This window comes from Mugil cephalus, chromosome 13 (genome assembly GCF_022458985.1).
Source record: "Mugil cephalus isolate CIBA_MC_2020 chromosome 13, CIBA_Mcephalus_1.1, whole genome shotgun sequence".
NCBI lineage: Eukaryota > Metazoa > Chordata > Actinopteri > Mugiliformes > Mugilidae > Mugil > Mugil cephalus.
The window spans coordinates 12,364,118-12,500,253 of NC_061782.1; the positions used below are offsets into that span (position 1 = coordinate 12,364,118).

The 136,136-nt window shown below is 41.7% G+C and overlaps 17 protein-coding genes across 30 annotated transcripts in view; 8 read left to right on the forward strand and 9 right to left on the reverse strand.

Moving 5' to 3' along the window:
* Window positions 1-592: 592 nt before the first annotated feature.
* On the reverse strand, window positions 593-27,276 carry mcph1 (microcephalin 1). The gene is made up of 15 exons (XM_047603734.1): window positions 26,986-27,276; window positions 26,194-26,249; window positions 26,020-26,111; window positions 25,808-25,926; window positions 25,615-25,699; window positions 24,834-24,945; window positions 24,619-24,750; window positions 24,432-24,512; window positions 22,492-23,643; window positions 21,524-21,639; window positions 18,729-18,766; window positions 18,468-18,630; window positions 18,294-18,371; window positions 1,269-1,506; window positions 593-1,193 (listed from the first exon to the last, which is right to left on the reverse strand). Exons 2-15 carry the CDS (start codon window positions 26,225-26,227, stop codon window positions 1,141-1,143), a joined length of 2,493 nt encoding a protein of 830 aa, XP_047459690.1. The 5' UTR covers window positions 26,228-26,249; window positions 26,986-27,276; the 3' UTR covers window positions 593-1,140.
* angpt2a (angiopoietin 2a) lies at window positions 7,214-17,280 on the forward strand. Its single transcript, XM_047603735.1, has 9 exons — window positions 7,214-7,887; window positions 10,876-11,031; window positions 12,024-12,145; window positions 12,250-12,488; window positions 12,835-12,962; window positions 13,286-13,387; window positions 13,793-13,959; window positions 14,944-15,074; window positions 16,174-17,280. Exons 1-9 carry the CDS (start codon window positions 7,621-7,623, stop codon window positions 16,344-16,346), a joined length of 1,485 nt encoding a protein of 494 aa, XP_047459691.1. The 5' UTR covers window positions 7,214-7,620; the 3' UTR covers window positions 16,347-17,280.
* Window positions 27,277-27,961: 685 nt separating the features above from the next.
* On the reverse strand, window positions 27,962-32,394 carry LOC125018751 (neuropeptide Y receptor type 1-like). Its single transcript, XM_047602998.1, has 2 exons — window positions 32,222-32,394; window positions 27,962-29,889 (listed from the first exon to the last, which is right to left on the reverse strand). Exon 2 carries the CDS (start codon window positions 29,817-29,819, stop codon window positions 28,476-28,478), a length of 1,344 nt encoding a protein of 447 aa, XP_047458954.1. The 5' UTR covers window positions 29,820-29,889; window positions 32,222-32,394; the 3' UTR covers window positions 27,962-28,475.
* Window positions 32,395-32,535: 141 nt separating this feature from the next.
* si:ch73-288o11.4 (beta-microseminoprotein) lies at window positions 32,536-35,755 on the reverse strand. Its single transcript, XM_047603011.1, has 4 exons — window positions 35,604-35,755; window positions 33,860-33,965; window positions 33,476-33,578; window positions 32,536-32,831 (listed from the first exon to the last, which is right to left on the reverse strand). Exons 1-4 carry the CDS (start codon window positions 35,604-35,606, stop codon window positions 32,711-32,713), a joined length of 333 nt encoding a protein of 110 aa, XP_047458967.1. The 5' UTR covers window positions 35,607-35,755; the 3' UTR covers window positions 32,536-32,710.
* A 134-nt stretch (window positions 35,756-35,889) lies between these two features.
* LOC125018750 (sphingomyelin synthase-related protein 1-like) lies at window positions 35,890-42,291 on the reverse strand. 2 transcript variants are annotated; one of them, XM_047602996.1, is made up of 6 exons: window positions 42,161-42,291; window positions 38,788-39,414; window positions 38,538-38,633; window positions 38,302-38,419; window positions 37,957-38,104; window positions 35,890-37,512 (listed from the first exon to the last, which is right to left on the reverse strand). In XM_047602996.1, exons 1-6 carry the CDS (start codon window positions 42,262-42,264, stop codon window positions 37,208-37,210), a joined length of 1,398 nt encoding a protein of 465 aa, XP_047458952.1. In that variant the 5' UTR covers window positions 42,265-42,291; the 3' UTR covers window positions 35,890-37,207. The 2 variants fall into 2 exon arrangements, with proteins under 2 accessions (XP_047458952.1, XP_047458953.1); XM_047602997.1 differs by lacking the exon at window positions 42,161-42,291 and adding an exon at window positions 40,740-40,900.
* Window positions 42,292-42,605: 314 nt separating this feature from the next.
* On the forward strand, window positions 42,606-43,454 carry si:ch211-223p8.8 (dual specificity protein phosphatase 13A family protein). The gene is made up of 3 exons (XM_047603009.1): window positions 42,606-42,850; window positions 42,928-43,142; window positions 43,238-43,454. The coding sequence occupies exons 1-3, from the start codon at window positions 42,606-42,608 to the stop codon at window positions 43,438-43,440; spliced, it is 663 nt and encodes a 220-aa protein (XP_047458965.1). The 3' UTR covers window positions 43,441-43,454.
* Window positions 43,455-43,623: 169 nt separating this feature from the next.
* Window positions 43,624-45,007, forward strand: zgc:153981 (dual specificity protein phosphatase family protein). Its single transcript, XM_047603010.1, has 3 exons — window positions 43,624-43,955; window positions 44,103-44,320; window positions 44,416-45,007. The coding sequence occupies exons 1-3, from the start codon at window positions 43,744-43,746 to the stop codon at window positions 44,625-44,627; spliced, it is 642 nt and encodes a 213-aa protein (XP_047458966.1). The 5' UTR covers window positions 43,624-43,743; the 3' UTR covers window positions 44,628-45,007.
* Window positions 45,008-45,151: 144 nt separating this feature from the next.
* Window positions 45,152-48,305, forward strand: dusp13a (dual specificity phosphatase 13a). 3 transcript variants are annotated; one of them, XM_047603004.1, is made up of 7 exons: window positions 45,152-45,863; window positions 46,096-46,221; window positions 46,305-46,546; window positions 46,719-46,935; window positions 47,014-47,136; window positions 47,220-47,437; window positions 47,914-48,305. In XM_047603004.1, exons 2-7 carry the CDS (start codon window positions 46,097-46,099, stop codon window positions 48,126-48,128), a joined length of 1,140 nt encoding a protein of 379 aa, XP_047458960.1. In that variant the 5' UTR covers window positions 45,152-45,863; window position 46,096; the 3' UTR covers window positions 48,129-48,305. The 3 variants fall into 3 exon arrangements, with proteins under 3 accessions (XP_047458960.1, XP_047458959.1, XP_047458961.1); XM_047603003.1 differs by having other exon boundaries at window positions 45,152-46,221; XM_047603005.1 differs by having other exon boundaries at window positions 45,152-46,221; window positions 47,220-47,474; window positions 47,914-48,050.
* A 229-nt stretch (window positions 48,306-48,534) lies between these two features.
* LOC125018755 (dual specificity phosphatase 29-like) lies at window positions 48,535-50,552 on the forward strand. Of its 3 annotated transcripts, none has more exons than XM_047603007.1 (4): window positions 48,535-48,677; window positions 49,613-49,803; window positions 49,886-50,109; window positions 50,224-50,552. In XM_047603007.1, exons 2-4 carry the CDS (start codon window positions 49,640-49,642, stop codon window positions 50,445-50,447), a joined length of 612 nt encoding a protein of 203 aa, XP_047458963.1. In that variant the 5' UTR covers window positions 48,535-48,677; window positions 49,613-49,639; the 3' UTR covers window positions 50,448-50,552. The 3 variants fall into 3 exon arrangements, with proteins under 3 accessions (XP_047458963.1, XP_047458964.1, XP_047458962.1); XM_047603008.1 differs by having other exon boundaries at window positions 48,556-48,677; window positions 49,616-49,803; XM_047603006.1 differs by lacking the exon at window positions 48,535-48,677 and adding an exon at window positions 48,789-49,171.
* A 456-nt stretch (window positions 50,553-51,008) lies between these two features.
* adka (adenosine kinase a) lies at window positions 51,009-59,074 on the reverse strand. 2 transcript variants are annotated; one of them, XM_047603000.1, is made up of 11 exons: window positions 58,885-59,074; window positions 56,667-56,741; window positions 55,671-55,724; window positions 54,199-54,277; window positions 53,926-54,098; window positions 53,725-53,833; window positions 53,003-53,173; window positions 52,881-52,916; window positions 52,676-52,790; window positions 52,486-52,572; window positions 51,009-52,399 (listed from the first exon to the last, which is right to left on the reverse strand). In XM_047603000.1, exons 1-11 carry the CDS (start codon window positions 59,001-59,003, stop codon window positions 52,275-52,277), a joined length of 1,143 nt encoding a protein of 380 aa, XP_047458956.1. In that variant the 5' UTR covers window positions 59,004-59,074; the 3' UTR covers window positions 51,009-52,274. The 2 variants fall into 2 exon arrangements, with proteins under 2 accessions (XP_047458956.1, XP_047458957.1); XM_047603001.1 differs by lacking the exon at window positions 58,885-59,074 and adding an exon at window positions 57,950-58,112.
* A 154-nt stretch (window positions 59,075-59,228) lies between these two features.
* ap3m1 (adaptor related protein complex 3 subunit mu 1) lies at window positions 59,229-63,833 on the forward strand. Its single transcript, XM_047602999.1, has 9 exons — window positions 59,229-59,917; window positions 60,285-60,562; window positions 61,174-61,345; window positions 61,433-61,570; window positions 61,657-61,742; window positions 61,816-61,949; window positions 62,095-62,302; window positions 62,511-62,655; window positions 62,834-63,833. Exons 2-9 carry the CDS (start codon window positions 60,290-60,292, stop codon window positions 62,932-62,934), a joined length of 1,257 nt encoding a protein of 418 aa, XP_047458955.1. The 5' UTR covers window positions 59,229-59,917; window positions 60,285-60,289; the 3' UTR covers window positions 62,935-63,833.
* Window positions 63,834-64,011: 178 nt separating this feature from the next.
* LOC125018749 (vinculin-like) lies at window positions 64,012-87,170 on the reverse strand. 7 transcript variants are annotated; one of them, XM_047602988.1, is made up of 24 exons: window positions 86,684-87,163; window positions 79,794-79,864; window positions 78,514-78,664; window positions 77,797-77,905; window positions 76,888-77,010; window positions 76,082-76,242; window positions 75,783-75,785; window positions 74,381-74,471; window positions 74,139-74,286; window positions 73,900-74,053; window positions 73,438-73,613; window positions 72,409-72,599; window positions 71,975-72,001; window positions 71,442-71,641; window positions 71,030-71,158; window positions 70,758-70,907; window positions 70,542-70,650; window positions 70,105-70,407; window positions 69,894-70,018; window positions 69,495-69,680; window positions 68,299-68,475; window positions 67,120-67,323; window positions 66,928-67,032; window positions 64,012-65,841 (listed from the first exon to the last, which is right to left on the reverse strand). In XM_047602988.1, the coding sequence occupies exons 1-24, from the start codon at window positions 86,849-86,851 to the stop codon at window positions 65,695-65,697; spliced, it is 3,408 nt and encodes a 1,135-aa protein (XP_047458944.1). In that variant the 5' UTR covers window positions 86,852-87,163; the 3' UTR covers window positions 64,012-65,694. The 7 variants fall into 7 exon arrangements, with proteins under 7 accessions (XP_047458944.1, XP_047458948.1, XP_047458945.1 ...); XM_047602992.1 differs by lacking the exon at window positions 68,299-68,475 and having other exon boundaries at window positions 86,684-87,170; XM_047602989.1 differs by lacking the exon at window positions 75,783-75,785 and having other exon boundaries at window positions 86,684-87,164.
* A 3,583-nt stretch (window positions 87,171-90,753) lies between these two features.
* On the reverse strand, window positions 90,754-94,094 carry plaua (plasminogen activator, urokinase a). The gene is made up of 11 exons (XM_047603465.1): window positions 93,956-94,094; window positions 93,307-93,400; window positions 93,175-93,205; window positions 92,951-93,086; window positions 92,785-92,867; window positions 92,636-92,680; window positions 92,369-92,549; window positions 92,074-92,222; window positions 91,837-91,977; window positions 91,597-91,745; window positions 90,754-91,330 (listed from the first exon to the last, which is right to left on the reverse strand). Exons 2-11 carry the CDS (start codon window positions 93,355-93,357, stop codon window positions 91,136-91,138), a joined length of 1,161 nt encoding a protein of 386 aa, XP_047459421.1. The 5' UTR covers window positions 93,358-93,400; window positions 93,956-94,094; the 3' UTR covers window positions 90,754-91,135.
* Window positions 94,095-110,400: 16,306 nt separating this feature from the next.
* On the forward strand, window positions 110,401-118,040 carry LOC125018358 (inhibitor of nuclear factor kappa-B kinase subunit alpha-like). The gene is made up of 22 exons (XM_047602171.1): window positions 110,401-110,658; window positions 111,056-111,216; window positions 111,315-111,409; window positions 111,489-111,606; window positions 111,686-111,755; window positions 111,847-111,935; window positions 112,048-112,137; window positions 112,222-112,346; window positions 112,597-112,704; window positions 112,787-112,922; window positions 113,066-113,266; window positions 113,637-113,739; window positions 114,663-114,786; window positions 114,864-115,015; window positions 115,111-115,172; window positions 115,259-115,368; window positions 115,679-115,728; window positions 115,918-116,026; window positions 116,122-116,269; window positions 116,381-116,427; window positions 116,658-116,757; window positions 117,688-118,040. The coding sequence occupies exons 2-22, from the start codon at window positions 111,112-111,114 to the stop codon at window positions 117,730-117,732; spliced, it is 2,187 nt and encodes a 728-aa protein (XP_047458127.1). The 5' UTR covers window positions 110,401-110,658; window positions 111,056-111,111; the 3' UTR covers window positions 117,733-118,040.
* Window positions 118,041-119,037: 997 nt separating this feature from the next.
* Window positions 119,038-126,560, forward strand: erlin1 (ER lipid raft associated 1). Of its 2 annotated transcripts, none has more exons than XM_047603678.1 (12): window positions 119,038-119,108; window positions 120,091-120,219; window positions 120,428-120,509; window positions 120,982-121,028; window positions 121,118-121,179; window positions 121,289-121,414; window positions 121,529-121,602; window positions 122,101-122,159; window positions 122,286-122,377; window positions 122,550-122,639; window positions 122,761-122,840; window positions 124,117-126,560. In XM_047603678.1, exons 2-12 carry the CDS (start codon window positions 120,107-120,109, stop codon window positions 124,306-124,308), a joined length of 1,017 nt encoding a protein of 338 aa, XP_047459634.1. In that variant the 5' UTR covers window positions 119,038-119,108; window positions 120,091-120,106; the 3' UTR covers window positions 124,309-126,560. The 2 variants fall into 2 exon arrangements, with proteins under 2 accessions (XP_047459634.1, XP_047459635.1); XM_047603679.1 differs by having other exon boundaries at window positions 119,055-119,180.
* Window positions 126,561-129,612: 3,052 nt separating this feature from the next.
* Window positions 129,613-133,868, reverse strand: spef1 (sperm flagellar 1). The gene is made up of 7 exons (XM_047603966.1): window positions 133,666-133,868; window positions 133,365-133,476; window positions 132,810-132,957; window positions 132,633-132,678; window positions 131,058-131,136; window positions 130,859-130,964; window positions 129,613-130,409 (listed from the first exon to the last, which is right to left on the reverse strand). Exons 1-7 carry the CDS (start codon window positions 133,772-133,774, stop codon window positions 130,296-130,298), a joined length of 714 nt encoding a protein of 237 aa, XP_047459922.1. The 5' UTR covers window positions 133,775-133,868; the 3' UTR covers window positions 129,613-130,295.
* An 83-nt stretch (window positions 133,869-133,951) lies between these two features.
* The window catches only part of adam8a (ADAM metallopeptidase domain 8a), an 8,163-nt gene continuing 5,978 nt past the window's right edge, over window positions 133,952-136,136 (reverse strand). The window contains exons 20-25 of the mRNA XM_047603964.1: window positions 135,926-136,124; window positions 135,592-135,639; window positions 135,423-135,479; window positions 135,277-135,327; window positions 135,108-135,188; window positions 133,952-134,785 (exon numbers count right to left, since the gene is read on the reverse strand). Coding sequence (XP_047459920.1) covers window positions 134,741-134,785; window positions 135,108-135,188; window positions 135,277-135,327; window positions 135,423-135,479; window positions 135,592-135,639; window positions 135,926-136,124 — 481 coding nt within the window. The 3' untranslated portion in view covers window positions 133,952-134,740. The remainder of the gene's footprint in view (window positions 134,786-135,107; window positions 135,189-135,276; window positions 135,328-135,422; window positions 135,480-135,591; window positions 135,640-135,925; window positions 136,125-136,136) is intronic.

A 136,136-nucleotide genomic window follows, 5' to 3' on the forward strand; every position in this document is an offset into this window, starting at 1 on the left:
TTAAATTCTGAACACTATGTATAATGCACAAATTATGACTCCTCAATTAAAATATGTCAAACCCTCAGTAACCTATTTCACAGCTGCCATAATACATAAATATTTCCCGTCAAAGGTTGCTGGGAAAAACAATTCTTTATTAAATATATAAAAAAAAATACATAAATAAATAAACTAAAATGTGGGAAAATAATACAATAATATTGTGCAATATTTGCTCTACATTTAAGGAGATAACAGAGGTGTGGTGTGGCAGTTTGTTATCACTTGGACTTGACTTAAGAATCATTGATAGTACTTTACTGTCCTGGGCTCAGCCTAATGAACAGTCTTGAAAAAGATAAGTGAAAACATAACGAAGCTTGTAAATATTACATGAGTTTTTCTAAATTCTAATCAACACTACACTATCTTAATATGTATAGTATTATATTAATAAATGTCTTTTCATCTCTGCCGCGTAAATGTGACAAGTGTGAGTTAAGTCTCTGACACTTAAATTAATCTTAAATTAAGGCCCTGAAGGCGTCTGCAGCTTGTGTACTGTTGAATCTTAAATTTCTGTTTGTTTGACAGAAAACAGGAAAATATGAATACTTGATTGTTTTTATTAATAATGACATAAAAAAAAAACAAACAACAAAAAAACACATCTCTAAAGAGGGTACACAAATGAAAACAAACTGGTTATTCTGCTGGCTAAGTAAGTCTGTTTTTTTTTTTACATCACATTTTTCTAAAATGACAGTCTTCTCATGAAAAAACAGTTGTGAACACAGTAGTGATTGCTACATAATGAAAACAAATGCACATAAAACAATGGTTGACATACACTAGTTGACATACACTTTATAAAAGCATTTTTTTTTTCAAGTTCAACACAAACCTTTGCTTAAAATATGAAACTCCTGAGAGGTTTCCATGGTAACCAGAGGGTGAATGACAGAAAAACGGAATAATATTGAATATTTGAGAGGGTTTATGTAAAGTGTCTGAACACATTGGTAAAGCAAGAAGAGAAACTTGCCATGAGAAGAACACTGTATGGTACAAGTGAATGCATCCTGTGAGATCAGGCACTGTCTGGCAATTCATTAACAAAATTAAACTTCACAGCATAAAAAAAATGTTCAGCATCTGTCACTCCAAGTCGTAGTTATCGTATGGCAGACGCTTCAGATGAGTGATACAATCTGAAATAAAGAAATAATGATTAGAGGTCAAATAAAATAACACTTGATAGAGAGATTTTGCAGAATATATCGTACCTAGCACCCACTGCTCAGAGAGGATCCTGCTGCCCTCCGGCCTCCTGCCGCTGTACTTCCCTATGCAGATACCTGCCTGCCGCACCGTTTTGCAGACTGTTCCTCCACAGAGCTCAATCAGCTCCACCAGGCTCTGTGTGGGCGGCTGGGAGTGCTGAGACACGAACATGGCTGGCTGGCCTTGGAACAGGTCCTGCTGGTGCTCCCCTGCAGACAGATGCCTCTGGAGACGACAGATCTGGGAAGAGAAACTGACAGTCAGACTCTGAACTGATGCACCGGTGAGGGCTGAAGTCAGGCGAGGTCAGGACTCAGTGACGCTGGAGTTTATCTGTTTGAAGAAGAAAAAGAAAACCCTCAAAATCTGCCAAATCAAAGTTTGGATAAATTTAAGGAGCTGCAGAGCTCACCCATGAAATGGGTTTCTTTTACAGGGGGATTATAGGGCAGAGCATTTCTTTCCTGAGAGCCAACGCTAAGCCACCCATCGCTGGAGACTCCCAAGAAATAATTACTAAGAAGCAATACTTATCATAGACAATGACAGCAGTATCAATTTTTGACTTGAAGACTTGGCAGCAGTGAAGCAAAAAGCACACTTGCCAAAATGTCAAGCAATTAGTTGACGTCTAAATTGTAACGGACCTGCCAGATCAAATGATTACAAACTGTAACATAACAACTCATATTGGTACTTAATAGGTTCACAGCCGGAAAAAGCTCCAGTGTGACTAAAAAACACTGATGATGGATTAATAGGTAAGTCGTGACACGACAAGATAAAATGTCATCTGTGAGAGGATTTAAACATATATCAAAAACAGAAGGAGGAAATAGGACACGTGATTTACAGTGAATTACAACTTCACTAATTTCTTACATTAGGTTTGCATAGCCGTTATAAGACGTGCAGATGTAACACATCTGAGCCAAAAGAGAGGGGTGGGGGGGCTGGGAGGGCTGAAGGTTTTGGCATCAGACTGAGCAGCAGCCCCTCCCTCCTCTGTGTCTGACACACCGCTCACAGCAAACAGGAGTCGTTGGAGATCAGGTGAAGTGAGAGATAAGGTTTGACTTGAAAGCTGACAACAAAAACGCTCATCACTGTAAGTCCAACAGGAGCAGTACATATGCCACACATATTGTCACTCATCGGTAGTAGAGGAGAGGACGGTGGACCCGGTGACAGATGGTGACTCATGTCTGTGATTTTCCTTCTCTCTAAACGTCACTTAGTGTTCCCCTCATGTCGACATTTTACATCTGTTCCCAGATATATCTGAGTTCATATAGTGGCTCCATTGCTGCTGCTGTCGTTCCTGTTGCAGCCCTAGAAACCACATTTAATTATGTTTTATTCCAAATCTGTGACCCTGCGTCCTCATATGGGGACATTTTTTTCTGCCATGCACCGGTAGCGAAGGGTCAATACATTTGTTTATTTATACTTATTTACTTTTCTAGTTCAATATGAAATATAAATTTAACAAAATCGCAAGTACACATTTGAGGACATTGGGATTTCATCGTTTCCAATTCTACTTTTTCATTGAAATAAACAGTTTTGCATTATGGTACACATTGGTGACTTGAATTGTAAGAAAAACAACAACAGTAAGAATATAAATAAAGAGCCACATCAGAAGTATCAGTGTGTAAATATAAGATTATACTATATAGCTGGTTAGCAGCTACAATCTATGAATGGATGAGAGAGCCCACATTTTCTCACAGCCGCAACCTCACCACTTTATCCCACCAGAAACTTCGGGAAAACCCTGGTTTATCTGACACATTGTTAAATTACTGGCATATTTCCCAGAATTCATTGTGTGGCTATATTTTCAGGAAACCTTTGTCCTGAAGTAGTTGAACCACATCAAGGTTTCCAAATGGAAACTCACGTGTCACCTTTCATAGATGAACAACACTCACCATTAACCTCAATACCACTGACACACAGGGATTACAAATTTCTCTGAACTTGGCACATTTACCTTGTGTTGCTGTTGATACGTTCCTGCTGCCAATGATGGACAAATTCAACTCAGTAAAGAGCTTCATTCATCTTCTCCGAGGCTACTTAAATGAATGAAATATCCACATTAACCCTGAAGGACCTCATTTCTAAGTAATCACAGAAACTGATTTAATACACACGAGCTAGTTTCAGCACTGAAGTACTGAAACTATCCTGAAGGTGGCTGCTAGAGCTACGGCAGAAGCTTCACAGTTTGGCTGAGGAATAGACACTCGCAGCCAAAAACAAAGCCGGCTCCGGAACGCCTCCTCTGAAAAACTGACTGTACCATGAAAGCCAGTTTCAACAGCATGAGTAAACATCATAACTGAATGCTCAATTTTATTAGCTCATTAGAATAGAATTACCATGTTTTTAGCTTTTTGAATGATCTTGAAATGTTAAAGAAGCCCCATCTCTTACATTTCTACGCCGAAATAACCATAAATTCAATCAGGATCACATTAACTGGGGCAGTCCCTGATTCAGTGGTGAATCAGCACATGAATAAGAGAATAAGCCCTTTGAAGGTCTGTTTCTTTTTGGATTTGGGGAGTGACACTCTAAGCTCTCTCTACAGGCCTCCTCTGTTTCCAGCGAGGGTCAGTTGATAAACTGAAGGGGGCAATCTGCTCTATTCTCTGTGAAATGCCTGGAAACAAGCTCAAGGCTTTTTCGTCTCATGTAAAGGATCACACGGGTCTCACTTCAAGTCGAGGAATCACGGCCTTGTCAGCGGGTTCAAGAGACAGTACCTGGCTAAAATGACCTCGCTTCATAGGGAAAGACTGGAGGTCACATGTAAGCTCTTCTGAAGGAAAAACAAACACTAACAGGAAAACATAAAAGAGAGGTAAAAGAGACCTCTGTCTATATTTCACACAATGTCACGGTAATTTCTACAGCATTATCGACAAGGCTGCGGAAGTGTGAAAAATCGATGTGAAAATACAGACTTTCAGTACAGATTTGTCAATAAGCAAAATGACTGTACATGCACAGACGCAGCTGCTCCACTACACAAGCTCCCGCGGTAAATACTCGGTTATTTACTCTTCACTTGCTGGATTCGCGTAAATTTAATGTCCGCTTCCCTGATGCATTAAAGATACCATTAACCAACATGTTAGCTTGCTACACTAGCACTGTGGCACTGGACTGGCCTTAAATATTACAGAAATAACAATAACAAAATCAATAGTCACATAAATTATGTAATATAGCGTAAAATGTGTTATGATATATGGGACAATTATCTTTCCTTTTAGCAATACTGAGATTAGCCACTTAGTTCCCGTTAGCTCAAACAATGACATAAAAGTAACTAACAACAGTACATGTTACGGGAAAGAATGGAAAGAAAAATGTGTCCATATGTATCGATTTAGTTCATAATGGCTGCAACTGCTACCTAACAAACTGGAATGGCAGGTTGTGTTTACCGACACTGCTAACGCTGGTTATTTATTCTGATTAACAGTTGTTTATTTCCACATCCCGCAGGAGGAACATTATTGATTTGGAGTGTTTCTGACCCTGTGGAAGCTAAGGCTAATACTCATTTCCATTTAACTCTACCGGGGTCTCCACCAAGCCTTGTGGGAAATATGTGGCTGTGCAGCTGCTCCACTAGGCTCACCAGGTTATTTACTGCCTACTATCTCCTGTCTTATTGGTGAGCAGAGTGTCTGCAGCGGCATTTTAGAGATGTTTTTGCCTGATGCAGCTAAAACCTATGCTATGACATCAAGGGTGAGCAAAGACAGCACATTTACAGACCAGACAGCTAAACAATGAGCCAAAGCTTACAAAGCCTCATAAAATGCGGTGGTGCTGAGGGTTCATCCCCATGAAATGCCTCTGTAACACTGTCGCAATTTTAACATATTGTTATTATTAAAAAATATGACTTACATCCATTTGTCTGAGATTAATTTTTGAATAAACAGCCGCATGGTAAAGTCTGAATATGAGTCACTGACAAATCAGTGATAACAAGCTTTCACTAATAAACACTGTTCATATTATGATAGCTTAGATGAGTTACACTTCATTGAGCCAGCAGCAATATGTTATTCACATAGAAAATACCACAGAATTACTCCGACATCCATAATCAATGTCTCTGCCGCCCTGTAGTACAGTTAATTTGTTCTTGCTGTGCACAGCGAGTCGGCAGGGAGGCAGCGTAGGCAGGCAGACGGCTTGTGCAGCCCTGCAACCAGGCAAGAATAAATTAACATTACACACGCTCACAGCATGAGGAAGGTGTGCGGCGTGTACTATACGGGGGATACAGTGTCTGGTGTCTCCGTGATAAATCCAGTAAATGGATGGTCCCTGGAAAGGCGCAGTGTTCCTCCCCTCCCCCCCGTGCTTTTAACAACCGTAAAACAAACCGAAATACAAAACTTGCGAAGAAGAATCTACGGTCGGGGTGATTCAGCCCCGAACACCTGAAAATGTTGTTGGAATGACGACAAATCCTTCCTGTTTGGTAATGTGCCTTAAATATGCTGCATTTCCCTTATACACTAACATTACATCAGCCCACTTCCTACAATTCTGTTTGGTATTTCTACATCACTGCAGAGCACCAATATGAGGCTTTCCTGTCAAAGAATGAAACGTTTCACACTAAAAGGTGTTCGTATCAAGGTGAAACGACGACTCAGTGCACAATATAAACCTCTTTCAACACGGCGTGCTTGCAGTTTGCTCACAAACTTATCAGACTGGTATTCTACTGCAATTGAGGAAAAGATTTCCCCGCGCTTTCCACAAGGTGTTTTTCTTTTTTCTTTTTTTATCAGGATAGTCACTTTAACAGGTAGACTGTATATTTAACTGTGCCGTCTATATTACATTGGGAGCCAGACTTCTAATTAACCAGCAAATATAACCCACAAGTATGAGTCATTTTCATTTTTGTGGTAAACAAATTACTAACGCGGCGAGAATTTCAGTCTCTTTGTTCATGGTGGTGTTTGGAGACATGCCACTCCTTCATCCTAATACACCTGAAAATCACAGAGGCGACGAAAACGATCTGCCTTTTAGAAAAATAATCATTTGTGTTAATTTTCACACCACCAGGAGCTGAGTTTTCTCACATTCACATTTTTTTTTCTTTTTTATTAATCAAATGAATGTGACGTATCTATGTGGACTCACTATTTGTTGTGCTATTTTAGGACGGTGCAGACAAGAATGCGCCAGGACTCAGGCAACACCCACAACTTGCACACATATTCAAAAGTTGGACAAAATCACAAAGCTGGAAGGGAAGGAATTTCTGTGTGAGAAATAACAAAGAAACATACAACTTTCCCATAACTTTTAGAAATCTGAAAGGGTGAAAGCAAATAAAGCTTCATTATGCTCGTTCCTCTGTGCTCTGCCAAGGACAAACTGAGAAAGGCAGAAATCAGCCCAGGGCAGATATGAAAGAAAAAAAAAAGCCATGACTATTTTGTGGTAAGAGGTCATTAAATAGGCACTTTAATTTGTACCAGTAGCAGATAATATGAGAGTCTGTGGACCCTGAGACCCACAGGAAGATGTGGGAATTTTTTTACGACATTATGAACGTGATATAAACCAAAAAAAATAAATAAACAACGTAAAATATGAGGCTATAAAAAGTCTAAAAATAATTTAGATTCTAATAAGGACACAGAAGCGCTTCACTGAGGCAGGAGGAAATAGTTCATAAAATAATTTAAATGGAGGCTTTTTCCTTTCCAATCTCCCATTCAAGAGACACGTTCGCTGGATACCGGGAAACATTTTTCAATGAATGGGATGGACACTGCTACAATCAAAGAGCGTGCTGAAGGTGTACAGCTGCATCCTGAGAAACTGGTCAACTGGAGTAGGGGGAAAAAAAAAAAAAAAACGTGTGGGATAACAGAGGATATAGTGGAAGATGTGTAGTTTGTACATCTGCTGCTGTGTGTGAGTGTGCACTGAAAGGAACCTCCACTCCACTGCTCTTCACAGCGACTGGACACAGTGAGGTGAGGGGGAGTGGTTTCAATTCAGTTAGCGAGTTTAAACCACTTTAGCGAGAGGTCGGGGTCTTGATGAAAGGAGAGCACATGCAGTGTGCCACCAGTAACCTAAGGACACACTACCTCTCATTCCTGATGGGTTTTCCTCCTCCTACTACTGAGAGGTAATAAAAGGAATCTGCAGGAGCTCAAAAGAACTTTTCACACTTGGATGCTGTTGCGGGAAAGACTTCCAATCTCTGGGAGAAGATTAAAGAAGACCTAAAAACTCAAGAAGCCACAACTGCACTAAGGTTATTTTGAGGTAAACAGTCCGGCGATGAAGATGCTGAAAATGGACCTACTGGTGTTAAGCTTCTGCCTGGGTCTGGGGACAGGATACAGTGCTGTTGCAAAGAGGCAGTATCAGATCCAGAACGGCCCATGCAGCTACACTTTTCTCCTGCCAGAGCAGGAAAACTGCCAGAGCCAGAACAACTTCAACTACCCAGTTCAGAGGGATGGACCCGAGGACAACAGCGAGTCGACGCAGAGGCTCGAGCAACTGGAGATCACCATGGAGAACAACACACAGTGGCTGCTTAAGGTAAAGTCGTGTCACGCCCAAAATATTCCTGTAACTTCAATGGCTGTCTTCACCAGGTCTTAAAGGAAAAAAATGTGGATAGGTATTTGAGAAGGAGGAGTCCGTATTCAATTTTGTTAACTATGAGGAGATTTACTAAAAAGAAATAGTTGCCAGAACTCCCCATAAACTTCTGTGGAAGTCGTGAACATTATTCTGTGAGGTGAACCAGGCAATTATTGTATTAAATAATCCAATTTCACGCAATGGACAGATAATATAATATATACATAAGATAATATAGGAGTGAATTAACGTGTTGAGGGATGTTTAATGGAAGGGATAAGAAATAAAAGTAATAAAACCTTTACCGTGACAACACTAAATACAATAATCTCTTAATATGAAACTGTGCCGTCACATCAGAGCTGTGATACATAAAAGGACCGAGCACAGTATTACCAGAATCTTTTTCTTTTTACTTAGAACAAACACGAGAAATATGCCAAGTGCCTGTGATGAGACACCTTTATTCAGCGCAGCTCAAGGACATAATGGTTTCGGCAAATGACAAAGGCTCAACACAGGTGTCCACACGCGGGACGCATACTTTCCTTTCAGTTTGCCGAACTCCCTCGTTTCTTGCCCCCCCTCCTCTCCCCGTCACCCTTTTCAGAGCGTGATTAACGATCAGAGGCAGGACGAGCCGGACAAGACAAGAACGTCTCGCAGCTTGAAAGCACGATCCCCTCCTCGTAACATAAAACATCTCAGCCGGCACTCAGGCCGGCATAGACAAAAACTCAAGTGCTGCCTCAGAAATCAAAGCCTGTTCAAGGGACAAACGAACCCCTTACGAAGTCCAACTGCACTTCAAACCCAATGACAGGTTACATATTTCTGCGCCTAAAAATGATGTGACAGACTGTGTGTCCACATGTCAGGCCGACGGCTGATGGTTAAGTCTGGAAGAAAAAAAAGTATGCATATCCATAAAACCATGGACCCAAAATGAAAAACAAAAGACATGAAACAGGATGAGTTTGCACACTGCAGAGCAATCTTTAGCTATTAACATAAGTTGCACATCACTTTGCAAATATATATATATATAACTTGTCTATAAATAACACTGAGACCAAAAGCTCCTCACTACAAAATAGATTCTTATACCTGATTATTTAACATTTCATGTCACTGTTATCCAGCTCAACATTAACAGACAAGAAGAATTAGACTTTGTACAGGTCTATCTGTAGGCAGTGCAGCTAGGGTTAATGTATTTGGAACCAAAAGACTATTAGTCTACTAGTATGAGGCGAGACTTTCTGAAGTGGTGACTTGTAAGATGTGGCAGAAAAATGACGGTGCCATCGGAGCTAAAATAAGAAAACCACATCTCGCTCACAGCTTAACGCTAAGAACATTAAAATACATCGGTCTCCTGCAGAAGCTGTAATTGGGCGCGACTTTTAATTCTTATTCAAATTACAGTTCGGCTCTGATTAAAAGTTCCACTGGGAAAACGACATGTACCCGCCCTGTGCTGTGAAAGGTTTCAGCGCCATGTCACCCTTAAGAGCAGGAGGTAGAAGGTGAAGAAAACTGATGCATTAATATATATAACTCAATCACAGAAGCGCCTCACTGACGACACGAGCCACGGATGAATTAATGGAAGGAGGAAAGAGAGAGCGTTAATAACCCGAGAAAACAAGCTGGAGTCGCCTAATTGTAAATGAATCACACATTAAAATAACTTAATGCTGCAGCCACACATTCACATATCACCTCATGCTGAGGTTCTCTACAGATCTTATGATTACTTTTCTTTTTTTTGCACATGAAGACCACATTTCAAATCAGCAGGCTCCCATCAGGTGTGATTTACCCATCCGAGTATAGTCACATCCTTTCTGAAAGCTTTTCTTATTCTGTGCGACCCGATGATGATGTTGTCACGCTTCCATGTCAGTGAGGAACACAGTCACTCCTTACTGACGCCTTTGGGGGACACGGAGTAAACAACTGATTAGAGCGTTCGCTGCCGGTGGGACATCCTGCAAACAATTCAAGTGACAACCTTCCACGCATCTGTGTGTATCCAAGAACATAAACAAACAGGACACGCAGAAAGGAAGAAAGGAAGCCAAACAAATCAGCGCTGATTGCGACCGTGGGTTGTATTCACCACAAATAAAAAGAATAATAATAATAATGATACTAAATACACGTGTTTGGGGTTGCGTTTCTGGTTGACGAGTAACTAACGGGAACGACTGAGCAAACTTCATTCAACTCGTTTCCAGTTGCGCACACAAGCCTGACACTCACGACGGATGTAACTCCTCACTCAACACTTCCATCCTGTTTACGAGTCGTGTGACCTGATTGCCACTCAGGAACATCATGCAGGAAATAACTTAATGATTAGTCCTGGTCTAAATCGGGCAATACTGTAAGGTAGATAAAAACAGATCTGGTGAAGGTGATTAAGAGGTTCGAACTGGGTGGCACGGCACCACAACTCATTACGTTCACTGTGTTTGTTAGGTCATTACTTTGATAGGAAAAGATTTAATTATCAAATCAGCAAATGCCTTAAACAATGAACGTGCTTTGTTTATGGGCCAAGTCTGCTCCTTCCTATTCTCATGGCTCAGTCGTGCTGCATCGTTTCACTGTGGTACAGTTCCATCATCCCATTTGCATTTTTCATATTAATAAAGACAGTAGTATATATGCACTGTATATTTTGAACTGATAAATGATCTTTAAAGACTAGTTTGAGGATGAAGCAACAACACAATACTTCTACTATGTGATACTGAGGAGTTTTGAGTGCAACTTAAATGAATATCAGTCCCCTGGTTTTGAATTCTCCAGAGCTGCTGTGTCCCACATTACTGTCACCCCATGAACATCTCTATGAAAAGGCTGTGTATGTACAACAAAACCACTGGCTCAATCGCCAACTCTTAAAACACAACTTTTTGTCTTGTTCTGCAGCTTGAGAGCTACATACAGGACAGCATGAAGCAGGACATGGTCCAACTCCACCAGACTACTGTACACAACCACACGGCCACGATGATTGAAATCGGGACAAACCTGCTGACTCAAACTGCTGAGCAAACAAGGAAACTCACCAACGTGGAGGCACAGGTGAAGCTGTACATTTTATTTTTTCCGGACACATGAAACGCATGCCAAAAAGCACAGCAGATGCAGTGTTAACGTTCAACTTTCCTGTTTTTTGGCATTCAAAGACGCGCGTATTCGTGCCCTCTGCGATATAATGAATAATATAGTGTTAAAAAAATAAGCAGAGGGGAAAACAGGCATGACGGCGTCGGTTTATTATTGTGGCTACTCGTCAATGACCTTATGTGAGCTGACTGTACAGCATTTCCTGTTATTAGCACACTAGTATTCCCAGAGAAAGGGTCTATCAGTTTGTCACAATCAGACATCCGTCTGTTCAAAGACATCAACAGCTCCATTGGAGACACACAGCTAGGATCCATGTAAACAACCTGCTTTTTGCTGAGTTCAGTTCCTCCGAACTTGGAAATTAGTGGCACCGTCCCCAACCCCAGACTTTTCAATACGTCGGTCTGTGAAAATACGAGGATTTCAAAAAGTTTCCCCTAGTTCAGGTGCGTCTGCTCTATTGGAATTTGGGTTAGTTCGTTCTTTCCTGTCAGGGTTTTCCATTTTGCAAATGGTTGTTTAGAAGAGCAAACTGGGTTCCTGCTGAACCTGATCAACTATTACAGGTGTTAATATCTGAACTGGTTGAGCTGACACGTCTTTTTCAGGCTGTTTATGATTTATGAATAATTACAGGTTCTTTTTCTACATCTACTTATGGTGCAGTATGGCTACTATGTTATACAATGAAATGAAACAACATAAAAAGGCAAAATGCAGGAATGTTCAAAGCAGGTGCAATATTTAATTCTACTTATTTAGTTGGTAGTGGTTTCATTACATCTTATCCTAAGCAAATACCATTACTGGAGGACCTTCTTCCTAGTCTGATTGAGGCTAATGTAAAAGTATCATATCAAATAAAGTCTACTGAAGGGAAGAATCAAAGACTCATCACAAGATAAGTCCGAATGAACTGCTTCATCTTGTTCTTTTGGTTGTAGGTAATTCACCACACAACTCGACTTGAGCGTCAGCTCCTTGAAAATTCCTTGTCAACCAACAAGTTGGAAAAGCAACTAATCGTTCAAACGAATGAAATCAGCAAACTGAACGACAAAAACAGGTGAGGACGTCCAATCGCATGGCACGAAACACACTTCTCAGGGTCAGGCACAGCACAGTCATCGTTGGGCTAAGCAAAGAGGGAACTCGTCTGCTTCTCCTCAGTTTTCTGGAGAAGAAAGTGCAGGCGATTGAGGACCAGAGGCAAGTGGAGCTGAAGGCATCGCGAGAAGAAAAGGAGCAGCTCCAGACTCTCATACTGAGGCAGACGGCCATTATAGGCGAGCTGGAGCAGCAGCTGCTCAAAGTGTCCTCCAACAACACCGTCTTACAGCTTCAGCAGCAGGAGCTCCTGGACACCGTGAACAACCTAATTTACACCATCTCTGCCGGCTCTGTTCGCGGTGAGTCTGAACCGTGGGTCACTGTGAACTTTCTACCACGTAATTATCGGTAAAGGCAGTTTTTAGAAGTATTCTATTCACAACATCAATTCACAATTACTCAGTGGGTGCCAGTAGGGCACAGCCCACAGTCCTGCTCTGTAGGCTCAGTCAGTTCTTAGGCACTCAATAGTATTAGGTGTAGAAACCATTCAATTTCCCTTTTTCAGAAACTTAACGCACGGGGAAATATCTCAGTGCACATTACTGTAACTGACACTATGGAAATTTATAGGACTATTACTATTATTACTACTATCAGAAGATTTAAAATACTCATTTCACATTAAAAAAAACTCTTCTGCAGATACTAAACCCGTCATGATGCAGGACACTCCTACAACGTTCTCGGACTGTGCTGCCGTGTACAAGTCAGGAAACACCAACAGTGGCGTCTACACTCTCACGTTACCCGACATTAAGATGGAGGTTAAGGTAAAGTATGCCCATTTCATTGTTTCAGATCATTCACAGTCACTTATACGACTTTGTAAATACAACACAAAGTAAAATGTATTGTGCTTGAGGGCGGGTCAGTTAAATTTAAATGTTCAGACTTCTTTAACTTAAGCACATGCTTGAGTTAAAACTGGGATCTCCGTAGATACTTTTCAGCAACCTGGATTCTTTTCCCCAAAAAGCATTCGTTTTAATTAAAATCTAATATTACAGCATTGCTAAATTATAAATGAGTCTGAATTCTTAAAAGAGGATTACTTTTGACTTATAAATCACAGCATCTTTCCTTGTGTCTGAAGGCTTTCTGCGACATGGAGACGGAAGGAGGCGGCTGGACAGTGCTACAAAAACGCCTTGACGGGCATGTTGACTTTCACCGTACGTGGCAAGAGTACAAAAAGGTAGGAGGCAAGCTATCAAGAAGAAATTCTTTCCCTGACAAAATATAACCTAGGCTACCGTTTTCACTCCATGGTTGCGAGAGATGAATCCAAAAAAGTGATCAGCATTGCCAAACAGGACATAAATAAGCCATGACAAAAAAACGCCTAAAAGCAATAATTATGAAAGGAAGCATCAAATTGAATTCACATCCACGTGCGAGTTTAATTAAAACCGGTGATTGCCAACAGTGATTTGTGTACCTTGATGAAATATTTTAGTTCTTGGACAAAAATAACTTTCAATGTAATTGCCAGGATATTTGCAGCACAATTTGCTTTTTGTTTCTTGTTTGATAATGACATAAGCAATCAGTCTCCAAGGATACTATGACATTTCTCTAAATTTCTTTTGTGTCTCTTCAGGGTTTTGGAGACGCTTCAGGTGAATTCTGGCTGGGAAATGAGTTTGTCTCCAAAATGACAAGTAAAAAGTCCTATAAGCTCAGGATCCAGCTGAATGACTGGGAAGGAAACTCTGGATTCTCACAATACGATGAGTTTTCGCTCGACGGCGAAGCGCAAAATTACAAGTACGTTGTATAAACAGCATCGAAGAAATGTTCACTTAGTAATCCAATAGATGTGTGAGAGGCTATGTGGCAATTACCAACTATTGTGCTAAATGTTTCACAGCTCGAGCAGCTCAATTTCTTTTTTTTTTAAGTCTGAGATGCTGAACACATAACAAAAAGACTCTTGATCAAAGCACAGCCTGAGTTGCCATTCAGAGTCGACTAGCGCACAACGAGAAAAAATAACCATCTCTTGAAGAACTGGCATAATGTAGCGTAGGGACCATCTCTTTCATACATGAACATCTCCCCAGTGCTTTGAAAGAAGTATAACATCTTCTACTTTCCTTGGTATAATTTTGTGGAGTGTCACTATAATCAGATTTTCAAGCAAATCAAATACACAGAATAACAAAAGTTAATTCTCTACAATTGGTTCATAGAGTTTCTTCTGTTGTCAACCCTTCAGGGTTAACTGTTCTGTCTCTGGACCAAATAACTATCTCACGAAAACGGCACTTTATAGAGATTCCTCTGGATGTTGTTGTTTTTGGTACCGTATAAGACTATATACTTCCTGACGCTGATGTGCTGGCATCAGCCCAAAGAAAATGTAATAAAGCCGGCCAGTATCTGAAAAATAGGAAATACATGAAATATCTTTACTGACAATAACAAAACCCTTTTCAAGTATTTTTGTTTCTGCACTGAAACTGATTTCAGGGGTGGAATGGATACTTCCTTTGGATTTGACAAACACCACAGAGAAAAATGAATAAATGGAAATACTTTTGCATAAAATAAAATGACAGAAATATAATAAGTTAAAGTTATAGTCACACACAGACGTTGACAAATATTGGATAAAGCCCATTTTAAGTCGAGGACTAGCCAGCTCCACGGCTGCACAACTGTATGAGTGAGTCAAGCGTTGCCTTTTGAGGAACAGCAATCACCAACTTCCTCCTCCCCTTCCTTCATTTCTCCTCTTCCATTCTACAGGATACACCTTAAAGGCTACAGTGGAACGGCAGGCAAAATAAGCAGCATTGGGCAGCCAGGAAGTGAATTCAGTACAAAGGATGCAGACAACGACAAATGCGTTTGCAAATGTTCACAACTGACCACAGGGGGTAAGAAACACATTTTTTTTGTGTGTGTAAATAGCTGAATAATTCTGCTTGTCAGGAAAATACAACGATCAGTGTCAGTTAGCGCAGGCTCTGGTTGTGGAACAAATCCACCCACCCCCACCCACCCCACCCCCCCCCTTTCCCCACAGCTCTTGGCCTAAAAGTCTTCAAGGGCATTTTAAGGGCTGTCGTACTTTTGTGGCCATGTCAAAGAGCACAATTAGCTCAGACTTAATCACTGATCAACTCATTGGGGAATTCAGTCCTTACAATGGCTGACATTAATAGCCTGGGAACAGAGCTTTTCCCTCTATCCTCTTGTAGCTTAAAGGTCCTCCTCCATCTCTCTGTAAGTGACTGTGCTGCCAGCAGTTTGTCTCCCTCTGCATTGAGGTCTGCCAAGTCAGCATGAAAGCATGAAAACCCTAAACCCTATCCTTTGTTTCCCAGAGGGGGGTCTCTCACAGGGACTCCATAGCCACGTTATGCACAATCAGGTACTGAGCAATATAAAGAAAAAAATATAACCGATCATTACGGGTATGAAATTGCCTAAATCTGTACGTAAATGCTTGCAAAAATGTAATATCACAACATCATGCCTTTAAAAAATACATAATCACGAACTCCAACTTTAAAGAGCACCCACTTTACACATCAAAGTCTCCTTACAGGTGTGGAGGAGCAGTGCTGTCAGCATGAAAATAAGTTGCGGCTTCAGGTGGAGCTTTGGGGAAAGATGAATTGATTCAAGAAGCATCAGCTGGGGCTAAAGGAAATCAGTCTGAAAATGAAACGAAAAAACCTGTGGGTGTAGAGTTAGAAAACCAGAAAGCTCTGCGGCCTGATCCTTACCTCTACTTGAGGCTAGCAACTCAACGCTTGTTTTACCTTTCTTTGTATCATGGACCATTGCAAGGAAGAAGAATACATTGCTGATTACTCTTCATCTAATATTTAATTTTCTCTATGAAAATGACAATGTTACAGAAGGACAGCATCACGTTGCTTTACAGCTTAGACATACAGAACTGTTTTACCCACAGTTGTGTATTCTTTTTGAGATTAAGTCTAAATGGATGATGTTTTGATGTTCTAGGATGGTGGTTTGATGCCTGCGGTCCGTCCAATTTGAACGGCATGTATTACCAACAAGGCCAGAACTCCAATCGCTTCAATGGAATCAAATGGTACTACTGGAAAGGCTCAGGCTACTCACTGAAGTCCACAACGATGATGATCAGACCCGCAGACTTCTCAGGTTCCCTTTGAACTATCACTCTCAGATTAAACAAAGCGGGGAGGGAATTCTCTCCTGACGCAGAGCAACAAACAACAAAACCAAAAAAATAAAAAATAAAAAATAAAAATTCTCAAGGGAGCCAAAGTAAATCATGGATCTATTTGTATGTAACTTTCTGCATATTTATGTGTTTTATAGTTTGAATCAAATGGGTTGTTGGAGAAAATTGTGAAATAACAAAGACAAATATTTGCATTGAAAATACTTCTGTTACAGACTTAGATAATGAGTAAAATGTGACATTTATTAAATTTAGTTTCTTTAATGCTTTTATAGTTTAAGTTTTATAGTTTAAGCATCCATTTAACTATGTTTAAAAAAAAAAGTGGCTGCTGATGTCATTGTACAAAAGAGACTATGGTACAATAAACAGATAAACAACATCGTTATATGTTGTGGAAAATATGTAAAAATATCCACAAGAAATGTTTCTCTAAAGATTTTGCTCCAGAGAATGTAAATGTACATGTGTCGTTTAATTTATATGTAGAATTTATGATTGATATTTAAATGTATCATATATGAAGGAGATGTGCTACAAATTGTGAGCGCTAGTCTCTAGCTAGTTTTAATTTCATTGCACTTAAACGAAGAAAAGTTCTTTTAATATATTTCCCTCCGTCTTGCTCGTTGATCACGTTGAACGTCCTGCACTCTTAAAGGCTTATTTTACATGTATGTGATCTTTCTGTTGAAGTGTCAGCAAGGATTTGTAAGAAAGTTAGATACGTGATATTGTATAATTAACCGCAACCACATGTCAGAGCCTAAAATCTTATAAACAGAAAAACAACCTGGCAGATGCACAAGTGTCAGATTTCCACAATTTATGCATTTCTTTTTTTAAATCTTTTTTGTGTCGTTTCATCTACACAGTACTTAATAAATTTCAAACGCTCTAAATTTGTGGGGTTTTTTTGTCGTTCTTGCATTATTATTCCTAGCACAATGTATTCTGTGAAAAAATTGACTGAAATGCCACCTCATGTAACCCGCAGAGGCTTCAGAGGTCAAGTGTCACAATTTGGACAAATATGCACCACTTTACATCGCAAGATATGCAAATATAAATGAAAATTAAGTTAACACTCCACTCCAGGGCAAAGGAAATGAATAAAACGAGCGAGCACGCCGTGTGTCAAATGCTGCAAGCGTCTGTGAGGGTAAAGGAATAAGTAATGGCCACGGGGGTGCAGGAGTAATTTGTCTGCCACATCAAAAGCCATCATGAGGTTTCAAGAGGAAAAGTGTTGACATTTGCCTACATAAAGACCTCGTGTCTTTCCTCGCAGCAGCAGGAGGGGACAGTGATTCACGAATGACGAGTTCAGGAAAAGGCAACATCCACAATTCACACAGGATGCTTCAGGGAAAACAAGACGACTGTAAATTAATCGCCGGCAATAAAAATTAGCAGGTTTTCGTACAACTTCCTTAGGTTTGGGTTTACTGTTCATTATTAATATGAGTGCGAAAATGGAGGGTAGGAAATGCGATTTATGTGGAAAATTGATAAAATGTCAAGCAATCGTGGTACTAAAACCATCATCAATGCACATGGCTACAGTTAAAACTGAAAATAAGTGTGCAGCTCTCACTTTGGGACCAGACCAGGACTAGACAGGAGGCCAGTAAAGGAAAATGTATGGCCCCGTTGAAGAAGAGATTTCATTTTCAAGCAGTTAATTAAAGATAAATTAATTGATGAGTTCTTCTTTGCACATGTAAAAATCTCTCTTACGAGTTAGTTTGTGGTTTCATGAACAAATATTTTCCTTAGGAGCAGGTGGACACAGTTTAGTGTAGTCTGTAGTCTATGAGTCCTGTCTGTAAATGTACTGTGTAAATTGTAGCACTTATCTTTCACATATACTTTGACGTTTCTAGCGCTTTTCTAACTCACTGGTCCCACTCACCTGTGCAGCAGGAAATTGGTCTGAAAGTTCATATGGTTCCTCTGGAATCCACTGCCTTTGCTCCAAACACCAGAGAATCTACTCAGAGACAACACAATTAAAACACAGCATACAGTAAGTGTCAGTTTTAAGAAACGTTTTAACATTTCTTTTAAACATTTCTAACCTACATACCCATTCAAACGAGAGGATCCAGCAGCCGCGAGCTATGCCCAGCAAAATATTGAGAGTCCGTTTGTGTCCCGCAGACACTACGTGAGTTGTGCTCTCGCAGACCCGGTCGACAACAGAAAAGCCCCCGAGTGCTTTGACCACTTGAAGCACGGTTTGCTGCTTCCTACGAGAGGTGAACAGAATAAATAAAACATATTTTAAACCCTGGAACTGCGGAATACGAAATTAATGCTGAGGACAAACACTTCAAGTTGCACTCACTCAGTGGGCATGCTTGTCATGACTAATGTCCTCATAGCCTGAAACAAAGACAAAGACACATAACAAAACGCTGAAGAGGGATAAAACATTTTTCTGACCAAGCTTCTGTTCATGAAAATTGTTGTGGACTAATGACACTAATACAAAATGTTTTGAATATGTGTCTTCATTCAATGCTTGTTGTACCTAAGGTATTTGTAGTAGTGCATCCAAAACCTCACGGCCTGTTGCTCACGGCATCCAAAAATCAAATATATAGTAGTAAAAATATCCAACTTTACATGAGAAATAAACTATACTATGGTTATAGTAGTATAGTATATAGTATAGTATAGTATAGTATAATAAACTATAGTATAGTATAGTATAGTATAGTATAGCTAAGTTATGTAGTTGTGCTGCAGTCTATTAGCTTTTTGGATTAGCTGGGAATTAGCCTGATGTAGCCACGGCAACAGGAACTCATCTCAAACAAGGCAAAGAGAAAAATACATCTGCACGCAATTGGCCAGTCCTCCAACCAAATAGTCCAATGAATAATGCGGCATATGCTTCTCAACGAAGTCTAAATCAGTGTTAACAGTTTGTCCTCTTGAGTTATACTGCTGGCAGTTTTTTTTTTTTTTTTTTACTACAGATGCAACTGCAGAATGTCCATTGTCACATAAAGTCTGGCCAAACGATTTGTTGGTCAAGCAAATCTTTGTCAGGTTTATTTTATTCTGAGCGGTGCAATTTCAGTCATTTCAACCAGTAACAATTCTCCCAGGCTGGTTGGGAGAAGATGCAGTACCACGCTGAGCTTCAAAACCTTTCTTCAGCGCACTTTACATGACATCACGGAGGCTTCTGCATCTATATATACTGTATAGCCTTTACAGCTCAAAGAGTTCAATATACACTTCAGAATAATACAGAAAACATTCAGCAAATGGCGGATACATAGTTGCATAGAGACACAAATGCAGAGGCCATGAGTACAAAAAAACACATTCAAAGCCCCTGAAACTAAACCGTAAACTTGCAAACTGATGCCCATAGTCCATCCCGTCATGTACTTTGGCCGCGATATAGCAAGCCCTCATCAAAACAAACACCTGAACAGTTACAAACAGGACCACCAGGCCCTTTCCTGCCACACTCTGATATCTGGCCCCCCAGATGGAAGTCAGGGGTTAAGGCCTGCTGAGTATAATGATGCCAAAACAGTCCACCAGCTGTGCCCACGCCTGTCAAACATCACATTATCCCTGACGGGGCAAGTTGGGAAGTCATTGAATGGTTACGTCACTGAATGACCACTTTCCTTAGTTGTCCTGCCAGAGATTCTCTTCAAAGGAAAATGTTTTGATATTCCAGTTTATTCAAGAACCTCGACAGGTTTTTTCTTTTGTACAAACTACACGACTGAATGACAATGACTAGAACCGATGCCCACTTTTGAAGTCTTTTAAAACCGAGTCAAACAGCTCAAAACACGGGCAGCGACTCCGAGCGTTCGTCTGGAGGGACTTTGGCTTATCTTATGGAGTGGACATGTTCTGGCAGCGGCGCAAGAACTGGGCACTGACGAATGAGTCGAACATAATGAGTCTGTGACAAAGAGCTGGTGTGAACTGCAGCATGGCCTCTGAGCACAAACACTCCCAGCACAAATGAAGGAAATTCTTCTCTGTATGACTAGGTCTCCTTGCTGGCTACTGTTCTGCACACACTTAAAATTACCCCTATTCAATGGAACCAAAGATAGATGAGGGCCCGAGTCCCGGCAAAACTTCAGATCTACGGAGTCGGGCAAATGACACTAGCGATGAGATAAAGAGTGATGAGGAACGATATGTTGCAAAGTGGCAATATGTACTAGCACAAAGCCAGATTTCCTGAAGATGGTCTTTGAAGGAATTGCATCTTTAGTAAGATATCTGAGATTAATGAGAAGAGAGAAATGGGGGACTCTGAGATGTGACTTTGCATTTGCACCCTTTTCCTGCTAAGTGGAGCACCAAGTTTAGTCGACATTAGTGAAACAATAACTTGCCACCGATTACATGTCTTCAAATAACGGCTAAATTTGCTAAAAACATATGTGCACGAGTCCATCATCGGGATCTTCACAGGACCAGACACGGCTACGATTGATAAAACATACCCGAGGGATATGACATCATGTTTGGCCTTTTTCAGCAGCAGCCTGTTGAGGTTAGCAGCGTAACGAAAACAGAGCCCAGGTGCATTTCACAAGCGAGGAAGTTGTACGCTACCATCACAGAGGCAAAAACACAGGAAACCCTCAGGACCAGAGAGAACCTCTTAGTTAGATACGTCAAACGCCTGCAGCTATGGAAGTGTGTGACCTTGCAGAGGAAATACTTTAAAAGGACTTCCTATACTACAGAAAAATGCAATGCATTTTTTTTTTTTTTTTTACATTGTGCTCCCTTTTAAGTATCTGTGATGTGGAAGATAAACAGTGTATTGTGCAAAGCTCCGAATTTCAGAAAAGGAGAGATAAAAACATGAACGTGTTTTTATAGCAGGTGCCAAAGCACAACAAAGGAAGTCGGTATATAAATGAGAAAGCTGTCCATTCCCATATAACAGGAATATCTTTGATGAATCACTAAACTTCCCAGTGGTGACTTTATCCTTGCAACATCCTGTTTTTCCAAATCCTTTTCCAATTTTTTTCCCCCCCTACAACACTGTAGGAAATGTACCATCAACCTGGATTTTCGTCTACAGTAAAAGTCAATCATCAACACTAAATTACATAAACAGGCATAAAATCTTCTTACCTTCGTGTTGTTAACCATTTTCTGGGGACTCGAGCTCACTTGCTGATTGTGATTTTCCTCAGCTTCATCGGGGATCGTAGTGAAACCAGCTGCAACTGTGCATTCATTTCCTCTACCTACATTTGAAAACAAAACAAACAATTTAAAACAGAGTGCGATAGGAGGGGCGTCGCTCGTAGCTCTCGAATAGCAGGTGTGTGAGCTCTGAGCCGTGCCCCTCTTGATGTTGTGTCGTGATGTTTGTTTCTGCTCTGGTTCATTTACACCCGTCTGAAAACTGAAACGTTAAATAGAATTTTTTACACCACTCACTCTTACCTCATCATGAGTTTTTTTGGACAAACCTCATCTCCTACTGTTTAATATTAACACCTTTTCTTTAAGATGTTATGGGATGGATTTACATGAACAATGTTTGAAACGCGATATTTTAATATATTAAATTGTGGTCAGTAGATTACAACTAATCCTATTCAGGGTATCAGCACACACTGAAGTTTCCAATTCATCCAATCGCTTATGTATTTAGATTGTGGTGAAACTGAAACCATGAACCCGTGAAGGCGTGGAGGGAACAATTTAACGTGTGTGTGTGTTATGCATGTCTCAAATGTATGAGTTCTAAAGATAAACACATTCATACAGAATATTTTCACATAAAAAAAGGCCTAATTTATTTCTTATTTATTTATTCTTCTCTTTAATGTAACACCCAGAAATGAAACTTCACATTCACCTTTAAAATGGCTCAATTATTTACTAAGCCACGGTTAAAGGAATCACTAAAAGAACATTTTGCAGACCATTTAAAACCACATGCAACCCCAGGCATTGGACATAGTTAGAAATTATTGTACGTTCAAACACTACTATTGACACTTCTTTTTTGCTGCGTTCATAATGATGAAGATGTCAGAAATATGAATGTATGAATATGAATTCTAAGCTCAGTTGACCTTACTACTCACTTTCCAAGGTGTGAGAGTGGGTATTGAAATCAGAGCTTTTCAGCTCTGATACTGTGTTATCGTCCTTTAACAATGGCTGCACTGATGTTGATGCGCTTCTCCTTTTCTTTGTGTCACTCGTAACATTACCGGTGCTTGTAAAAGACAAGATGCTTTGTCTTCTTCTTTTAGCTACCAGTGGTACTTTGGTACTTGGACTATCCAAAGCAGGCAGACAGACTCTAACATCCTGTTGTTTCTCGCTATGTGGCTCGCTGCTTGCATCAGACGGCAGACTGATGCGTTTGCCACTCTGACCTTCTTCCAGTTTCCTCTTCTTTTCAACATTAGCTTCAGATGCAATGCTTTCACTTCTTCTTTGTTTTTTCTTAGCAGGCACAGGCCCCAGCTCAAAGGGTATCTGAATGTCAGTGTTCATGGGCAGTTTTGGAAATAGAGATCTTTTTGATTTCTTGGGGTGGTTAGCTGGAGAGAAATAGTCCTCAAACACGTCATCATCTCCATCAGTAGAAGCTACGGTGATGCCCTTGGATTCACTGGACACCAAGGAAGAAAATACTGATGTGGCTGGTTTGGATGTTTTCTGTTTCGCTTTCTTTCCTGCAGTAGCAGCTTGTTTTGACGTTTCACCTGAAGCATCATCATCCAACACAGTTGATGCTGAAAGGCGACTAGAAGGATTCACAGTGTCAGGGTAATTATGAGATTTAGTTTCTGTAAAGGACTGAGCTGCTTTTCTCTTTTCTTTTTCAGATTTAACAGGTGATGAGGTAGTTGAATTTATCTGTGATCGTCTTTTTTCTTCATGAATATTCTTGCTGTTGTCAGATCTCCTGTCAGGGCGAGGACTTACAACACCTACAAGTTTTTGTTTCCCTGTTGACTTCTTCCTGACCGAGGTCCTTCTTGACTTTTTTTCTCTGTTCCTTTCTTCATCCTCTTTCATTTTCAAGTCAGGACTGTCAGGTTCACTTGAAACCTGTTTTGGGACATCGTGGCAGGGTGAGTGCCAGGGCTTGACAGAGTCTTTTCTGAGGGCAGGTTTAGGATGGTCATGGTCTGTAACATCATGGTGTGTTCTCCCTTCTTCCTTATCAGGTGAGTAACCAGGTTCAGCAGCAGAAACGCTGGAGTCATCAGCCGGCTGGTCAACTGTGTCGGAGAAAGAATAACAGTCAGGACATTTTAGACGAAACTAAACAAATACTTTAAAACAATGGTTTTCTTTCAGCGTTTTAAGCTAACCAAAGCTCATAGTTTTATTTCTGTGTGTTTAGCTAGAATTGCAAACGCTCTCACTGACTCCACCTGTATACAAAATAGTAGACAGCTGCTTGCCTTTCACAAGCTCACACTCCCAGATTGTACACTACGCTCGCACCGTAAAATGGCAGAGAGGTGAAATAAACAAGCGGCTGGTGACGGGAGCTGCTCGGTTGGCAAGATAAAGAGACCAAGACGTTTTTGTCATGGAGCTGACAGAGCAGATGAAGGCTACGGAAAAGCACGTTTTTCTTCAACTCAGCACTTGTAATGCCTATTTTGAAAATAACATTTTGTAAGCCATCAGTCCAATTGCGAACCAGGTTTCCACTAAATTACAGGTGGATTTTGAAGCCTTGCAGATCTATTCGTTTGATTTAAAATAAAATGGAAAGTGATAAACATGAGGAAATCCTTAGAAAAGATGTTTAGATAATACAGATGGGCCGATATATCGGGCTGGTATTTATATTTTATTTTTTTACTGGTATCAGCATCGAACAACACGCAGGTGCGTTTGCCAATACATATATATCTATCTATATATATATTTACTTTTTTTGCTTTACAGATTTACAGACACATCCACAGATAGCTCAGTGCTGCTCAACACGTTGCAGACCCATACAGCCCCCCCATCAGTAAGCAGAAGACCATGGCCAGTCTAGTTTTCTTACACAGTAATTTGAAGACAGTTGGTGTGCTCCCAAGAGAAGGCTGCAGTCCCGTGGGTGAGTCGGAGTCAAACACTTGTGAAGCTGAAAGGCAGTGACAGTTTCTTAAATTGGCTGTCATTTCAAAAATGTTGAAATGTCTAAAATCTCTGTCAATTCAACAGACTGCAACACCTGCTGTTGTACAAACCTGTCGGTGAAAGGTTTTCCCGTTTGTCTTTCATGTCTTTCAAACGCTGAGCCATATAATCTGACCTTTTCAATGCTGGGCTATAGACTATTCCATTCTCCTCATCGATAATGATGGGGGAGACATCTGCAACTGGGAGGAAAAATAAAGGTAAGACAACAAACAACATCCTGATGCTCTAAATAAAAAATTCTAATGTAGTGGTAACCTCTTACCCAGAGGTTGTTTTGGCGCCAAGTCTTTCATCATCTTGTCTAATTTCTTCCTCAGGCGCCTGTCATTTTCAGGTGTCCTCTCAGGAGAATCTTTTGGCTGCATACACCGATGCTACAATGAATGAAACACAGAGAAAAATCCCTCCAGTTAAAGCAAAGCAATCTCACTTTCATGAAAAAAGTTGAATGGTGGAAAAACAGTTTTGTCGATTACTCAACACACCGTAACACCAATGATCGTAAAAACTAGATAAATGAATCAGTTAAATGAAGGGGTAACAGAGTAAAATGGTAGGACATGCAGAATAACAGGCACTAACTAGTCAAAAGGGCCCAAATTAGATGAATTAAATAAATGACCAGCTAGAACAAGCAATTATTAAGATAAGACAAGACAAGATAAGACTTTATTGGTCCCCATTGGGAAAACTGAAATGTTACAGCAGCACTAGTCAGAAAAATAAAACGGTGAAGGAATTAAATAGGACACATAGAGCAGGCAGCCACAACATTAAATAGGACAACAGGCAACAAAAAGCACAGTACACAAGTGACAACTAGGACTGGAGGAAAAATATGTTATAAATCTAAATCTCAGTTATTCAAACTTGAGGCGTGTGGTGACATTAAGGTTTTTGCATTTAACACATCGGTGCTTAAAATAGAACCACCAACAGAAACCGTACTAATGTTGATCTGATCAGATGTAGGAAAGGGCCTTGGTACTTTCCGCAATAATCTATGAACTATGACAACCACATGAAAATGTGACTTGACTTACTTTCTTGTTCTTCAGCACAGGATTGCTTTCATCATTTAAGGCTGGATATAACTCCTCGTCTACATGCTCACCGTCATCATGACACCTGCACACCATCAAAAAACAAGCAACAATTCACAAATTACAATTTAACCAAAGTCATGGACTTGTTTAAGTTAAAAAAAAGTACACAACTCTCAAGTGTAACTCTTACCTGCCTACCCAGAGAACAGAGACAAGCCGCACACCACTTTTCTTGGCTTTCCTCCATGTGGCTGGATGACCATTGTTGAAGACAACATGTGTGACATGTTTATTAAATGTTTTAGATACCTGTAAAAGAAATGTGAATGAGATTTTAACTAAATATGCAAACCCGATGTCTACAAACATAGAAAACACAATAAACTGAAACTGTGATCTCACCTGGGCTCCCATTTCCTGTAGCTGCTGAACAAATGGTTTTGAATAGTTGGCTGTTTTATCAGATGACCACACATCAACATAAGCAACGACATCTGTAAAACACAGTCACAAACTTTAAATGAGAAGTCATAAATCCTCCATTCACTGCAGCAGAACTCAGAGGAGGTACAATACCTTTAAGAACTGAAGAGTTGTTGCTTGTAGTCATTACTCTTCTTTAGCTGCAGCTCCTGCAAAATCAGAAATACATTTTATGAGATAGAAGGTCACAGAATACTTTTTCTTTATGACCTTTTAAAGAATCAAGTACTCCCCAGTCCATCATAGGTCAGTCCTGGTCCCCTGCCTACACTACCAGCCTCAAAAACTTTAAAAGATTTATCTACACAAAAAAGCTTATTATTATTATTATTATTTTTTTTAGACATAAACTTATTTTTCCCAATTCACACAAACTGCACTTGCCTGAGACACCTTTAAGATATGGAAAAAATATCCAAAACATAATGAAGGTATCCATGTTTTTCAGCTGTACTTTGCTTTAAAAGGATGAACATAATTTCACGTCACAATCACGGACTGATTGTATCGTAACATTAACATACAGACTTGCTTCCTAACGCTGTGGAACAACACGTTTCAACTTGAAACGATACAATGCTGGGTATGTGCAGTGTTGTCTCTGTAAACCACTACTCTATCATGTCCAGTTAAGTTAAAACTCAAAGAGTGAAAAACGAAGACCGCTGTCGACTTTAGCTAACTATAACTTACTTACTATTCAGAGGTGTGAATCGAGAAAGGTTGTGCAACATAACCCTGTGACGTTAGTTATTGTGTAACATAAAACACACAAGGCACATTCTTAAACAAATACAGGCGATATTTACACGAACATACGCGTATTATATCAAGAAATGTGTATTAGCTCGCATGCTAATAAGGCTAATGGTGATGCTACGTTACCGTTTGTTTACGTTGATGTGCTGCTCAACTATCGAGCTAACCAGCCTAGGGAAGGGGGGTAGTTACGCAGGGCTGGGCAGCCCTAGTTAGTACTTCCGTAAAACGCTGACATGTGTACTACACATGTTTTTGATTATGAGCAGTTAACAAAACGTAAAAGGCGTCTCAGTCCTCATTTTTTTAGTAACCGCTCTTATCTTATGTGACGACAAGTTTTAAATTTCTTGTTATCCAACAATAACTGACGACGATGTGCATTGTTCGCGCGTGCAGTTTGTGAAGCAATGCATTCTGGGAAGAGGACCAATGATTGGATGACATGTGAGTGAGGTCGCTCCCGACCCGGAAAAACGTGCAACCTGCATCCCTTCGAAAGGCACTAAAAGTTAATTATAAGAGGTAGTTTATTTGTGCCGTATTATCTATTATGTCATATATCTAGGTGTGTCAAAGTAAATTTACCTTATCCCATTTGAATACATTTTAACGTATCGTGTAACTGACAGTTCAAGTCACATATGGAGATTTTATGCAGTGGATTACAGACAGAGTCCTAACTTTTCTCTCTGAGATTTTTTCAGTTGATGTCAAGTTAAATGTCAAATGATTTTACCAAAAGTTAAAAATTCCAGAAAAAGGTCCAAAGACTAACATGATGATGTGTCAGGACTCTACCACAGGAGCTGCCGTGTCTGAATATAAAATTAATCTAATGGAGTATTGCTGTATTGGATTGGACATCAGATCAGATTGATAGATACTTTATTTATAAAGTATATCTGAATATTCTGAAGACTGAACCTGTAGAACTCGAGAACTGCATCTCCACAATCACTATCCTCTTTATTTCATTCTGCATTTCTATGCACCCGAATCCTAAAAATCTAAATACATCTAAATACAATTCTTGTCATTGTTATATTTGTTGAAGCTGTCAAAAGTTTCCAATTTAACAATGCTGCAAACTGTTACTTTTTTTTTTACCTTTATTAGTCGCATAAATCACAAAACAAAACATACCTTGTGTTTGCTGTAAAAGTTCACTCACAGATTTCACAAAGCAAATGCCATAAATACAAAAGGAGTACTGAAATGTAAGAAATACAGTAGCAGTAGTCAAGTCAGTAATGGTGTTAAAGATGACCCCCAGGGAACTGACACCCAGTTGGGCACATGCTGTATAATTTTCTGTTTATATAAACAACAAAGAAAGCAAAATACTGTAGCAAATAATACATAGCATGAAGCGTAATATTTGAACACAGCAACTGATTAATTTAAAGCATACCTTCTTTTGAAACATGTTTTTTTCAACACAGTCCTTTTACAATTAGGGTTTACTGCAGAATCAGATAAACCAACACGGTGCACACCTCACTTTAAACCACTGACAAAATATCACACTTCAAAATGCCATTAAAGGTAGAACAACGTTAGTCCAGCAATTGTACAGTTGTGATGCGACCACCATTTAGGTTGTAGCTTGAAAGTCAGACGGAGTTGCTCCTGTACGGAGGAGGTACAGATGTGCGGGACACCTCCATGTGAACAGTGGACATGGGAAAGCGCTCACACTCTTCCTCTTGTGGCAAACAGCGGCAGTGCAGGAGGATCTCTCTCACCTCTTGGCGGAAGTTGGAGTTGAGGAATCCGTATATGATCGGGTTGATGCAGGTGGAGGACATGGCCAGCAGGTGGCAGAGGGAGAAAAGCAGGTTGTGGTGGCAAATCGGCAGAGCCTCCTGGTTCCAGTCTGACACCACGTTGAAGATGGTGAGCGGGAGCCAGCAGAGAGCGAAGGCTGTTATGAGAGCGACCAGCATGATGTTGATTCGACGGCTGTGGGCTATACGCTGGTTCTCTGGCGTCCTGGCACGGTCCAGCATGTCTTTGCGGCGGCGGAGGCGCACAAAAACTCTAACATAACACAGCAGGACCAACAACAGAGGACCACAGTACTGGAACAGTAGGAGCCATGTGGTGTAAGCGACCCTATGTCCCTGCGATGGCCAGTGCTCCACGCAGGCTTCCATGTGTGGAGAGGTGGGGACGTAAGAAAAGAGGGAGCGGTATGAATTTAGAAGCACAGATGAGTTTTTGAATGTGTAGGAGACAGGTTGAGTCGCAGATGCATTCAGATAAGACTGAGGAGAAGCTTGGTGATGCAGTGGCAGGATTACATTAGTATAGGGCTCATTTGTGAGCAGTTGAAAGGCCAAGAAAGGTGAAGAGGTGAAACAGGCCAGAATCCAAATTAGAGTGACCGTCGTGTAGGCCTGAGGAATGCTTGGTTTCCAGCCAGAGGGATTAATGATGAGCTGATGTCTTTCTAGAGCTATGAACACTAGAGACAGCACAGACACAGTCACAGACACACACTGGATGAAGGGCACCAACCGGCACAGCAGCGACCCAAACACCCAGTGGTCCATGAGTGTGTATATGACAGTGAAGGGGAGGCAGAAGACGCACACCAGAATGTCAGAGAATGACAGATTGCAAATGAAAATGCTGGTGACATTGATTTTTTCTCTGCGACGGGTGATGATGCAAATGAGACCCATGTTCCCCACCAGCCCCAGCACCATTGTCACACTGTACCACACCACTAGACATGCTGTGAGGACAGAAGACATATGGCACTGCTCATCCTGGTCAATGACGGATAGGTCTGAGAAGAGCTGGGTGTTATTCCCTAGCCACTCTTGCACAGACTCGTGCCCGGCTCGTTCCTTCTCCCGTGACAGCGAATATTGAGAGCCGGAGCTGTTGAAGACGAGGGGCAGCGGCGACGTTGACAAAGAAGACTGGCTCGTGTTGCCACTCAAGGACATCTCACCAGGACTTCAGTGTCGCCAGGCACCTGGATCAAACCATCCATCCCAGTCCTCTGAACACGAGCATCTGAGACAAAGCACAGAGGGAGACACAGAAAGAAAAGTTTTTTCACCGAGCGCAATTACTCTTAAAGGTCAATGGAACTGTTCAGGGAGAAAAACACAGGGTGAAGGAAAGCTGGGAAGCGGATCCTTTGCCGGAGGAGGGAAAAAAAAGCCTATGAGGGGACATTTACCTATTACTCACTGTGAAAAAGCAACGTCTCTGAAGCTAAGTTACCTTGAAATGTTACACGGATATTCAAGGTCTCCAGAGGATGAATCTGAAAGATCATGGTAATGTCCTGACATTTTATGTGTGAAAAAAATCTACTGGATAGACTGTCTTAAAATAGGGTTTTGACATTCAGTTAGCAGCCTTACACTTTAAAGTGAGATGACATGCACGTTCGCACAGGCATGGTGAGATAATTGCATACATCCTGTCTTGCGAGTTAGACTGATTACCCCCAAAAGGCTGTTCTCAAAAGTATTATACACCATAAAAAGGAAAAAGACGTGTACAATTTTACCAAAGATGATTTTTCTTTAGTGCCATTATATGGATTAGTGCTGGTAAGACTTTGTCTCACAATCAGATTTTTTATTTAACCCTTTTAAGATGTGGTACTTTTCAGTTCCCTGCGCACAAATCCTGCAGTCAGGTTTCAAGGCTGAACATAATAGCTTAATGACAGTAAAATTACTATGCTTTAGACTAGAGACTCATACTTTGCATGTGCACAATAAATGTCGTTGAACGTCAAAGTGAAAGGGCATGACATTGTCAGAAAACTAAAAATGGATTCTAGCTCCCACCCCTGAAACCTCTGTCGTGTGCTGTGAAAACCAACATCGCAAAGAAAATGGGACTGTCACTTTCCATTAACAGCACACACACTTAGCTATCAGTCACTTCACACTGCATCATTACTAACCCATTCTGTCAGTGTGTTGAGTGAGCTGCAGGCAGGGTGGCACAGCATTGATCATCCTTTGTTCGGGGAGGACCGGCGAGCGCAACGTCACGAAATAATCCCATGCAAAAAGCAGTTGCAACAAAGAGGAGGAACCCAAAACAGCAGCAAGGCAAAAAAGAGGAAAAATTGCCCGGTAATTGGCACATTTGAACCTGTCGTATGCAGTATGTGAAAATGATGTGCCACTGTAGGGTGCACATCCAGCACCTAGTTGTGTCATTGTAATGGCCCAAATCCACAGCAAAATACAGTAAGGAACACAGTAACCTGGGTCTCTTTGGTCCTTAATATTATTATTTTCTGCTTCTTCAAAGTGTCCTTCGTCTCTGGGAACCTAACACAAAAATGGGAGAACGGTTGTCCGCCACCTGTCTTGATCCACTTCACCTTGATTTTTTTTTCCCCCCAAGGCTGCAGCACACATGCCTTTTCTTGTATGATATATATATGTTTTTATCATGTTCGCAAAGTCCATGGGTATCAACTAGCGCAATCCTGTAGCTCTGAAAAAGTGCATCATCTTTTTCTTAAATGAGTTATATTGACTGCGATAGGCTGATGAGATGAGATGAGATGAGATGAGATGAGATGAGATGAGATGAGATGAGATGGGCTATATTGAAAATAAATGTGTCTGACTATAAAAATGACAAGGAGGCAGCTTTACAGAGAAACATAGAGAAAACCAGTCTCTTAATACCCCATTGTGCATATACTGTATCTTACCTACTTGTGCTAAAAGTGTACTGAAAATCACAAATTGCTCCTTTTGCTTTAGATTTAATTTTAACATTATCACACCCGTACCACCACTTACTAAACTCCATCGTGGGCATATGATAATTAGCATTTTCATAAACGTCCTCTGTATTTAGAAACAATTTTCTCTCCTTTTACCTCCTGCCTGTGGAGGATGATGGTAACAGCAGGGACTATGCAGAGTGCTCAACCTGAGATAATGACATAAGGCTTATTGCTTTCTGTTGGGGCTGTCAGGAATCGCGAGTAATACCTCTCAAGACACTGCCGCTTCAAATATCGACACGAGATTGTTTTTCTTCCCATTCGCCGCCCCCCCCAAAAATATGCAACATTTATGCAAATCAGGTGTACATTTTCCACTGGGTTGGGGGGTGGGGTAGAGAGGTCCACCCCCGAGGTTTGCTGCAGAAATTACAAACATGTTCTCAGAGATGCCTACTGTCGAGTGCTACTGTTTCAGCTCATTGAAAAGAAAACCCTGATCTACAAGCTTACAGCATAACTGAATAATTAAAGTCTTCCCCAGGTAAAAAAAAAAAAAAAAAAAAAAAATCCTTACTGTGTTCAGTACACCATTAATGTGTTTGAAAAAAAAAAGGGGAAAAAAAAAGGACTCACGTGAGGGGTTGGCGGGAGAAAGAGTTTCTGTGACGCCAAGGTGATGGAAAGAAGCGACGCTCCGAACAGGTGTTGATCCACAGAGATGAGAGTTGGAGAAGGAGCTGAACATCATAGCAACCAGAACATTTCTGTCAGAGACAGGAGCGAGGGGAGCGCAGCTATAATTGGGCTGTTACAGTAGAGCCCTTTGGGTGCCAGGGACCCTCTGAGAGCCGAGCTCTGCTGTCACACAGTGGCGAATTTATTCAATTACATCCTGGAAATGACACCTGCTGCAAGTGATGAAAATGAGCAGACAGGACAAAGCGGAGTCGGAGCAGGCTTTAACTTTATTGCAGCTGAAATTTAAAAACATGTCAAGTCAGACTGAAAGAGAAAGGTTGATTTAGTCTTTCTTTATTGGCATGTTGCACACAGGATGAACTAGAACATAAAACTGTTGTTTTACGGTTGTCCCTGATGTGCACGGTTTTCTTTGTGGTGCGTTCAAACAGGGTCGCAATCTTTAGCTTTGTCGGACTTCTGCACCATTCTGGAAGAGCAGGTCGCCTTATCTACGACCAGCTCACACTCTTCAGGAACCTCCACGGTGTCAGCGTCGGGGATCCTGAGATGAAAAACAGAAGCAAAATCGATTTGCTTTCCGAGAACCATTTTATACAAATCACTGATAAAAGCGATCATCGATGGGAGTAGGAGTTCAGACAAAGGGGAGGTTATTGTAATAGAAGAGGATAATAATAGCCTTATTATTTTAAATGAGCAGGATTCAGTGTTTTATTTGACCTCTCACCTCAGATTCATATTTTATTTAAAATCTACCTCACTAGCGGCTGATCAAAAAGCTGCGCTATACTGGTTCAATAATAGGATTTTCTCTGTGTCGGAGCTTTCTTTTATCATTAAAAACTCAACTATGTTAATTCAGACACTCAAAGACACATAAATCCTTTATTATGTATGAGCGAGTAATTGCATTCCCTCAAGAATCATCTCCGAACATACGGTCTTTGAATCATTGGTCTGGAAGAACTGTCAGCTTCAAATTCATAGAGGCTGCTGATACAATAGTTAAGATGGATGGACATCTGTTTTCATACATTTCATTTTAACATAGAGAGCGTGTCCCAGTTATTAGGAGAAAATAATCCTAATAGGGACACACTTCTTTAAAACCGAAACATTGTTAAAAAATAAATAAATGAAAGCATCAGTAGAAGTAAATAATGACATTAAAAAGGGAGATCTTACATGTTACAGCAGCTCAAACCCTCCTTTGAACAAAAGCACTGTTTGCAGTCTGTCACCCACTCAGAGCCAAAATCACGCTGCTTTCCGTCCTTGTCCACGCACCCTACATGTAAAGAAAGGCAACCGCAGGTCAGAGGAGCTGCTGATGCACTTGTCACGCTCTGATAAATGTGCCGCAGCAACAAATTACGAGTGAGTGTCGCTTGATTTGTGCCTAGGTGTGGTTTTGATAAGATCTGAGTCAGCTGGCAGGTGTTGAGTAAACACAAAGCACTTAGACGGGAGAATATGCTAATTTGTCCAGCATCAGTCGAACACAGAGAACAATTTCCTCTTCCCGAAATCTTCTATTTTAACTCTACAGGTTTCTGTCAAGTGATTCACCTTTCGGAGGGTTGTTTACGTCTTTGATTGTCAACTCCTCGAAGAAGCAGTCAGAGTGACACAGAACAACCAGACCGAGCAGAAAGACGAACACCTGGAGAGAAGCCTGAAAGTACAAGACATCCATAAACATGTACGTTTTACAATCACTGTAGTACATTTATGTGTTTTGTCTAAATTCGCTCAATTCAGTATACAATTAGGTCCACATATATTTGGACAGTGACACAAAGTTTGTTATATTAGCTGTGTACCAAAAATTGTTAAAGATACAGTTATATAATATATATGGGATTAAATTTGCAGGTTCACAGCTGTACGTTGAGGGTATTTACATCCAAATTGGAGGAAGGCTTTAGGAATTAAAGCTGTTTAATATGTATCTGCCTCCTTTTCAAGGGACCAAAAGTATTTGGACGGTTGACTCAAAAGCCGTTGCATGGGCTCAGTGGGTCATTCCTTCATTAATTCTTCATTATTTAAGCAAGTAAAATATTTGGAATTGATTCCAGGCAGGATGTTGTTGCTTTGAATCCACAACATGCAGTTGAAGGAGATCTCAGTAAAAGTATAACGGACCACCCTTAGGCTGAAAAAGCTGTCAGAGAGATAGCCAAAATGTTAGGAGTGGCCAAATCAAATCAACAGTTTGGTACATTCTGAGAAAAAAAGAAAAGAAGAGCACACTGGTGAGGTCAAGAACTCAAAAAGGCCTGGACGTCTATGGAAGACAAAAGTGGCGGATGATCACAGGATCCATGGTGAAGAAAAACCTCTTCACAAAATCCAACCAAGCCAAGAACACTTTCTATAAAGTAGGTGTATCAATATTGAAGTCTACAATAAACAGGAGACTCCCTGACAGCAAATACAAAGGGTTTACCACAAGGTCCAAAGGTCCAGATGAAACTACGATCACATACTTCAAAAGCATCAAAGGAGTTTTTTTTTTTTTAAGGCTAAGAAGTGGAATATTCTCCAGTGTCTGAGTCAATCACCAGAGCTAAACCCAATCGAGCTCCATTTAATTTGCTTAATGCAAAACTTAAGGCAGGAAAACCCACAAACAAGCAACAACTGAAGACCGTTTCATTAAAGCCAAGTAAAGCTAGTAAAGCACCACAAAGGAGGAAACAAAAACAAAAACCTGAGAGTGTGCTTCTTGCATTGCCTCTCAGTTGTTTCATTTCAAATCCAATGCGATAGCACAGAGAGCCCAAATCATCAAGACTGTGCCACTGTCCAAATATTCCTGGGCCTAACTGTTTCATCTTAAGAGGTCCTTAAGCCTGTCAGGAAGTTTTCCTTTCACATGCTGTCATTGTAATACGAACAGCTTAGACAGACTTTATTCATCCACGAGGGAAATTGCTTGGTCTCAGTGGCTCAGGTGCACATAAAAAACACTCTTGAGAACGACCAGTTTCATTCGGTAAAACAGACTAAAATGCGCCTGAAATTATTTCCCGCAGTGTAGATGAAAATAAATAATAAAAAAAAGTAAGCATGCAAATTACTTGATTTAAAAATAAGAATAATTTTATTTAGTCTGCAGAAGATTTGTATCTCTATACTATACTTAAATAAAGTAACACCACCACCACTACTTTTCTACAATTAAGAACTTCCTTTTTTCATTAAAACAGTTAAACTGTCGCATGAAGCTACAAAAAGCACTTCTTAATTTCCACATATTACATCTAAACTACAGCTGCTACGCTAATTATAAAGTTAAAATACATACCATATTCAGATCTGATGTGGCCCAGTCAACCGGAGCTTATGCGAGATGTCTGTAATCGAGGCTTATATATTAACTTGTGCACCGCTGCATATCTTTGTAAGCGATATTTGAATGACAACTTTTTATCAAATATTTGTTTTAAGGTGGGAAACATCCTGGCTCGATTTTAAATTGACGGCACACCTCTTTTGTTCTTTAAGTCATTTTTTATCTCCCACGCACGCAACGTGAACGTTCACACAGGGAAGTTTAGCAAAGCAACAATCAAAAAAGCCCGAAACTTAACCAGAGTTTTCCTCATCTGTAAACTTTTATTCCTTAGCCAAAAGGCAGACATAGATTACTTGCGGCGAAATAAGGCCACGCATCAAAATATAAAGTTTAGATCAGCCATGCTATAGTAAACAATACTCTGGAAAAGTGGTTACCCGACGGCTGTCATAATAGAACGTTATTTTTTTGTAAAATGCAAAACAGGACAATTCAATATATTTCTATATTGATTAAATAATTTACATTCTTTAAAAAAAAAAAAATCATTGGCAAAATTAAACATTGCAATAAACATTTAAATATTTGGTTTAGTTCAGAAGCTGTATACCACCCCGAATGTGAATTAGTGCAAGTGAAGGAAATTATTATCTTTTTCTTTAAGAGAATGAAACTGAGTTTTTTCCGTAGATAGGGGGAAGTGTTGTTTTTCTCTTTCAGATCAGCAGCAAGCAAACAAGTGTATAATCTTTCCACAAAAAAAAAAAAAAACAATCACTGCGCGACTCAGAGCCGCGTGAAACCTGATCAGCTCTTTGCTGCACTGTAAATATTAAGTGAAGCTAGCAACCCAAACCTCCAGTGATCCGTAAACATCCCATAAGTGGAAGCCAAGAATGATAAAGTGATTCAGATAAAGCTAAATAAATCTCCAAGAAAGAAAGATGCTAGAGTGCAATTAAGTTTAAAGGAACTGTTAAGAGAAATACAATTAATGGATTTCTGATTCCACGGGAACCTGCTAAATATGAATGAACGGCTAAAAGCAGGTTAGCTTACATGAGCACTAAGACCTATCTAGCTGGTTTCTATCCAAAGCTAAAAAAAAATAAGAAAAAGAAACTATCCATTTATCAGCTACCCTAAAACTGTTGTGCTGTTGTATTTGATACACACAAAAACTCAAGTTTAAATATAGTACGTTAAGAGCAAAGGTAGTTTTGAGAGGCGCACTGCAGTGTTGTTGTCGTCACCTAAGTTTCTGTGCAAATTAATAAAATGTTCTTGAGGTTACAGGTTGTGTACATCCAAACAGAGCCAGACCAGCTGCACTGTATCTCCCTGTTTCCAGTCTTTGTGCTAAACCAGGCTATCCCGCTGCTGCCTGTAGCTACAAATTTAGCATACAGAGGCTATACTTCTCATGTAACTGCATAGGAGGAAACATATTTCTCAATTCTTTCCTTTAAACATTAGAGACGAACAAGACAAAGATCATTCATTTTCACAAATGAGAGAAGGAAACTTGCGCACAATAAATTAAAACGGTTTCTCATTGAGGCATCAATACGTAGTCCACGGACGTTGCAGACGCTGATCTCGATGAAAATTCTTCATCCGATCAGAGTTTTCATGAAGGCAGGTTTGCTGAAGGGCCAGTTGTACTGGTTGGGGACGGGTCCGTTCACGTTGCACTCAAAGAAGGAGAACATGGGGAACCAAATGCGCGCCCTGCGGCTGTGCTGGTAGGCGCGCGTGTTGGCTAAGGTGTGGTAGTAGAGGAAGAGGCGAGTGGTGATGTAGAAGGCGATGAAGACGTCGATGGAGTAGTGCTCGTGAGCTGCTAGGATGAAGAAAATCCCAAACAGGTTCAACACCCAGGAGATGGTGTGGATGAGGTTCCAAGTTCGTGGCGTGTCTGAAATCGAAAGAAAATTATTAGTCTGGTTATATTCGAAATGTTTCTTCTTGTATTCAAATCCAAAAGCCAGACTCAACATTATATTGGCGCTGCTGTTTATGCTGAGTACATACACCATCCTTCTATGATCGATTTGCATACCTAATTTGTATGAATCTGCAGTCGTAAACAGCCCCAGACAAATGCAGCATTTATTCCTGCTTGACTAATGTTTGCGCAAAGCTTTTTATGGAAATTACTTTTCCTTTCAAAAAAAATAAAAAATTATACATAGTGACGCACTGTTAGTAATTTATTTCTTCAGTAGTAACCAAGGGGTTTCAGAGCTGAGTGCCACAGTCAGAGGACACAAGCACAGATAGATGGAACAACAACACTGTTGGTCTCTAATAGAAGTCATACGTCGGTCAGTGAAGGCAAACAAACGGTTGAAACACTCACATTCAGTCACAAAAAAGTTGAGCAATGTTATGACAACAGTGTGCCCACTGAACATGTAGTCTCCGCAGGTTTGGACGCCCGTCAGGGTCATCCCAAATCCACTCCAGATCGCCAGGGCCCTCTGTATCTTTCCCCAGGAATCATATGTCTGGGGGAGAAAAACAGAAGAAGCAATGACTCACGCTGTTAATCTCGGTGGCAGCCGTTCATTAGTTATCACGGAGGTTATATTGAGTCAGGAGCTGAGCTGCTGCGACACTGCCGACGGCTACGATAAGCACCAGCTACTCCTGGCGGGTAAATGCGGTTATCTAATCTTCGCAAAATCTGATGAGCGGCTCCCACCTTGCTGGCACATTTCAGGTGCTGCCCAGGCACCGACAGCGAGGTGACGAACATGGTGCAGCAGCGGAGCAGGAACACAGTTCCCATCAGAGAGCACAGCCGTCTGAAGAGAATGGACCTGAAATAGAAACAAAACAAGGTTTGGAGTTGTTACTTTAACCTGCTCAGAATATTATTTCATAACTTTCAAATAAAGGGCGGTGTAATGTGATGGGAGCAGCTGGGACTGGGACAACCTGTGTTTGTGAAGGAGCAGGATGAGCAGCAACATGTAACACAAGATGACGCCACAGGCTTCGGCCATTGCAAAAGCCCAAGGGATTCTGGGCACGCTGTCAGAGTACAAAAAAAACATCTGTCTCAGCACGTAGATTAGATATGACAATGTGCATGTGAACTGTTGTAGTTCAGGTTGCTCAACAAGAGCAGGGATATTCCTTTACATATTTCCTGAGATTATCAGTGAAAAACACGCAGGGTCTATACCTGTCCAGGAATATGTCAGGCAGGGGTGGGTACGTCCTCATGTCGGGGACTCGCTCGTGTACGATGACCATGACAAAAGATGTGAATCCAAACACACAAAACACATATATGCAACTGATGACCGTCTTCCACAGCTCCGGGTCCAATCTGCCGGCTAGCTGCTGTCTACACCTCCCGTTGGAGTGTGTGTGACACAGAGCCAGTCCTGAACCGTATCCAGGTCTGCTGCCATTCCTCTGCCGCAGTTCAGTCCCATTACACAAGCGATCACCTCCATTAAACCTCCTGTCAGCTTCGTCACAGCTCCACTCGGCCCCCGCGGCGCCCAGCGGGAGCCCAGCAGGAAGAACGTCTGAAGGCTGCAGGCCCAGCTCCTCCAGCTGGGCTTGGTTTTGTCTCTGGAGCCGGCGCAGGGCTATGGTTAGCCTTTTGATGTCTCCCAGCACGGTGAGTCCCAGAGGGGGGCACCGCAAGTCGGCCTCAGTCAGAGCCAGCAGACTGGGGCCGTCCAGGCGGTGCTGCACGCAGAGTAACTCCACATACTTCCCGAAGCCTTCTCCCTCCAGCCACTCGGCCACCTGCTTCCAACTCCAGGCGCTCACCCGGTCCTCTTGCGGTGCCATGCCGCTGCAGACACACACAGAAACACAGGGAGATGTCACCAACACATGCATACTGATGATGTGACTGGTCAAAAGAGATTCTTTAACATTCGAGTGAAGTCACTTGAAGTCACCACTGCATCCGTCAGTCTCATTGTTCAAATGTAAAAAAGCCACAGTTGTGACGTGTGGATTGATGCTGAAATATCAATTCTTCCGATACCAGGTGTTTATGCTCTAATATCGATTCTCAAATCACAATATCGATACTTTCGGTGCGTCGATCATTTGAGGTAATGTAGGAACGCAGTCGAAAGTAACTAAACTATTGAGTTGTGACAACACAGCGAAGCTTGTGAAACACCACAAACGCATAATACGAGGCATTAGCTCTTAATAGTTAAACAATCATTTATTTTAATGGTCATATTATTTTTTTATTTTTATTTTTTCAGTGTTTAAAACAGCATTTTCACATATTTTGTCTGATTGTTTCCTCTGATGTTTTGTGTTATTTGTGAAGCTATGATTCAAATACACTCCCTTTTTAGGTTCACAAGACACATTAGGGTGTATTTGCAGAAAGTGTCGTTATCGGAATCGGTATCGCCGACACTAGCCTGAATTTTACCCAGTATCGTTTCAGAAATCGGTGGTATCGAACGTCGCTACAGAACAACTAAATTTGGATGCTATTTAAACCCGACCACTTGGCACTTGGCTGTTTGAATGACCCAGGGTGGTCTTGTTCAATTCTCAGCTAAGAAAAATCCTCGATTACTATAAAGATTGTAGCTGATTAACCAGTAATGGCTGTCATTTGTTTTATCTGCAGATAACTTTATATAAGTGCGCGTGATTAATTTCCTTTTATTTCCTTCATTAATCTAAAAACAACAGTTAAAACTGTCAATCAAAAACTGACCCTTTCATCCAGCAGTGCTCAAACTGCAACACTAGTCTCTACTGGTTTTGAAACATTAGTTTCACAACATTCATATTTTATAGTCTTTATTAACAATGAACTTTTCATTATACTAAATATTAGTGTTTTTTTAATGACATAACAACACAGACGATTAAATCACTATGACCGCATACATTTAGTACTGGATCAGTCTACTATAAGGCAGCTTGATTGTGCTTTTATTAGACGTGACAATACACTACACACTGCAGGCTACTCAGCCCTATTGCATCATCTGCGCTCAGGTCAGTGACTGTAGAGCGGAGCAGTATGCGCCCTGTTCCACACAAAGCAAGCAAACGTGAAACAAACAGAAAGTCAGCCTGAGCGTAAACATCCTTTCCGTTCCACGTGTGTCATTAAGAAAATAATAAATCACCAACCGTCAAAGTTTTTCCACGGTGCAGGCGGAGCATGTTTCGCTCCTACACACACTCAGGGGAAAATGAATCACTCGGTTCCGACTTTTTGTTCTAAGTTTTGCCCTTTGACCTTCTGATAAGCTCGCCACAATGCTGCTCGCCCTGGACTCACTGCTGCTCCAAAGGTCTACAAGGCTCAACCAACACGACATGAATGTGACCAGTAAATCACCCAGGTAAGTGGTTTCAGCTATCGGTGATGACACATCACCGCTTTGGCGGCACCAGGTAGTCTTATTAAGTCTATAATGGGGAACCAATAAACGCTGATGATTATTTACATTCTAGACCAATTACTTTCCACGTGAATCAATAACCCGTGGAAAGTGAAATTACCTAGAGTCCAACCGTCAATGTGAATTATGTCAAACCAGCGGCGCAAAGCTAATAAAAAGTTTCTTTTACTGAAAGAAACAAAAGCAGATCATCCTCTTTGGAAGTGACTGACTTAATTATGAGTCCACTGATTAGTGAGCAGATGGGCACAAAACAAACTGCCAACAACTCTGACTCATTTCTGTTTTTCGAGCAAAAAAGTGTTGAATCTTTGCTCATTTGAAACGGAAAGCAGATATTTGTTTTAGGTTTAACATAACAAACAAGTTAACTGATGGATCACGAGAATAAAACCAAAATTAACTGATATTAAAAAATAACCGTGAGCTGCTGGGGAAGTCCCAAAAAAATGCCCCAAAATGAAAATCTAATAACTGTCGACATTTATCATTACAGCCCCGTCCAGCACAAAGGATCCGTTGAAGCAAACAGCCACTCCCGAATGAAACATCTCGCGACCCCAGCACATGAGGACATTTATTGGTGATGAGTGATGTTGACGAATCGAACTAGAGCGTCTGAGGTGATCAATGCAAAAACCGGTACGCGTCTAAAGTAACTCACCGAGGCAGCTGCTGCTGTGTTCCCTCAAAGAGAGATCTGTTATTTTTAAACTAGTGCCTAGCTTTTGCTGGCAACATCCTGCGGCTTCTCCGCACCGTGGCTTTACTTGGGGATTCATAAGTGCCATGTCAGCTTGTTTGGCTGGCTTACAGTGAGTCACAGTGAGCAGGGACACACAGCTGTGAGAGAGAAAGCCCTTCAGTGTGTGTGTGTGTGTGTGTGTGTGTGTGTGTGTGTGTGTGTGTGTGTGTGAAAGACAGTTTGACAAAGGGCTCATAGTCTGTTCACCAAAAGGCAACAATGTAACATCGGACTGCAACATTTCAGCATCAGCTCGGCTGGAAATGAACTACACAAACACACATAAACACAAAAAAAGTGAACGGTGACATGTTCACTTCAGAACAAACAAGCCACGAGAAGTTCATACTGTTGTTTCAAAGTTACTTTAAAAGATTAGAGGTTGTCATAGATTCTCTTACCAGAAATCAATGGCTCCTGTGTTCTCAGAGGGTTCGGTTGAGCTGTCTGTCTCCACTCGCAGGAGTGTTTCACCACCAACATGCTTCTGACAACTAGGCAACATCAAACAGGAAGAGATAGTAATGAACAACAGCAGCAGCAAAGAAGATCTCGTGGCCTCATGCGGGGCTGCTGCCTAAAGCACACTGACATCTGCTGGCCACACTCAGCACCCAGCGTGGATCAGGTGATGGGTCATGTTTCTCCAGATCTCAAATAAGCACCTTTAATGATATGGTTCAAATTTTAAACCAGTTACGCAGAGTGAACCAGAGTGGACGTTCGGGCCGAGGGGGCGGTGGTAAAAGAGCACCACCTGTTTTTGACAATCAAAGGCAACAGATTGAGTTTTAGGGAAAGAACGCAACAGTTTACACACACACACACACACGCACAAGCTGGACAATGGCCTGTGCGAAGTCATCTTCTGACGCTGTGACAGGAGAGAAATGTGATACACAAGACTCCGAGCAGAGGCATGTGATTGACACAGGCTCAGGAGAGGAGGAAAAGCTCACATGCGCGACGGGGGACCTAGAGAGGACGAGGGAGATCCCGACTCTCCAGGAGCTGGAGGAGATTTTGCATTCGGCTCCGCGCTCCTGTCGCCATGGAGACGAGGTGTGGCCTAACCTGTTCCTGGGAGACATGTGAGCGCCCCACGCTGCATTTAAATGCACGCGCACAAGTGTGGATTTGTTACTAATTGTAGCGTTGTTCGTGCCAGGTTTATGTCTCATGACAAATTCGGACTCTACAGTCTCGGCATCACTCACGTGCTGAACGCCGCGCACGGTAAGCTCTGCTGCAAGGGCAGCGACGATTTCTATGGGACCACAGTGAAATACTACGGAGTCCCTGCCAATGACCTGCCCACATTTGACCTCTCACCTTATTTCTACCCCGCTGCCGAGTTCATTCACCAGGCTCTGACGTCAGGAGGTAGAGCAAGCTGGAGTTTCACTACAGATGACACTATTACAATATATTTGATGTATATATACTTTTTGTGTGTGTGTGTCTTTTGTGATTTTCAGGGAAAGTTTTTGTGCACTGCGCTGTGGGTGTGAGCCGTTCAGCTGCCTTGGTCCTGGCCTACCTGATGATTCACCACCACCTCAGTCTTCTGTCCTCGATACGCATCTTGCAACAGAAGCGCTGGATTTTCCCTAACAGAGGCTTCCTGAGACAGCTCATAGGCCTGGACCGGAAACTGCAGGAGTCACATTTGTCAAAATAACACAAACCAAATAATGGGATTAATTAATAAAAAAACACTTCCTCTGAGTACAAGCTAAGACCATTTGTTCCATTCACCACATGTATAAACTAAGATATGTCCTCCTCTGGTGTGACCTCAATGGCGACAGGGAGAGTTCCCATCCATTCCCCTCCGGGTATTTGGCATCAGTGAACAGACCAATCAATGCAACATTAAATAACTCCACATCCAGTGCGAGAGCACACACCGAAACACAGAGAGCTAATTTTGGAGCCGTGCAGCATTCAAACCACCACCTGCTCATGCCTCTCACTGAGCTCTATGCTCGGATGGTGTAGGGGTTGTGGGCACAGACTGCAGAAGCAGCCAGTGGGTCTGTTTGGAGGAGCACTCCGTGTGCCGGGGAGAATGTCAGGGAGCAACAAACGACAGGACCTGGTGCTCATTAAAGAACTGGAGCTCATCTTGGATTCCTGCGCGCTAGAGCTTACACCAGTGGATGAAGTCTGGCCCAACCTGTACATAGGAAATGTGTGAGTGTCTGGTTTTCCTGAGCACTGCAAGACAGGAATACATTGTTTTAGAGAAGTTATGTAACTGGGTACATTTAATGAAATGTTGACAATTGTTAAGTTGAATAAATAGTGAGGTTTCTGCTTTATTTCTTTTTTCCTCTTTAGAGCTGTAGCGCAGAACAGGAAGACATTACACAAGCTGAGCATCACCCATGTCCTGAACGCAGCACACTCCAAGCAGGGCAGCATCGGAGACCAGAGTTTTTACGGGACCACCTGCGTTTACTTGGGCATCCCAGCGGAGGATTCAGACCACTTTGACCTCAGTCAATACTTTAAATCTGCAGCTGACTTCATACATAAAGCTTTAAAGAACAAAGATGGTAACGTAAATGCGACATCTCACTGTTCCACTAAGATTTGTCACGTTTTCTTTATTTTTTATTCGTGTTTTTTTTTCTGCCATCCTTCTCCACAGGAAAAGTGTTGGTCCACTGCATCATGGGCGTGAGTCGGTCGGCCTCTTTGGTCCTGGCATACTTGATGCTGCGGCAGCGTCTCTCCCTGAGAGACGCTCTGAGGCACATCATTCAAAAACGAGCCATTTACCCCAACAGGAACTTCCTGTCCCTCCTCCTCAAGCTGGATGATCATCTGACACGAAGGAGGAGGTTGTGTCCTCTCCTCTGACATCTTTCTTCTCTCTTTCTGGTCCTTCATTACATTTACCGTTCTTCATATGAAACCCTCTCCACCCCTGTCTAATCAGCGATGTATTTTAAACTTTATAACTTGTCTCGCAATGCGGTTAGATGTGTGAGTGTGTGCGGTGACATTTGAATTCCCATTTGTATTTCTTTCCTTGCACAAATAATGTGTGGGCACAGCAGCACCAGCAGCAGCTCCTGTTCTAATGTTGTATTATTGTAAATATCCACGTACTGCCATGTGTTGTTTTACATATTCAAAGTACATTCAAATATAATCTATCAGTGTTCCCAGTCACGTTCACAGTCTTTGTAAATACCTTATGATTATGTTCTTATGTTCATTAAAACCACTTCATTGTATCTCATTGAAATTGAAATTTATGCACATCCCATTTTTGAGCAGGACTTGAAGAGGGTGCTTAATAAGACGCCCTGTTGTTGTTCTTCCTTTAATCTCTGAAGCAAGAAGACATATCTTCTCTCCTTGAAAACACCTTCCACTCTCTTGATTAACATACGTCGTGTTAACTACTGCCTTTTCATTCTGATAAAAGTAAGATTTCAGAATTTTCATAATTAAGCTACAAAGCGGACATATAAATACACAAATGATGAGCTTGTAATTAAAGAAATGATGGATGAAGATTTCTTACAAACGGTCACTGACGCACTTTACAGTTATCTTAAGTAGCACTTATTTTTCTTTAAGTACGTTATCCCTGAAGTCAAGGGGGCTGGTTTCTTTTTTGTTTATTATCAAAATGCAAAGAACACAACAACGCATCCTTCCACATCGACACAACGGATTCAACTAAAGTTAACAAATCACTGGTGAATGTCGCTGACAGTTCTGATCGTAGAGCAGCAGTGTCACTCTGCACCCGGGTGGGAAAGGAGAGACGTGTGTGTAGGGGGGGTGGTGTTGCATAACAGCCTGCAGTCATCATGGAAACAAATGTGGTAATGTTAAAGTCCACAAGCTAATGCCGCATTGTTGTTCATAAGAATAAAGCTTCTGGCATGCAGATTAAAGGTGTTTTAAATTGCCCTAAACTGCCAGTGAATGCAGTCTGCAGGACGCGTTTGTCACTAATGAGTGTATGATTACAGAGTTATAAAAGGAAACGGGCTACGGTTGTGTTTGGGTGTGACAGTCTGTGAAGAAAGAAGAGCAGAGTCTGTGGGAGAGTGGCAGTTTTCACCGCCCTGAAGGGAGGTAAGCTTCATATGATTCAGAGTGGAAACAGGTTAGTTCTCTCACGTTCCCGTCATCTGTGGCTTTACTCACTGAAGATGAATGCGTGCGCTAAGAACACATGCTGGTGTGGCTTCCTGAGGAAAGATTATCGCGAGCTCTGCGGAGTGTGAAAAGGAGACAGTTTATAGATAACATTTCATTCAAAGTGGAGGATTAGTAGCCTTTGTGTGTGTGTGTGTGTGTGTCGCAGTATGTCGCTTAGGGATCCTCCCTACGAGCCGCCGTCTGTGTCAGAGCTGCAGGAGTTCCTGCTAGCAGACAGACGACCCACTGGACACGTCAATCAAGTCTGGCCTAACCTCTTCATCGGTAACGAGTAGGTTCCCACGCAACAGCATGCTCGCACAAGCATATAAATACATTGACTCATGGAGGAGTGAATGTGTCGTCGGGTTGTAGGGCGGCAGCTCGGGACAAAGGCGTCCTCCACAGCCTCGGCATAACTCACATAGTGAACGCTGCTCATGGACCTCCCAGCCCCGACCCCGGACCACGATTCTACGTCAACACCGGCCCCCGTTTCTATAGAGACATGACAGTGGATTACTATGGGGTGGAGGCTGATGATGCGGTGGAGTTCATCCTCAGTCCTTTCTTCTATCCGACAGCACGATACATCAGAGCTGCGCTGGCCATGGGAGGCAAGATTCACAGCCAGTGCCCACTCTAATGCTTTATGATGTCCATTTTTTTTTGTTAAGATTGTCATAAAGGCACTAAGTAAAAAACCAAACAACATGAGCTTTAGTTTGCCTAATCTACTGGACACAACACATCTGGTCCTGAAAGTAAAATCAAATATTCCTTTCCCAGGGAGGGTGTTCGTACACTGCCTGATGGGCGTGAGTCGCTCCGCAACCTTAGTGCTGGCCTTCCTGATGATCGTGGAGGGCCTGAGGCTGCAGGAGGCCGTGGCTGCCGTCAGGCCGCACCGAGACATCTGTCCCAACCCAGGCTTCCTGCAGCAGCTCCGCAGCCTGGACAGAAGTCTGGAGAGGGAGAGGAGGAGACGACAGCAGGCCAAAACACTGTAAAGAGCGCACTCAGACACACACAAAGCCATAAACAATCGACACGCGCACACGGACACACATTTCTATCGCTGTAGAGGGCACTTAGCCCCACTGGAGGAAACGCCGTCTCTGACAGAGCTGAGGGGAATTCTTTGGACAAACAGGAAGCCCCCGGCACCTGTCAATCAGGTCTGGCCTAACCTCTACATTGGAGACGTGTGAGTAAATAAAAACGCACGACATTCACCGCCATGAAATACTGCAGACAGATATTAAAATAAGTCTTGGTATGTGCTTGTAGGTCCGTAGCACGAGATAAAAAAGTCCTCTCCTCCCTGGGCGTAACTCACATACTGAACGCTGCGGCGGGTCGACACCGGATCAACACGGGTCAGCAGTTCTACAGTGACCTCGACGTGGAGTACCTCGGCGTGGAAGCTGCAGACCATCCGGAGTTTAACCTCCAACCTTTCTTCAGCTCTGCTGCACAGTTCATAGACGGTGCTCTGAAGAGAAATGGTCAGTGAGACGGAGAAATAACAGAAGGAAGTAATGTGTACGTTAACGGCTACACAAAGCTCCGTACTTCTTTATGAGAAGCTGTAATATCCACACTCCTGACACACAAACCACTGAAGTCAAAGAACTGAGGCATTGACGGGATGTTACAGACGTGTTTTACCATCTTGCGATGCGATTACTGAGCATCCGTTTATTGTTCCTCAGAGTTGAACGTTATCTCTTTACTGGAGAGCTGTCGGCTGCATAGAGTAATGTTGCAATTTCAGATCTTGTCTTGGGCTGCTCGTGAATGATGAAGCTTCTTTTTGTAATGCAACACATCCGAGGCCTATACTTGTTAAATTAATTACATGTTATCACAACCAAACTGCAGGTTATTTTAAGATTCGTCTTAAAAAGAGAGACGTGCTCACCTCTGTGTTTAACTCTTGTGTTAAATTAAATACACTTATTCAAGTTTTTTTTTTTTCCAGGGAAGGTGTTTGTTCACTGTGCTATGGGTGTCAGCCGCTCTGGAGCGCTGGTCTTGGCGTATCTGATGATCTGTCAGGGCCTGTCGTTAGTGGAGGCCATCATTGCCGTGCGTCTCAACCGAGACATCGGACCCAACACCGGATTTCTGGAGCAGCTCAGACAGCTAGAGCTGAGCCTCAGGATCCCAGAGGAGGAAAGAACTGAGAAGTCTTGACGCCGAACAAGCTGCTTCACTCATTCTCTCTTAACAATAATAATAATAATAATAATAATAATAAAAAGTTATCTGTGTGTCGTCTGTTACAAGGAAGTCAAAAACAACTAAATGCATTCAGTTTTATGTGTCCAGAAACAACTGCACCGACAGAGGCTCGCACCTGTCCACACATTAGTGACATTCCTCTGATGAGATTGATGCAACGAACCACTCTTGCAGATCCTCTTTTGCCTCCTGCTAAATTGTGTCTTGTGTTGAAGTGTGTTTCTTTGCCGTACTGGACAGAAGGGAAACTGAAATCACTTTAAGAAAGCTATGAGACGGCATCTGTGTGCATGTGTCACGTTGTTAAGGTCAGGCGTTGAGGCCCAGGCCACCTAAAAATATCATCTTTAGCAGAGCGGTTACCATTCCAGATCTCCATTAGAGTCTCCACGCGGAGGGAGGTCTCTGTTGTGATACGCACAAACGACGCACACGATACGCGCAGCTCACACGTGTCCACCGAGGATCCAGTGATCCTGTTCGGGGGCAGATTTTACAGAGGTAAGTCATTTCTTTCTGGTTCTTTTTTCAAAAACAGACAAATACCAGGAGCAGATTAGACCGCACTGTTTAATTTCAGAGACGATGTGCATGAAGAGTTTGTTGTAAAAATGATAAGACTGCAGAAAAAAACAGACACAAAAGCTGTGTACTTGTAAACTGGTATGAGATCAAAGAGAATGATAAAAGAAAAGTTAATTAGTTTTAATAAAAAAAAAAGCTCAGTTGAAATTTTAATTTAACGGTCGTGATGTGAATAGAGTAACAACAAACCCCTACAAATTACTACCTGAAAAATTATTGGATTTCTGTACTGGTATCTAGTGATAAGTGACGTTTCCTGTTCTGCACCGATCGTGGCATCAAATAATAACTTTCAACTGTCTTTTACTTGAACTTGCATGTGGCTACAAAGAAGTGACATCTGTCAGCTGCTGCCATGGTTACGCTCAACAGCTGAACGCCCTGTCCACCCCACCAAGCCCAAATGTGCAGTATGTGTGCTGGTTTATTACAACGAATTCCCTTTTCAAGCACACATTTCTAACTTAACTGAAAATGTTGTAAATAAAAGTAATTTAAATGCCCAACTCCGCACATTTGCTATAGGCGACATTTATTTTTCTCATAGATTTATGTGCTGATTTATTCGGCCATCTTTACAAACACAGCCTTTATTAAAACGTCCTGTTTAAGAAGACGACAACAAGAGAAATTCAACTTTAAAAATGTTGAAAAAACGGACTTAAATTATAATAATATTACAATAATATTCTATTGATCGACTGATCACCCCCTGTTACTGGCTAACGGAGGCTGTACAACACATCTAATTTTAACAAAGTGTTAAAATTAGACCTCCTGGCAGCTTTGCAGTGGGCAACATTGTGCTGACATTTATTCAAGGTGCGTTATGTCTTGTATTTTCTGTGCAGCAGGGGTCAGACGTGTCCTCCTCTGTGATGACGTCCAGAAGCAAGAACCCGTACGCGGCGGTGCAGGTGGATCCAGACAGTGACTACATCACGCCGGGTACACTAGACCTGGAGCAGCAGTTCTGGACCGGCACCGCAGCCAAGTACACACATGTCAACCAGGTGTGGCCTGGTGTCTACATCGGAGACGAGTGAGTGAACGCTCACACACACATGCAGTATAAATCAGTGTCAGAGTTCAATATGTTCAGTCTGGGTGTTGATTGGAAACAGAAAAACAGCTCTGGAGGTGCAGGGCCTGGTGGATCTGGGTATCACCCATGTCCTGAATGCAGCAGAGGGGAAATTCAACAACGTGCTCACTGGCGCTGAGTACTACAGGGACACGGATATTGAGTATTTTGGCGTAGAGGCTGATGACAAACCCACCTTTAACATCTCCCAGTACTTCTGCCCTGCAGCAAAGTTCATCCATGAGGCTCTCAGTCACCCACAGAGTAAGTCACGGAGGAGAGTGAAGGACGAGAAACAAAACCTTTAATTGGCGTCATTCTGTGGAGAAGAAGCTCACAGTCCTTTCTAATGAACCCACCTGTCATCTCTCTTTCCAGACAAGGTGCTGGTCCATTGTGTGATGGGTAGAAGCAGGTCAGCCACCCTGGTCTTGGCCTACCTGATGATGAAACGCAATTTAACAGTAGTGGATGCAATTGAGCATGTGCGACAGCGCCGGTGCATCCTCCCCAATCACGGCTTCCTGAAACAGCTCCGAGCCTTGGACATTGCCCTGCAAGAGGAACGGCTGAGGCAAAAAAGAGAAACGCAACAGCAATAGCACACAATAAACAGATGCTGCACTTCAGTTTTCCCCCCATACATACAAAAATGTACATTTTTTCTTTATTTATTGTAACATTAAACTTTTTTCTTTTCCACTAAACTGGGTCATGTCAGTCTTTTTAAGTAGGCTAGTACTGGTGTTGGCTAGGTTATCTTAATGTCATATGGAACCTATGAACTTATCTGCCACCGTAATAGATTGACATCCCTTTAGTGAATTACTCAAATTGTTGCACAACATTTTAATTCTTGAATGTATCTTCCTGAAAGCGCACAGTATTAACATTTTTTTAGTAAGGCACAATGAGGCAGCATTTGATCCATAGAAGCAAGGTTTTAAAGCTGCAGGTACTTACACTGAAGAGGCTCGTCTTGTTTTAATACACTAACACTTCATGTAGATTTATATTAGGCCAGATGTTGGAGGGCTTCAAACATACTTCCTCAAAAAAATCTGAGGTCTATGATATGGATAACTCACAAGAAGATTTGATCAAAGCATCACAGGGGTTGAGAACTGCCCTCAAACATTAAAGAATTCACACAAAACTTTGAGTGAATGACATGATGTTTTATTTGTCAGTGTCAGGACATCGGTCGGCTGCACACAAGGTTGACTCGAGTGTTGAAGGAAGCAAAAGGTCACGTAAGGCTGTTGAGGTGCATCTTAACGTACAAAGGAGCTATTTAATGGAAGAACGGTGTTACTTTAGCACTACCAGGTAAGTTTCTTCCTATCACATAAGCCCTGCACTTTTTAAAAATCTTATGTTATGATGTTATGTTCAAGCGTTGAGCTCAGTGTTGCACAGACCGTGACGGTGTCATGTGAACAGTCTGTTTGAAATGTTTGGCCCCTTGTAACGGTTAGCTTATGTTACTCACTTTTTCTATCCAATATCTTCTATTTGTAACTGAAATCATCCAACAAAATTATTAAAATCCAATTAGGTAAAAATTCATTGTCTGTTTTAACATAGCTGGAAGTCCTCAAGCCGGGTTCCTTATGCTATGATTTTGCAGGAGATAAACACACACACAAACAGCCTTTAAGAAGACAGACAACCAGCTCCAAGTGAAAAACAGCAGAGGTCTGTTGTAATGCCCACTGTGTTCCTCTGGCAGAGAACTTCCAAGTATATAATCTTATTCTGTAAATTCTAACATTTACAGGAGGAGGAAATAAAAGGCACTCGATTCTTAGTGCAGCTACTCTGAAACAGTTCAGACAAAACAAACTAAATCTGAACATCACAGGACTTAGAAGCTTGGACACATTTAAGAACGCGTCCATTACTAAAAACATTTAACACAACTGGCTTGTTAAATTAAATCTAAACTCCTATAACAAATGACCACTGCACGTTGACGTGTGGCATCCAAAACCTCCCTTGAAAGTGATGTTTTATTCTTTAGTCTTCCGAGCATGATGCGCCTCCTTCCCGCTGAAACAGCCTTTCGCAGTAGAGTCTGACGGGCGTCACAGCCACAACACTTTAACAATCCCAAAACAACAGTCCACGAACACAGGTTTTTACATTCCGATTTTAACCCATTCACATTCCCTGGTGTCACCATGATTTCTTCCTTGCCATTTATATAAAACACAATCCTCTAGTGGCCCCAAGTGGAGAACTCGGAGACAGGCACGTTTAAGGTCGTGCCAAAATCTTAGTTGGTAAGAAATAATTAAAAAAAAATAACGAGGACGGGTGGCTGAATTAAAAAAAACTAAACACAAAAATAAAACCCACTAAGGGAAGTATTTATATAAAATAGGCAATAATGGGTCAAGATTTGTGGAGGCAAAAATGTGTAGGTTTCAGTTAAAGTCGGGTTTTTCTGGAAAGGTGCATCCCGCTCGTCTGATGATGACGTTGGCGGCGTAATGAGCCGCCTTCACGCACTTATCCAGGGACTTCTCCTGGACAAGCTCAGACAGGAAACCTGCATCACAACGGAAAACAACCATAAGAGGGAACCCTAAGAAGACAACAAGCAATGTGTCAAATGAAAACAGAGGAAAATCCTACCTCCTACGAACGCATCACCAGCACCGTTAGTGTCGACGATGTCCTTGGGATCAATTGTAAGTACAGGGTAGGTGTCAACCTTGTCACCTAAAACAGAAACATGAGGAAAGACTCAACAATTAATCTCCATGAGAAAGATAAAAGAAAAGGAGACATTACAGAAAATGAAAAAAAAAAGAGGAAATCTTACTTTGGGCTATAACGGTTTCATCCTTCCCCTGGGTCAAAACTACAATCCTCTGTCTCTTTGTGTTGACTTTGGGTAAAGCCTGGGCTTTCTTGGCAATTTCCTTAATGTCCTTGGTCTACAGACAAAACACACATTAACCCAACCTGTCGATGATACACAAACTGTGAAATGTGCTGTTAATATGTGCAAAAGCCAAACAACTCACCTCAAAGTCCTGCTCATCAGCAAAAGTACCTGCCTCCTGAGAAAACAAAAAAAAGACTTCGGTTTAACTCAAAGACGGTGGACGGAGAGCGTGGCACGTACACAGTGAAAGCCGCGGCTTACCGTCTCGTTGCCGAACAGCACGTCCACGTAGGGCATGACCTGCATGAGGTTGTCCTTGAAGAACTGGCAGATGAAGGGTGCAGAGAGGTTCAGGCAAAACAGCTTGTTATTTTCAGAGGCGTGCTTTGCCACTTTTAGGATGGACTCAAGAGAGACGGTCAGGAAGAAACCCTGGGAGGAAGGAGTGACACTGGGTCAAAACTCATCTGCTTTTTATATCTGATGGCTCTTGATTAATCACAGAGTGTCACTGAGTATCAGGTCGGGAACTGAAAATGCACCAGTATATCGTGAAAGTCCCCTTTGGGTTATCTTATACACGGATCAGCCATAACATTATGAACACTGACAACAGAAGTGAATAACACTGACCATCTCGTAACAATACAATATTCTGTTGTGAAGCTTTTGGACCTGGTATTCGTGTGGACGTTACTTAGATGATCAAGTATCTGTGGGATGATCTACAAAGGCCCCTCCCCTCAACCCATAGGACCTTAAGACCCCCACTAACAACATCCTGGTACCAGACACCACAGGACACGCTCAGAAGACCCCTTCTCTGATGAGTCACAACTGTTTTGGAGGCACATGGGAAATGTGTACAATTTTAGGAAGGTGGTCATAATGTTATGCCTGATCAGTGTCTCTGAAGTGACAGATTAACCTGAATTTCAGAAGCTAATGGAACAACCTGCGGAACGTGGTTTGGTGCTACTCACAGCTATGTAGTAGACTTTGGCTTTTTCCACCAGCTTCCAGTTCTCTTCCAGGTCTAGATGTTTTTCCTTCTTGTAGCAGTTAGCAGCGGCTAGGTTAGCTACTAGTGACCTGAGAGGAGGAAACGACAGGGATAAGGTGGCAAACTCAGATGAAATTGTAACTTAACACATGCCTTTTTTTCCCCCTTTTATTTTACCCACCTGTTGTCACCCGTGATGCAAGCAGCACATGACCCTGTGGGCTCCTCCTCTTGCTCATAGTAGTGGGCGTCGATGTGGGCCTCCTCAGCCTTCTTCTTCAGGATCTCACCAAACTTGTCTTTGCCAATGCAGCCAAAGAAGGTGCCTATATTATGAGGTTCTTGGATCATCCACTGCGGACAGAGACAACAGCTCGGGTTAACATCGTCTCACTCCTTCGCAGAAGGCGACACGCATTGTAAAGCAATTTGTGTGCATCTGTACATGACTGACCTGAGCAATCTTTATAGAGTTCTGTGTGGCTCCTCCAGCGTGGTACTCAACTTTGAACTTCTTCACTAGCTCCGCAAACCTACGCACAGAGACATGCGATTCATGTTATTCACATTTCCAAAATAGGAAATAAAAAAGATTTTTCACGTCTGCAAAACTAAGACCTAGAAAGTAAGATGACTAAATCAAGACATATATGGATTAGTGAGGAACTTAAAAAATTCTAAAACTGTTTGGCACAGAAAGCTTAGCCTGACATACTGAAAAATAAATGAAAAACTACAAAATGAAGCTATAACCAACAGCTGATTAGCGTAGCTCCGCTATAGACCAGGAAAGAGGAGAACCAGTTGTCTCGTGTGCACCTCAGCAGTGTGCTTGTGGATGGATGTGGCTCGACGGCCCGTGACCTCAGACTAGACTCTCTGCAGATATCAGCCTCATATCCTCTCCACATAAAGCGCATGCATGACTGACCACGGATTCCACTATCTGAACCATTTACGCCTGTTACACAACCGAAGCCGCGCTTAGATTTTTCGCTTCCAGCTAAAGCATTTCTGATTTGCCGCATCATTCGGCCTAAATATAGCTCCCATTTCAACCTACGCGCCGATAAGCATTTGTGTGGTTTCTGTGAGCGCTGGAGACGGGGCGTTCAAATATGTCGTTGGAAAGTGTGACAGGCCCACTGCTCCTAAAGGTCGTGAGACCGAGCCAAATGTTGCTCGGGGTCAGATGGTGGATTGTAAGAAATATGGAGCAGGGGTGACTGTATATTGTAGAAGTAAAGTGGTTTCATCAGGAGGGAGTCTCTAGAATACTCATTCCCTGAGGACTTAAAACGAGAACAGCCAGAGAAGCCAGACTGAGAACATGTATGGACAAAAAACCTTCCTGCATACCAAGTGAAAAGGATTCCTCTACTAAACCACCCCCCCCAACTCTAAGAAGGGAATAGTCCTTAACACTCCTTGATATAAATAATTTATACAGTGTCTTTTGAGGGAGATTCTCCCTTAATAATTTAAACTTACTAAAGGAAAACCTGTGGTTACATACACCGCTATGAAGGGTCAGCAAACATGAGTAGAAACACACATGGCTCCATATGCCTTTCTTATCTGTTGCTGTTAAATGTTTGAGTTCTGTCTCTGGTCTCAGAGGGACTGGGAGGTCAGTTGTCCTGGTTTGCTATTGGACGAGACTGTCTCGCTGCACTGGGTCTGCTGCTCTGCTATTGGCCGTCCACAAAGGAACAGAGGTCAATCGTGGCGATTTCTGGCGTGCGCCTGTTTTGACTGCCCTGCTCCAGAACAGTGAGGCACAAACTCTGTGATTTCAGATGTATCTCGTCTGTGTTTTTCCGTGTGCTAAATGCAAACACAGAAGATTAGGTAAACCTGTGTGTTCAGGGCTCTACCGCCTGTTTTCTACAGCAAATGTTGCAATATACAGTAGGAGGTACTAACAGTGCTTTGTGTTTGTCTTCAGCCAGGATCTGATCATTGGGTTTCAGAGAATACCTGAAAACAATTGAAGGAGAGAAAACAAACAGTGATTAGTTTCTCAGATACAAAATCCAGTCAAACACACACACAAACAACAATCTGGACTGTATTTATACAGATAAAGGTAGAAAACAGAGCAGTGGTACTACTGAATGTACTGTTCCCAAGGACAAGTTTTGAGAAGCTTTTTTTCTATCAGCAATAGTTTAAAAACCAAATCAATATGTAGGCATTAATCTTAAACCGAGACAAAGGCGCACTAGGTTGGGGATTAAAGTGCAGTTTAAGTCCTACTTTACTCTACATGAGGCTGAAGTATAGCCGTGGTTTAGTAGCTCTAATCCATGAGTTTATGCAAGAGGTTTTTTGAGTAGACACAGAGCTGGAACTCATGTGCTCTGTTTCAGATTTCAGGTGGCTTCCAGTATCCCATAAAAATAAAGTAAATAATAATGATGAAAATAAAATCTTTTTATTATTATCATAACCTCCTACGGGATCTTTGAGTCACACAACAATTTTTCTAGCTCCAGTGGAGGCTTGGCTGACAACACTTTAATAAATGACCGTTCATAACGTGGATAAAACAAGGAGAGGCTGTGACTGTTTGTTTCACTCAGCCAGAACCTCCCAGCAGTCTCATTTCGAGATATATTAAAGCAATACATCTGCTCGGCTCACTCTTATCGCCATTATCTTGTTTGTTGTTTGATTAAATTACATGAGGGAATCTGTTTCTCTTAAAGTCAGCATGACCCTCGATCAGCGCATGACTTTGCATTTTATATATTCTGCTTATACGGTATAAGGTTTAATAAAAATGGTTGTATTCAGTGAAAGCATTCATATTTTGGAAATAAAGCAGCGGCTTATCTACGTGTGCGTTTTATTACCACTTGTTACTACGCAACCAATCAAGAAGCGAGGCTCATAACCACTTATTGTTTCAGTTCTTACTTGTCCAAGAAGTCTTTGTCCACTACGGCACTGATGTCCAGTAAAGGGTTTCCCATCCCAAAGAGTGAGTTTGGGCTGAAACATGAACAACAAAAAGCAGAGGCAGTTAAACGGCGGCGTGATCATAACAATAAATCAACCAAAATAAAACATGACTCGTCTTGTGCTCCACTCTCATTCGTTTTCTTTTACTGTTCAGCTGCATTGGAAATCGACTATAGCTTAAAACGGTTCATTGATTCAGCAGATGGTGACACGGTGCCTCTTTCAACACACTGAAGGAAAACACGTTCAACCACTTCACTTTTAAGTGCTGAACATTCGCTTTTCATTATTATGTTTCCATGTGCCTTCAGTCACATGACTTAAAAAGCTTCAAATGGTATAAAAACAAAAAAAGCAGAACTGTATAAAACAGAGAGACTGGAAATAAGCATGACTCATAAACAAAGCCATAAAATAAAGAATGTAGTTAGTCCAGTCTATTTTGCATGTAATCATGTTGTGACATTAACATCAGGACAGCAGTGTAGCCCATGCATGTGCGTGCACGTGTGCAGCTTGTTCTTTCCTCAGGCCAAAACACTGAATGCTTGAGTATTACATTAAAGTCTTGTGATGCCAGTAAATAGCATTTTAAAAGGGCGCAGCAACATTCACGCTAAAAACAAGACGACGAGTATGACAACTCTGTGGTTTGTGTCAACGCATAACACACTTGCTTACACACCAGTGACCAACTACAGCTTTCCAGTTAGCCTGCAACTTTTGTTCTTCTGTAAGCAAATGTGGAACTATACGAGGACAAAAGAGGGGGGAAAAAAATGTGACATTCTGTGTCCTGGTGTCATTTTCACTCGTGCATTCTCACTCTTTTTGGCAATGCAATCTTGTCTGTCTTTTTGGGAAAACCCCAGATGGTCTTTGAACACAGCGCCTGCCCGATGCCACGTGAACATGCGCCACTACATTTCCCCACGAAGCTTTCATTTCTACACCCGCCTGAGGTGAAGGTTTAATGAAGCAAGATGAATAAACAAGGAACAAAAACCAAAGGAGCGCAGAGACGCCATTGCACGACAGACACTAACATAAGCTACACATATGGGTTTGTTTTGCTGGAGTGAATGCATCCTGTCACCACACCCATACCATTATCTCCTACAGCTCATACATCTAAAAATGTGCAGCATGATGATTACCGGGCTTGTGCGGGCAACTACACCAACCCAGAACCAATGTCTGCCTCCAGATCTGTTCTCTATATGTCAGTGCGCTCTTACCTTGGAGCAGACATGGTGTCTCTCTCTCTCTCTGCTAGATACTGGCAGACCTGTTGAGCAGCCTAAAGCCGGATCAGAAAAAGCTAAGCATCCAAAAAACTTAACAATTTCAAGCTGCTCAGCGTGCCGGCAGGTCGATTTTCCTCTGCAACAGCCCCTCCTACTCAGGGCTGACTGATTGGATCTGCATCTGAAGGAGGAAGGGTCTCTATCTGTCTGGTGATTGGCTCATCTTACCCGGTCTAGTTCATCTAGCCACAGATCCCTCACTCATATGAATCTAAATTACACCCCCGAGAAGAGCAGTGCACGACGTGCAAAAACAACAGGCTGCAACTCTGTGGAATAAATACGACCACAACATTACGCGACCATGTGACTGCTTTTCAAGTCATTGTTTTGGGAGCTGGTACCGGATGGCTCGGGCAAGCTTTCCCTCCAGTAATACCAAGCAGCAGAGAAATCACTGGCAGCACAGCAGACATTTCCTCCTGCAGCTTTTAAACACGCAGGCCAGGTGGTGGTGGTTGCACTGAACCTCTATTAGACACTGGCACCCCTCATTTGAAAAGAGCAGCGTCCAGGCGCAGCTGACCTCAAGGGCTAGCTGTTAGCTAAGCATATGCAAATCTGCAATTAGGAAGATAACGAGGTCTAAGGACTTTACACCGGAACGAGCCACGACCTCTCCTCCTCCTCCTCCTCCTCCTCTTCTTCTTCTTCTTCTTCTGCCACCCCAGACCACCGACCATGCTTCCGCACCAAATACTTATAACCGATCTTCAATGTCACCCTTTCCAACACGCACCCCATGTGATCATGTTTAAGTTACAAAAATAATCAGCGTTGAGCACTTTAGCGCCCAACACATCTGCAGGAGGTAGTTGGGTCTCCTCGCTCTAGTATTATTAGTTCTTTATTTAGCTGTCGGTCACCTTAGTTTGGCAGGAGTCTCTTTGGTCGGAGACTCTGTCTTTTTCTCCTTTTTCTCCTTCTTCTCCTCCTCCTCCTCCGAGAGTTTAGGTTTCTTTGCTTTGGGTTCGTCAGACGCCATGGCTGATTGAGAAAAGCACGTTGCAATCACCTTAGCCGGTGGAGGTGTGGGAAGAAAATGCGGTCAGACTATCAGTGTCAGGGGGGTTCTTTTCCCTGAGGAGTGGCTCGCAGGCAAGAGCCCCCTCCCCCTCGCCGCTTCTCAGGCTGCAGGGAAGAGAAGAATTATAAGATAAGTGAATACAAAAAATGACGTTGCTTTGAAATGAAATGTGTGTACAGTCAATAACCAAACCGCCATATGCTAATGTGAGAAAAAAAAACTCACATTATGTGTTATGTTAATATATGCAACTTCCTGAATAAATATTTTACAGCTGCACTCAATAAATACAATGCAAATTTGCAATGCAAATAACAGTTTTACAGTCCAATTGTTTACAATATATTTACAATGCAAAATACACTGTTCTGTGGAGCCTTTCAGATCATTGTTTGGTTTTAGCAGTTGCAACTTCCGCGTCACACCTGTCACCGTAACTTGTTCCCGACATGATACATAATCTCTTTTTAGGGGAACTATGCAACCATCCAGCAAAGTTAATAGTTTATCTACTTAACAGACATTTTTGTTACCCGGGACCTGCAAGGCTTTGCGCAGGGCAAAACTACCAAGTGAGACCGCCGGAGTATAGCTGCCCGAAAACTTTGCCTGATTACAAATTCATAAACTTTTATACGGGAAGCATCAATTGGGTTACGAGTACGGTAGATGAACATTTAAACCGTCCCTTATATATTTTGACACATAAATAATATCATTTTGACTTCACTCTTTTGATTTATCGACTTTTACTCGTGACTTTGTTGCGTTTACGTGTGCATAGAACTGCAGGCGTGTCTCCAGTTACTCAGGCAGCTCTGCCATATTGGCACCAACTGATATTTCTTGGCACAGTTATCCGTAGTTAGCAGGTAAAACTTTAAATTAGCTGTAAAACTTTTACACATTTCAGTCCTACATGTTGTGTGGTCGTTGCGCGTTTTGCTGTGAAGTTTGTTTCGCACGTGGCATTGTGATTTAGGTTGTAAAAATGTATGAAGTTGCTAAAGTCAGATTGCTAGCCAGCCGGTGAAGTTACCTGAGCTTGAAGTTAGTTTGACAGATTGACAGATATAAATGTAAACAACAAGAAGTGACATCATTACAGTGCCTTGATTTGATTTGGGAACTATGAAATAACTAATAAGGATTTATTTATTTGTATGTTTTAAAGCTGCATAACACATAGCTCTAACAATGGCTCTAACAATAACAACAACAACCACTTCATTGTTGCAGCTGAGATGATTCACAGCCTGTTCCTGATTAATCACACGGGGGACATCTTCCTGGAGAAACACTGGAAGAGTGTGATCAGCCGGAGCGTCTGCGATTACTTTTTCGAGGCGAGGGAGAAGGCTGTGGACCCGGAGAATGTGCCCCCTGTCCTGCAGACCCCACACCACTATCTCATCACCGTGTACAGGGGAAAGCTCTTCTTCCTCTCTGTCATCCAGACCGAAGTCCCTCCACTCTTCGTCATTGAGTTCCTGCACAGAGTGGCAGACACGTTTCAGGTGCTCATTTTTCTAACGTGGTTTCATGCAAATATTATAACTATATATATTGTTCTATTTTTCTTGTCTTTGTTTCCTGACTTTGACATTTAAGGTAGCGCCTCCTCCAAATATAAAAAGACCAAGGAACGACTGCACCGAGTTTGAAGAAGCTCAGGGAACAAAATGCCCCTTATTTTTTCCTATCTCTCTCTCAGTGCCATCCCTGCATATTTTAACTTTGAGAGAGACGAGAGGAAAAAATACAACTGTTAGCTAGAGGGAGGCAAATCTTCAGTGCAGCGGACATAATTTCAGAAAAATATCATAACTTTACAAACCAAAAGCTTTTTTGATTAGTTTTGCTTAGTACAGCAGTACACAAGGTCAGAGCAGCAGCTGCTCACAGTATAACAAGTGATGCCTGTGTAAGATTAAAGTGTCAGTCCAGAGTTGCAGTTTGATTTAATCATGGGTGCAAAATTGAATAAAACTAATTTGATTTCTTGTATACTCTTAATTGATTTTTATATTGCACATAAGGAGACATTTAAAACACTAAGAGTGCCTTTTAAGAAAACTGATAATAGCAACATTTATGGGAGAAGCCTTTTTTTTTTTTCTTTCCACAGGACTATTTTGGAGAGTGCTCAGAAGCCGTGATCAATGACAACGTGGTGACAGTTTACGAGCTGCTGGAAGAGATGCTGGACAACGGCTTTCCACTCGCAACAGAGTCCAACGTCCTCAAGGAGCTGATTAGGCCTCCCACTATCCTGCGATCAGTCGTCAATACGCTCACAGGTAAACAAATGTTGAATCTGGTGTTAAGGTCAATCTAACCTGTTGTCTACTCACGTTTTTCTTGCCTTTGTTTTGTGTATTTTCTAGGAAGTAGTAATGTCGGAGAAAAGTTGCCAACAGGTCAATTGTCCAACATCCCATGGAGGCGTGCTGGTGTTAAATACACCAACAATGAGGCATATTTTGATGTGATCGAGGAAATAGATGCCATCGTGGACAAATCGGGTACAAACTAGCACTTACTGATCAACACAAAGTTGTCTAACTTATAACTTGTCCCTCAATAAATTCTTCCACCGTTTCTTATTTAGGTACGACAGTGTTTGCAGAGATCCAGGGTGTAATTGAAGCCTGCGTGCGGCTCACCGGGATGCCCGACCTGACTCTGTCCTTCATGGTGAGTTCATTTCCTCTCATCTCAGTTTTTCTGTATCGGCTCCAAACATTCCCTCACAGTTTCTCGCCGACAGAATCCCCGTCTCCTCGATGACGTGAGCTTCCACCCGTGTGTGCGGTTTAAACGCTGGGAGGCCGAGCGCGTCCTGTCCTTCATCCCGCCAGATGGAAACTTCACTCTCATGACGTATCACGTCAGCTCTCAAAAGTAAGCACAGGCGTCCTCATATTTAAACCAATGAGCAGCTGTGAACATTAAATCTTATCGGTATTCACGTTGTGTGTTATCGTAGATGAGTAGATTTCTAAACACGAGCTGTTTTCTGTTCGCTCTGTCTGTTTTGCCTCCCCAGTCTCGTAGCCATTCCTGTGTATGTGAAGCAGAACATCAGTTTCTTTGAGACGGGCTCTTGTGGTCGCTTGGACATCACCATCGGACCCAAGCAGACTATGGGGAAGATGGTGGAGGGATTGATGGTCACGATCCACATGCCCAAAGCTGTGCTCAGTGCCAACCTCACAGCCACACAGGGAAACTACACCTACGACCTCACCACCAAGGTAACCACTGCCACTCAGGGACCAGTCACATACCAGGGGACGTCACTATGGGCATTTCATCCATGGCATCCTCCTGCACAGGCTGGCAAAACATTTGAGTTTTAGACTTTTTGTACATAATCTTCCAAGATCGATGTGAAGCAGATGGTGGTGTCGGAGACAGGAAAACTAAAATCAAAAAGCTTTTTCTTTTTCTCTGTTTTGTTAGGTGTTAGTTTGGGACATTGGGAAACTTAACCCTCAGAAGCTTCCGAACTTGCGAGGCAGCCTCAGCATGCAGGCAGGAGTCCCCAAGCCCGAAGACAACCCCTCACTCAACATCGACCTGAAGATACAGCAGCTCGCCATATCAGGTAATCGTCACTCCACCAGCTCTTAATCTCTTAATCCTGCCAAGTTCAAAATCCAACAAATTGACACATTAGTCTATTCAGCAGCATCATTTAACACCTTTTTCCTGACGGCATTCAGTTTGACATTGGTGGATTTGATGCCACTTGCTTCACGCGGCTTCTTCTCCCCTCCGTGCAGGTCTCAAAGTGAGCCGTCTCGACATGTATGGAGAGAAATACAAGCCATTTAAAGGGGTCAAGTATTTGACTAAAGCCGGGAAATTCCAAGTGCGAACCTGAGTGTCGACTGTGAAGAGGCCAAAGGTGGGCAACCCGCTGTGCCAAATAGGGGGCACGGTTACCGCACCGCTGAGCCAGCCCTCGATTAGTAATTACAAGTCCCCCGACTCTTTGTTATAAGTGAAGAATCCTGCAGTCTAACAGATATTTATTACATGTTTGGCATTACAGATGTATGACTGGGTGGTTTTGTGGCCTGTAAAGGGAAGCCTTAATAATCAGTGTGACCACGTTGGCGCTATTTGTTTCTAGTTTAAATGTGCTGCGTAGTTTTGAATCATTCCTTTCTTTTTGGATTTTCTTTTTTTTATTCGTATCTAACACTTTCTGAGTGTTGTCAAAGGGGAACATTTTGATTTGACAAAAAGGACACTTGCAGCTCACCACCTTGCTCTTCACCAAACCAACGCACCTGAAAAATCTCGCCTGCATGACGCTCGTGAGTGAAGACACATGCCTTTGAAAAACGTTTTACATTATCTAATGTAGCCAGTTTTTATAACCACAGATACGTTTATTTTTGAGAAATCCAGGCTCTCGAGGCTCTGCCTTCAGTGCAGCTATTTTTGCAGACGTTCACTCACTTTTAATGTGGCCTTGTAAGAGTAGGGTAAAGTGCCTTGCGCGGCACACACTACAGCACAAACTGCATGGAGGTGTATTAAAAATATACCTTCGGCTATCTGCAGAGTGTCGTTACAGCAAACTGGTGATCCTTTTGGAAAAATATGAGTAAAAAATAACCCTGAAATCCTCACGCAATCTTGAATGCAACTTCTTTATTCAGCACAGCATTTGCACAATCAACTGTCCGCGTGGAAAATACTAATTATTCTAATTGTATGGAGCTGAATCTGTATTTCTGTTTATATGAAGTCTTATAAAAGCTTTCAATTAGGTGTTTGTGTGTGTTTTTTTTTTTAAACGGCATCGTTAATGTTTTTTGGTGTGTAGTATGGTGAACCCTTACCTTTAAATCTAGTGCCACCTTTAGGTTAGAATTTATTTAGTTCAATTCTATTTCATGTATGTATATATAGCGGTGCTGACAAAACCCGAGGAAGAGGCCGACCCCAGTCATCATTAAAGACTTTTATTCTTCCAAGGCACAGCAGATGTGTTGGCAGGGCTCGAAGCTATCAGAATACATTCAGGGCGCGGATGAACACATCAAGTACACACGCATCTACACCCTGTCGCTCTCAGTGAGGGGTCAGTGACTGCTACGTGCTCAGTAGGCCCAAATAAAAATAACAATAATGCAGTTAACATTCTGTGCTGCTATTCAGAGCTCTGACCCTGACCACCACGGGGACGGCTCGCTAATACTGTTAAAGTGAAGAGACTTCACACAGACACACGCACATACAGATTCTCCATTTAACATTTAAATTGAAACCAGCCACTGTAAAAACCTATTGTTTAGGGAATGAAACATGCATTCGCTGATCTACTTGCATGTAATGTTGAGTTGATCCTAGACAAGACGCTACTTTGAAAAAAACAAAATTAATAATAAATCTAAAAAAAAGACATGGCATCAATGCCTGCTGTCATTTTTTTTTGTTTTCAAACCACCGGGGCTGTCTAAAAAAAAAAGTTTTAAAATAACGCTTTAGAGGGGGAGACTGCTGAGATCACACATGGAGAAAAATCTAAAACCTGGATGTTGGAAGGCTTGTCTAAGATCATTGGTTTTGATCATTTTAGAAAAATCCCAACAGCTCAACTGTTACAGAGAAGTGCAGACACAAAACGCTACAAGTAAAAACTCAAAGCGGAGTAAAAAACATTCATTATCTCTTTAGCTAGAAAATAACAGACCTCACAAGGGAAAGAAAACGGTCTGCATTATTTGTAGTAACCTGGATTTTGAGCTTTAAGATATATTTTTTTTATGAAGGAGACATGTACGTAAAACAAATCCTTTGGCATTATTCACTGTGCACGTTAAATAAAATGAAAACATAGAACTGAAAACACACATTGCTCATACTCATCTACCTTCCTCCAATCAAAAAAAAAAAAAAAAATCCCGCCTTATGATCGACATCCATACAGTAACTTTTAAAACGTATCATTTGTGTCCACTACACTTTTAAACCAGAAGACCTTTTAGTTCTTCAAGTATAAACATCACCGGTCAGCGGCGGCAATGCATCACCTTTGACAGATCTTTAGTTAAGAACAGCGTTAGAACTCAAAGTAAACATGAAGAGCGGGGAGCTCGTCGACTCGTACAGGGCTCCACACTTTAGTGTCGGACTCGGTGAATGAAGCGCACGGCTGCGTGTTCTCCATAAAACAAATATTGTATATACAATAGACAATAAGAAACTCTCACTGAATGCAAAGTAAACTTCATCTAGGAGATAAGTATCTTAGTGCCGTAATTCCCCCGTAGAAAATAGAAAAAATCTCCATGCAAAAAATATATATACCTGGGATTTGGATAAAGTCTTGTAACACAACATACCAAAAATATATATTAAAAAACTGTCTCCGTTAAGCCTGCGTGATTCCACAGTTACAGATAAAGGGAACTGGAGAGCAAAGCCGAACTCACTCCGATAAATGAAACCTGCACGGTACCAAGTCTAAAGCTTCCGGGTGCACACACACAACTGAACTACAGCGGAGAAATGGCTCAAAATCCTGCAGTATCCTCTGGAAGTCGCACGCTGCTGCTTCTCAACCGAGGTTTGTGCTGTCGATGCAGAGTTGAGAGTGTTGCTATCTTCAGGGGGCTGGGGGTCACGTTTATTGGTACCAGGGGGTCTTGCGCACCCAGCGGAGGGTGAATCCTGCGTCTGTGCGGATCTTGATGGAGGCCGCCTCTGCTTCTCTGACCGTCTCCTTCACTGACTGCATCAGATTCTGGGCGTTGTGGACCAACATCTCCGTGGCCTGGGCAGGGAAACGTGCAGAGGTGAGCAGAGGTGGGACAAAACGAGCTAACTATCAGAATATGTCAATCAAAAATAAGAGCATTATTTGTAAAAATCTAGTCACAAAAGTAAAAGTAAAAAGTCCCTTGTCATTGATGAATTATGAATGAGCCTTTTTTTAGATTGTTAACACTGAGTAAGCCGCATTTTACTCTTGTAGCTTGTGGTTGTGGGGTTATGATATGAATCTGAGGGTCTGTGATATGAGTAGTGTAGAGATTTTGAGGGGAAATGCGTCTTCTATTTTTTGTGGAACTGTGAGTAATTCACAGTTTACCTTGATTTTAGAAGCTCAGTAGTACATTTATGAATAGCATCAATTTTCCACTATTGTGTAAGTCATGCACTGAATCAATATGTGGAGTCGGTATCCATACAGACATTAAATGGGTCAGGTTTCATTTAGTCCCATTGATGCAGTCATGGCAGGCCGCCAACTCGGCTTTTAGTGCAGTATTATTGCTGTGAGGTACACCGATCAAGCACAACATTATGCCCTTCTTGCTAATGTTGTGTACTTCTCCCCTGTGTCTCGAAAACGATTCTGGCTCATCAGAGAATGGACATGGGTTTTCTGAGGGTGTCCTGCTGTGTCTGTTAACAGGATGTTGTTAGTGGGTAGGGGGCTTTGGGTCCTTTGGGTTGAAGGGAGAGGCCTCTGTGGATGATGCTTGTTCCAGTTTATACCACAGATACTTGATCAGTTTGGGATCTAGTGAATTTGGAGGCCAGGTCAACACCTTGCGTCCTCTGTGTTTTTTTTTTTTTTTTTGTATGTGTGTGTCTGTGTCAGGTTGCTTCCCACTATGGCGTGGGGGTGCCTGGTCTGGTCCAAGTGGGTGGTACATGTCTAAGTAACAATCACACAAATGCCAGGTCGAAATGTTTCCCAGCAGAACATTGAATTGTCATAAGATGATCAATGGCGGTTACTAACATCACCCTTCAGTGGTTTTAATGTTGTGGCTGACATATGTCTGCAGAGAATGATTTGGGTCCTTCATCAGCTCCAAGCTACAAGGTGCGTGTGGTTTTGCGTGTTTACCTGCTCTGACTCCTCTTCGCTGATGTTTGTGCGTCCCAGCATGGTGGCTTTGACAGTCGAGAGGATCTTCAGCTGGGTGCTGATGGTCGGGATTCGCTCACACACCTTTGGAAGGAGGGAGATGTGTAAATAGTTTCTGAAGGCGAGACTGTCTTTCAGTACGTGTTTGTGTGTGAACGAGCATGTCCCCACCTGCAGCAGGTTGGTTCTGATGCGCCTGTCGGTGCACTGCTTGGCCACCTCTTTGGCCAGCCTCGTCACTTCGTCCGAGGCCTTGGCGATGTCCTTGGCGCACTGAATCAGAGCCCGCTTGTTCCCGCTTCCACCACGCACCAGCCGAGACATTTCTGCCATTAGCAGAGCCATCCGCTTGGCCGCCGCGATGATGTCGTTACCCTGCGAGGAATGGGGAGGAGGTGGAGGAGGAGGAGGGAGAAGCTGTGATCAGACGAGCATTCCTTCAGAAAAGAGGTCTGAATAGAAGTATTTTTTTATGAGCCGTGTCTCTGCACATTGGCCAAAGAATCAAATGAAGGACTATGAAAGCGGTGGCAACAAACACTTCGACACTCGTATTAATGAAATACAAAAGCAAGGCAGGCGTTAAATGTAAATGCGTGTTCAGCTGCATGCAGTGTCAGAGTTACCACATATCCTTCAACCCTCATGGAAGAAGATATGTAATCTTCTCACCGTCTTCCTCAGATCATAGTCAACCTGAGGTCAGGGCCCATGAGGTGACGTTCACAGCGTTGCAGTGATTAGTACACACCCTGAGACTAAGATGCAGAGGCGGGTGATCGTACTGGGTAAGCAGGCGGTCTAACGTGAAAGCTTAAGATCACCTGGGAGCCTTTGGGAAACTGCCATCCTTGACTTCACAGCTTGCAAAGACAACGAGCGACTGACAACAGCGGTTATATATCAGTGCTACTGAACCACTTTACCTAATCGTGAACACTAGCGAGGGATTTGTGAAGCCAGTTTCTCCACGCGGTGCAACAACAAACAAACTCGCCATTCTCACAGTCCTCGACCTTTTAGTGCAACCTTAGCGTGGCCTCGGCCGCGTGTCAACCGCCGTCTGCTTACAATGCAACGGCAGTAAAACAAAACAGCAGCTGCAGCTGGCTGGAGGTTTTCCGTGGCGGTGGCAGATGCAGAGCTCATCAGTTTGCACAGCCCCAGCCACTGTCAGCTAGTGCTCCGGAGGGTGTTTTCTTGTCCTGCGGGGCTTTCCGCTGTGTTGCATGCGTGGACGTATGTGTGAGTGTGTGGGGGTCAAACAGCACATTACAACCCTCCCTTTTGTCACCGTCTGACCCACATCTGGTTGTGTGTGTGCGCTCATGAGCATGTATGTGCGCAGACCTTGCTGGACCACTTGCGCGCCTCCTGGTGGAGAGACTGGGCAGCTGCCAGAATGGGTTGATTGACAGGCTGGTTGGAGGGCATCATCAGCAGCTCTGGCTCATAGTCATCCTCACCATCAGTAAACTCATCTTCATCATCTACCTCCCTCTCCTCTACTGCCTCCTCATCCTCAGGCTGGGCCAGGCAGGGAGGGAGGGGGAGTGTTGGTGGTTGGAGGAGGAGGAGGAGGATTGATTGGGATGGGAAGGGAAGGGGAGGGAGGCAAAAGGGGGTGGGAAGAAAAGGAGGAGGAGAAAAAAGGAGGAACGTGGAGAAGAAGGGGAAGGAGAAAGCCAGGGATGGCAGGAGGGAAGGAAGCATGGGAAAAGTAGGCATTTAGTACAGTATGAGAGGTACTGGATGGAAGATCACAGGACAGGAGGAAGATACAAGCACAGAGAAGGAGCGGGAACAGGGGACTTGGACGAACAGCCATAGAGAGGAAAAAAAAAAGAAGAAAGCGGAGCTGGTTTGGGAAGGAAGCAGGTGGATGATGTCCCTGAGGCAGTGGCTGACAGTTTATGAAGTATTTGCACAATCAAATAAGGTAACCAAAACCAGAGGTTGGCGCCCTCCCACTTTATTTAGGAGTACACTGGAGTGTGACCCAAGTGTTATATAATAGACGTTTAGCACCTGGCTTCCAAAGACACCTTAAATACGTAGACCATAAAACAGCTGCAGAAAGATAACAAGAGGAATTCCTGGATAGGAATATTTATACGGACTAACTCTCCTTATGTGCACACAAAAACATCTGGATGCACGCATACAAAACGTTGGCACACTGGGATGAGAGGGAACACAAAGTCTACTCGTACAGATGAAAGGGGGGGCTGGATCATCTCTATGCAGATGACTGCTTTTCTTATCTTTTACTTTGTGCATGTAAGCGTCCACGTGTAAGCCATTAAGAGCCTTACACGCTCACAACTTGAACAGATGACAGTTTCCAGTTTTCCTCTGAAATTGGAATCAAGTCACTGATCTCCACATTTCAGGACGATTTCATGGAATTCATATGTTCACAGAACTCAATAACCTTAAGAGAAACAGTAGTAGTATCCTGCAATTGTAACCGTAACACAGTAGAACATGAACCTTTATTTTTTGAAATGATATACACATATATGTGTGTGTTTGTGTGAACTGACCTTGCTGGACCACTTGCGTGCCTCGTCGTGCAGCTGCCTGGCTGCCACCATCATGGGCTCGCTCAGCACCTCCCCGGCCCTCTGCTCCGGGAACTCCTCATCCTTTTCCTCTGGAGGGGGAGGCCTTGGTGGAGGCAGCTCACCTTGAGGCAAGGGGGGCTTGGGCGGCGCCCGTTCATCACTAACCTGGAAAAACACACATTTACATATATGCTTTGCATTATTTCTATTGGAGAAGTTAATAATTCAATGTCACCAAATCAAAACTAATGAAAATCCACTTTTCCTGATCCCTATCTCTATTCCTGCAGTCAGTTTCAGTGAGAGTTGATAAGGAAATGGTGAGCCAGAGGTTTACTGTGGATAATCTTGAGTGTGTGTGTGTTTGAATGTGCTTACATGGAGCTGGTCCAGGTCAGGAGGTGGAGGAGGGAAGTCCGGCTCCTGAGGTTGGAAGGCTTCTCGAACCTTTCCAACTGCAGCCAAGATCCTCATACACGAGTCCAAATAGGCTTTCTGCAGACCTGTGATGAAGAGGGTGAAGCACAAAGCAAAGTAACGAGACCTGCGTCGTGCTTTGTCACCGCGTCACCTTGTGTCCGTCCTTTACCTTTATCTTGTATGTTCCCAGCCACTGCCTTGGCATCCATCACCATGGGTGAGATGGTGTGTGAGAGGATGTCTGAGGCACGTTTCACAGTGTCCCTGAACCGCGGGTCTTCGGAGTTCTCCATTTCCCTCTTAGCCACTAGCAGAACCCGATTAGCTCGTCTTGCTATGCTCGTCGCCCCGGCAACAAGCATCTGAGGCTGAACATTTGCCATGGCAACTCGGCACTTGTCGATGTCTTTCTTTATCGCCTCCTCAGAAGCATTTAACAGGGATTTGGTGTCGATGGCCTCGTCCACCAGACCTGCAGACGCACAAACACATGTCAACCCTTCTGATTGTAACGTAGTTTAGGAAATCGTTGCAGGCTGACATAGCAATTCGCTTATTTAAAATGCGAAACTGTTGCTCATTTATCCTGCAAAATAAAATCCTCACCGGTGAGTTTCTCCACGTTGTCAATCCACTGGTTCTTCATGGTGTCAAAGTGCTCATACGCCGCTTTGTTCCCAGGATTCTTCAACAAGATCCGAGCGGCGGACGTCACCTGGACATCAACAAAGAAGTCACACTCAGATTGTGTACGACGGCCAGATATTTCATGAAGGTGTTCATAATCATGCAAATCAGACACGCCAAAGCAAACAGAGGCACCTGTGGCGTGAGCTCTCTGGCATGTTTCACCGCAGCATGTATGCCCTCCACCGTGCTCTTATTGGCCGTTCCCACGGCAGCAGCTTTCTCTGCGGTCGCCCCCAAACGGCCTGCGTGGGCCTCAAAGTTCCCTGCGCGCTCCTCGAACACCTTTGACAAACATTAATATTAATACAGCAAGACATAATCCTCCTCATGTACTGTACAACCAAAACATCTGTGTCGTGTAGCGCCAGTGCAAAGGGCCGCCTGTATTTTTGTACATTACCGACCTCCTGCCTGTTTGGTGCATCTGGAGGAGCAGTTGCTGCCACGGCCAGCAGCTTGATGGGGGTGGTGGTGTCGCTGAAAACATCAGACACCTCCTGGGTCATCACCTCCTGCATGTGCTGTCTCAGGTCCTAGGAGAAGCGGAGACTGCTGCATCAGTCCACTAGGTGGAGCTCTTGCACCTAAATACTCATTGATAACAGCATGTACCACACACACACTTAAGACTCCATGTTTTAGCGCTGCACCATTAGCACAAATACTCTATAGATTTCGTGCTTTCTTTCACTCAAATTTGTAAGAAGATATATATTTGTATAATTGGACTTGTGAGTATAGTTTATATAATAATGAGAGCGGAAGTTGAGTTTCAGAATGTACGAATGAATACGTGTCTGTAAAACGTTGAGATACCTTAAGGGTGTCCTGCAGCTGTGCTGCTATTGCTCGTGCGTGAGGAGCCTCAGCCTCACCCCGGCTCGCCATGTCTGCCAAGGTTGTCATTAGAGCCTCTGTTCGGTCGCAGCGCCCGGCCATGTCCTGCCGGTACGGCCCTAACAGGCCTGCCGCCAGCCTCCTCCCTTCCCCAACCATTCCTCTGATTGCTGCCTGACCTGAGGAGTGACAGAGGGCAGGGGTCACACGACGCTTATGTACTGGCAATCTTGTGGGTGTTAAATAAAACCCAGAAGCAGCTTTTTCAGGTCCAGGTATTTAGACTCTTTAATTATATTACGCTATTTTTGTATTTGCTGGAATCATGGTCTATGTCAAAGGGTGAGAAATTATTTCACTATTTCCCGCAAATACGATAACAGATTACTGCGATTTGTCATTCGTCATGCTGATCTCATTAAATTTCTAAGAAGTCACAGTCATGGTTTCACACATTTATAAATATCTATTTCTGTAGTTGTCTTCTGAGAAATGGTATAGTGTCCAGGTACCTGTGTTCCACTGAAGCACCTCACACTCTGCTCCCATAGGGAGGCATGCGAGAAAATAGGAAACAATCAAGTGACAAATCAGGACGACAACATAATAAAGGATGTAAACAATACAGTGCTCTCCAGCTGATGGTCTGGTTAGTCAGTTAATGATTCATGCATGAGATATTTCACTCTGGGCATTTAAGGAAATGGCACAGTCACACTCAGAAATGAAAATTTCACGCTTGAGAAACCGACTCTTTGCAGTCACGTCGCACAACACAAACCCTTCACATGATGCAAGATGACATATTCGGTGGCTTACAGCACAGGGCACCAGGTTATGCCTCACCCCACACATAGTTCATCATCCACGTAGCTGACGAAAGGCACGGGAGTGCTTATTTTTGAGACTAACCACTACGCCAGCCGCCACGAAAAACCCTTCTCACCTACTCCTCTGTCGTCCACTCCAGGGTTGTTCACCCAGCGGAGGGCCTGCTCCATCTTCCCCTCCAGAGTGACGGCTGGCTTGGCCGGTCTCATGTTGGCCACTGCTCGGTTAGTTTTTGACTGCAGGTTCAACAGTGCCGCCCCGATCTGCTTTGCCAGTGCACGGGCCTCCGGGCTGTCCCCTTTACCCCTGAGGCACAAAGAAGCGGATGATTATTTGAGGGGCAGAAAGGTATAAAAGCCATGTGTGATCTTATGAATACAGACAAACCCATTAAGTCTCATTACACCCTCAATGGACACCACCTCAAAGGGTAATACCACTCATTCGACATCAAGGCTGATGCCACTTTTTGTGCAGGAAAAATAAAGATAAAGTTTGCATTAATGGCTTCAATTGAAAATGTAGTATTTATTTTGTGGTCTTGTACAGTCAGTCCTTGAAGGATCATTCAAGGATAATATATCTACTGAGGCACATGCTGTATTATAAAAGTACAATCTGTTCCAGAGTAGAAAGTGCTTGATAACACCTCCAAATCCTCCCGTCTACTAATGCAGCCACATTTCCTCCTTTTAAAATTCAGATTGCCGGCTCCTGTGTGGATCTGCTCAACACACAGGATCACAGGGTAATGCACACGCAGCACATGAAATACTTAACAGTGACTCTTCTCGCCGTCCTTTATAGGAAAAATTGGATGCATTTGAAATTAATTTTAAATATTAAAGCCTGTTGTGAAAATAAGTGGTATTTCCCTTTAAACTCTTCACCTTAATGTCTTAAGCTGTTACCAGTCCTGCACCCAAACACCTTCACCCCATCGCACCATATTCAAATGCTTAGCAACCTTATCGGAGGACTGACGCCCAAAGTTGACAGGCAACAACACATTTTCCAGGCAGAAAAAATAGTGGGGGTGTGATGTTGCAGCCTATGCCTAAAAAACAGAGGTTCTAAGGATTACACAAGTATTCACTATACATCCTCGACCGTGCATGTGCATGTAAGAGGAGGGCCGACATACTGTCTGCGTAGCTCCTTGAGCCTGGCGGCGAGCCCTGCGATCTCGCTTATGGAGCGCAGGATGTCATCCCTCTCTTTGGGGTCTTCACATAGATCGGCAATGCGTTTGGCCTCTGCCAGTAGCGCTCTGATGTTCTCCTCTCCCTCAGGACCTCCGTTGGGATCAGCCAGCCATGCCTGGAAATGCACACATGCTGCATGTCGTAATTCATATTTGATGAAATAAGAAATCTTCACAGAAACGCTACAAGAGCAAGAAAAGGTGACTAAATGTTGCGAATTTAACTCCCTGGAAATCCAGAAGAGCCCTCAGTTGAAACGTGCTTGTGTTTTTTTGTGTGTGCTGTGAATGAAATGTAAAACAAAACCACAACCTGGAAAATAAGTAGAGCAAGGGGGACACATACGGGACAAATATAGTACAGAGAGGAGGCACCATACTTCTATTGTTTTTCTGTCTGACCTGTGCAGCATCCAGCCTCCTGGCTATGGCCTGCTTGGCATTGATTAGAGCCTCCAGCCTGCGCGCAGCGCTGTCCACTTTGCCAAATAACAAGTCTAAGCCCTGTGAGCACTGGCCTGCTCGCTGCATGCACCCCGGGGTCGGGCCCTGGCCTCTGTCAAAAAAGACAGACAGACTCCGCTGAAGGGTGACGACCAAATACATTACATGCACGCAGTGAGGAGTACGGGAAGCAATACCTGGCCCGTAGATCCGCAATCTGGTCGGTCATTTGCCCCAGAGCCTTGGAGGTTGCAAGTATGTCTTTCCTCTCCTTCCCAGTGCACAGCTCCCCCACCTTACCAGCTTCATCCAGGATCACCCGCAGTGCCACCTCGCCGGGGTCTCCTAGTGTCGGCGAGATCGTGGAGTAACGTAAAGCTCTGATTAGGGGTTTTAGGTGAAGACAAACCAGAAAACAAACAAACGGCTGAAAGGTCACCTGGCTGTCCGTGAGGGTCTCGGAGCCAGTTTTTGGCCTGTGCCATCTTCGACTCAATCAGAGCCAGAGACCTCTTCAAAGCCTCCATATCCTGAGGTGCAGAGAGAACACGGCGGTTGTTTAGCTTTATTTCAACAGCAGGGGGCATTAGTTAAAAAGATACAAGAATGCATTATGGCATTGGATCTGAATACTGCTTTATCGATAATGTAGCAAAATAACCTGTAAATACTGAGTATATCTTGCATTTGTTGGGGTCTATTTGCAGCTTTTGGAGGTAAAAGTCAGTATTTATGGCTTTAGAGTGACCTGTGTTCATGGTAATGAAAGACCAAGACTTTATTTTATCTATCTATCTATCTATCTATCTATCTATCTATCTATCTATCTATCTATCTATCTATCTATCTATCTATCTATCTATCTATCTATCTATCTATCTATCTATCTATCTATCTGTCTGTCTGTCTGTCTGTCTGTCTGATAAATGAGTACTACTGATTATAAAGGAAAGAGAATGAGACATTTGTTCCACTTTTGGGACTTGAACTTCACATCTTAAAATGTCACCAACTCTTCCACTGCTTCATACCAGATGGGAAGCCAGCAGAAGTGTTTTCCAGCTCAGAGGAGAATGAGCCGCTTAAGTGGAACCGTTCAATACAGCCCATCCATTATGGATGTGTCTGGACACCAAGCAGCTTATTTCTATAATTCATGACCCGAGAGGACCACAGTCGTCGTCGTGTGCCAGTGCTTTCCCTCACACTGACACTAAGTGCTTATCACAGCTCATACACGGCGTATGCAGTTGTTTTTTTTTTTTTTTTTTTTTTTCCACAGCAAGAGCACACACATACGGACACACAAACAGAGAGATCATTGTCTGAGGAAGTTGTGTGCAGAGAAACATGCAGGGTTACAGGTTCGACAAGTGAAACGGATCCTTTTACCATAAATGATCTGCGATGCTTGTTCCCTAAACAGTTCCCAAAAGTGTCTCTTCAAGAACATCCCACTGACAGCTTAATCACACAGTAAACATGAAGAGCACAAATAAAAATAAATATACCATGACCGAGGACAGGCTGAATTTCTGCAGTTAAAGAATAAGCAATTGAGCTGAACAGCTGTCATCTGTTTCAAGCCATTTGACTCAAATGGACATCTAGAGACAAACAGATGCACATGTAACAACACTGTGATGAAGCAGTGAGCGTCATCACATCAGGAAACGGTCAGTTAAAAACACATGGCACACTTACTGTTAAATACCAGCGTGACAGATATACAGTACATATATATATATATGTAAGCATGTGGACATATTTCCTTTTCTGTCTCTCTCACACACACACACTTGCATGCTGGAAACTGCAGAGGGGGAGAGAAACAGGCTTACCTTCTACAGGGAGGAAAAGAATGGAGGAGGAAGGTAAAGAAAGAAAGAAAAGAAAAAAGAAAAAACGAGTAGTTATACTAACGAGAAAAACTTAAAGTGGAGTCAGAAAGTGAAGAGTGACTTTTTTGTAGAGGTGCAGCTCAGTGGGGGGGCATGTTGATAGAGTGCGTGGCTACAGTCAATGTGTGAACACGCACTGCAAAACAAAATCTGTAGACATGTGGGGGTATTTGAAGTTTTTTTTTTTTTGGGATGAGAGGGATAAACTGAGGAAAGTCTTGGTGCTGCGTGGGTCGTACCTTGTTGGCCCAGGCGTCTTCATCCCACGTGGTGAGCTGTAAGACTCTTATGATCTCGTTGATTTCAGCGCTCATCTTTTCAAAAGTGAACCTCCTGTTCCTCTCCGCCTCCTCAACGCCAGCGCCTCGGCTGCTCTTGGTTGAGACGAAGATCTTTATAGCTGAGGACAGAAATACGAGTATTATTAAAATCATGACATACCAGCACATTATTTATTTAAAAATCCCTTAAAACAAGGATCGTTTTTGGCCGCCACCTTTTCCAGTGAAAACAAATACAGTTTTCTCAGTGCAAAGTGGGAACTAACATGATTAAATTAGTACTATACCAAAACAAGGAGCTGAAAGACGCTAAAAGGAAGAGGAAAACAGATCATCTGTATATTTATCGGCGGGGTTCTCAAGTTTTGAGCTTGAAGTGAGATTTTTTTTTTTTCAATGAGAAAAACTATTTTCTGATAGGTCGCTGATTCAAGCAGAGCAGCTAATCTCTTTATATACAATCTATGTTACTCTGTTAGCCCTGTTTACCAGTGCAAGCTTTGCTATTTAGCAATAATATTAGAATAATGTGGTCTGTTGTTGATATAAAATATTATTTATTGCCTTTGAAGAATGCATGGATTATAAATGCTGAAACAGCTCTTCTTTGTTGGCGCAGGATGTGCAGCAGGAACGGGCGCTAGCGGAGCTGCCAGTGGGCGATGTATGTGTGTAGCCAGCCTAATGACTGTAATTATCAGCGTTGCTATAACAACTGCTGGATGCTCGATGACCTGCGCTGTAGCACGGTCCCACATGCACACCTGAGATGAGAACGGGCAGCAGCTCCTTGACAGTGTTCATGGAGTTGACCAGCATCTGTCTGTGCTCTTGGTGCGTCAGCTCCTGCTGCCTCTCCTCAATCATCTTTGACATTTTGGTCATCCCTGCAGAGAGGAAAAATGGGACAGCGAGAGAGTTAGAGACAGAAGGCAGCAACTGTCACTGACTTAGGTTTGGGCACCGTTCTAATTATTATAAATATCTGACCAGGACAATCGATGGCGGCGTCGATCAGGTGTGAGGAATCCTTGGCCTAAGATTACCTCCAGTTCATTATGCTACAGAGCAGCGACAGCACGACTGGCCTGTTGCCGCTGATGATAAATAGCCTGCTCGTGTTGATGAAAGGACCCCTTAATTACAGCATCTTTGTGTCAAAGGAGCAGTCAGTGGTTAATTCAGTTTTATTATTGTGACATACGGATCGTTAACCCAAAGAGTCGTCTGAAACGAAGGTCGATTTTACCATTTTCTGTTTCGTGAGGCTCTTATAAAACAAACCCACTGCTTACAAGAGGTTTGATTTATTCATTATTCATGTAATTTTAACAGCAACTTATGAGAATTTTATATTATCAAAACTACAACTAATTTACTAATTTACACTAATTATGATGATTATGATTATGGTTCAATCTGCTAATGCGCCTTGATTAATCAGTCCAGAAACTGGAAAAATTCTGGCATTTTTTACTTGAAAAATTATTATAAAGCACTGAATTGGGAAAATGTTCTGAACTGAGACACCGGTGGGCTACAGATTACTGCCTGCATTTCAGTGGCATTTATTACTCCCTTGGATAAGTAACAGTGAAGGATTCTGTGAGTTGTCTTCACTGAGCAGCAGCTATAAAACAGAGTGTCTGGCTTTTAGAAAAGCTCCTGCTGACCTGGTCCGAGGTTCTTGGTGTAAGTGATGAGGTCCTCCATGGTCTCCACCACTTCGGCTACTGTCAGATACTCTAAGATGCCTTTACACACACGGATTATCTTGCGCACCTGGGACACAAAGCACACGATCATTAAGCAGCTTAGGTCGCTTAAAGAGGCATGAAACAACAAGAAAAAAAGATAATTGGCGGTTAAGATTAGAGCCAAATTTTATCATGATAACAACAAAATGCTTTCTGTTCATGAACTGTTTTTAGACACTAGTTAAGTTAATCTGTTGTTTGTGTGGTGTCTTTTTTGTGTGCGTGTGTGCGTGTAGTCTTGTGATGTACATCTTGTGACTGCGAAGAGCTGCTCTTTCAAAAATGAGGCTAGCGATGAGACATGGTGAGCATAATCACGTGGCCAATGTGATTCTACTTATGGAGCTGCCATTGAACGCTTGGAACACACACAGGGGCAGCAGCCACACACAGACGCACAAACACACATCCTGAGTTATGACAGGGGGAAGTCATTTGATCTCAGTGATTAGATCTTGCTGCATTTGAGACTCTATCACGGCTCTAAGCAAGAGTTCCTCCTTCCTCTGTACGGCTATATAAAGCTTTATTTCTCTGAAAGATGCCAGTCTTCTGAAGTAAGGGTGATTATCGGGACACATGTGTGGATATAAAAAGCCAAACACACACACACACACACACACACACACACACCTCTGCCTCGTCGAAGGTGAGGAGCAGGTCGGACGTTCCAGACAGTATCCCTCTGGATCCGTCGATCAGGTAATCTCGTGCAGGAACAGAGTATGGATCTGCCTTCAACATCTGAGCTGCCTGGACGAGCTTGGAGCTGGAGTTCTCCACCCTGGAAACAAAACAGCCAGTTTAGGACTTTGTAACCAATTGCACACCAATAACAATCAATCAGTCGCCCTGTAAATCACGGATCAGACCTGACACCCATCAAGAAAAAGCAAATCAGCGTGTAACAGGGTGTCAGGAAAAGCTGCCATGCTGCACAGAAGGAGAAGCGCAGCTAGGGACATATCTGAAGAGATTTATTTTTATTTATTTTCTGGGTTTTGCCCTTTAAAGATTTCCTCCCCCGAATTCCCTGTGTAATCTAAGATTCAGTTTATACGGAGCTGTTTATATGGATTCAGAATGATGTAACCTTGGATTCTGAAAATCTGCAAACTGTTTAGGATTAAAAAAATAAATCTTGTGCTCTCTTAGAGATCTGTGATAAGCTTAGCACGTTGAAGGAGGTGGATTTTAAGAGCATTAAAAAAAATAAAAAAATCAATCCAGGTCCCTCCTCTTTCTGACCCCCATTGGTCAGGGTATCAATGGCTGCTGGTTCATCTATATTTAGGCAGGTTCACATTCCCACATGCCCCCTCCAAAGCCCTGTGAGTGAGATTTATGGTGTAGCGCCCCACGTCTGTGTGATCGAGCAGCGAGAGGAGCGGCATGTGGATCCGCTTGAGGCCTGGGCCCTTTTTCTGTCAAACTGAACTGAACTGAACTGAATTGGAAATTAAGAAACAGGGCAATGAAAGAAGAGGAAATGAGTGAGAGAGCAAGCAGCAAAAGAGATAAATGTCCATAAAAATGCAACACATTCATGCAGGCAGGCGCAGCTTTATGTCCCAGGACTGCTGAGTAGGAGTTCACAGCCAGCACCCAGAGTTCATGTCAGCTCTTTGGAGGCAAGCTGGAAAACAACAAACAGCCTCTCAGCGGTCTGGATGCAGGAGCCGGACGGTCACCCGGCCTCAGCCTCAGAAGTGGCTCTTTGTTGCGGCTGGGATCGCCGCCATGTTTCCTAACACTGAATTGCCTGGAATCCTCTTTTTAACAAGTTCTCTGTCCGCTGAGATAAAGTGGATCGCTTCCACAATTTTGACTCTGGGTGGCTGGTGGGTGTGAGACGGCGGGAGGAACACAAAGGGACAACAGAAATGTTCTTTCTTCTGCAGACACAGACTTACTTAATGAAAGCGGGAGGCATGTCTCTCTTCATCAGCTGGTCTTCTGTTGTTTGAACCGTTTCCTTCCCCACCTGCAACAGATGGACCATTTATTTCATTATCATTAGCTGCCCAGGAAATGGTATTCAAGCCAGCCCTATTAATAGCGTGATGGGTGCGTATCAATTCACACCTATTTCAAACACGCATGCATGTCATATCTGGGGACGCAGCTCGCGCCCCCGGTTGATTCTGCTGTCTATTATTTGACACGAGGAGACTTTGGAAGAGAGACACTCATGGTGTCCTCCATGAAGTGAGGATCCGTAGCACGCCTGACCCCGCTGATTTGACAGTATAGCGCGTCTGTAATGGTTTTCAACATTAAATCAGGCACAAATGTTACTCGACGTGGTGACAATACACGTAACGTGGACCACGTTTGTCGAACAAATGGAACCTGGCAGACAAAACAATGAGTATTGATTTTTCTTTCAGAGTTCCCTCCATCTGTGGCCCACCCAGTGTTTTCATGCCTTCAGACTCATTTCAGCATTAAGAACATTTTGTCAAAGAAACACTGTCACTCTAAAGCACGGGGTCTTCAGTGGACCCCTAAACTGATGGAGAAATTAAGTAGGGACCCTCTACCAGTCATATGTGTTCTTTAATAAACTTGGCCTAGTGCTATTTACAAATATACATTATTATCATCATTTTGCATTCAATATTAAACTATTAAAATAATACACAGGTTCAAACATCCATTTTTTTTTCATTTCAAACATGTGCAACAGTAGGGTGGTTGTGAAACTGCCATAAACATGAACATACCTGACATAAACATACATACATACATGAGATTTCACCTAGGGACCGAACAGGCTTTCTTTAAATTTGTGAGGGAAAATTAAAAAAAAAAAAAAAATATATATATATATATATATACATATAAAATGTGTAATCAACCAAAACTTTTGCGACCCCCCTGCGGTACCTCAGCAGACCCCTTAGGGGCCACGGACCTCACGTTGAAGACCTATACTCTAAAGCCAACTCCATTTGGGTGATTTAAATAAATATAAATGACTATTTCGTACTGGCTTGTTAATCTTTACGTTATAATAAAACACAGGAACTAACTACATACAGCTAAAACTGTGCAACTTAATTTAAATTCTGTTTGACAGCACAAGCCAAAATACTGTAATATGCAGCGTAATATTTTCAGTTTTCAAACATTGTCAGCTTTGACTTACATGCAGCAAATGTTTGAGGTGAGACACGAGTGTGACGTATTAGTTCTGTCAGAAGCCAGAAACACGGGAGCTTCGAATCTTGCCCGAAGACCACAGACCTCGTAAATCACACACGCAACATATACAAAGCCGCACTGAGAAGAAAATCAATCACGCTCAACTAAACAGCAACAGCAGGGTGACACTGCTACTTTCTCCTGCAGATGTTCAGAATGCAGAAGTGACGCAGCTGGCTGAAAAAAAAAAGAAGAAAAAAAGAGGCCATATGGCTCTACCACACGAGACGCAACCTATAACACGCACGAGTATGCAGCCACTCGCAGACACACACGGGGTCGAGATGCAATTACAGCGAGATGATGACATCAATCTCTCGCTGCTGCATCGGTGAAATTTGGTTAATAGACTTTCTGGCTCCAGAGACTCAGGAAACAGCCGTCGCACAGAGCGTATCTGAGGTCCAAGCAGTCTCCTCTATGCATGGGTTTTATTTTTTATTTTATGGACAGTAATAAGCGCTGTGGGGGTTTTCTTTTTTTGGACAGATGTTGCAATCTCTGGCCATGTGCTAGCATGCGGGTGATCAGTTATGCTACCAGCAACCACCCATGAGGACCAAAGGTTTTCAACTGAAACTGTGAAAACTTCATCATTTAGGTGATGAACTCACCGGTGGTCACTCCTATGTAACTGTGAGTATGTGTTGGTAGCTGCCCTTTAACATCCGGTAGAAATTACTTTGAAACTGGTCAGTAAAATAATATCGAGAAGACAGAAGAGACGTAAGTAGGATTAGATCACATAAGTGTGAGTAAAACCAAGAAAAAATACCAGATACAGCTCAGTTCACATGATCAACAAGTATGAGTTCATAAGGTAACTGATTTGGCGGAAATTATTCATAAACCCAAAGAATACTACCACTGAGATTAAATCTGCTATCTCCAGAAACTCTGAATCATTTTGGTATGTGTGAGTAAGACAATGCTTAACAAAAACTACTAACGTTACAGTCAAGCATTGAGGTGCAAATCTGGATAAACTTTGATAACGTGATTTGGGGTGAAATCAACCAGAAAATGAATGCTATTGAAGTATATCTTTTAGCAGGATAATGATGCAACGCACCAGCCCCTGTTGAAAGAAGATTTTGCCAAAGAAGAAAATCCAAGTGTTAGAAGAGCCCTCCCACAGCCCTGACCTAAATCCCACGGAGCACCTGTGGGATGCCGTGGAGGAAAGACATGTCGTCTTGTTGATGCTCTGGCTTAAAAGCTTTGCTGGCTAAAACACGGGGGGAAACTCATACAGAAATACTTCGGTTCCAAGCAGATGTTGTGAAGCTACTCAACTAAACAATAAAACATCTGGGATCTTGAGGGAAGCTGTGACTGGATATCAGCGTGCTTTCTGTCTGTCATCTCCAACTGTTTGTCTGTAGTTTCATAATTTGAAGCATAACGAAACATTTTAATGGAATACTTCTCATAGCACGTGTTTTATCTTGCTTGGAAATAAATGTAATTTAACTAGATAACGGTAATATAATAATGTAAGAGTGGCTTAAAACAGTGTATACTTTCTGAGGCTGCCATGGCCATTTCCTCCTGTGCATCAACTGCATATTAGTCAGTGATGAACTTCTGTTTCTGTGAGAAGCCACAAACACTGAGATGCGTCTAGTCTGAAAAATGCCGGGAGACTTCCAACTCTAACTTGTGAAGAATGCAGCTCTACAAGTAGAGCGCACTGTGCCAGACCCCTCCCCCCCCGCGACGGACGCTACGAGTCCCGTCAGGTGACTGATCAAAGAGCCGCGTGAGCTCCCGAGTTTCCTGTAAGCAGCGACGCTCTGCATCGACCGCTCGATACATTATTAATGCACAGCTAAGTGGTTCGCTGGACACACTGACAGCGTGTTGTGTGTGTGGTTGTACATCCTGAGAGTTTCATTGAGAAGTTAATCACAACTGACACTAAACGCACTCACAGGATCGGCTCTGTTTCATGTGCAGGTTTTATACTTTCATTCTGAAACAACATTGGATTATATACTGCATCACATTAAGCAATATATATATATATATATATATATATATATATATATATTATAAATGAGTCAGGTGCAATCTTTTCTTTTACCTCGGATTTTGGTTTCGATCAGTCCCCATTGGAAATATCTGAATCTTTGCAGCTAAGCGCTCCGATTTATTCACCAGATCACTGACAGTTTTCTGTTGTTTGGTGCTGAGAAGGCTGAGCCTGTTTTTTTTTGTTTTTTTTAGAGTCTGAAAACCTTTTCTCTAAAAACAGCTACTCCTGCTCTGAGTGAAAAGTAAGAGAAAGTCACGGGCAGTAAAACCAAAGCGAAGCACTAAAATGTGCCCAAGCACTGTGTGAAGCTGGGGCTGGTGAAGACGGGGGATGTGGGACCAACTTGGTTATGATACATTGTCGCTTCATCCACTGTGCACACAAAACCTGAGCCACTGATTATTAAACAATAATAATGTTCAACTTAGTGTCCATTAGCTCAGTATTTGAAAACTGCAGGTGAAAAATCAAGAGAGAAAAATCTAAAAAAGAAAGAAAGAAAGAAATCAACGCTCTGTTCACCACGACGTCCACGTTTAGTGCCATCGTGTGCGTGGGTAAACCGAAAAACAAGAAGCAGGAATTGCACACCTTGTAAAATAGATGTAATACTCAGCTAGCCAATGGATGGATTTCATCATTTATAGTAAAACCATTTTGCAATTCTGCTGTTTATTAATATAAGCAGGGAGAAGATTTGTGGAAGGCAGACTGGGAAGCAGAGGGGGACACACAGCCGGAGTCCTCCTGTGTCTGCCAAAGAATGAAAAGAGATGGCTCATATTTACATGGGAGAGCAGACTGAGGATAGTTGCAGTGTGTGTGTGTGTGTGTGTGTGTGTGTGTGTGTGTGTGTGTGTGTGTGTAGGAGGGTGGATCGAGGCCTGGCAGAGTCTCGTTTGAAGACGCCAGAGACACTTTCCCTCCCTCGCAGGGTGCCGGCGTCCAGCTGAAAGTGTCGTTTTCTCTTCCTCTCTCCATCCCTCCTCCTCGCCTTCTCGACTCATCGTCGGCCGTAGTCGACGGTCTCGCTCCTCGCAGGCCTCCTCTCCCTCTCTTCAGGCTGAGTGTGTGGTTACTTCACTCAACGGTAAATCTATTTATTCCTTCCTCCAGCCTCCCCCCACCACCACCCCCCAGGCATACTCAGGATCTATGTTGACTCCTTAGGGGAGCCTCTACTTCTCAAACACCACTGCTCTGTCATCAGATGAACATCAGCAAGTTTTAACACCGGCAGCAGCATCTTTTGCATGTTTAGCCGAATCTGCATCAACCCACGCAGCAACCTCTGACAGATCGGGGCTGACACCCACCTTGTGTGTGTGTGTGTGTCTCAGTGACCTACATTTAAGTGCCCACCCCCCCTCACAGCCAGCCCACCCTGGACGTGGTTAACTATGTAATTGTATCAGTGTCCAGTGGGACTCTTGTGGTGAAGGCAGCATCTTGCCGTGTACTATGTTGTATCTTAACACCAAATTAGTGTAGACACGAATCAGCTGTCTAAAATAAAGTGCTCAGAAGTATGGGAGTCTTTTACACCCAATCAAGTTTATCTACCCAGCAACCAAGCACAGCTGATTGTACACACTCTGTTCTCAAGCACCTTTTGTGCTTTCTGTCAACACCATCTTGTCACCCACTTCTTAACTCCTACTCCTCTGTTAGCAAAGACATCATCTCTTCGGAATGAAGAGATGATGTCTTTGCCCCCACAAATTCACCAGCGTGTGCTGATATTTTATTTACTTTTTTCAGAACAGTGCAGTTTTAGGTGTCTGGGTGAACTATCCCTTAACTCCTCCCTGTGCCGGCCTGCGCTCAGTCCCGATCTCTAACTGCAGCTGTGTATATCTCCGTCATCCGAGACCCAGTGACAAGCCCGAGGCTGCCATTAGCCTCCTTCTGCTCACTGTCTGGATGGATCAACTGAGCGGATCGACGAGGACAAGCCGAGAAAGAGAAGCGCGCCTGGTAGCAGCGGGGCGCCAGGGACTCGGCGTGGCTGGACGGTATCGCATGGAAGGGGATGTTTCATTATTCCACACACCACAGTGATTGAGTTCAAACGGAGGCACCCTGCGTTCATTATCAGTTAATGAGATATTTATCGAAAAGGATCTTGCGTGTCCTTGCGGAGGGAGGCGGCAGCAGTGGCACAACAACAAAAGATGCCATGTTCACAACTACTTGATGGGACTATTTCTAACGCTTATTCTTCCTCTTATATCAAATCATTGAGTCCACGTTTTGCCTACAAACCTTTATAAACCACACCAGAGGTTCTGAATGTACAGGTCACACTTCAAGTAAGATTGTTTTTTTACAGTAAGATTTTAGATTGTAATGTGACATGACATTGAATAGATGGGTTTAATTTTTTTTTCTGATCCTCACAGATGCAGAGCGTTATCACAAAAGCAAGTGAGTGCTTTTAGATTTAACCAGCAGTAGCTTTCCCCTTCCCACCCATCACATTTTGGCACAAATACACACGAAACCAGCTCTTTCTTTGCAACGTCCGACTCACAATGTCAGTGTCATAATGTGGCTTTCCTTCTGTCTGTGGCTGATTTCTCCTGAGTGAGTGAAGCCCGGTCGCCCCTGCACCAACAACAACAACAACCCTGGATCAGCATTAATGATGTGGCCTCTATTGACTTTTCTGGGCAGTGTACACAGGGGAGACATCGGCCTCTCGTGTGCACAAAACTACCAAATGAACTCAACAGGAGTGGGAGTGTAAGAAAGGACAGAGGAGGCGAAAGTGCAAAAGGGTAAAAAAAAAAAAAAAAAAAAAATGGGAAGGAAAGATGAATAACAGAGGGAGAAGGGCAGAGGTGGGAGGCCTGATAAATGACCAGTGAGCAAATCTTCTCTGTGGAGGATATTATTGCTGAGTTTGTTAATAAACCGCAAAGTCTGCAATAATCGAAGTCTGGTGAAGCCGAGAGAAATACAATACAGCTATTTCTATGGCACAAGTGACATTTAGCATTTTACTGATCTGGAGGGGGGAGAGAGGGGAGGGAGGGTGGTGGGGTGGGGGGGTGTGTGTGTATGTGTAAGAGAGTGAGAGGGATGTGTGATTCAATCAGCCCTCGTTTCTTCCGCCCTACAAACTTCATTGAGCTGCTGTCCGATTGCTAATTTGACCAAAGTTTGACATGTGTGCGCACAGAAACGCACAAATAAAACAAATGCACGCGCTTAACACGCATGAGCGTCAGCCGCCTGTGTGGCAGCTTTATATCACATTTAAATGGAGAGTGGGGACCATGATGGCACTAACAGGACCATTTATCCAGAAGTCGTGTATATATAAATATATATAAAAAAAAAAATGAGCTGCTCCGAGGACAGTTTGATGAGCTGCTATTCTAATGGTCTATGTCACATTAAATAAAGGCTACTGTCACACTAGTTATTGCACCAGTCGGTCTCCAGAAATGCCCTGCGGGTTTGGAAGTTTGGGTGATAAATGTCACTGGATGCAGACACTTTGACACTGAGCTCACTGTGGATCGACGCCCAGGTTTCAAACTCGGGACTCACCCGCACAAGGTTGCTGACTGCCGCCTGCACCGCGGCTACCGGCACCGTCAGATCCGGGATGGCTTTACCGTCCACCTCCCCCTCCTCGTGCATGATGACCAGGTGGGAGATCTGCTGGGCCACCGGCTCCAGGATACTCTCGATGGTCTTGGTGTGAAACACCGGCATCGTGAACGACTTTTACCGCAGCCCCGACAGAAGAAAGGCGGCTGGTCGCTCCAGCACTGATGATCCTCCTTCTCTCCTCTCCTTCTCTCCTCTCCTCCCCACCGACGCCGGCAAATACGGAGTTGTCAGTCCGGCCCCTGAGAAGAAACCCTCTCTCCTCCCGGTGTGCACCGTCTCCTGCGTAGAGCACCTCGGAAAAGGCTGGACTCAGACGGTCGGTGTCCTCCGGTGGGAGCGACCCAAATCGTGACAGAAGGAATCACCGCCCTCCACCCAATCACAGCCAAGGAATACAGCTGCCAAGCTGGTTGGTGTTGGTGCGCACTGACGCTCTCCCTGTACGCGCACACACAAATCATGCACACATAAACACACAACACACACACGAATGGGAGCTCTTCCCAAATTACGTCATGCATGCCAGTGGCCCCAAAAAGGAAAGTGTTCGGGTAACTTAATGGGAAGAGACTGGGATTCCAACATATTGGAGGTCTTTGGAGAGGAGGTGCGACAATTACGAGGATGAAAGGTTGTAAACATAGCTACGCCTTGTGGCTCTTCTCCCTGCAGCCTCATAAAGGTCAGCTTCACATCTATGAAATTGTAGACTACATTAGCCGGGAGAGCATGATCTGCACCACTGTCTCTGATGCAGAAGGAAATGGTTTAAATGAAGCTTCAAACCTGCATATGACACATGATCTGGTGCGTTCATTAAAAGGTGGGTCAGGAGTTCATGTCTCCAGGCCTCAATGTCCAGGTCTAAATAAAGACCAAGGATTCAGTTTGCTGCTGGCAGAAGCTGGAGGAGTCTCAACGATCACTGCACAGCACCCACACGCTGTTTCTCTAACTTGACACAACAGATAACAGCTAGATGATCAGCCGCGCCACTGTTTCAGCGTTCACCTCAGACTTTGCATTAAAAATTCTGTGTGCATTAGGGTGCGATCATTCACTTTCGCTCAATAAAAATAACTGAGTTACTCTATAATCTAGTTTATGGGAGCGTGTGCACTGGTTTAGTTTCTCTCTTTGAGTTTGTGTGTTTGTATGTGTGTGGGAGGGTGGGTGGTTGGTTCGTTGGGAGGCTGAATGTGTTGGGGAAACCAGAGACCCAAGCAGCAAAAAACAGCAGTATTTATACCCCTGCTTGAGACCCTGCGTTGGCCAAAGAGCCCCTTTCTGTATGTGGGTGTGTGTGGACAAGAGGCTGCTATCCAAACCAGACAGACTGGACACTCTGGTCATCCCCGGTCTGGTCTTCGCCTCTCCTCTGTTCTCCTCTTCTTAAGAATTGTCCTTAAAGAGGAGTAGCATTTGTACTTGCTGCATCTCAACCCCATATATGGATTGAGGCAGAGTAGGAGAAGCAGTAAAGTAAACTGGCGTTTCTGAGTAATCGAGTGGGGGCAGGACGGCCTCTGATTGGCTCCGGTAGCCCTGCTGTGAACTATCTGTATATGTGGACTTGTCCAAACAGACTTTGATAGAAGACATGGCGGCAGGTTGCTTAGAGAGGTTTTGAAGTATTGCTCTGAGTACTGACGCGATGACCAGCTGGATTGCAGTTGTTATACGGCAATAAAGTGTACTTAGATGCTTACACTATAATTAATCTGTTTGTCGTAGTTGGAGCTGTGATTTGTGTCTAGTGTGTTTTCGGGTGTTAGAGGTGCGGGGTATTAGACAGAAAAGTGTGAGTCATAAGATGTCTCAGAGGATGTGAGGCCTGGCCCTCTCCTCTGAACAGAACCATGTTTAGTAGAACTACTTTCAACGGCACAAGGCTACACATGGATCTAAATCACTTTCTTTATCGCATTAAAATAAAAATAAATAAAAATGGTTGATTCCGTTATAGCATTGGCATTTAGCATTTATTCTTTGGAGATTCCCTTATATAAAGTAAATACACTTTATTGATACTACTGTGTGTATATATGTGTGTGTGTGTGTGTATATCTATATATATATACACACATGTATATATATATATATATATATAGTAGAGACAACTACTACTACTACTACTACTACATACACCCTTTGCAGTATTCTGGTCTGTGACACAGATTTTCCTTGTTTGCTTAAAAAGAAAATGCAATTAATGATTTTTTAGTTTTAGTTACTTTCTAGAGACTCGCTGGCCTTAGCTCACCTGTTTGTCTTACATTTGTGGAGATTACATTAAAAAGAATTAAACATACTAAAAATTGTTCCTGGTTGGCGTGAGTCCAAAAGTGAGACAATCTTTACACGATATCTAAATTTAGAATTATGCATGTGTCTTGCCAGTTCGTTTAGTTGGATCATCTTCACTGCAAGAAATCCAGGAAATAGCAAATGAAGAATTTAGACAGGTCACTGGCAGAGATGATGCATGAAGACATGAACAAGAAGGTTAAAAAAAATTAATGGACGGTTTCAGATGGACTGTCACAACAGACATTCTGGTAGAGGGAAAGTGTAAATGGATAAGTAAATAAAATATGTAGGGAGTAAAAAACAGGTGAGAGGGTGGTAGTGGGGTAATATAGTAACTGCAGTAACAGGTACTGCAGGGCAGATGGGAGTGGCTGATTGTCATAAAACAAGAGAGTCGAGATGGCAAAGGACAGGCAACAACAAGGAATGAATGATTCATTAATAAAAATACATAAAGCAGTTTATCTAGTCGGGTCTGGCGAAAGAACCTTTTTTTTAGAAAAAGTAGGAGACAAAACCAACAAGATTCCTGACATTGACTCCACAAACTTTTTTTTTTTTTTCCCCACGGGGGAACCTTACTGTCTCACTGTGTAGGTTTTAAACCATGGTGAGAATTATCTATCTACTTGTCGTTTAGAGCAAGAATCATCAGCCCTCTCAGCTGAGCTGCTGCAAACCAAGATAAATCTCCTGCAGTACAGTTGATATGATTGATGCTCAGTGGAGAAATTCACAGCAACTTTAGGGAGCGACTGAGATTCATCTCACATGAGTTTCTTGACTCTTGGGAGGTCTTCACTAACCTTCACTTATGTGTATATCACCTCTGTTTAGACTGAAGTATAGTTTGTGTGTGTGATATTCATCATGTTTGGGACTACACAAATGCTCTTGTGAGGTTTTGACACAACAGTGCCCTCCAGTGTTTGACTCGGAGACAGATGAACACACACTAAATTACATTCATCATTACATTAGTGCAGATGTTCAGTCCACATGTTCTTGCTTTCATATTTATTGTGCTTGCAGAATGCAAATGTAAAAGACATAGTCTTTTGTAATTTGCATCTTCTAATTAATTAGTTGAACAAAATCTCACCTGTTAGGAGCACATTTATATGCTTTAGAAACAGCTCAGTGGTGGTCTTTACGAACAAGAGAAGCTACACTCACTTGCCAGTTCATTAGGTACACTACTGTAAACCATTCTAATTTAACAGTCCCACACAAAATCTCAGATTCATGGAGATTATGGTATTCAGAATTTGTTTAAAAATTGAGAGAGCTTTTTTTTTTTCTTTTTTTTTGAAAGCCCCATTTAGCTTGGCTAAATATGGGAAACACTTTTGTGTTTATAACGGCATTTTAGCGGCATACATTTTAACGGCACTGATTACATCCTCCAAAATGATCGTACAGCTGAATTACTACCTTTTGATACACTGTTTCAACATAAACTGGACATTAAATTAGTCATGAAGGGGGATTTAGTTCAGGACATTTATATTTCACACTGCATTCGTTTTTACGAATATATATGTATATAAGAAACTGGCAAGCAAGTGTTTGTGGTCGCCTGTGAGCGAGCCAGTGGGTGTGTGCATTTTAGTATGTGTTTGTATGTGGTGTCAAGCACATGCCAAAGGACAGACAGACAAATGTGGGGCTTAATAAATGAGGCACCATGATCATGTAATGCAAAATATTATATTTATTCGTAATATAAAAATGCTCAACAGCAGGGCCAGCCTTCTTAAAGAAAATACCTTTTAACTTAACACTTAAATAATAACTTCCTTTAAAAAAAAATCCACGTTCTTGTTATAAAATGCTTACGCGCAAGTACAAAAAAACATTGAATGCACTGGATACACGAAAATATATTTTAAAAAATTCACTTAGAACTGTGCAAAAGTCACTTCACTGAACATAGCCAGTGATGACTATCAGCTGCTCTTGAAACCTAACATGCACACATCAGCAAACGCTTGCATTAGCACTGACTTAAAAAATGCTGCCAATTTTTCCTTTAAGATGCATGCAATGCCCAACAGATCACCCTCTGCCATTATTTTATTTTATGGGATACATTCTTCCTTCTGTATATTCTTCAAGCCCCGTCTGAGCAGCGATCCACCTGTTGTAGTTGGTGACCCGTGTGTAGACACCTGGTTTGTCCGTCTTGGCGCAGCCCTCGCCCCAGCTCACCACCCCGAACAGGAACATTCTGCCGGACATTTCACACACCAGAGGACCACCAGAGTCACCCTGTGAGGAGAAGAAGTGAGTCCATCAGGAAAACATGAAAAATGGATCTGGTCATACGTTTTTAAAAACTCTAGAGAAGAATACTGACTAACTGTCTTCCAGATGTTTCTGACTCAGATATTGCAGGTATTTCGAATTTATTTTATTCTGACTAATTTTATTCATCTGGTTGACTTTAACTTCTTTTGGCTTCTGTTCCCTGCTCACTTCTGTTTATGTTCACATAGTTAAATTATGCATTTTCATGTGATGGACAGTGTGCTCACCTCGCAGGCATCAGTGCTCCAGTCAGGGCTCCTGGCACAGAGCATGTTGTCAGTGATGACGTTGTCGTACTGTGATTTACTGTTACATTCAGCGCGGGAGATCAGTGTCACATCGGCCTGTTTCAGGAGCTGAGAGAACTGCCACGACTCTGCACACAACACAGCGTCACGTTTAAAAGTCACTGAAATGGCTGAGAGATCAGACATGGGCCTAAAGGTTAGTGCGTCTGCAGTACTTACCCTGCGTCTCTTTCCCAAATCCTGCAACGTTGCATGTAAAGCCCGCAGGAAGCGAAGTGTGAAGTGGAGGAAGACACACTGTCCTAACAGAGTTTGTCTTCACTGCACGGCCTCCACTTTTGCTTTTGATCTTCAGCAGGGCTGAAATGTAAAGACAAGCATGTGTGTGAGGTGAGCCCTACCCACTCATATATATATATATGTATATATATGTAGTATATACAGCAGTGTGCACACCTATGTCATTGTCGTAATTTGAGTCACTGTACTGTGGGTGGACAATAATTTTTTCCACGTCGAAGCTCTGCTCTTTGTCGGTATCTGTGTCATTGATGGCATTCTTCCCCAGGAATACGGACAGGTCTTTCTTATCGATCTTCATAAAACTGAACAAACACAAAATCCGCAAGTGTGTAAACACATTACATCGACATGTAAGTCAAGTTGCCATTAGAGCAAAATTGCAGAGGAGAAAATTATACGATGACGATGGTATTATGTTTCCTGTGTGCGCGTGCGCGTGGTTTCTCACCTCTCAGAGAAGCAGTGTGCAGCTGTGACGACCCAGTTCGGCGAGATGAGCGAGCCACCACAAAGGAAACGTTCAGACTTGAGAAAAATAGCGGCTATCCATGGCTGTGCCTCTATGGTCGTGAAAGAGCCCCCTACAATTTTATTCCTCCTCTGCTCAACCCTCTCGCCACATGTCCGCTCTGGTAGGGGGCAGGCGAGATAAGACAGTGAGTGCTGATGGAAGAAATTGCCTGTGAGAATAAATGAATTTAAACAACAAAAATACCTGTATCTTCTCTGGGGGGTGTAGGCTTTGCCGGTGGTGCAGCACCTGGGTCGGAGAAGAGAACAAACGATATTAAAAAAAAAATCGCTATGAAATATCATAAATAGATGCAACACAATCTGAATATAAATTCCCAATCTCAGTCTTACATTTGGGAATATTGCAGATTTCCTTCACAATCTTCTTTTCTCTCCGGACAAAGCACCACGGCATCAAGCTCTGGTCAGGATTCCTAGAGATCCATTTCAACCAAGTTAAACACAGAATATCTCTCTATAGTACTAATAGTTATCAGACTGATGACTTGAAGTATACCTGCAGTAGCTATGGTAACCCAGCCCATTTGAAGGTGTCATACGCTGTTTTGAATTGCTCCAGTTCAGACACCTGCGGCCAGTCCATGATGTGGAAACAGTTCCCCTGTATTTTCTCCCGTCCCCAGACAGACAACCTGAAGATCACAATGCAACGAACACAACATTTAATACAGTTAACTAGTTATAAATTATCAATATTGAGAATACTGTAACCACACTTACTTGTATTTTTAAACCGTTTTCGGGAAACAACCTAAGAGGAACAGAGAAAGACTCAGTCACATGGTTCTATAAAACCCTCAGAGTCTCCTATAGCTATTAAACATAAAGTCGCTTCCTGTCATCACTGCTTACCACATCAACATTGCATGCTACAAGGGCCGCGATGATGACAAAGAGATTCATCTCCACTTCTCGTTTTGGTTCTGCTTACTGGGGATATTTTTGACTGGGGAGGGACAGAAAACGAATAAACGAAATGAAACATAACAACCCGCGTGTTCCCTTATATGGACTTCACTATCAAGCACGTGACAGAAAATAGACAAGTGTGATTACTGCAAGAGACACGTGGATTCTTTTGACTTTAAGAGGGAAGCAGCATGAAAACAGATCCCGGGATAACTTGAGATGCTCCTTTGAATTGCACAGACATTTGAGCTTCTTTTGTGCATCCATGTCGCCAAGTGTCTCACTCATACATTTCTATTTATTCCATGTGCAAATTGGATAGACTACAGATAGACTGTGTTCAATGTGCGAGCTCTGTACTGTAAACATCTCCTCACTCGGTGCAATATCAGTCTAGTTTAGCTGATTACGTCACAGCCTGCGTACAGTTCATACACTGGATTTTTAGATATGCCTTGAACACAGAGTCAATTTGATAATGATGAAAAATAATGGTCATTTCAGCTTTGGTTCTGGAAAAAAAAAAGAACTAATACAAACTGACTCAACCATCCTCGAAGTTGACTAAAAGCCTTGTTAGAGATCTGCTTACCTTAATGTTTGAACTTGCAATGCTGATAAAGTCTTTGTTTCTTCCAAAAGAAAGAACAAGGTGACTCTTCGTCCGTCTTCTCTCTGTCTGTGCACCTGTGCAGTTCGAGGACTGGACTCACACTGTTAGTTACTGTGCAGAGGCACTGCTGGTCATGTCGATGGTACCTCCTATTTAAAAACAAAGTGGGAGTGTTCAGGAAGAAGATATGAAATCAGAGAACTGGTCATGTCCTGTGACACATACACACCCCCTTCCTCCTCCAGACGGCACAGTTACAGCTCAAAAGTGTAATAAAAATTGGCGATGTATATAAATAGTACAGTTCAGTAGAATAAAATGTCGGGAAGAATAATGAGAAAAACAGAAAAAAGGAGTGCTTCTATCAGTGAAAAAGTAAAAAAAAAAACAAAAAAAAAACTTCGAGGTGCTCTTTGGTGCAGGGGTGATAAATGTAATGATAAATGGATAATTCTTTGTGAAAGTTAAAATGATAGAAGAACAACAAGTTTGGAACTTAGAAATGAAATAAAATAAAAGTGTTCTGTGTCTGTACGCCATCAGCTACTCTAAGCCCTGCAGCATGTTTTACATATGTTTACTTTAATGTATATTAAACTGATGCTTACAGGAGTAAATCTGTCTCTTTGCGAAGTTTAAGCATGTTTTACATCTGACAACAAACCATGAGATACGTTGGTTAGTACATGCATGTAAAAGTACTCCACAAGCAGTTACGGTGTTGTACACCAATGAAGGCTTTATTTCTAACATGAGGAAAAAAATCGAAATAGTCAAAACTGCAAAAACAGTGTTAACAAACACGTACGAAAGAGAGTTATAAGGAAGCGTGTACATATTTAATCCTACCCCTTCTCCTTTCTCAGTAATTAACGACCAGTTTCGATTCTCAATTTGAAACGTATGTACCAACACGTCATCATTTCACGCATATTTATATATGTACATTTTTACAGACAAAATAAAGTAATGTAAATAAACAAGTGAATAAATGATAAAATTCCAGAGATTTTTGTGTGGTTTTACTCATACATATAACACACCACTGGATATGTTTGTTTAAAAAGATCTCACATCTTCAACAAGACGTCCATGCACTGCATCTATATCAATTCATACATTTGTACATCCACATAAATCTTGTTAATACATGCCCACAGTTGCAACATATTTTAATCTGCGAGCAGCTCTCTTTTCGAGACACCAGTCTGCAATAACCACGTAACATAACTTCCCCTAAAACAATGGCCATTGTGGTTCATTTGACATGGGAATTTCTAAAATCTTTTTAATAGGTTACCTCAGAAGGCTGCGTCAGTCACGGTTCCTTTACTTTGACAATGACAATAGCCAGATGTGACACCACTGTGCATTGCGCTGTGGACATTTAGTATGTACAGGCGCGATGCCAAGTCCAGAACCTTGAAGCAACTAAACACATTTTAAACAAGTCATTTACTGACTCTGATTGCACCAATTTGAAACAAGTTTACAGTTGCACCATATTTTTATCTGCCTTGGAGCAGCTCTCTTTCCGACACCACGTAACACAAGTTCCCCTAAAACAAGTCATTTACTCACTCTAATTGCACCAGTGTGAAACAAGTTTACTTTAAATCTCTCACATGTGTATCAGCAAAAGAAGAACTATACCTGCTAAAATTAGCCAATCCTGGGAAACCCGGGATATCAGCCAGCTGCAACCGAGACTGTTTGATTTTGTCATTTTAATATGAGACACCTAATTCCCTCAGTCAAGTCTGGACACTGTTTGTGCTCGAATCCTGTCCTAAAGGCTTAAAACCCACCTCTTTGAGACCCTAGTGTCTTAATCACTTAAACCATCACTCATAGATTTCTACAGCTGCCCGACAGCAGTGAGAGGTGGGGAAGATCCTGTGACTAAACAATGTTTCCTGTCCTCCACATATAAAAAAGGCATAGAGAGGGAATATTGTGTGTTTCCTTTTGCGTTAGCCTATGCTGACAATAATGTTCAGGTAACAGGTCTCACTTAAACAATCATACATAGATAATGTCAGATGTTCATATGAAATGTGACCAAAGTAGCAGATGTACAAGTAATCCCTGAGAGCCAAGCATGAGATTTGCATTTGTTGTCTTATGCTTAAAATGATTAGCAGACATTGACTCATCATTGACTTCCTTAAACATCATCACAGTACATAAGTATAAGATGACCTAATTCCAGTGTCCATGCTGGCAGGTGTAGTAAATAACTTTGAGTGTCTTGTGACAATACAATGTTCTGCTGGGAAACTTTTGGACCTTGACATTTGTGTGGACGTCACGTAAGACATGTACAATCGACCGAGGCCAGACGAAAGAGGTGGTCCAGAAACATCGTGTTTCAGGTGAGATCCCCTCAAAGGCCAAGCTCAAAGTAAGATTTTTTTTCTGTTATATAGATGATTTGAGGTAATCAAGGACTCGGATGCACAATTTGCTGCTGTAATCTTCCTCTGTGACATCCAGCGCATGACACGAGTGTAGGAGCCTCTATATTGCTGAAGGTACCGAAAACACTGACATCATTTCAGATGAAATGAGGAAGGAGAAATTGACAAAGATGTAGACAGAAACAAACTGTGAGTCACATATATATATTTTTGTCCAACTCACATTACAAACTAAAATAAACTTAACTGAGTTGCACTCCGTCTGGTTTTAAAGTGGGGTCATTGCCTCTTCAGAGTCCGGTTTTTTATCTTTCTCTTTCTATTTTCTGAAAATCAGTATGTTTACTAAATAAATGCCCCAGATGTTAAATATGGACTTAAAGGAAAATGTGTATAAATATGTAGTGCGAACAATCAACATATACATGTCGAAATAGTCGACGTAGGTTTCAGATTTTTGTATTTTCTGCTATTGTTTCTTATCTTCTGTTTCTGTTTGCACAGTCATCACTGATCATTTGGTGAAAATTTCGGTCAGCTTAATCTCTCTGTGCTGCCTCATCATTTTAATTTCCTCTTGCGATAATCAATAAAGGTCTTATCTCTGAGGCAAATCATGCTGACAAACTGTGAGAACATTTGTTTTCTCAAACCTTTGTCAACCGCAGTGCTGTGGCTTTCACATGCATTCAGCTTCTCTTTTTAATCATAAGATACAGGGACGCTTCTCCTTTTCATCTTATTTACAAAAAGGAAAATTTCTTTAAATAAAACCGGAAATCTATAATGGCAGGCAGCCTTGAGAAGCCCACGTTGGGGCCGTTGGTCATCCATACTTCCAGTTTTTTTTTTATTTCCACACATTTTAGTCTTAACATATGCTGACAATAATGTTCAGGTAAACAGGTCTCACTTAGAATAAAACTTTATTATACTTTTCCTTATTTACGGTACAGAGTTAATGTCAGATGTCCATATGAAATGTGACCAAAGTAGCAGATGTACAAATAATCCCTGAGAGCCAAGCATGAGATTTGCATTTGTTGTTTTATACCTAAAATGATGAGCAGACACTGGCTCCTCATTGACTTTCTTAAACACCATCACAGCACATAAGTATAGGATGACCTAATCCCAGTGTCCCTGACAATTCGTGTCAGGATGTATGGGGGTGTTGAGGTGAGGACCCAAGCGCAGGACTGAATGATGAATAGGCAGGAAACGAAGTAACATCAGGTAACATCAACGGCGGTAGGGCTAAAAATACACAAGAGGACTCAGGGATGACAAGACACAGGTGAGACAGATTCAATTCAATTCAATTAAATTTTATTTATATAGCGCCAATAACAAATTGTCTCAAGACGCTTCACAGAAATCCAGCCTGCAACCTCCGGAGCAGGCCTGAGGGTGACGGTGGCAAGGAAAAACTCCCTTTTAACAGGAATCAACCTTGAGCAGAACCCAGCTCATATGGAGGGACCCATCTGCTGAAGGCCAGCTGGGTAGAAACAGAGAAGATAGAGAGAGAAGAAGAACAGGAGAAACAAGATAAACAAACTTCTGTCATAGATACAAACATCAAGTTGAAGGAAACACGTAGGATCTAGTAATATAACGCACAGCTGATGATCTTAGGTGACAGTTTGTCACTGTTGTGACAGTGACAGATCAGGGCAAAGACACCAGGAGAAATCAATTAACAATGATGGGACACACAAGGAAACACAGACAGGAAATCCGAAATTTAACAAAATAAAACAGGAAACTTTGGACCTGGGATTTGTGTGGATGTTACTTAGACATGTAGACTACCACCCACCTGGACCAGATGAGAGATGACTTTTATCATGTTTTCAGATGATGATGCCCAGAACATCATTTTGCTTGTATGTCACCTCTGTTTAGAATCAAGTATTGTTTGTGTGTGTCATATTCATCATGTTTGGGACTACACAGATGCTCTTGTGTGGTTTTGACACAACAGTGCCCTCAAATGAACAAGTTACATTCATCATTAGATAAGTGCAGATGTTCAGTCCACATGTTCTTGTTTTCATATTTATTGTGCTTGCAGAGTGCAAATGTAGAAGACATTGTCTTTTGCAATTTGCGTCTTCTAATTAGTTGAATAAAATCTCACCTGTTAGGAGCACATTTATATGCTTTAGAAACAGCTCAGTGATGGTCTTTATGAACAAGAGAAGCTACACTCACTTGCCAGTTCATTAGATACACTACTGTAAACCATTCTAACAGTCCCGCACTAAATCTCAGATTCATGGAGATTATGGTATTCAGACTTTGTTTAAAAATTGAATTAAAAAAAAAAAAGTTTTTTTTTTTATTTTTATTTTTTTCTTTTGATAGCCCCACCTAACTTGGCTAGGGACCATCGCTGGGGAGCCACCTGGTTGCAAGTTTTATCACGACAGCCTCTTCACAACCCTATCCTTGGTTGATGAGATGACCAAAAGTGGCTACGGGAGCTGTGACACAATGCGTGAACACCGATACTTTGCTGTACCACTTACACCAGCAAAAGATGCTCCGGAAGACATCACGAGGTGATTCTGAATATCTTGTTGAAGAGGAAAAGCTGATCGTGAGATGGAATGACAACAGTGTGGTCACAGTTGTGTCCAACATGGAGAAAGAGTACTCGGATGTCAAGACTCAAAGACAGAACAAGCAGAAACATGCAATGGACAGAGACTATAATACACGAATGGGAGGTGTTGATCTACACTACCAGGGTGTGAACTTCTACAGGATCAGCGTCCGGTCTAAGAAGTGGTGGTGTGAATCTGCCACATTTGACAACCTACATCACTGGCCCCACACCACAGGCAGAAGATACCAGAGGTGTCGAAGATGTGATGGGTGCACTCCGTTTGCTTGTGAGAAATGTGGTGTTGCACCGCACATAGAGTGCTTCGAAGTGTATCATGAGTCACAAAACTACCCAAAACAGATACAGTAAGGTGGGAAAGGAGAAAGGAATGTAGAAATGTTGAACATTTTTGGATGTGTGTTTATGGATGAATACATACAATACATTTTAACGGCATTTTAACGGCACTGATCACATCCTCCACAATGATCGTACAGCTGAAGCACTACCTTTTGATACGCTGTTTCAACATAAACTGGAAATTAAATTAGTCATAAAGGGGGATTTATATTTCAGTGCTTTCGTTTCTAGTAATATGTATTTAAGAAAATGTCAACCAAGTGTTTGTGGTCGCCTGTGAGCAAGCCAGTGGGTGTGTGCATTTTAGTATGTGTTTGTATGTGGTGTCACCTCAACTTTGTTAGCTTTAAGCCATGCTTGAGGCCATTGTCTATTTAAAAAAAAAGCAACAAAAAAACATATTTGGAACCAAGCTTTAACTTTGTCTGAGATGTCTTCAAAGGTTACTTCAGTGTATCCACACAATGTTTCTCATGATGTCAACTTTTTTTCTGACATGCTCCATTCCCTCATGTAGCAAAGCAACAACATCCTTTTAATACCCCCGTGCATCCAGATGACATGGTGTCTTTGACTTGCAAGTTTCCCTCCAGATGTAATGATGGTTTTTCTGGTTAAACAGTTCAGTTTTTGTTGTATTCAACCACCTCTAAAAGACATTTGACCATGTGTGCAGCTTGAAGACAAAATCTTCTCCTTGTTCTTCTTTTTATTTTATTTTTTTTTTAATTTTCCAATGATGTCAAAAGAGGCAAATAGTATGAAGGTAGGCCTTAAATAACATCCACGGTTACACCTCCAGTCAACAATCAGAAGCTTCTAAAGCCATGAAATAATTTTGTCGAATATCCCAAGCTGCAGCCGTGCTAGGGGAAACAATCTAACAGGAAACATCTGCCAGAAAAATTACTTTTGTTGCAAAAACCCTGAAATCAGTCTTGCTTCACAGACAGACAGATTTACGTTTTGTTGTGACGGATACCAGCTGTGGCCCTCATTGCATCAGCTCTTAATCACTGTGTCATTGCATTTCCGGATTAGTTGCATATTTCTTGTTGGCTACTGTGAGCTCATTTTTTAAGAAACATTGAGAAATTCCTGTTTCCTATTACTTTTCTGTTGCAAAGGAAGTTGATTTTCTTTGATGTAGAACACGATTTACAATTTTCTTTATTCTGTAATTTAACAGTCAAAGACTGGACTCACTTCAGATTTAAATTAATTATCGGTTTCATTTGCAGAAAAGGAAGTCGAGCTCCATGTTTCTCCATCTCATCTCATCTTCTACTACCACTTATCCTCACTAGGGTCGCAGGGGTTGCTGGAGCCTATCCCAGGTGCACTCTGGACAGGTCGTCAGTCTATCGAAGGGCTAACACAGAGACAAACAACCGTTCACACTCACACTCATACCTAGGGTCAATTTAGAGCCACCAATTAGCCTAACGAGCATTGACCTTTTTACAGATTCTTTTGCACAATAATTTGCTTTGTTTTTGCACTGTCTATCTTGCACTAGTTTCCTCAATATGCATGTTCACTGATCCTAGCAATCTACATTACATTCCAATATTCCATTTTTTTTTAAATTCCCTACCCACACTGTATATACCGACTGTCAGAGTGCCATGTATTCTTCAATATTTTGTACATTCTTTCAAATTTGACGCTGTCTTCTATTGTTTGTATATTGCTTATATATATTTTCATATCAAATTCCATGCTACTGTGACAAGGTTATTTCCTATACGTGAGATAAATAAATGTTGTCTTATGTCTCTGGAGGTGGGAGGAAACCGGAGTACCTGGAGAAAACCCACGCAGACACAGGGAGAACATGCAAACTCCACCGAGAAAGGCCCGAGCTGGACTTGAATCCGGACATTCTTGCTGTGACGCATCGGTGCTAACCACCAAGCCACTATTTCACCCATGTTTCGTCAAGTTGCTTGATATTACGATCATATGTTACGTGCTGCAGGTCATGCCCATTCCCTTCTGTGTAAATTGACTCATAATAACAATAGAGGAATTAAATCAGCAGCTACATCAGAATTTCATGCCATGAAACAGAGCACCACAAAGGATATGACTGGAAAACCCATGTGTATGACAGGTCAACAACACCTTCCTTTAATTCTGCTGTTATCATGAGTATGATCAGTGGAGAGAATGAACAGCACAAGAAAAAAAAAGAAAAGAAAGAAAGTTCTACTGAACTGCCTTTGGTTTCAGTTTCATGCAGGCATCCAAGGGTTTCTTCAGAAACAAATGACCTCAGTGTGAGCCAAAAACAACCGTTCGCAGGAAGAACCCTGAATGACATGACATAGCAGTGATCAAACCAAAGTGGTGTCTAGTCCACACTGTCAAGAAGCCCCTGATCAATGAGAGACAGAGGTTAGCCCGGCGTCATTGGGCCCAAGCACACAAGAACTGGGCAGAAGAAGATTCTGTGGTCAGATGTGTCCAGTTTCCAGGTTCATCTTCCTCCTGCTAATGTGAGGGTACGCAGGAGGCCAGGTGAAACATTTTCTCCAGCATGTGCCTACTGTCAAACATGGTGGAGGCAGTATCATGCTTTGGGGATGCATGATTGCTGCTGGTGTTGGTGTCATCTCACTGTCTATGATGGTTCATTGAACTCTGCCAAATATCGTACCATTGTCCAAACCCACATGCTCCCTCTGCACATGCACTGTTCCATCAAGGTTCAAACTGGATGTTTGCCAGCTCAATCCCTGGACTGGAGCAAACTAAAGAATTTAGAAGAATTAAAAGTAGTAATTCAAGAAGAGTGCACAAGATTAGCTCTTAACAGTGTGAAAGTCTCACGGGTTAGCTGCGAATCAGGATTAGAGCTCTACTGTGTGCTAATGGCACTACAATGAAGACAATGTTGAGAACTGACTAACTGAACCTAGACTTTAGCTTTGTTAGTTTATCTGTCTAATGCAGTCACACCCTTTGAAACACAGAAAAAGATTTTACCTTTGTATTTCATGATAATAATTCAGATTGTGGACAATTTTAAGGATGTCCAAAAACCTTTTTTTTTTTTTTTTCACCACTGTACTTTGCCTATATATGAAAGGTATGTTGTATACCTAGATTGGATTAGAATAAATACACTGTTGTTTCATTTCATTATTGTTTCATAATGGTTGTTAGAAAACAGCAGTTGCACTTGCTTTCACTAGACTTAAAAAGACTTTAGTTACTTTAAAATTACTTTGTCACCGTAACCTCGTTGCACATAAAGATAAACACTAATAAAAAACACAAGAAAGATAAAGGAGATTTCTTTGAACTGATTTGAACTTACAAAATTAACCACCAACCACCAAACACGCAGTTTTACACCCGTCCTTTCCACTCTGTTTGACCGCGTGATGACTGAAAGTGTGCACATGGCGCCATCTAGTGTAAGAAATAAAGACATCTCAAAGTTTTGGAAACAGATCTCTGGGATGAGCGCGGTTTCTATGGTTAAAAATGGGTTTAAAAAAACATTAAATCCGCAAACTAAGGCATGTCTTCTGGTTTGGGTGTGGGTCGATGGTAAATCCCTCATCAGACACATGTGTCCCGTCTCCGTCTATGGAACAGGGGACGCATGCGCAAAAACAGATATACTCAACTACAACAAAAACAGAGTGTAAACCTTGACTTTAAAGACGTGTTTGATGGACTCGCACGGGTAAAGGTATAATTTCGCCGGCTCAGCCTTCTTACCCAAACACTATATAAGAAAACGAACCGTAAACAACACGGTTTAGCTAACTCAGGAGCAACAATGTTCTGACATTACGTTACTGTCATCTGCTGACTCTGGCCTCCTGAACAGGTGAGTTCATCATATCCGTGGAAATATGTTGCTTTATGTAGACAAAATCAAGCTGTTTTTGAGTTTACTTCCCTGAACCTAACATAGTCAATCCAGCAACAGCAAATGACCACTTTACTGCTATGCTACATTAATGGCAGTTAATGCCCTTTTAAAATGTTCACAAGCACATAAGAACCAATTCTTTTTAAAGACCTCTGTAAAACACAGAAATATAAGTTATATATTAAAGACATGGAAGGTCATAGGTTTTTTAACATTTACATTATGTCTAATGAATAAAGCATGAATGCATGCTGTGCACGCACTTAATATGAAACATTTTACCATGCCTCTTTTTCTTTTGCAGCATGCTTTGTGATCTTTCTGCCACAGGCTGAATCATGTAAACGTTGTTCAGGTGAGAGAAGTTCCTGAAGAGTTAAGCTCCATTGCTATAAATGACCTTCTGCTGCTGGCCATGGAGTACTGTTCAAAAGGAGATCTATGCAAGGTAACAAAAGGGTGTTTCATAAAGAACAATTTGTTATGTTTTAAGACATTGCACTTCATTGATAAATGTCTTTACTCAGGAGCTGAATGAACCTGAAAAATGCCGCTCTTCAGTGACATCGGTAATGTTTTCATTAACTTTTACTTTTTTAAATAGTACAAGTAATCCCTGGGAGCCAAGCATTAGAATTGCATTTGTTGTTTTATACTCAAAATGATGAGCAGACATTGGCTCCTCATTGATTTCCAACATCATCGCAGCACATAAGTGTAGTGTCCCAGTGTTTTCTTCCTCTATGACATCCAGGCCATGCCACGAGTGTAGGAGCCTCTATATTGCTGAAGGCACAGAAAAGTTCAGACAAAATGAGGAAGGAGAAATTGACAAAGATGTAGACAGAAACAAACTGTGAGTCACATATGTATATTTTTGTCCAACTCACATTACAAACTAAAATAAACTTAACTGAGTTGCACTCCGTCTGGTTTTAAAGTGGGGTCATTGCCTCATCAGAGTCATCAGAGTCTTTCTATTTCTTGAAAATCAGTATGTTTACTGAATAAATGCCCCAGATGTTAAATATGGACTTAAAGGAAAATGTGTATAAATATGTACTGCGACCAGTCAACATATACATGTTGAAATAGTCGACGCAGGTTTCAGATTTTTGTAATTTCTGCTATTGTTTCTTATCTTCTGTTTCTGTTTGCACACTCATCACTGATCATTTGGTGAAATTTTTGTTTGGCGTAATCTCTCTGTGCTGCTGTTAATTTCCTCTTGCGATAATCAATAAAGGTCTTATCTCTGAGGCAAAACATGCAGACAAACCGTGAGAACATTTGTTTTCTCAAACCTTTGTCAACTGCAGTGCTGTGGCTTTCACATGCATTCAGCTTCTCTTTTTAATCATAAGATACAGGGACGCTTCTCCTTTTCATCTTATTTACAAAAAATTGAATTTCTTTAAATAAAACTGGAAATCTATAATGGCAGGCAGCCTTGAGAAGCCCACGTTGGGGCTGTTGGTCATCCATACTTCCATTATTTTTATTTTTTTTTATTTCCACACATTTTAGTTTTAACATATGCTGACAATAATATTAACAGGTCTCACTTAGAACAAAGCTTTATTATACTTTTCCTTATTTATGGTACATAGATAATGTCAGATGTTCATATGAAATGTGACCAAAGTAGCAGATGTACAAATAATCCCTGAGAGCCAAGCATGAGATTTGCATTTGTTGTTTTATACCTAAAATGATGAGCAGACATCGGCTCCTCATTGACTTCCTTAAACATCATCACAGCACATAAGTATAGGATGACCTAATCCCAGTGTCCGTGACAATACAATGTTCTGCTGGGAAACTTTTGGACCCGTCATTTGTGTGGATGTTACTTAGACATGTAGGCTACCATCCACCTAGACCAGATGAAAGACGACTTTTATCATGTTTCAGATGATGGAAGAACTGAGAAGCCAGCGTAATTGCCCAGAACATCATTTTATTTCTTCGTTGCCAGTTCGTTTAGTTGGATCAACTTCACTGTAAGAAATCCAGGAAATAGCAAATGTAGAATTTAGACAGGTCGCTGGCAGAGATGATGCATGAAGACATGAACAAGAAGGTTAAGAAAAAAAACGTAAGGTTTCAGATGGACTGTCACAACAGACATTCTGGTAGAGGGAACGTGTAAATGGATCAGTAAATAAAATATGTAGGGAGTAAAAAACAGGTGAGAGGGTGGTTGTGGGGTAATATAGTAACTGCAGTTACAGTTACTGGAGGGCAGATAGGAGTGACTGATTGTCATAAAACAAGAGAGTGGAGATGGCAAAGGACAGGCAGCAACAAGGAATGAATGATTCATTAATAAAAATATGTAAAGCAGTTTATCTAGTCGGCTTTGATAAAAGATCTTCTAAAAAAGAGAGGAGACAAACCAGCAAGATTCCTGACACTGACTCTGCAGGGGAACCTTACTGTCTCACTGTGTAGGTTTTAAACCATGGTGAGAATTATCTACAGTGCATACTGTGTGCATAAAATGAATCGTCTGGATGGGGCAAAAGCCAGACAGCTTTCTAATGTGTCGTTTAGAGCAAGAATCATCAGCCCTCTCAGCTGAGCTGCTGCAAACCAAGATAAATCTCCTGCAGTACAGTTGATATGATTGATGCTCAGTGGAGAAATTCACGGCAACTTTAGGGAGTGTCTGACATTCTTATCACATGAGTTTCTTGACTGAGTTTCTTGTCTGTTTAGACTCAAGTATTGTTTGTGTGTAATATTCATCATGTTTGGGACTACACAGATGCTCTTGTGTGGTTTTGACACAACATTGCCCTCCAGTGTTTGACTCCGAGTCAGATGAACACACACTAACCCACTGAGCATTAAACGTCTATAAGACGTCTAGTCTAAGTTTAGGCTGAAATTCGCCCGTCTATAATCGGTCTGTATTTTAGCCCAAACCCAGACGATAGAATTTAATCCATTAATCATAATATTAAATTAAAAAAAACAACTGTAAATTGTATAAATGATGGCCAAATGTTGGATTAAATCATTTTTAACAGTCACTGATCAATGTACAGTGTAGTTTAGATTTAGATTCGATTTAGAAGTCTAAATCAAAACCTCATATCAACGTCTATTTTTAGACCAAATCTAGACGATCTAATTAAATAAATAATACTGACCAAAAAACTGTAAGTTGCACAGTGGTGTCCAAATATTGGACTAAAATAATCTGAATGGCCATTGATCAACATACAGTAAAATTTAGATTTAGCTTTGATTTAGACATTTAATCAGCATCTAGATTTAGACCAAACCTTCCAGTTATCTTTATTGTTTATGTTGTTTATGTTATGTTTATATCTTTATTTTTAAGCATAAGATTATGCCAACCATGTTTAGAAATATTTAGATATCACTATCAATCTATAGCTAATTTTAGGCAGTTTTTAATAAAGTTTATTGAGCAGCAATGCAAATAAGAGTAAAATAAAATGGCAGTTTGCACTAAAGGTGATTGGGGACAGTTGCCTAAATCTAAATAAACATGGAGGAGACATGTACTGTCAGCGGATCCCATCCTTTATAACTCTATGATCCCTCACCGCTAGGAGGCAGCAACACACTGAATGTTGTCTTATGGACCGGAAATCAGTTCCTGGCTCAAATCAACTTCTGGCATGACGCCGGTCGATGGTGAGCAGAGCCGCTTGGAACACTTTTTTCAAAGCAGGCATCAAAGATGCCAAACAGGGCTTCTTCTAGGTGAGTGCTCAATGGTACGTTATTGAAATGTTGTTTTGTCCTGCAGTGTTTGTTCATTTAATCGTCATCAATCCATTTGCAATCTAGCTATAGCTTGCCTGCCAGATAATATCCGACGTCAGGTAAAACAATAGGCAACCACACTTGCAGTTTTTCATTTATTCTATTGCTTTGTGTGGAGAGACTGTTCGTAAAACATTCGGAGAGCCCACGGATGACATCATCAGCACAGCAATGGCCTTATATTTTGAACAGGCTCCAGATCGCAGTGGTGGAGGGAGCTAGAGGAGGCCCAGGATGACGTTGGTGTAATAGTTCATTTTTATTTATTTTTGCGTTTTTTGTTTAGAGTTTTAGGATGGTTTTTTTTTAATTGTAATGTTTTTTTTTTGTTTTTTTTTTGCTATTTTCTCACTACGTTTAAAAACATAACCAAAGTGTACTTTGATTTTATTAATATTGTTTATTTGAGTTTGTGTGGTTATTTGCTTGAAATGTATGTTTTTGTGCCATTTTGAAATTAAAAATACTTTCATATGTTTGTGATGGTTGGAATTTGTTTTAAAACTGTGTTGACTGAGATTACATTAGGATAGTTTGATTAATTTTCACATTCATATCAATGGTAAAATAAGCATGACATTAGTGGTACTCAAACCTATTTAAAAGATCAAAAAAAAAATGAACTTAATTTAACATTCAATTTTGACAACTTCCTTTTAATATTGATTTGTTGTGAATGATTTAATAGATAATAATTACATTACTTAAATATCTAGATTTATTAGAATATCCTTATAATAGTATGTTTAATAGACGTATTTACAACGTCTAGATTATGTAATAGGGTTTAAATATGGTATAAAAGTAAATGTCTGGCAAACGTCTAAATTTAGACGTCTGTAAACCTGTTAGGAGCAGATTTATGTTCTTTAGAAACAGCTCAGTGATGGTCTTCATGAACAAGAGAAGCTACACTCACTTGCCAGTTCATTAGGTACACTACTGTAAACCATTCTAATTTAACAGTCCTGCACTAAATCTCAGATTCATGGAGATTATGGTATTCGGAATTTGTTTAAAAATTGATAGCCCCATTTAGCTTGGCTAAATATGGGAAACACTTACATACATTCGAATTACTACCTAAACTGTATAAGCATGGGTTTGGTAGGGGAGGGACATTGGAGGAGACAGAGAAAAAGAAAACAAGTAAAGAACAGAAAAGGCGTGAAGTGCAGAAAACATAAACATTCACTGTTCCTAGCAATCTACATTCCCTACCCACACTGTATATACTGATTTTCAGAGTGCTGTATATGCTTGCATATTTTGTACATTCTTTCAAATGTGATACTGTCTTTTATTGTTTCTGTATTGCTTGTATATATTTTCATATCAAATTCTGTGCTGCTGAGACAAGGTAATTTCCTATACGTGGAATAAATAAATGATGTTTTATGTCTTTGGAAGTGGGAGGAAACTGGAGAAGAACTTGCAAACTCCACCCAGAAAGGCCCGGGCTGGGCTTGAATCCAGACATTCTTGTTGGAAGGCATCAGTACTAGCCACCCATGTTTTCCATGTTGCTTGATATTATGATCATACATTACGTGCAGCGAGTCATGCTCGTTTTCTTCTGTGTAAATTGACTCATAATAAGAATATTATGGAATGGACAAATGAAATCAGCAGCTACATCAGAATTTAATGCCATGAAACAGAGCACCAGAAAGGATACGACTGCTAAACCCATGTGTCTGAGAGGTCAACAACAACTTACTTTAATGTCAGTGGAGAGAATGAACACACAAGAAAAAAAAAGAAAGAAAGTTCCACTGAACTGCTTTTGGTTTCTGGTTTCTGTTGGTTAAAGACAAACCAAGATCTGGGCATCCAAGGGTTTCTTCAGAAAAAAAAATGTCCTCATCATGATCCACATATACAAGGAACATCACAGGAGCTCCAACAGCAGTGATCAAACCAAAGTGGTGTCCAGTGTTCCCACCCACCCACACTGTCAAGAAGCCCCTGATTAATGAGAGACAGAGGTTAGCCCGGCGTCATTGGGCCCAAGCACACAAGAACTGGGTAGAAGAAGATTCTGTGGTCAGATGTGTCCAGTTTCCAGGTTTATCTTCCTCCTGCTAATGTGAGGGTACGCAGGAGGCCAGGTGAAGCATTATCTCCAGCATGTACCTACTGTCAAACATGGTGGAGGCAGTATCATGATTTGGGGATGCATGATCATGCACATCGCCACTTTTTTACTGGGGCACGTGCCCACGCTCCTGTAAAATTCCAGATGAATTTTCACAAAGTTTATGTTCACAGAATAATATCCGAACCCCTACGCTATGACTGACGTGTCGTGACACGTAGCGCGCAAAATTTAAATCTATGGCTGGCGTCATGGACATCCGACAGTTCTTTAAAAACAGAGGGGATCAAGACAAAGAAGCAGGGAGAAGGATAAATGTGAATGAGAAGGAGAGAGGTAGGTTTTTTGCACTGAGCCAGATGTTAATCGGAATCATTTGGGGAGAGAGAGAGCTCAGCTCGTGGGGGCCTGTGCCCCTGTAGAGCTGCAGGCCTAGCAACGCCCCTGTGCATGATTGCTGCTGGTGTTGGTGTCATCTCACTGCCTGTGGCTCCCTTCTGCACGTGCACTGTTCTGTCAAGGTTCAAACTAGATGTTTCAACAAGATAACATTTCATGATAATATTTGAGATTGTGTAAAATTTTAAGAATGCCCAAAACTTTTTTTCCACCCTGTACTTTACTTATCCCGAGGGAAATTCGCTGCCTGGTAGCTTCACTACAAAGAAACCGATATGAAAGATATACCCGGATTGGATTAGAATAACCGTTGGGCTAAATACACTGTTGTTTCATTTCATTACTGTTTCATATATTTTTTTTATGAATTGCAAAGTAGCTAAGGTTGTTAGAAAATTGTAGTGAATAGGAAGATGTGACCTAGAAGTATAAGTAGCTCAAAGGTGCACTTGCTTTAACTACATGAGGAAATGTCATTTCCTTTTCTGAACTGCTCCGATTAACAAATTTAAACCAAACACGCAGTTTCACATCCGTCCTTCCCAGTCTTTGTTGTTTGACCGTGGGATGAGGACTGAAAGTGTGCATATGGCGCCATCTAGTGTAAGAAATAAAGACATCTCAAAGTTTTGGAAACTGATCTCTGGGATGGGCGCGGTTTCTATGGTTAAAAATGGGTTTTAAAAAAAAATCCACAACATTAAATCCGCAAACTAAGGCTTGTCTTCTGGTTTGGGTGTGGGTTGATGGGAAATCCCCCATCAGAATCAGAAAGCCTCATGTGTCCCGTCTCTTTCTATGGAACAGGGGACGCATGCGCAGAAAACAAATCAGCCTCTGAGTTTGTACTTTCACTTTACGGGGCGGTGTGTCGCTTTGCACCCTCGACTACAACAAAAACAGAGCGCAAACCTTGACTTTAAAGACGTGTTTGATGGACTCGCACGGGTAAAGGTATAATTTCGCCGGCTCAGCCTTCTTACCCAAACACTATATAAGAAAACGAACCGTAAACAACACGGTTTAGCTAACTCAGGAGCAACAATGTTCTGACATTACGTTACTGTCATCTGCTGACTCTGGCCTCCTGAACAGGTGAGTTCATCAAATCCGTGGAAATATGTTGCTTTATGTAGACAAAATCGTCAAGATAGTCAAGCTGTCTTTCAGTTTACTGACTTCCCTGAACCTGAACCTAACATCGTTAATCCTGCAACAGCAAATGACCACTTTACTGCTATGCTACATTAATGACAGTGAATACCCTTTTAAAGTGTTCACAGGCACACAGAAGAACCAGTTATTTTAAAAACTTATGTAAAACACAGAGAAATATATGTTATACCATAAAGATAGAGTTGTAAAGTTTTTAACATTTATGTTACGTCTAATGAAGAATAAAGCATGAATGCATGCTGTGCACACTGCTACAGATAGTGTAAATGAAGCCTTGATGAATATCTGAAATAAAGACTCTATAACTTTTTTTTAGCTGAGGTCCCTTGCAGACTACCTCTGGTGCCCAGTGGCTGCAGCAGACCTAACACTATGGACCGGGCTGCATTCAGACAGAGCCAACTCTGCGGCTCCTGGGAGATGAAGGAGAGACTGGGAATGGGAGGCTTTGGGCACGTCTACCTGTACCAGCACCTTGTGAGTTCTGTTGGCTGTCTGTACATTCAGAAGAGCATTAACTCCAGTCCCAGCCGTGCCTTTGCTTTGTTTTACTCCCTTGTCTGTGTTTGGTGCAGGAGCTGGGAACGAAAATTGCTGTGAAACTTTGCCGCCTGGAGCTGAACTCCACGAACAAGGACCGCTGGAGCAGAGAGATTCAGATCATGAAGAAGTGAGTCATAAATCAGCAGCAAACATTTTACCATGCTTCTTTTTCTTTTGCAGCATGTTTTGTGCTCTTTCTGCCACAGGCTGAATCATGTAAACGTTGTTCAGGCGAGAGAAGTTCCTGAAGAGTTAAGCTCCATTGCTATAAATGACCTACCGCTGCTGGCCATGGAGTACTGTTCAAAAGGAGATCTACGCAAGGTAACAAAAGGGTGTTTCGTAAAGAACAATTTGTCATCTTCTAAGACATTGCACTTCATTGATTCATGTCTTTACTTAGGTGCTGAATAAACCTGAAAATTGCTGTGGGCTAAAGGAGAGTGAGGTCCTCTCGCTCTTCAGTGACATCGGTAATGTTTTTACTTTATTAAATAGTCTCTACAATTCAATGCTTATGCATGGATATAGGTTTTTATTTTATGTTTTTGCCCACACACACAGGTTCTGGCATCCAGTATCTCCATGAAAATAAGGTCATTCATCGGGACCTAAAGCCAGAAAACATAGTTTTACAAGAGATCGATGGGAAGGTGAATTAATTTTCCTTGGTGTATGCATGCAACTTTTGTGTAATCTGCACTAACATGTTAAATTTTTATGTTTTAGTATATCATACATTACATTATACCTTCTGTCCCACAGCTTGTCCATAAAATCATAGATCTGGGTTATGCAAAAGACCTCGATCAGGGCAGTCTCTGCACGTCCTTTGTTGGAACTCTTCAGTATCTGGTAAATGTTTTTTAATGACAAATTCATTAAAAGTTTTTTGTTTTTTTTGCCTTGTATCATAAATCTGATTTGTGTGCATGCCAGGCTCCAGAACTGTTTGAGAGTAAACCTTACACTGTAACTGTGGACTACTGGAGCTTTGGGACAGTGATCTTTGAATGCACTTGTGGCTTTCGTCCTTTCCTGCACCACATGCAGCCTGTACAGTGGTGAGTCATACACACCTATCATCTGTAAACAACAGGCGCTTCCTTCTGACCCGGTACATCTACACTGATGGCCATATAAATAGACGTTAATTGAGTGTAACTCACAGCAAATATTAGACGGAAATTCTTGTATCAGTGACATCGATCCTAATGATATCATCTATTACATGTGGAGACAAATTAAGAAAAGTTTGGGTGAACAGAGACTGTTTTTGTGGATTCTTTTTTTGTTGTTTTCCTGCTCTTGAAGGACGAGCAAAGTCAAGAACAAAGGTCCCAAAGACATCATGGCGGTAGAGGACATGAATGGAGAAGTCCGATTCTCCACACATCTTCCGTATCCCAATAATCTCAGCAGGTAGAGACAAAAAGACTGCTTACCAGTCCAATGTCCATCACTCTTATTAGTGTCTAACCTGTGTGTGTTTGTGCGTTTATAGGCCCCTGCTGGAACCAGTGGAGTCTCTGTTGCAGATGTTGTTACTCTGGGACCCTGCGATGCGCGGTGGAGGGCTGGATCCCAACACAAACAAGCCGCACTACTACACCATTCTGCAGAATATTCTCAGCATGAAGGTCGGGGTTAACACGCCCTTGCTTTGATTTATTTCCACTTTCCACCGTTTATGGGTGGGATGTTTTTTATGGTTTTATGCCTGGCACTAGATTATAGGGAGTAAACAAACCAAACATCTTACTCTGCACTTCTAATTGTCTAGGTCATCCATATTTTGGACATGACGTCAGCCCAGCTGCACTCGCTGGTTTTGGGTGCTGAGGAGAGTCTACACTCCCTGCAGCTCCGTCTGGAAACGCACACTCAGACACACATCTCCCCGTTGAGTCAGGAGCTGCTGCTCGAGACGGGAAACTCTCTCGACCCACGCAGACTGCCTGCGCACTGTCTGCCAGATGGCTTGGTATGTGGCAAAACCCAAAATATCCAATGTAAAACAGATGCAGACACAAGTATGCGCAGGATCTACTGTTTTTTTGTTTTTTTTTATCTCCATAATTGAAAAATATTTGTTTTGAAATATTGGTTAGCCCTGAGTTACAGTGTTGTTTCTGGTAATAGGTCATATTTCAACTGTGCAGTTAATTGAAACTTTCTGTGGATTTTCTCACGGAGCAACAATAAATAATGACAAATGTTTTATATATTTGCTGACTGCCTGTTTGCTCGCTCAAATATGACCGCAGCGTAGACCTCCACTTAAGTTTTAGTTTTTATCAGTAAAGAAGCCACTGCTGACACTGTTGTTACTGATGTTTGTTTTGTGTTTTTAGCGTGGCTGGGACACCTCCATAGTCTTCCTGTTCGATAAGAGCCTAACCAAGTATTCTGGACCGCTGACTGCCAGACCTCTGCCAGACAGTGTCAACTTTATAGGTGAGATACCGAATGTAACTGTATAGAGGTTATGCACATGACGTCACAGCAAGCGAAGTCTCTGAGTGGCGGAAAAAGTGACAGTTGAGCACAGAGATTAGCAGCATTAGTTTGAATCATAGGCTTTAATATCGTCTAATTTGTAACATTAATTTTAAAAAGGGTCAGTAGCTGTTGTGCGATTCACTGAACCAACAGACTTGAAAAGCAGTCAGAGAGATATTTTTACAGATATCTCCGACCGCCAAAGAAAAGAGAAGTAAATGGGTCGCTGCGTTAAAAGAAACAACTAGAATCCAGACACAGAAACCTGGTGTTGTGCTTCACATTTAGTGTCAGGTTAATATTAATTTATGCTGTATTTTTTGATGAAGTCATACCTTTAGTAGGGCTGTCAGATAAGTTTGTCGTTGTTGTTTTAGTGTAATTACGGCCGACAGTAACTATTTCAGTTCCAATAATTAATTGCAATAAAATAATAAACGGAATATTTGCGATCACTCCTCGTCAGCCTTTAACGCCCGGTCGGACGCTACAGTATTGTATGGCTAACGTTACTTCTCAGTAAAGCTCCTAGCGTTAGCATCTTTTATTTGGCTACATTTATCATAACTGAAATGACCTAAAGCTAACTGAAAAGCTAATACTTAACATTATTGACAGGATGTAAAAGTAAAATAAAAACTTTTTTGTTAAAAGACTAAAATGATTAGATAACACTGTTGTACATCAGCATTGCTGTCTTTAAGAAGGTCTACTGACCAAAGAAACTTAAAATGTCCAAGATTTATGTTTCCTCCTCAATAGAGTACAGTTTGATATACCTGTCGTCAAAGAATGTGATGAAGTTATATCGAAATTATTTTAATGTTGTATCTAAATGAATGTGGGAGTAATCTATCTTTTATCTTGTGTTGTCTCAGTCAGGGAAACTAAGACGCAGCTGCCGCTGTCTGCTCTTAGAAAGGTGTGGGGTGAGGCAGTCAGCTATATAGGTGGACTGAAAGAGGACTACATTCGCCTGTACCAGGGGCAGAAGGCTGCTATGTAAGTGTACTAACACACCCATGAATACATGCACTTTTAATCTGAAAGACTCCTAACCTGTGTCTGTGCCCGTTTAGGCTGAGTCTGCTGCGATACAACACCACCTTAACTCGCTACAAGAACCTGTTGTTCTCGCAGTCGCAGCAGCTCAGAGCCAAACTGGCTTTCTTTAAGGCCAGCATCCAGCACGACCTCGAGCAGTACATCAACCAGAGACACACTGGCATCTGTGAGTGGACTCCTGTTGTAACACACGCTGTGGTTTTACTTCTCTGCTGAAACTTTGCTTGGACTGTATTCTGTTGTTTTGTGTTTTCTGTGAAGCATCAGAAAAAATGTTGAAGACGTGGCAAGAAAATGAAGAAAAGGCTGATGAGTTTACAAAGGTAGGTTAAACCCATAGTGATTCAGCACGAACATGCTTGCGGTTATTTAATGACAGAGCAATGCTAAGTCTTTTTTTCCGCTGTAGGTGGCAGACGTGGGGTATCTGGATGAAGAGATAGTGGCTCTACATTCTGAGATCGTGGAGTTGCAGAGGAGTCCGTTTGCAAAGAGACAGGGAGATGTGATGGAACAGCTGTCAGTATCTCACACACGTACACTGTAGTCATTTGCTTTAAGTGGTGACGTAAAACACTGTAGCATGAACTAGTCTTTTTGTTTCTGTTCACTCTGTTTACTGGTAAAATTATAGCTGAAGTTGTCATTTACCTCAGTTGAAGTGAATGAAAGTGAAATAAACACAAAGAATTAATGTGGTGCAAGACAGAAAGTTGCTGCTAAATGCAAATTAGTCTCAGTTTAACTTCAGATAAACTTTGGAATGTATTTTTAGTGGGTATTCGCTGTACACATGAACACCATTGTTTTCTCTTTTGTTTTTTTCCAGTGAAGGAAAGGCTATTGACCTCTACAAGCAACTTAAGGCTAAATGCAAAAGTGAGTCCAAACATTATATACAGATAAAACTGAAGATATTTCTTGTTTCTGTGTTCGTTGTTAAATTAATTCTTAGGCATGGCTGTGAATTTAAAAAGCAGAATTCATGACTGGTGTTGTTAAGTGTGTGGTTACATTTCTGAGTCAGAATATTGCATATAGGTGATGACAGCAGTGTCTTTCCTACAGGTCCTGACCCTCCTCATGGCTACAGTGACAGCTCGGACATGGTGAAGACGATACTGCAGACAGTTCAGAACCAGGACAGAGTGCTGAAAGACTTGTACACTCACCTGAGGTGATTTATCCACAGCTTTACTTACATACAGATTCACTCACAGACATTTTACGGTGCACTGTGCGTCATTTGTATTTTTTCTCCTCTTTTAACAGTACAATTCTAGTGTGTAAGCGACGCATCGTGGATTTGTTTCCTAAATTGGAGAGGGCGGTAGAGAATATAAAAACTGCAGAGGCAGCAGTGATGCAGATGCAAATGAAGAGACAGAAGGAGTTCTGGTATCTGCTAAAGATTGCATGTGTGAGTATGTCATTGACGTCACTACAGAAAATGATCTACAATTAAATGTGTTATGTGTTTAGAAATGTCAGTAAATACTGGAGCTAATACAGTGTGTGGTTGTGTATTCAGGCCCAGAGCAATTCTCCATTACAGTCACTTATTCAACCCACTGACAGGTAAGAGCTGTTCACCGAACAGTTTCTGCATCATGTTTTGCAACTTCTAAAAGTATATGTGACACATGTATAAAACATAATGTGGTGTTTTTTACTTTATTTATTTCATGAGCTTATTTGCTTTTTGTATGATCTGCTGGGTTTTGTTCAATAAAACTGCCACAAGAGGTCTCTAGACTCCCGAATTTCAAATGACGTGGCATCTATTTAGAGTCTCTTTTCTCTTTCAGTCAAACGGTTCATCAGTTACTGGATGAAAATCAGCGTTATCTGAGTCAGCTCACTTCTCTGCTGCAAGACGCCACGCAGGAGATGGAACACAGTGTCATGGTACGGTATAGAGGAACGAAAGGACCTGGCCCTGCTTATAAGCAGATTATTGAAGTCACTAATTAAATATACACTAAATCAGCCACAAGATTAAAACCACCAACCACTAATGTGGCTTACATTGATGATCTCATTACACTGTAATGTCCTTCTGGGAAATCTGTGTCCTGGTGCACCCTGGATCCATATGCACACCCACATACAGTACACCCAGCCATCCACATGATGTAAAAGAAAACGTAATACAGCAGACTAAGCCAGCATCTTCTATTTCTCTGTGGTTTGGTTCTGGTAATTATATGCCCTTTGTGGGCTCTTTCAGCAGTTGACAGGGGTCTAGCCGGATTCCCTGACTGGTCTGTCAGAACCAACACTAACTTTTTTAGCAGTTTGAGCTGCAGTAGTTTGTCTTTTGGATTGGACCACATCAGCCAACCTTCCCTCTGTCGCTGGTTCACAGCTTTTTCTTCTTTGCAGCATTATTGACTGATTATTGTACAGACCCCTGCACACTGAAACATTCCACTACAGCTGCAGTTTTGGAGATGCTCTCATTTGGTCTTCTAGCCATCAAAATGTGCCCACATCCTTATACCTGTCCATTTTTCTTTTTTCTTATACATTACAAAATGTTTTCTTCCACCCAGTGACAGTAACAGTTGATGTTATGGCTGATTAATGTTATCACATAATTGATGCTAGAGGGAACCTCTTTAAAATGATGCATTATTGTAAATACTATTAGTCACAATTCAGATCAGTAGTTCCTTCTTAAAAGCATACATTTGTACGAAGTGCCCCAACATGCATAGTTTTAAATGGACATTATAGGTTAATTATTTTGAGTTTCAAGAATAATATTAAAGTACCAGATAAATGGTAGATAGTACGTTTAGCATTTAAGTGTGAACATGTTTGTTTTCTGTACAGGATCAGGACTGGAGCTGGACTCAGTATGAAGCAGGGACATCGTAATCTCCGAAGATGTAGAAGCTTGCCAAAGACTTTGCATTGTAAAAGGTGCCTTATCAGAGTTACACTATCTGAAAGCTTTGTAATTCCATTTATATGTATGTGATGCTGACAGTAATGTATGAAACAGCACGATGTGGTAAGCTATTCATGTTTTAACTTAAAAATATATCACTGAATGTTGAGAGGTATTTCCAGCTGTAGCCACGATGTATTTATTTTAGAGGTAATATTGAGTGGAGTACAACATTGCTGCTGATAAACTATGCATGATGGAATGTGAATAAATTTTTATAAATGTATGGCACATATACCAGGTTTTGTCTTTGTTCAAGCCGTTTCTCAAACCTTTTAAAACTAGTTTATTTCGTCTTCTGAAGCCGTTGAAGCTACTAGAATGGCTGAAATCCAAACTGAGATTACGGGGAAAAGAATGATGTATGAAATAAAGCAATTATACAAAATATAGTTGTACAGCTAATGTGAAAATACACAATCCAGGGAAATGAAGCATTTTGTTGCATTTGTCATTTCATAGGGATTTTAGGACTTGTAGTCGTTAAGTTCAATTAAATACAAAACATCAAGCTAATATTATACATACATTTTATGTAATGAAATAAATAAGTACGTTGTAAATTTTTATTTTTTTAAATATACAAATAAAATACCAGTTTGGAGAGAAAGTTCTTCTTCTGTCTCCCACTGAGGTAACCAGGACATTATCAACAACGCTGAATAAACTGACATAAGCACTGAAAGTATTGTAAGGCTCTTCTTGTTATTATTGTTATTACTATATTAACAAATAGTTTTAACAATATTTAATGAAGTGGTAAGTATCAAAGAGTATTAAGGCCACCGATGAGAAAAAAAAATAAATGAGAGTAGAGGTAGATTTTCTTTTACATCATGAAAAAAGTCGAAATGTTGACAATAAAGTTGAAATACATACCATGTACTCATGGGGGACGTTAGGTCTTTGACAGGCAAGATGGACAAACTTTATTTTGTACTTTTTTCTTGGCATTGTATTTCAACTTTATTCGCAATATTGTATTTTGACTTTATTCCCGACATTGTATTTCAGCTTTTTTTTCCTGAACGTTGCATTTCGACTTAATTCTCAATATTTTATTTCGACTTTATTCCCGCCATTGTATTTCAACTTTTTTTTTCTGAATATTGTATTTCGACTTTATTTTTGATATTATATTTCGACTTTTTTTTCTTTTCTCGAAGTGCATGATGAAAATAAAAAGTCTTCTCTTCCGTACTGAAGGCAGCGGAGGCGGGGTGAGGAGGAGGGGGAGGGGAAGGGAAGGGAGGGAGTGTCGCTGAATGATAAGGGCAGAAGGGGAGGCGGTGCGATAACAGTGGTAAATTTATTTCTCATAAGTCTGCTAGTTTACCTGCTACATGTTGACAATTTAGTCTGCGCGTAGTGTAAGGTGAGTTAACTCGTTTGGTTTACGGTAGCTACCTAGCAACAAGCTAAAGTTAGCATTAGGCTACAAGCTACAAGACGGAGTAGTTGACTTCCCGAATCCATCCACCCCATAATGAAGGCTAGCGTAGCCTAGCATGCTAGGCTAAGCGTAAATGGACGGCTAGTGGATCAGCCTTTGCTATTGTTCAGTCCGATTAATTAATTCAGTGTGATTGTGACACTCAGAGAGGCGTAGCGTTGCTGCAACACTTTTCTTCGTGTGCTGACAAAGGAAATAGTTGCTGTGTATCTGCAGGCTAATGGTGCATACTAGCTTCAGCAACAAACGCATAACATATGAAATGCACATGTTAAACTAAACGCTACGTACATCAGTAACCGATAACTGGTACAGTAATCCGAGTATGCCCACCCGATTATGTGTCAGGCTGTAAAACTGCACAATGTTTAATTCAGTCTTAATTTAAACTTTGACTAAATGAAACTTCTGTAATCTATCTGAAATGAAAGAACTGAGGAAACAGGCAGAGGTCGCTTGCTAATCTTTGATAACAAAATACCCCGAAGACACAGAAATGTTTTGTTTTTCTCTGTAGCAACATGTTTTTTTTTTCATTCTCTCTGCAGGAGCACACTTATTATATCACAAATATCACTCCAGTTGTGTTTTCTGCCTCGCTCTTGCTTGTTGGTTTACTTAGATTGCTGTGTATGAAAGCCAGGAGTGTGTTCTCCTCTCCATTTGAGGTTACACTGAATATTAGAGCTCAGTATGATGCAATGCTGGTCAACAGCACTGCCAACTCATGACAACAACGCTGCGTTAGTCTGACTACAGGTGTAAGAGCACCCTGAGTACTTAATGTTGCATAAATATGTTGGTTTGTTTATACCTGTGTCTCTGCCTCCAGGTGTGTGATAGCAAGGATGACAATGCCGCATGTTGGGGCAGTATTTGCTGCAATAGCAGGAGTGACGGCCATCCTGTTGCACTCCTCTATTCACAAAATAGAAGAAGGTCACCTTGCTGTGTACTACAGGTAAACCTTATCATATGTATCTGGCAGTAGAGTGATGTGATTTCTCGCCTATTTTCTCATAATGATGCATTTAACTCTATCCCCTATATAGAAATATCATCTCTAGGATGTTTAGTATAAAGCTGCACCTGTTTAACGGTGTGATGTAGTCAGTAGATAATCTGAATGGAAGAACTCAGACCAACACATTTGCTTGTATTTGCTTCAGGGGTGGGGCATTGCTGACGTCTCCCAATGGCCCTGGCTATCACATCATGCTGCCTTTCATTACCACCTACAGATCAGTACAGGTAAACTTTTATTTCATTGCCGAAACTTGCCCTTATAGCAAAAAAAGCGTATCCAATGTTAAGAGTCGGCCATGAGGTGCTGCTCATGAGACCCGAAGGAAGAGGTGTGTGGGGACGGGGGAGGGGGCTGGTCTTCTATAAATAAGATTGCATGCAAACAGTTGTCATTCAGCCATGGCTGCGGTGGTTCTATGTTACACTAAGTTATTTCAGTAGTTTTGACATGTTATGACATGTATGTAAATTTAATAAAGTTTTGTTTTTTTACACAACAACTAAAAAAAAGGCTCTTTGTTGAGTTTCTGTAGAATAATCTTGTGGATCAGGTTCATGGAGATGTATGTGTTTGGCCTGTTAAGTCCTTGTTAAATATATGTATATGTACAGATGTGTAAATGAACATGTCTTGTCTGTTTACTTAAAACAAGCATTCAGTACCAGTGTCAGAGAATAAGTTGAATGTTTGTTTCAGACTACGCTCCAGACAGATGAGATCAAGAATGTGCCTTGTGGAACAAGGTATGGCTGAGCTTGCAGATGACATCGATCAGGACATATTATTATTTTGCGTTATATACTTATTAGTTGTTGTGTGTCTTTCTTCACAGTGGCGGTGTGATGATCTATTTCGACAGGATAGAAGTTGTTAACATGCTGGTCCCTACAGCAGGTACATGGTTCAGTTTCTTCCCCATTGCAGAAGTTCATTTAATTAGTTTATTAACTCTGCGGTTGAGTTGGCCTTCCAGTAACCGCTGCTTTTGTTTTTTTGTTTGCAGTGGTCGACATTGTGAGGAACTACACCGCGGATTATGACAAAACTCTCATTTTCAACAAGATACACCACGAACTCAACCAGTTCTGCAGTGTACACACGCTGCAGGAGGTTTACATTGAGTTGTTTGGTTAGTACATTTTTGTTTCAGTTTGTCACAGCACGTAGCGTGCGGTCATTCCACGGATTCCTAAGATGTCGCAGCGTAATGTCCGTTCAAACTGTTACCGTTTTTGCATTGCAGACATCATAGATGAGAACCTGAAGACTGCTTTGCAAAAAGATCTTAATGCGATGGCTCCTGGACTAACAATACAGGTATTTAAACAGTAACAATAAAGGTACTTAAACACATAGAGGCAAAGAAGATAGAAATCACACATGGCTCATAGACCTGATGGACACAGAATCAAACAGTAGTTGCATTTCTATTCATATCTCAAGGAGAACAGATGCAGTGAGTGACATGGATCTAATGTGTGATTAGTTTTTTTTTGGCCAGAGCAGTCAGAGGGTCTGATCTTATACTGGGCTATTAACAGCAAAGCAGCCGTCAGCGCTCTGACTATAGCTATAAATCCTAGTCCTCAAACCAAATTTTTGGTCGTTCAGTGACACCTACTCCTCGAGGAGGACTTGAAAACATGCGGCGGAAAAGACACACACAAAAAAAACAATCCTTCCGTCAACTAATCAAACATTAGTTGATTAGTTGTGAAATAAAAATGAGATCAAACATCTAACCAGTCATTTGCTCCATGCTGTTTATTGGTTGTGAGCAAAGGGTGATTTTTTTCCCCCTCTTTCTCTTTGAAGGCAGTGCGTGTAACCAAGCCAAAGATCCCAGAGTCCATCCGGAGAAACTTTGAACTCATGTGAGTTTGTGGAACATACTTGGTTCATGCTTCAGCTTTTCTGTGACCAGTCCACTCGGTTCAAGTGCAGCCGAACAGAAAGCAAAACATTTACAAGTACTTCTTATTTTGTGTGTGTTTATGCAGGGAAGCAGAGAAGACCCGTCTATTAATAACAGCTCAGACTCAGAAAGTGGTGGAAAAGGAAGCAGAGACCGAAAGGAAGAAAGCCATTATTGGTAAATGTGGCGTTTTACTGTAAATCAGCCCACAGTTTTCCTTTTCTTTTTATTTGCATGACCATTGGTGCAATTTTAGCCTTTAGCCTTCCTCACTCACTCTTGTGTAACCCTACTGCACACCCCCACCTACTGCACAGCTCATGTTTTTTGTTTTTTTCCTGTCCTACAGAGGCTCAGAAATTGGCCCAGGTAGCGGAGATCCACTTCCAGCAGAAGGTGATGGAGAAGGAGACGGAGAAAAGGATCTCTGAAATAGAGGGTTAGCCTCACTGTTTTCAATTTCACCTTCTTATATGTGTATCTGCCTGTCCCCCTCGTGCGCTGGTGTCTGCTTCTGCTTTGTCATGTGTCTCTCATTCAACACTGTTCCTTTGTTTCAGATGCTGCCTTCCTGGCCAGGGAGAAGGCGAAGGCTGATGCAGAATATTACACGGCGGCCAAGTTTGCTGAATCAAACAGGGTAACGTAAAAAATAAAACAGTGTTAATTCAACACATGAACACACGTACATAGTGCATCTAATCTCATGTTCTTAAAATAATATCTCGGTATGACAAGGTCTGTGATACCTACAACACGAGTCCTGGGATTTAATTGTGATATTAATATAGTCGCGGTAACGTTTCTTCTTTTGTTGGAGATTAATGCAGTTAGCCCGTGTATCCTGTCTGTGGAGGACCTGTTATTTTTGGCCAGGCCAGAGCTGTATGTCTACGATCTGAGCCATTACTGCTGACAGACCTGTAATGAGAGTTCAGTCCACTTGATCAATACGGAACTGGTCTTAAAATAGATACAGGCCATTATTGGGTAAAACTGTCCAGATGGTTTATATCAAACTAACTTCAAATGTCCAGTAGTCTTTCCTCCACCGTCCCTCCAAGCTGTGACAGACCGTTCCCAACCTTTTCAACAATGTGCTGCTCGGATTTGATTCAAGAAATTTGTCATGGTCACCCGGAGCTGAAACAGACCCTAACGTGTGTAAAGTAACCGGCTTCGTTTACATGGACAATATTATCTCTGCCCGATAGAAATTCTGATTAGAGATTCCAGCTAAACTGTTTACATTGACGCTAAATAAAATGATCCGAAGAGATTTATGTGTATACATGCCCCAAAACATCAATCACAGTGTTTATGACTGGTTCCACCTGCTGTGGAGAGTCAAATCTGACAGAAATATAACACACGAAGGAGGAAAAATTTTTACAAGTTTCAGTGACAATACTGAATTCATTCAATGGAAGAAGATGATCGGGACCAGAAAGGATGTATTTATTCCAACTGGAGGCGAACAATCACTGAAAACAAGGAAATAAACTAAGCATAGAAAATATAACTAGAAAGTACAAAAGGCTAGAGTGTAGTTGGTGTATACGACGCTATTAGTTGTGCTAATATTTTCTTATAATGGATTATCAGTCAGGTTGAAGACTCTGATTGGACCAGTCTGTCCCAACGGAGGTGGAAGCATGAAGCATTTTTACTCTGGTTGTGAATTTATTTGGATTATGAGGGGTAAACCAGTGTCCATGTAAACATTGCAATTGAGAGTTAAGGATTCAAACACATCCACGTTACTGACGTTACTCCTAACGGCACCGTTAACATTTATTTTCAGCCATGTAGATGCTGTATATAGCTACGTCATTAATACCAGTGGGAACAGAACATGCGACCCAGCTCTAATCTAATCCTCACATCCCGTTTGTGTTTCTCTTCAATCTTTGCAGCTGAAGTTAACCCCAGAATACCTGGAGCTGATGAAATACCAGGCCATAGCAGCTAACAGTAAGATCTACTTCGGCCAGGACATCCCGAACATGTTTGTGGAGGGCACCAATAATCCATCCAAGTCTGCGCGCTCGCCCTCTTTACCCAATTCTGATCCAGACTTACTCAAAGCGAAACTAGACGGGCAGTGAGTCCACGGCTCTGCCTCTACACAGGACAGGGGAGCCTGAGGAGGACTTGTCTTGTCAGTGGGGTGGAGAAACACCGAACTGAAGACGACAGCTTTGCAGCTAGTTTGGTGAACAACACACTTCAGTCTTAAATCTAAATGGCAAAAAAAAAAACCAGAGTGGGAAACGTTTAAGGTGACAGACGAGTGGAAGTGAGATGTAGGATGGGTGCGATGAAAAGGAGAAAGGAGGTTTTTTTTTGTTTGTTTGTTTTTTTAAAACCTTCCACTCAAGACAAGTTTAAGGAATGAGAACGGTGCCATAGTTAAAAATCAAAAGCATAAAACATGCTTATGCCTGGGAAGGCGACAGCAAGTAGTCGCCCTAATTTACACGTGCTTGCAATCAGTGCAGTGTTTAACTTTGCTTTTGGAGCTGCAGTAGTTAATTTGTTGTATGCAAGAGGAATGATTTGTGATGAGAAATGATAATTAATTATTATTAACTTTTATTTTCTAATTTTTTTTTTTTTTTTTGGAAAATTAATGGCTTTTTTTTTAGCAGCACTGGAATCTTGACAGGTGACACTAATTAAAAGTTGAACGGATGGTCTAATAGTGTTCGGGGGTCAAGTCATCTCTGTACCACCTTCTCTTGCACTGAGTCACTCTCCACACGAGTCGGTGTCGTGGCCGTTTAATCTCACCTCGTCTCAAACGCTGCTGGTCGAGGAATTTATGACACTTCAGCTGAAGTTTGACCGTTGCTAATGTAGTGTTTTCACTATATTGAGTCCACATTAATTTCCACTCAGCTGAAATCATTACAGATAAGAGCTGTGAACATTTTTTTTTTTTTTTTTTTTTAAATAATAATAGTGGAGGTTTGGACAAATGCTGTCAGACTGGTAGTTGTACGGTTTACTTTCTGGTGTTAGTTTTCTGTTTTTGTGGTTGAGGTCTGCTGGCTTCCTGTGGCATTTACTGTGAAGCAAAACGAGAGGAAAAAAAAAAGAGTCCTAGTGCTGCTTAAAGAAAGTCAGATTTGTCTTCTAAAAGCTTATTCAAAATGATCCGCTACTTTTTGTTACTATTACTCAACATGCACTTGAGCAACAGTAACAGTGGGTTGTAGGAAGTTGTGATTTCTATTCCCTGTCGAGAAGTCAGCACATCTTTCTCTCCTCCGTCTTGCTTTGATTGTCAGGGTCATGCATGCAAAAATTTTGTAGTTCGGTTCAGACAGTTAATAGAGCCTGAGAGTGTTTGCCACCTCTGTTGACATGGAGCTTATTCAGACGTGGTTAAATGTAAATTCTCAGGAAAGGCATTTTAATGAGACAGCTGCTCAGTGTTAAGCAGAGCATACAGCCTCCAGAAGCCAAAATCCACTAATAAAACTGATTTAAGGATGAGCAAAGCTACGGTTTCATCTAAAAATCAACTTTTTTTTTTTTTTTTTTTTAATGTGCACCTTCTGTTTACAGTGAGCATCTGCGACAGTGATAGATTATGAAACATTAGGATTAAGTATACTTGATTTATTAAAATAGAAATAAAATAAACAAAAAATCTCTTTTCCACTGTCAGCGTTCTTCCTGTAATTCATGAATCGGTGGAGAGACACAGTTCTTAATTACAACTTCCACTTTAAGAAGACTTTGTTTAACCTCTCGCGGGTTATGTAATGACATGATAGAGATGAATGTGATTGTCGCGTCGGTTTTTAAAAAGATGCAAGTTGGTGCTAGTTTTTGTTTCTTTCAGCTTTTGGATTTTGTTCAGTTCTTTGTTGCAGAAATTCTTCCACTATTCAGAATTTAAGAAGCCTTAAATAATAATTCTTAGACTGATGGGTTACCCCCCAGAGTTAAATATTCAGTGATTCTTGCAGAGTAAAATGCACTTCTTAAGAGTTTGGACGTACATACTGTACTGTACTGCACGGCCTCATCTTTGATTCTATCTGAGAAAGACACAACTAACAGTGGACACTACTCGTGCTGTTTTACGTGACCTCCAATTAGCGGCAGTTAGAGGCTGCACTCTGCTTTGGCTTCGGTGATGGGTTCAAATAAAGATGCAAAAGAGGGGTATGAATCACTCATGAAACAGATTTTTTCTTTTTTCTTTTTTTGTCAATATTTTGTACAATCTGTGAAATTCAAATGTTGTCTCCTTGTTTTAAAAAGTTTATATGCAAAAATGTTTTCAAGTTTTGACAATGTTCTTATGTAAAATAAAACCTATTTTGGTACCTCTCTTCTATCTGTGGAGACGTGTCAGTGGGCGTTTGTGCAGTACACTTGGGTGCCAACAGGGGGAGCGCTAACACCGTTGGTTGGATGATTTATCTGGTTTAATTTCTCAATGCCAGAACAGATTTTTACTAAAAATAATCAATGGCGGAGTTGTGCTTGAAAGATAATATGAGAGCAATGGAAGATTAAATTATGTGCTAGATTATGTTTGGAGAAAAGTGCGTGAGAAAAGCAAGTTTACGGATGTAACAATAACATCTAAGCCAAATTAAATTACCTGCAAGTTTACATGAGGATTAGCAAATTGATAAATATACTTGTCACAGCACACATTGAAATAAGAAAATTATGTTAAATTAGAAGTTCCCATACTCTGTAGGACGCTTTAACTACGCGCTCACAAATTATGAGATGTTTGACCCAGATTTTGACTGACAGTGTGACATGGCTTATGTCCTTTATGGAACCCAGGGAAACTAGTGGTTGCTAAGACAGCAGCTAAATGGGATCCATCCAATAAAAAAATAAACAATAAACAGTTCTCATTCACTGTTAATAAAATGTGCTTCCAAGTTTTAGGAGTTTTGGACATTTGCAACACATCAACTTATATTTGTTAGGTTTGCAAATAATGATGAATTTAACATGATTAAAAAAAAATCTAAATACCGACCCACATGAAGGTGGTGTTTACCCTCCACCAAATACTTCGGTCTAAAAAGTTTTATACAAGAGTGTATGTTTGGGGTCGTTACTTATTTTAATGGATGGTTGGTCGCTGCAGTGTCAGGACGACTGCTGGTGCTCTTGCTGAACATATAAACACAATCTATCACACAGTCCCTGTTGTTCTAACCCACATCATGTGTTGTAAACACTACAAAAACAGGGCTGTGTGTGTGTGTGTGTGTGTGCGTCTGCTGTGAAACGGTCATCCAGCGAGCATGACTCCAAACCCTGCTATCAGCGCGGCCGGTCAGCTGTTCACAAGGGCTTTCCGGGAAGCATTCAAAGGGTGTGTGTGTGTGTGTGTGTGTGTGTGTGTGTGTGCGAGGGCATGTGACCACTCCCTGAATGACCAGATGAGGGATGGCTTCCTCTTACGAAGCCTCAGTCCACATGGAGATCTCTGGTATCCTTTCACAGCTAAACCATCGGTCTTTCAGGGGAACGGCTTTCGTCTGACCCCTGATCAGTTTCTTTCCTAATGAGACTTTGAGAGAAGTGCTATCATAAATCAGAGTGTAAATAAACTTATCTCATCATCTTTTGTTTACTTAACTTTTTTCTTTTCTTTGCATGTTTGTTGGCCTTCGCTCATTCTAACAAGTGGTATTATTTGGCGTCAGCTTCCTCTCAGGAAGTGAGGTCAAGGTCAGGTTTTTGCTGCTTCCTGGATGAACCAGCATTTCTTTTTCCTTCCTTTTGCCCCTGATCATCATGTCCTGCAGGATCCATCTTGCCTCGGCTCTTTTGCGGATCCGTCCCTCCTGTGAAGAGGGTGTGGTCCCTTTGTCTGTGAGAAGATCAACTGAATGTGATTCATCAGTGTTTTCATCAATAGCAGTTCTGTTCTACTGTTTCCTCTCGCATTCTTATCTTACGAGAGTTTTTAGCTTTGCCTTTTCCAAATCTATGTATGAAGTGACCATCATGACTCATTTTCATTAACGTATTGGTACTTTGTCCTTCTTTCGGTCTTTTTAAGGTAAATTTGTTTAAAGGGGTAGATGGATAAGGTCGTATTACTCATCATGAGGAGTCCTACTGAGACTGTGTAATCCTTTGTATTTTATCCTCTGTGTATCTGAATAGAGCTTTCTTTCGGGAATAACCCAGATTTTATCACCGGGGTTGCTGTGAGTTAAGGTGAGGGTTTGACCCTCGGCATGTAAAACTACAAAGTGAATCCACTCATTTAGTTTGCTTTCAAATCGTTTTGAGGGAAAGGAGCTGGAGAGTTTAAAGCAGAGGAAGCTACAGTTTATACTCTTATCAGAATCACAAAACAGGAGTCGGTGATAGAAATGTTTCTTTTGAAATATCGAACTTATTATTTTGTTGAGGACAAAGGTTCTTCATCTTCAGCCAAAACCTTTATTGAATGAACTCATCCTGAGATCAAAATGCCAGTGAGAAATAAAGGTCCCTGTTGGCCTCCCAAGTAACAGCCCCAAACATGTGGTAGCAGACATAAAGCCTGCATTATAACCTCAGGTAACAGAGTTTAAAAGATTTCATGGGCAGTGAGATACAGTGCGCTATAAGTTGCATTGAGGGAATAGCAGGATTCATTGTTTGTGGAGCTTCACTCACACTAGAGACTAAGAGTACGCCTGCTTCTGCTGCTTCGATTACAGCTGCATTCCTGTTTAAAGTCTGTCTCTCATAAGCAATAAATGTTCAGTGGGGAGACCTTGGGTCCCACCATTCACGAAGATATTACTTTGACAAGCATCGTCTATCTACGTGTAGTTGCAGACTACATACACTCTTTCATAAAAAAAGTTATACCCTAATGGTGGTGGCCTCTTTCAGATGGATCATGCCACATAAAAACAACACGACAGTAAGATCAACGTGTTAACTTGGCCTCAACATTCCCCAATGACATTGAGCATTTGTGGGATGTGTCGGACAAACTACTTTGATCCATTGAGACACCACCTCTGCAACTTTTAGGACTTAAAGAATCTGCTGCACACCTTCAAATGTCCAGAGTGAGTCAAGGTTTCGGTGGCAAAAGGTAGAACCACACAAAATTAGTCATAATGTCATGGCAGTGTGTGTCATAACAGTTGTGATATAAATTTCTGCAGAACTTGTACATTTCCCAATTTAACTTTACACACTTAAAGTGCTTTTGTACTATTAGTTTGCTACAGACTTGGTAACAGGGATTAATTGTGGGACGTGAAAGTGACCACGAGAGAACACAGCTGGTAGAGATCAGCTGCTACAGCTCAGCATGTCGCCTTTCTCCCGTTATTCTACACCAACAAAGATGACGTACAATGGGGACAAACCCTGGCACGAAGAAAACAGAAACACAAGGCTGAGGTCAGTCTTTTGAGAAGCACTTGGCTATATTTGGTCATCGGTCAACTTTATCGTCACATTTACTCTGAAACCCAATGCTGGAAAGAGTGAAGGAAGTAATGATCACATCCTATCTCTGACCAGTTTTCACGCTTGCTTCAGAATTTTAATAGAAACGACTGATGCAATTTTAGACATGGTAGGAAATGACATTTGCAGCGAGTAAACCTAACGCTGCATAATTGTGTTTGCATAAGTCGGTTTATGGTGAAGCTTCCGATCTCTCCCCCGCTTATGCGCTAGACTGTGTCCTTTTTCAGTGAGACAATTTGGAACATCAAAGTGATCAGCTGCTTTACTGAGGGCTTGACAGTCAGTAAAGAAAACTGCAGATACATAAATAGATGAAAAACACATGCTATTACATACACTATTCATATTCAACAAGTCACACTATCCAAAGATAAGACTTAAAAGGATGCCGTCCTTCTCTGTTGTGAATGACGTGACTGATTTTAACAGCCCACCGCTACTGTACATCGTACATCATTCAATATGTGAAATTCATTATAGAAATATCCTCAGGTCTTTTATATCATCATTTTCCCCTCATCATTTTCCCAGACAAAGTGAGGGTTTATTGGCAATGATGTTGCAAGTTTATACCCCAGAATTTATGTGTTACATATAGTCGGTGTACGTGTTTGCATCAGCGTGCGTTGCCTTTTGCTTTGTACGTCTCCAGATGCCTCGTCAGGTCTTCGATGCGCATGTCCTTCAAGTGAACCAGATGCTCCAGCCTGTTCACTTTCATCTGCAGGATCTACACACAAAGATGCAAAAAGGTTAAACTATAAAAGGCTCCTTTCTAAAACTGTGAATTATGTTACCGCTGAATACTTCCTGTGCGGTGAAAGAAGAAGTTGCACGCTTTTGTCATATTTTCCTTTTTTTCTTCACATCCAGATGTGGAAAAAAAAAGAAGGTTGCTGTATCCGCTGAGCATACACTGACTCACTGACCGCTGCTGACACAGAGACTGACTCACATGCATTGCACTGTTTTAAATCTCACTCCCTCTTTCTGTGTCTCACACATACTCACTCGCACACTCATCTGCAGCAGCATCTCAGGTGGTGTGCCTGTATGACAAAGCTCTTACCCTGAAGGACGTGGAAATGGAAATGGAAGCTTTTGTTTGCAGATGTTGAACGAGTCAGTAAAATGTGTGTGTGCGTGCGTGCGTGTGTGTGCGTGTGTGTGAGTGTGCACCTCCACCGTCTCCTGCAAAGCCATGATAGCTTGTTCCTTTTCCTGCAGGATTATTCTAAATGTGGGGTCCATGTCTGAGTAAGTCTTCACTGCCTGATGCAGTTTACTGTACAAAAAAAACAAGGAGACACACTGTGATTAAGGAAAACACTGAGACTGATTAGTTTCTTTCAAATTAACGGCAACATTTTGGTGATACCTGTTTTTCTGTTTGTTTTTTTCATCTTTTTTCACCTCTGCCGTCTCTGCCAGAAGTCTTGCCTCGGTCTGAATGGTTTCTGAAGAAAAGAAAAATATAACATTTCTCCAACTCAATTGTGAACAGAGCATGCTGGCTGTTACAAATCCGCAGGAATTCATCTGATAAATCATCTGGACACAGCTAAGGTAAAGAGATTAGGACTGGAGGCAAATGGGGAATGACCACAATCAGGAAGAGAGAAAACAAGAAAGGGAGATTAGAAGATACAGACAGAGAAAAATCAGGCTTTAAGTCGGCAGCGCTGAGCTCAGGCCAGCGATAAAGGCCATCTGGTGATGTTGGGAAGTGATATGAGGACCTGAGCACTATGTCTGATAGTGGATGGGGTGTAGATGGAAGAGGAAACAGAGGGAGGAGGCACTGGCTTGAGGTCAGCTTTGCAGGGTAGTTTCAGGGACGGATTAGGTGTGGGAAACGGAAGAGACACTTATCACGATTCACTCCCTAAAGGTTGTGGCATTTTCCTAATCAGTTCTGCCTGTTGCCTTCAAATGGAGGTGTAATTTTGTCTCTGTGTGGTCATTGCTATCTGTGGGACTGTGAGCAGGACAAACACACTAATGATATCAAGGCAGGAGAAGACACAGAAAAGATCTTGGGAAAACCTTAGTTCAGTAGTAGAATCAGCACTGAGAGCAGTTCTCTTAAAATTTCAAGACATCTCTGTAAAATGTAAAAATTCTTTTCATTTCGTTACAATATGAGAGTCCAATTTTTGTCATTTTATAAATAAGAAAATACAGTTACTAAGCATGTCTTCCATGGTCTTAGGAATAATTCAGGCAATGAAAGTTATATGATCAAACCCCTCAGCAAAAACCTACGCATTACACATTATTATACATTAGAGTACAGCAGAAAAGTTTAGTGACCTCTTAAAGTCGAGATCAGATTCCATACATTGTTACCATTAACAAATATTCACACTTATTTTAAGTTTTCTGAAATTGTATCTTTAAACATAGCAAAACATAACAAACACTAATTTAAATCAAATAAATACCTAAATGTGTATTTGTGACATGTTCCTTCCACCAGTCTGAAAGACTGCATCAGTGCATGAAAAATAATCAGCTATTACCTGCACTGTAAACGCAAAACACAAAAACCACCTCAGGGTCTGTTTGATATGCTGATTTAGAGTTTGTCCTATGACCGGCAGATCCAGCTCCATTAGAAAAAGTCTAAAATTACACTCACTTCCCTCCTTGTACTAAAAAAAAACATTTTCTGTGTAGCTTATGCCTGTTTCAGACTGACAGGCAGAATATTAGACTGTGTCAGCTAATACTGGCCATAGGGATACATGTCTGACAAGATGTAAGGTCACAACACAGTCATCGCATTCATCTTAATTCAGCAGTTTCACAGTGACCTAGATTTCACTGGTGTAAAGATAGTTTTGTAACTTCCAACTAGATCTGAATCACTCTCTTTAAGGTCAGATGTCACGCTTGAAGTGTCCTCTAATTATTAATTTGAGGTTTGTGTTAATACAATCACAGACTCTACCTGCATGAGGCTTCTCTGGGCGTCTGGCATCATAATATCCCAGATCCTAGGTTAAAAAGAAAAACTACTGATGAAACTACTGTCAAGATTCACATGGAGTAGAACACAGTAATATCTTGCAGATAACTAGCATTCACAGTGACTAATAGTGACTTATAATTTATGCTCAGCACACACCAGTATGTTTTCTGTGCTGCGCTCCAGTTTCTTGTGTATCTTCTCTCTAAGGGCATTCAGAACAGGCACTATCGCTCCTGAAGTGCTCAGTACAATCTTCTTCAGTGTCTCCTCGGGCACACGGAAGTCCAGCTTGGAAAAGACCTTCCTGTGAAGAGGAGAAAAGCACATTTTTATAAATGACAAAAACACATCCCAATACGAAGAGTGGTTTGTACGTGATTTAATCGATGTTAAACACAGAAGGGTCCAATAAGTTTACACCAAAGTCCCATAAATCTGTAGGTGGATAAGTGCCATATCAGAGTCTAGGGAGAGGGTGAGTGGGCGAATGTTGGATTAGTTCTCATGACCAGATGTAGAGGCCCAGCAAAAGTTTTTGTTTATAAAGTCGCACTGCAAAACACTGCAAAACTTCAGCGTTGTTATTTCTTCCAAGAGATATTAAAACTGGTATCATACCTCATTCTGGAGTTGTCACATATACAGGTACTGCCAAATTTTGTGCAAATTTATTAAACAAATAAATGTATGAAATAATGACTGGTGTCTTGCCTGTTGAGGAGGCTCCAATTACTGAACTTCTGCTGTGTGGAGTTTGCGGGAATATAGCTGTGCAGATCAACAAGCTTTGGGAAGAAATGTTTTACAACCTCAGCAGCCATCACTGCAGAGATAGAGTCAGTTCACAGGTAAATAAACAAACACACATATCTAACCACGTAAACACCCAAACAAGTTTATCGTAGCTGGAGTGCGACGTGACTAATTAAAAGGATATCTTATACTCCTGCAGCCTGCTTGTTTACCTCCTCCCGGAGGGCTGCAAGCGTAACCAAAAGCTAAGTTTACTTACCTCCGTCGCTGAAGTCTCTTGTGATGTTTCTTTTGGGCCGAGACAGAGGTATTTTGTCTATCCATGCGAACAGATCCTGGAGCTCCTCTTCGCTCAATTCTCTGTCCATTATTCTTAAAGTAACATCTGTTCCTAAACACTTTTAAAAACACTTTTACCCGGCTAGCTCGTTAGCTTCCCTAGAATACGGGGTGTTTGGAGCGTTGCTAGGCGACCGCTGATTGGCTGTGGCAGCGCAGATGATGGCGTCCGGATGGAAAAATGAGAAAAACATGTCCGAAATATATTGATTTAAGTTATTTATTGTAAGCTTCAATTTTACAAGCAGAAAGAAGTGAATCTCAATAAATAAAAAAATTCTGAGTTCAGAGTTTGCAGGACAAACCGATGAAGGACCTTGCGATCTGGCTGCATAGAGTAATCAATATAAAATCCCTTGGAGAATTACAATCAACATGTATCAGGTCAATACAAAACAGCATGTAACAATTCAGCCCCATTAAATCAAGCATACATAAAGTAGGTTAGTACAAAAAGAGTAAAAGAAAAATTGTAATTTGTACTTTTAAAATTGAAAACAATAACGTAAAGTGCCACAATTTAAACTCCCTTAACAACATTATTTCTAAAAAAAAAAAGGCAGTACCAAAACCATGTGAGAGAAATTAGTAAACAGTTAGTAAAACACAGCATGGACAGTGCAGTTGTCTTGCAGTTTTCACATATCTCAGGATCAAGGCACTGAGACATTTCCCTTTAAAAAAAAATCATCATGGCAACTTAGCCATTCGTCATCAATAAAGCACAGAAGTGTGTCGATCATAACTTCAGGTTTTCATCAGCATATGAAAGTCTATGTAAGCAAGACACAGACAGCGGTAATCCTCAGGGAGACCACAGTTGACAGAAAAGCTCTGTCACTTAATGTTGCTGATCCCTCAGCGGGTCTGGTTTCCACTTTCGAAACAGACGAGCGTCTCCTGAAAGGATCTGCTTGGTCCTTCTAGGTGGGACAAAGACAACGTCCTCTGTCAGAGGATCTCAATGTTTACGCTAAGACGAATTAGTTTCTCTGTCATCTGGGCCTGCTGGGGGGGATCAGGGCAGCTCTCCCTCCGAGCTAGAAAAGCGAAGAAACACGACACCGTCAGCACACTTTCAATTAGATTCTCTCGCCACAATGCTTTTTCCAAACTCTGTTTTATACATTTGTTTCAGTCTCTTTGACTATTTGGAGATAGTCAGGAGGCTTTTATGAGCCTACTGACTCCCTAACACTGAGCCACTGCTTACTCATTACAAGGCTATGTTGGGACAATGCCCAAAACGGTCTTTATAAATGTGAAAGCCTTAAGAATGTCTGGATGTCGACCGCTGAGATTTAATAGATTTAATAGATTTGGGATAGTCTGGTTGACTCAGACGGCTGTCTGAATACATACCAGCTGAGTGTGTGGCAGTGAAGAAAGTACTGTAGGGGGTTTTGGCTTCACTGGAGGCATTGGAGGCTTTGGCTTCATGATCTTAGAGAGAGAGAGAGGATAATCGTAAATCAATCGTGCAGCAAAGGCACGAATAATCAGGGGTTAGAGGGCTTTCGATGTTACTTACAGGTTTTGTTGTAAGTGGTGGCAGAGGTCTGGACGGAGGTAGAGGCTTAGCCTGCCAAAAACAGTTATGGCAAAATTTTGTACATTATCTTAATAAACAACTTGCTATGGATGTCCTTAAAAAGAAAACAAGACAAGTTGTATCACCTCAGTGTAGACTGGGTTCCTTGACACACTTGACGGCTGCATGAATGGCCTTGCAACCTAAATAATAGCATACATTTACTCAATGAATGCAGTAAGGACTGCTGCAATACATACAATACATGTAAATACTTTTACATTTAAAGAAAGACAAAACATCAGAGCAGATTACCTGTTGGAACATTGATGGCTGAGATACAGCTGGTTGTTTCCTGGGTGGCTGAAGAGAGAAAAGAGAAATAAGCAGAAGCAAAAGCTTTATTATATGCAACTTAACTGCCATAATGGCCAGTGTATAACTCACAATTGTGTACTAGTTGTCAGTGTGTGGCTCAAAGACATTTCCCAAGATGTTTTGTAAATGTGGTTTCATCCAAACTACTAAATTGGTTTTAAATATAAACTACATGTCTATTGTAACCATATAAGATGAAACAAAACGCATGCAGTGTCATCACTACAGCAGACTTTGATGCAGAAGCTGCTGGATCGAAGTGTAAGCTCACCTCTGGAGCTGCTCTGCTGGGCTTCGGTCCTCCAGTCTGTGGTCTGACAGGGGCGGAGAAGAGAGGTTTACAGACTTGAGAAGCAGATGACTCCAAAAATGTAGGCTGGCTGATGTGTGTGGACCCAAGGCGAGGGCTGCCTCGTGTGCTGCTCGACCGAAACACGGGGTTGAATTGTCCTGAGGAGGATGGGAAGCATCTGTAAAGAAAA

Excerpts from the sequence above, each read along its gene's own strand:
- si:ch211-223p8.8 (XM_047603009.1), top strand. The coding sequence starts at position 42,606 with ATGGCCTGTGCGAAGTCATCTTCTGACGCTGTGACAGGAGAGAAATGT. Across the intron at positions 42,851-42,927 it reads AACCTGTTCCTGGGAGACAT|GTTTATGTCTCATGACAAAT; the intron begins GTGAGCGCCCCA and ends TGTTCGTGCCAG. Across the intron at positions 43,143-43,237 it reads CCAGGCTCTGACGTCAGGAG|GGAAAGTTTTTGTGCACTGC; the intron begins GTAGAGCAAGCT and ends TGTGATTTTCAG.
- LOC125018755 (XM_047603006.1), top strand. The coding sequence starts at position 49,079 with ATGTGGCTACAAAGAAGTGACATCTGTCAGCTGCTGCCATGGTTACGC. Across the intron at positions 49,804-49,885 it reads GGTGTCTACATCGGAGACGA|AAAAACAGCTCTGGAGGTGC; the intron begins GTGAGTGAACGC and ends GATTGGAAACAG. Across the intron at positions 50,110-50,223 it reads GGCTCTCAGTCACCCACAGA|ACAAGGTGCTGGTCCATTGT; the intron begins GTAAGTCACGGA and ends CTCTCTTTCCAG.
- LOC125018750 (XM_047602996.1), bottom strand. The coding sequence starts at position 42,264 with ATGTTGCCTAGTTGTCAGAAGCATGTTGGTGGTGAAACACTCCTGCGA. Across the intron at positions 38,634-38,787 it reads CCTGACATATTCCTGGACAG|CGTGCCCAGAATCCCTTGGG; the intron begins GTATAGACCCTG and ends GTACTCTGACAG. Across the intron at positions 38,105-38,301 it reads ACCTGAAATGTGCCAGCAAG|ACATATGATTCCTGGGGAAA; the intron begins GTGGGAGCCGCT and ends TTTCTCCCCCAG.
- LOC125018358 (XM_047602171.1), top strand. The coding sequence starts at position 111,112 with ATGGACCGGGCTGCATTCAGACAGAGCCAACTCTGCGGCTCCTGGGAG. Across the intron at positions 114,787-114,863 it reads CAGGGGCAGAAGGCTGCTAT|GCTGAGTCTGCTGCGATACA; the intron begins GTAAGTGTACTA and ends GTGCCCGTTTAG. Across the intron at positions 115,729-115,917 it reads ACTTAAGGCTAAATGCAAAA|GTCCTGACCCTCCTCATGGC; the intron begins GTGAGTCCAAAC and ends TCTTTCCTACAG.
- spef1 (XM_047603966.1), bottom strand. The coding sequence starts at position 133,774 with ATGGACAGAGAATTGAGCGAAGAGGAGCTCCAGGATCTGTTCGCATGG. Across the intron at positions 131,137-132,632 it reads CCCAGAGAAGCCTCATGCAG|AAACCATTCAGACCGAGGCA; the intron begins GTAGAGTCTGTG and ends TCTTTTCTTCAG. Across the intron at positions 130,410-130,858 it reads CTTTGCAGGAGACGGTGGAG|ATCCTGCAGATGAAAGTGAA; the intron begins GTGCACACTCAC and ends CTTTGTGTGTAG.
- ap3m1 (XM_047602999.1), top strand. The coding sequence starts at position 60,290 with ATGATTCACAGCCTGTTCCTGATTAATCACACGGGGGACATCTTCCTG. Across the intron at positions 61,743-61,815 it reads ACCTGACTCTGTCCTTCATG|AATCCCCGTCTCCTCGATGA; the intron begins GTGAGTTCATTT and ends TCTCGCCGACAG. Across the intron at positions 62,303-62,510 it reads CCTACGACCTCACCACCAAG|GTGTTAGTTTGGGACATTGG; the intron begins GTAACCACTGCC and ends CTGTTTTGTTAG.
- angpt2a (XM_047603735.1), top strand. The coding sequence starts at position 7,621 with ATGAAGATGCTGAAAATGGACCTACTGGTGTTAAGCTTCTGCCTGGGT. Across the intron at positions 12,489-12,834 it reads CTCTGCCGGCTCTGTTCGCG|ATACTAAACCCGTCATGATG; the intron begins GTGAGTCTGAAC and ends ACTCTTCTGCAG. Across the intron at positions 12,963-13,285 it reads ACATTAAGATGGAGGTTAAG|GCTTTCTGCGACATGGAGAC; the intron begins GTAAAGTATGCC and ends TTGTGTCTGAAG.
- LOC125018749 (XM_047602988.1), bottom strand. The coding sequence starts at position 86,851 with ATGCCGGTGTTTCACACCAAGACCATCGAGAGTATCCTGGAGCCGGTG. Across the intron at positions 72,002-72,408 it reads AGTGGACGACAGAGGAGTAG|AGTGTGAGGTGCTTCAGTGG; the intron begins GTGAGAAGGGTT and ends CTATGGGAGCAG. Across the intron at positions 65,842-66,927 it reads GCGAAGAGGAGTCAGAGCAG|GCCACGGAGATGTTGGTCCA; the intron begins GTAAACACGCAA and ends TTCCCTGCCCAG.
- erlin1 (XM_047603678.1), top strand. The coding sequence starts at position 120,107 with ATGACAATGCCGCATGTTGGGGCAGTATTTGCTGCAATAGCAGGAGTG. Across the intron at positions 120,510-120,981 it reads CCACCTACAGATCAGTACAG|ACTACGCTCCAGACAGATGA; the intron begins GTAAACTTTTAT and ends TGTTTGTTTCAG. Across the intron at positions 122,160-122,285 it reads CGGAGAAACTTTGAACTCAT|GGAAGCAGAGAAGACCCGTC; the intron begins GTGAGTTTGTGG and ends GTGTTTATGCAG.
- si:ch73-288o11.4 (XM_047603011.1), bottom strand. Across the intron at positions 33,579-33,859 it reads CGTAAACAACCCTCCGAAAG|GGTGCGTGGACAAGGACGGA; the intron begins GTGAATCACTTG and ends CTTTACATGTAG. Across the intron at positions 32,832-33,475 it reads GGTTTGAGCTGCTGTAACAT|GATCCCCGACGCTGACACCG; the intron begins GTAAGATCTCCC and ends TTTTCATCTCAG.
- plaua (XM_047603465.1), bottom strand. The coding sequence starts at position 93,357 with ATGAATCTCTTTGTCATCATCGCGGCCCTTGTAGCATGCAATGTTGAT. Across the intron at positions 92,550-92,635 it reads ACCCCCCAGAGAAGATACAG|AGCGGACATGTGGCGAGAGG; the intron begins GTATTTTTGTTG and ends GCCCCCTACCAG. Across the intron at positions 91,978-92,073 it reads AAATTACGACAATGACATAG|CCCTGCTGAAGATCAAAAGC; the intron begins GTGTGCACACTG and ends TTTACATTTCAG.
- adka (XM_047603000.1), bottom strand. The coding sequence starts at position 59,003 with ATGGCGTCTGACGAACCCAAAGCAAAGAAACCTAAACTCTCGGAGGAG. Across the intron at positions 54,099-54,198 it reads ACTCTATAAAGATTGCTCAG|TGGATGATCCAAGAACCTCA; the intron begins GTCAGTCATGTA and ends CTCTGTCCGCAG. Across the intron at positions 52,791-52,880 it reads CTGATGAGCAGGACTTTGAG|ACCAAGGACATTAAGGAAAT; the intron begins GTGAGTTGTTTG and ends TTTTGTCTGTAG.
- dusp13a (XM_047603003.1), top strand. The coding sequence starts at position 46,097 with ATGTCGCTTAGGGATCCTCCCTACGAGCCGCCGTCTGTGTCAGAGCTG. Across the intron at positions 46,222-46,304 it reads AACCTCTTCATCGGTAACGA|GGCGGCAGCTCGGGACAAAG; the intron begins GTAGGTTCCCAC and ends GTCGGGTTGTAG. Across the intron at positions 46,936-47,013 it reads CGACAGCAGGCCAAAACACT|AGGGCACTTAGCCCCACTGG; the intron begins GTAAAGAGCGCA and ends CTATCGCTGTAG.
- LOC125018751 (XM_047602998.1), bottom strand. The coding sequence starts at position 29,819 with ATGTCCTTGAGTGGCAACACGAGCCAGTCTTCTTTGTCAACGTCGCCG.
- mcph1 (XM_047603734.1), bottom strand. The coding sequence starts at position 26,227 with ATGACTACAAGCAACAACTCTTCAGTTCTTAAAG. Across the intron at positions 26,112-26,193 it reads CAACTCTTCAGTTCTTAAAG|ATGTCGTTGCTTATGTTGAT; the intron begins GTATTGTACCTC and ends TGTGTTTTACAG. Across the intron at positions 25,927-26,019 it reads TACAGGAAATGGGAGCCCAG|GTATCTAAAACATTTAATAA; the intron begins GTGAGATCACAG and ends TTTCTTTTACAG.
- zgc:153981 (XM_047603010.1), top strand. The coding sequence starts at position 43,744 with ATGCTCGGATGGTGTAGGGGTTGTGGGCACAGACTGCAGAAGCAGCCA. Across the intron at positions 43,956-44,102 it reads AACCTGTACATAGGAAATGT|AGCTGTAGCGCAGAACAGGA; the intron begins GTGAGTGTCTGG and ends TTTCCTCTTTAG. Across the intron at positions 44,321-44,415 it reads AGCTTTAAAGAACAAAGATG|GAAAAGTGTTGGTCCACTGC; the intron begins GTAACGTAAATG and ends CCTTCTCCACAG.